Source organism: Nyctibius grandis, chromosome 11, assembly GCF_013368605.1.
Source record: "Nyctibius grandis isolate bNycGra1 chromosome 11, bNycGra1.pri, whole genome shotgun sequence".
In the NCBI taxonomy this organism is placed as follows: Eukaryota; Metazoa; Chordata; class Aves; order Nyctibiiformes; family Nyctibiidae; genus Nyctibius; species Nyctibius grandis.
The window spans coordinates 17709247-17853425 of NC_090668.1; the positions used below are offsets into that span (position 1 = coordinate 17709247).

The 144179-nt window shown below is 39.0% G+C and overlaps 4 protein-coding genes across 6 annotated transcripts; 2 read left to right on the forward strand and 2 right to left on the reverse strand.

Annotated features, from left to right (window-relative positions):
* Nucleotides 1–13436: 13436 nt before the first annotated feature.
* TMC3 (transmembrane channel like 3) lies at nucleotides 13437–37042 on the forward strand. The gene is given in 24 exon segments (XM_068410760.1): nucleotides 13437–13554; nucleotides 14936–14961; nucleotides 14963–15036; nucleotides 16319–16462; nucleotides 17815–17890; nucleotides 20816–20897; nucleotides 21598–21704; nucleotides 22725–22823; nucleotides 22915–23057; nucleotides 24529–24676; nucleotides 25596–25639; nucleotides 25799–25946; nucleotides 26714–26823; nucleotides 26984–27062; nucleotides 27561–27800; nucleotides 29570–29698; nucleotides 30366–30433; nucleotides 30649–30777; nucleotides 31590–31700; nucleotides 32234–32359; nucleotides 33729–33807; nucleotides 34005–34047; nucleotides 35149–35446; nucleotides 36202–37042. Coding segments are annotated over 24 exon segments (3462 nt in total).
* A 1437-nt stretch (nucleotides 37043–38479) lies between these two features.
* STARD5 (StAR related lipid transfer domain containing 5) lies at nucleotides 38480–43365 on the forward strand. Its single transcript, XM_068410590.1, has 6 exons — nucleotides 38480–38569; nucleotides 38652–38701; nucleotides 38836–38968; nucleotides 40209–40326; nucleotides 41354–41447; nucleotides 42015–43365. The coding sequence occupies exons 1-6, from the start codon at nucleotides 38480–38482 to the stop codon at nucleotides 42163–42165; spliced, it is 636 nt and encodes a 211-aa protein (XP_068266691.1). The 3' UTR covers nucleotides 42166–43365.
* Nucleotides 43366–44603: 1238 nt separating this feature from the next.
* On the reverse strand, nucleotides 44604–82130 carry IL16 (interleukin 16). 3 transcript variants are annotated; one of them, XM_068410508.1, is made up of 21 exons: nucleotides 82081–82130; nucleotides 77126–77537; nucleotides 66903–67039; nucleotides 66087–66195; nucleotides 63719–63812; nucleotides 63126–63268; nucleotides 60768–60878; nucleotides 59287–59401; nucleotides 59000–59073; nucleotides 58692–58905; nucleotides 57480–57597; nucleotides 56151–56283; nucleotides 55242–55329; nucleotides 54033–54508; nucleotides 51676–51814; nucleotides 49420–50515; nucleotides 48723–48906; nucleotides 47011–47112; nucleotides 46107–46359; nucleotides 45078–45203; nucleotides 44604–44821 (listed from the first exon to the last, which is right to left on the reverse strand). In XM_068410508.1, exons 1-21 carry the CDS (start codon nucleotides 82128–82130, stop codon nucleotides 44628–44630), a joined length of 4368 nt encoding a protein of 1455 aa, XP_068266609.1. In that variant the 3' UTR covers nucleotides 44604–44627. The 3 variants fall into 3 exon arrangements, with proteins under 3 accessions (XP_068266609.1, XP_068266608.1, XP_068266610.1); XM_068410507.1 differs by having other exon boundaries at nucleotides 51676–51817; nucleotides 58692–58908; nucleotides 66063–66195; XM_068410509.1 differs by lacking the exon at nucleotides 82081–82130 and having other exon boundaries at nucleotides 51676–51817; nucleotides 58692–58908; nucleotides 63126–63273; ... (1 more) ...; nucleotides 66063–66195; nucleotides 77126–77452.
* Nucleotides 82131–104269: 22139 nt separating this feature from the next.
* Nucleotides 104270–109492, reverse strand: CFAP161 (cilia and flagella associated protein 161). Its single transcript, XM_068410806.1, has 7 exons — nucleotides 109430–109492; nucleotides 109179–109268; nucleotides 108806–109041; nucleotides 107420–107504; nucleotides 106449–106607; nucleotides 105404–105477; nucleotides 104270–104456 (listed from the first exon to the last, which is right to left on the reverse strand). The coding sequence occupies exons 1-7, from the start codon at nucleotides 109490–109492 to the stop codon at nucleotides 104270–104272; spliced, it is 894 nt and encodes a 297-aa protein (XP_068266907.1).
* Nucleotides 109493–144179: the final 34687 nt, after the last annotated feature.

The window sequence follows — 144179 nt, forward strand, 5'->3', positions numbered from 1 at the left end:
ATTTGGGTTGCAGCTGTTCACAGTAAGACAGAGTGAGTAGGAGTCCTTGACTTAGATTTCTGTTTAGGTGGTGTTGATCTTCCTTGTCAGGGCAAGGTTTCCAGGGCTAGGTGACTGACCAAGCTGTTCATACTCAAAGCTTATGTTTGGATTTATGCAGAGGTTCCTTGGCTGAATTGGAGCTTAAGACCCACAGCCAGTGTCGAGGTAGGGTGTGGAATGGCCAATTATCAAAAAATACAAAATGAAAAGGGATAGGTGGTATAGTGACCAGGCACCATGAACAGTAATGAAAATAGCTGAATGATAGCCAAACGCAGGAAAGATGAAAGGTTTAACAGTCAGTGTAATCAACACAAAAAGCATAATTGCAGAAGACGGAAATGTAGTGGCTTCAAATGATCTTCCAAAACCCATTTATTTCAAAAAAGCAGAAAGAAAAAATAATCTGATGCTGATGATTTGAATCACGTGCAGCATATAACCAAAAACTGAACGAGAACAACAAAATGAAAAACAGGAACGAAAAAAAAATAAAAAAAAAAGGGGGAATTTTTTTTTCATCCTTTTTAATGAGGTTTTGACAAATCTCACAAGATTTGCATTTTTGAAAAAAGCAGCTTTTGGGAGTTGAAATACTTTGAGCCCTTTGACTGAGACGCTGCACCTCCAGCTACAATGCCGCAGTCTCTGCAGCCACCTCGCGGGGAGCCTGTGCATGTTCACCGAGGCAGAGCCAGAGAGGGACACTCGTAGTAAGCAGCACGTAGCCTTGCTGGTAAAGTCTTAACTCTAAGCTTTGCTTCCTTGCCACAATGAATTTTACTGTGTCAGAGTGAGCAGAGTCCTATGCAAAGTCAGTGAATAATGACTGTAGATAGTGGTAGACAATTTCTCCTTTACATTTAAATCCTGTTCCCCCCCTGCCAGTCACCACTGACTTACTGTAAGAATAAGTACGCAGAGTTTGGGGCCCTGGCTGCAGAGCAGCTGAAGGTCCATTTCATGCTGAAGCTAAATCTACCATGTTATGGCACAGCAATCTTGTTGACTTCCCTAAGGAGCCTTGGAAGGGACAGCTGTGTTTGACAGCAGAACCCATAGGCTGAAAGGCTGAGCAGTCCATCTCCTTCTGTCAACTTAGATGCCTTTTGTTTTCCTGTTCTCTCTGATTATACCCTTACTGTTCCCATCCTGCCAACTCAAACAGCCGAATTTGACTTGGGGACAGTATTTCCCTTCTTTTCATAACTGCTTTACTGTCTTCCCCTATATGTTGTCTTGACAGTTCTTTTCTGTGCGAACCAGTGAAACAAAGGATGCTCACTTCATTAGAAATAGCAATCATTTGACTGAGGGTTTTGTGGATTCAGCTCATAGGAAGGCAGAGACCAAGCAAGCTTTCTTCAGAAACGGATTTGTCCAGACAGGATCCAAGTGGTGGAGGTACAGGCCATTCAGTTCACAAATTCTTCTCTAGGGACTCTTAATGCCTTTTGACGATGCTTATCCCCGTGTCCTACTGTCATACTGATGCCAGCAGTCAGCCTTTTGCCACAGCATGTGCTGTTATGTATTCTGGTCAAAGGTTGCCTTTCTGCTTCTAGTGCTTCGTTGGCAGTTTGGGTCAGAAAGGTAGTCAGAGGCTGTTAACCCAGCCAGCTAGAAATAAATTCATAACGCTGAATATAATTTTTCTTTGAATTCTGTGGGGGGAATTTCCTGAAGATCTCTAGTAAGCTGGCCTGCTGCCACCATCCCCTCCCATGTGAGCTGGCCTTGTTTAACCACCCACTTGCTGATAGAAGGGTTCCTGTCCTCAGGTTTGTCTCCTAGTGACCTGGTTTCCTTGATATGGTGGGCAGTCTGGAAATGGTTTCTTGGTGATGGCTCATGCCCTTGTTCTAAACATATACCTGGTTTATCATCAGTAAATTTCTGAACTGGAAGCCAAGATTATCTGTGCACTATTTTGGGAGGCCACAGCAAAAGCCTGCCACAAGAAGCTAATGTCCAAGGCTTTGTGAAGAGCTGAGTAATTGGAGGGGCTGTGGCCTCTGCTTCCTCTTAAGGTTCCGCTGGCTTTGGCCCACCATTGAAGGTAGCTTTGTCAACTGTGCTTCAGAAATGCATACACAGGAAAGGATTAAAAAATAAAGACATTTTCTTGCTGTTTGATCAGGAAATTGCAGTTTATTGTAGCACTCATGTAAATGCTCAGAGACTATTATTCCCAACAAATGATCTTGCAATGAAACAGATTAAACAGCTGAACCACCGACATTTGGGCAAAAAAGCAACATAAACTGATTAAGTAGTTGTCAACCAGATCTGAGATGTGGGATGAGATACGAGAGCTAAATCAAAGTGTAATTACAAAAGTGTAATAATTATTGACATGGCTATCGGGGTTTTGAAAGATGTTTGTTACTAAAAGAAAATCTTCCGATATCTCAACCTTTCTCCTGTAACTTCTGTTCCTAGGAATCTCTCAAGAACTTGTTCTAACCTGATAATTCATTCATCTTCATATGTCGCTCATTATTTGCTGAAATATGGATGGTTCATGAACTATCAGTGAAACTCATTGCTAATTGATCTTTCAGGTATTCTGAGATCTGAACTTTGTGGCACATTTAGAGATGACAACATGCTGTTCATCACACCAGTCTCACAGAGGAATTCCTTTCAGATTGGTTTTGATATGGTATCGGTCATAGCATCCTGAATAACTGAGCACCAGCATCAGGTCTGAGGCAACATGTTCTCCAGTTCTTCCTGTTATTGCATGGTAGTTGATGCATTTGCTACATTTCCCACTTCTGTGAAATTGTGTCTTGTGGACACTTCCTCTAATCAGGAGACTAACGCTTTAGGCACTGCTTTTATGCCTTTTCTTTCCATTACAGAATATCCTGCTAGGTGCTGCACTGGCCAGAGTGAGAATATTACCATCAGGAATGGGTGCATGAGAATTTTCACCTTCTAAAATGGAGATTTGTGATCCAGTGACTTGAACCTTTCCCTTTCAGGTATTCTTGGTTCCTAATTGGTCTATAGCAAATCGCATCAGTGTTAAATGTTCTAGGAAATTAGTGCATGTTATCTCAAAAGACAGAATCCTGTTTAGCTGCATTCATCTCAGATTCCAGTTGTTTTGTCTCTGTGTATGTCTGTGGATTTATTCTGTTGGCTTTTTTTCCTCAGAGAAGTGCAGGTTCCTAATCTCATTGATCTGGTTTCTTCATATTAGGTCATGTTACAAATTCCAAATCAGATTACAACAAAATCAGATTAGTTTCTTGTTCTTAAACAGAACAGTTTAAATGTCTGGACCTGGTACTTAAAAATTTATATTTTACAGAATTTGTCTACTTTGGGGGTGCAGGAGGAGCAGAGCACTCAGTATTGGATGTATCACTCCCTTAATTTTATTTCAAGGAGACTTTCTGTAGTACATAAACAGTGGATTAGACTAATAGCCTGAGAAAGTAGCTTTCGGAAGAATGCTCTGGTAGTTTAAATGTCACCGCTGTTCCCACTGTAAGTTTCGTTTACCTTCGTCAAAAACTCCTAGGAACATGACATATCATGTGGTCTGCACTCCAAGGTTGTTTTATGATCTAGCACTTAAAATATATTGATTTTCTTATTCATTATTATGAGAAGAAAGAAATTTGTTCTATGACAGTTAGACAATGGAGTCACATTTCTAGGAAACACATTGCTCCTCTGAATCAGAAGTCTCTCTTTTTTTATCAAAAACATCTAATGACTTATGAGAGCTTCACCTTTCAGCAGAACATGTTGTTTCTGTAAATGTATGAATTTGTTCTAGGTCAGAGGGTGTGGGACCAGACTTTGAAGAAAGCTGTATTGCACTCTCACTTTTTCAGCTGCTCCATGATGGGCAATTCTTTGAAGATGGAGTCCTCATTCTATAGGAACGGTATTTTCAAAGTCTTTACGGCTGGAACAGTTGGTGCCACTAGAGCATTCTCAAAGTGCTTAGAAAGCACTGGAAAAACTACTGAAAACTTTCAGAAGGCTTTGAATTGGAGCCTAAATATGCCTTCATTTAGGTTTCCTGTTGATAAATGTTAATAACAATAATAATCATTTCTCTAGTCATCTGCAGATATTAAGCATTTAATGTGGCATTGAATATTTATGCTCTACTAAAGTAGTGCTTAAAAAGTTCACTAAAGACTTAAGCAAAAAGGATAAAGTAAAAATCATTCTATTCTTAATGTTTCTGATATTAAAAGTAAAGGAAAAAAGGAACCCTAGATGAAAAAGTGATTCAGTCCATACATCTTTGAAAGGAAGAAGGAAGGATAATAAAAGTATCTTACATGTTACCTAGGTTCTCTTTTTTGTTCCTAATTAATTGCTCACTATTTCTTATTAACAAGTCCAAAGAATGGTCTTTGAATTTTAAATGCTGATCCTGATTTCAAATAGGGATCTAATTGTTTCTAGACTTTCACATCAGTTTCCCATGACTTTAGTATTCTTGGGCTCATCTCAGCTTCCCAGTGCCTTCTTATGCTGTGCAATTAAACTAGAGATGCAGAACTGTATCTGGAGCTGTTTTTCAGCTAGAAGTGTCTTGTCACACGTGTACTGCAAGTTAGTGGAAAAGAACAAGAAGGGAGAATATTACAGAAAAAAAAAAAAAATGAGTCAAGGTAATTGCTATTTGAATAGACCGTACATCTGAAGTCCCAAATTGTATCAATTACTAGTTCAAGAACTGTAATTGTGGTAAAGTTGCTAGTCAAATGGCCAAGGAAAACATTTCAAGTTTTCCAAATGAAATTGTGATAGTTGAGAAGAAATTCAGGTCAGAATATGTCCTAATAAACTACCACCTTTTCCCTTGTTTAGCTGAAAATATCTTCTTTTGACTGTTTTGTTCGCTTTCCCGAGAGCTAATCTAAATTTTATTAAGGCTATAAAACATATTTACCAGGGAAACCCGCTGACTCCGCTAGCAAGCGATGTGCAAGGAAGGCACCTTGCCACGCGGTGGAGCTTTCTGTTCTCTCGGCAGGAACCGATGGTCACCAGAGCTGGCTGACTGCCAGGATCCTCCAGCAAAGGGCGAGATACTAAGCCCTGTAAGTTCTCCTAGAAATACCAACCTTTATAGTGATATATAGTGATATATGTCACTATTTATAGTGATATATAGTGCTTATATGTGTAATGAGAGGTGTGGATGGCTTTTTTTTCCGCCACAGGTCTGGAAACTGCATCGAATGGTGAAATTAATTACCAATGTGTTTAATTCAGACCAGCAAATTCCACTTTACTTCCAGTGTTATGGCTGCACTCCTAGCCTATGGTTACATGCAGATGAAGGGGTCCTCAGCCTATTCATCATCCCTAGATCCATAAAATTCATCATACATATGCTAATAATGTATACTAAAATAAAAATAAAAGCAGTACACTATCCTCACCCTGTTTCCTCACTGGACTTCAGCCTACAAGAAGCTCATTGTATGCTTTGCCTTCCTCCAGGCTCATCTTATATAGTACTTGACTTGGATCACATTGAAGGGAAAGGCTAAGGATCAGCAGCAGATGCAGGCTAAGGATCAGCAGCAGATGCAGCAGATTACTTAATAAATTGCTAATCCATCCTCATTAACAAAGAAGTCCTTCCAGAGTGGATATTAAGACAAAGGGCTTTTGGCATTTGTGCAGACTTAAGGGAACATCTGTGTTTGTGATGGTAGAAGATTCATCGTGTGATAATAGAAATGAAGCCTCAAAGGAAAATCATTTTGCTGATAAAAGTAAGACTTTTTATAAGAATTAACTTTCACTAGTATTCTTTTTTTTTCTCTCTCTTCCCCCCTCCTCCCCCCCCAGTTTATTTATTTTCACCATCTTTTACCTATTGGTAGATATGGCATCCCTTTAGAAATGAGTGCTCATCTTGAAAGAACTCATTAGATTACACACCAATACTTTCAGTGGTTCTGTTCTCTCACTCACTTTTGTGTGCTTTGAATTAGAATACGAATTTAAAGGTCTGTCTACATGTACAAATTGCACAAGCTGAATTAAATAACTTCCTAACTTGGAGATGGTTCAGTTTAATTCTTTAGGCATTTAAACCAGTTACTCAATTAAACAAAGCAGTATTAGTTACAGCTAAGATGATTCATGAGTATACAAAGGGATTGCACTCATTTAATTAAACCTGAAAAAAATTTATTTAATTCCATTGACAATAATTTCTGTGTTTAGGTTTCACCTTGGAAACATTTTAAAATAGTGGCTTAATCTGCTTTGCATGAGCTGAGCCTTGGGGGCTGTCCATGTGCATCTTCGTAGCTCATATCAAATTTAAGATGAGTTAATTTAGCTAAGCCCATGCTGTTTGTTACAGGACTTTCTCCAAGCATTCCACCTACGAAGCATATAAAAATACCATGAGACCAGTGAACACAATAGACAAACTTATGAAAAGCAGCATGTGTTTAACGTGTGCTGGCAGGAAGGAGAGAATCATTACCACAGTATCTGAGGAAGTCTCTACACTGCTTATATAATTTGAGGTTTTTCTTCTAACTTTTGGGGCTCAGACACTCCACTTCCATAACCTCGTTGATAACATTTAATGCAGCATCAAAGTAAGGCTTACATGCATCACGAGGTCCTTGGAAAAAAGACTATTTGAAATATAGAGATACTGCAATTCTGTTAGTATTTCCTTAGTGTTCGTAAACTGTATTTTGCATTTTTGCATTGTTTTTATAATCCTTCTGCACTGAGGATAGCACACACAAAAGCTCCCCAAATCCAAACAAGCAAAAAATCCAAGATCCTTACTCTGCAAAAATGGGTGAAGAAAGGATCTCCCTTGAAAATGGGAGTGGTCTGTGCCGTCTTCTGAAAACTAGGCTATGAGCATTTAACGCAAAGGCTATGGGTCTGACTTACCATCCACTGAAGTCAGGGGCAAAAATGTTATTTTATTCATCATTGTAGCGTTCCTTCTGTTCAACTGAATCACATCAATTTAGAATACTCAAAAGCTCTGTAGCTGCATCTTCTCCTTTTGAGACTAAAAAGCTATTATGAGAAAATTTGTTAGGTTGAAAAAGTGAGGGTGCTAATGGATTATTAAATGTCTAGTTAACCTTACTAGAGATGTTTTCATTGGGATAACTCAATTTAATACAGTATAATAGAATTTTCTAGTATATGTTAAAGTCCAAATGGTGATGTGTAAAAGCAAAGAATGACAATCCCTCTGAGAAATCTGCTTGAAAGCTGTTTATTTGAAATTGCTGTAACCTTATAACTCCTTATTCCTGTGATGAGAAAATGATATAATTTAGATGCGGGTGGCTTAGTGATATACGTTTCGTTTAGATTCTTCCTAATACGTGACATTCATTGAAAGCTTACTCTTGAACTGTGTTCCATGCCTTGCGCTATCTATCTGCCTTGGACCTGTTGGACACTGTAATTACATTTTCCTTCATTTCCTGTATAATTCATGTGAAAATCCTTCCATGGTAGGAAAGTACGAAGTTCAGATAATGTGAGCATGACAATGTGTAAGATTTAAGATGATTGTTCAGATTGCAGCGGGAACTGCCCATGACTCAGGCACTTTCCAAGGTCACCCAATACGTAGAGAGCTCAGGCAGCACAACACTTTTGAGACATATAAAATAAAAACATTTTGCTACTTTTAATAAACTTCAATCTTAACATCATTATTCCTAGAAATTGAGGTGTGTCTTATGGGTAGAGTGAGAAGAAATGCCAAATCTTATTGTCTTGAGTTACTGTGGCACTTAGCCACTAGCACGCTGTCTTTGTGTGAAGAATATTAAGAACAGTTTTGTGCCAGGGCATAATGTTTTGAAGTCTCCAAAGCTTTGCTATTTTGTTTTATTATGCTTTCAAAGTTTTCCCCTTGGCAGTTTCGTGATGGTACTAGATGTATTTTTTTTAACTAATGTGTTTCTTAATGCCATTTTTTTTTCCCCTTTAGAAAACTCTTGTACCTAAATCATTATACTGCCAGTTCCTCTCATCACCAGCCTGGTCGACGTTACATCTAGAGAGGTTTTCCAGGCTAAGGTTATTGTATATCTTCACTATGCACTGTTGGTTCTGAGGGTTTGTGGACTTTGTCTAGGTAGAATTTCTGAATCCTGTTTTAATACTGTAAACTCTATATATGCTTGGCTGTCTTTCATTGCATTCTTACCGTATATTTCATGTGCTAAGAAAGAGAAATGGGCCACAAGACAACTGCCAATAAGCATGTTGACCAATGAAGGTGATGTTTGATTCACTTCGCCTCCTTGGTCTAAAGAGAAAGTTTGCTCCAAATTCCCTGTGGGAAAACTACAGGGAGCAGCTTCCCCCAGAGAACAAAGTGATGGGTTTTGGTGAAGCCTTAAAATGTGGTCTTGGGAAGACTAAAGGAGTTTTGGGACTGAATAAGAAAATGAGACAAGTTTAACAGAGGAAGCAGGTACATTTCCAAGGAAGGCTGGAGGGAGACCAGCCAGAGCTTGAAGGAAACATCCTGTAAAAGGTACTGGTTGTGAATGTACTACTGCAGAGGGATCCTGTGGCCCTTAAAAACTGTCGAGCAGTTGTTACATGGTACCTTCGACATAAATGCATGGTACTGTTGTAAGGAATGAGCCCACCCGACTTCCTGCATCCTCCTGGTTCACTCCCACCTCCTCTCTTGTGCTCACAGCAAGGATTATGCTGCTGAATGGTAGCTGAATCAAAGAACTGATCTGCTGGGAAGTGGGGAGAGGCAGGAGATTGTCAGAAGTATTACGCAGAGGTGCTGAATTCCAGTAGTCGTGTAACCACAGCCTGGTACATCTGGCTTTTCTAAGTACTGCGTTGATGCGATATCCTGGAGAGCAAGTGAAACAAGCGCATCTCTTTGCAGACAATAATTTGAATAGCTGTGTTCCGGTTTTCCCTTGGACAAATGACGATTGTTGCTCGCTAATGAGTTAACTGTTGTGTATCTAAACAAGCTCCTAGGTGATGCAGTAATAGAATTAATAATATTCGTTATGCAATGAATGAAGCTGATCTGGATTTCCTCTCCCATTTTTTGTGAACATCTGGTTTGTGAAGAGATTAGACAACAAATGCAGGGGAACTAATCTTACTATTCCAATGCCAAAGGCCCTTTAAAATTGGGGTGCAGTTTTAGGCTGTAAAATTGAGTGGATGTTACAAAAAGCAAGGAAACAAGAACATAGATTTTTATGGATCTATCTAGCCACACCCCACCTCTTCCAGGCTTTTGACTTGTAAGACTTTCCTAAGTATCATCATTGTCAATTCCTTGAATGTTTCCTCTTTTCTTCTAAAATGTGAAATTTCTTTTTATTTATTTAAATGTTCTAAAATTATCATCTTCTTTTTCACTGACTCTTAGGTCTGGCTTGTAATGACTCGCAAGTCTGGAAAATAATTTGGTTACAGTGCTTTCAAAAAGGTCTCGAGTGAAATTAATATGTCTGTAGGATGCACACCATACTGCTGGATAGACAAAGCTGCACAAAATACAGATTCCCTCGTAGCAGAAGTACCTACAACCTATGACACTTGAAAAATAAGTTTCCTTATGGTGCCTAATTACTTTCTTGCCACCCAAAAGTAGAGAGATGTGAGTCACAGGGGCAATGTCATGCAAACAAGGGCAGTGCAGCAAGCCATGTGCATCAGCTGAACTGGCTGTGAAAGCTGGTGGGACCTGCTCTGCCCCACCATGGGTGCTTGGCTCGGCACGTGGCTGCTCTGGTTTGTCCTCAGCCCTTCTCTGCTCCTCTTCTGTTAGTCCTTAGCCAGGTACAGCATTAGGCTCTAAAATGCTCCTGACAATTTTCTGAATTAGATGTATTCTATTGTGGTTTGTACTGTCACAGAAATGTGTATTTTAATAGTCATGAATACTCATTAATGAATAAAAATAGTCATTTTATGATGATGTAAGATCAGTTAACTGCACAGGAGGAGCTTTTTAAATGGAATATTTTTTACATGGGATGTGAATTCACAAAGCAAATTGAACCATGATGGGAGTATTCCCCTTGATCCAACTCTGATAAATGTCAGCAAGAGTTATGAAAATGCTGAAATTGAAGAGCGACACCTATTTATGAAATAAAACTGTCCAAACAATCTCATGGGGAGACAATGATTTAATGGAGTTCAGTAAATCAATTTTATCTCTGTAAATGAAGGTGATGGCTTTGGCATTGTTATCCTGGCAATCCCATAACTGCTCTTATGTCTAGCTGCACACCTATAACAACTTTTGGGGGCTGAACAGGTGAACTGAGATTGTAATTTGAGAATGGAGCATCCTTCTTTCAAGTCAAACTGGGTTGCCTTTTGATCTTAGTTCTTTCAGCTCTAAAAGTCCTCAAACTAAAAGGAGTTTCAGTATTTTCACACAAACCTGGATGCTGTACTACAGCATCATTACCTATCACTGATTTCTATGGGGTTGAATGTTTTTAGCACTATTGCTAATTAATTCACTTAGAGATGCACAAGTCTCCTTTTTCAGCGTTTTCAAATACTCTTCCCCCCACATGTTCTACGTACTTAAGCATCTGGAGGGATAATAATCTCTTTTTAACGGAGGTGATTGGAAAACTCTGTCCTTTCTGAATTTTCACCTTGGAATTGGGATGCAGCAGTGCTGTGAACATCCCAAGCAGGAAGATTTTGAAAAGGTCCCAGAGTTCAACTGCAGTGCTGGAAAGATGGGTAAAATTTAAACTGAAACTCCCTGGAAATGGACAAGCACAGAGAATATAGCCTACTGTTTGCCTGAATTTTCAGTGAGCACAGTTCACCAACCTGGCTTTTTCCTGGATAAGTGTTTGAAAATGCAAAATGATCCTATGGATCAAATGTGAGGCTTCCTATTACACACAGAGAGCTGCCACTGTAAGTTTTGCAGTAAAAGGTTAATGTCCTGGTTTACATCCAGTTAATGGCAATTGAAATCAAATCTATAACCCCTGTGGTATTCATTCAGAGTAAAACAAACCCCAGTAGGTTTCTGGCTTCGATAGAGCATATTGAAATGGGCAGCTGGGTGTTCTGGCTGCTAAACTGCTTGCTGAGTTAAAAAGCAAAACCAAACTCCTCTTTGTGACCTGAGTTAACGTTTGAGTTCTTTAAAGAGACCGTTGCAGGGGTCATGGGCGATGGAGGATGCCACCAACTTCAGGAATAAGCTCTTGAAGGCTGCTTTCTATCTTCTCTTAAGAAGCACTCTGCATCCTTCTGTCAGATGGGCTCTGAATTCATGAGTCTCTTGCTGCTCATTGTGCTTTTAGTGTTTGGTAGTAACTTCAGATTATGCATGTGATTCTAGCACTGGCAGAATTAGAGCTATATAAATGTCAGGCTTAAATTGTCCCTTTGTTTTTTAGACTTTAGGCTTTCTTCTAAAAAATGGAAACAAAACTAATCTTCCTTGTTGACATGTGAAGATATACTAGCTAATTAAATCTACGAAAATCATTAATGTCAGCATTTTAATGTTTTTGGTAGTGCTGTACCACCATAATATTAAATGATATTGCTTTATCTGTAAAATGTAGTAATCTGGGAACTACCAATGATATTAAGTCTTAGTCTCTCCAGTGTGGTTTCTTCAAGTGAAAACTAGGGCATCTGAAAGCCCAGAGAAAAGCAGGAAGGAGAAAGGGCTGAGTCTCTCTCCTGTAGTTTTTTGAGATCTAATTTATGTTCTCTTGAGGGATTCAGGATGTTACTGTGCCAAAACCTACTTTCTGGGTGTACAGGAACTGTAGTGAGATGTCTATCTGCAACATGATTTTAACGTTTCTGCACATAACTCGAATAAGCAGGAAAATAATGGACTTCAGTAAATTGGCCTGACTAGACAGGCGCTTATTGTTGTGAGTTAAGGCAGCAGAATCTGGCCCCCAATGCCATGCCGCTGGCCAAGATGCACAGGAATACCTATGACCAAGGAAAATACATTTGAACTGACACATTATTGCTTTTAAATTATAAAATGGAAAGCATATCTTGCAGCAGGTCAAAAAAGTGGTGATGCAGGCGTGTTTGCAGTACACTCTGAGCATCAAAGCTTTAAAGGGTGTTTCTGGCATTCAGAATATTTCCTCTGTTTGTTTTTCCAGCTGGAAAGAGGTGATAAGCCTTTTAGTGGAGGTGTGTTTCTGGGCTGATACACGTTCCTCTTGGCTGTTTGCTTTCACTTGACAAATGATCTGACACACAGAGAGGATAGTGGGATGCTGCTTCTGTCCTGTGACCTAGAAGTCAAACAGGAAAGCCATTCCATGGCTGGTGGATTTAAGTATGGTACAGATAGTTTGATACATCAAAGCTCTAACAGCCTCTATTTTACTGACTTCACTATGAAAAATAATAAAATGCAGCACTGAAAAAGTAAAATTATTATGGTCCAATCCTTCTTGGGAAGCTGGAAATTGGAGCCCACACCCTTTAGTCTCTATCGTGGCTAAACAAGGTGTGTACAAGAGATGCTCAGAATGGAGTTGGGACTAGTGACTTCACGGAAAAACCTGTGTAGTAAGTAGAACATGGCTAAGTGGTGTTTCCACCAATGGTTTTTACTAGGCCTAAAAGTCATGCGTAGGTGACAAAAGGGGGAGTGATAAGGGTGGTGCAGAATACAGTTGCTTGGTTTTACTGAACTCTGAATAGGGGCATTTCCTTATCGTTTTGGTGCCCTTCTGTCTTGTGCTAATGGGACTCACAGATTTCTGGGGAAGCTTCAAACAAGACACACCTGGGGCTCTGGGCTTTACTATTGACTACATTTTGGAAATGCAGAGTTGTCTTTAAACTGATCCTTCATTGTCATCAAAAAAAGTGTGGAGTGAATTACACTAAATGGACTTACTCTTTCAAAACTATAAAACCATGTAAGTAACTCTCAGAGAATAAATAATGAGGCTTGTGACTACTTAGCCCTTTAATTATTTAACTAAATAAGTATAGTACAAGAGACAGAACGATGATCACAGAAAAGTAAAATTTCCCAGCAAGTGGCAATATTTTAGATTAATTCAGGGCAGAGTGCTATTCCTGTGCTATTCTCTACAGGAAACTTACCAGTGAGAACTTAACGTTCTTTCTTGTCAGAGGCTGCAAACAAAAGTTAACTACAACAGACCGTTGATTTATGTAACTGAAAAACTTGCCGCATTGTGCGCAGAGCTATTAAGGAGGGAAAATACCAAGTTAGGAACAAGTGAAAACTCTCTATAAACTCTTTCTTTCTCTCCTGTGTTCTGAGCATCAAATTATGGCCATAGAAAAGTGTTCTTAGTCTGTTTTGCTCTGCTTTAATAACATGATCCAGAATACCCACGACTTCTACGATGGGGAAAGGCACTGGAAATTCACTTGACAGTGTGTCAAGTTCTTCAGCTGCCCTGGTCCAAGCAAAGCTTGGAGCAGTCTGTGCTGTCTCAACAACCCAACGCCAGTATCATAGAGGTGCTGACAGAGAAATGGTGTTGGAGCTGACTATATAGGAATGGTGTCAGGGAACTCTCCACCATGAAAATATAACTGCTGGCAAGTACAGTATGTCAGTTGCCCAGCAGTTAATCTTGGATTAAATGAATGGATTGCTTTTTTGAGTAGATGTAAACTGAGTCAAAGCTATTGCTACTGTATTTTGGTTGAGACACTTGAAACTGAAAACTGGTGTTTTGCTGTCAGTTTTACCGTGCACGTGAATACTTTGAGTGAATTAGGAAGTTCATGCCCATGTTATGCTAGTTAATGATGCAATAATACATAATCATCATATGATAGGCACTGAGTGCATCATTCCTGTGAAATGCAGAAATGCCACCCTTATTTAAGGATGGAAAATGAGGCATAAAAATGCAAGAATTTGCCCCAGGACATACAGAAAGTGAGAGAGAGAATAGGTATTTAATACAAGGTCCTCAAGCTCACATCACTTTTAAGTGATTTTCTGTGTTAAATATACTTTTTGTATGTATTAAGTTAGTTTTGTAATAAAATTAGTTTAGTAGTAGATCTGAAGAAATGGGAAAGGAGCATGAGACCGTAAGTTTTCCAGTGTTTTAGCTCTAGGAATAACCATCGTTTATTATCAATAATCTAGTCCAGTGCCTTATTGTAAATGTTAAAGATGATACAGTAATTAATGGAATTGAGCATAATTAAGATATTTCAACTCTCAAGAAAAAGTGAATTGCTTGGTAATCTGTACTCGTCTGAAAAGCAGGTATTTTGATTGCCTTCAAGAGAAAAGCCATACATTTAGGATAACGAATGGAGGCCATGTGAAGAGGTTGGGGCTGGGGCCAGGAAAGCAGCAGCCATGAGTTCTGTCAGGACCATCCTCAGGGAGAGGATCTGGAAGTTCTGCGGGGAGAATGACATCGTGTTTGTCTGTTAGTCAAGGCCACCAGCAATCTGTCTCACTTTAGTCGAGCAATGATGTTCTCTCAAACACGTGAAGCAAGATGTCAACAGTACATCTAGTGCGTTCGTTGGAAACGTCACCCAGAGCGGGCCAGCGTGGTGCAGTGGGATGGCGCTTTGAAGGAATATCTCACCCGTGACAAGGGAAACTTGGCTCAGAATGCAGGACTGCAGCTGGCCCGCCTTGGGCTCTGCTCTGTGCCTCGCCTTACCAGCACCTGGTGCCGGAGCCACTGCGCGCTGCCGCTTTAAGGCTGGAAGCTCCAGGCACAGCCAGCCATCCTCTGCTCGCGGACACTCTCTGCTTAATAACATTTGCTGCTTATGAGACATCTGACCGGCGAGTCGAGGGCTTCCTTCCAGCGCGGCTGAGTTTTCACCTGCGTGCGGCAGCATCTACTGCCATGGCCAGCAGCAACGGGCTCCGCTGCAGCAAAAACCTGCCAAGTCCTGCAAGAAGTATCGCACGGTGAAGCGACACGCTGGCATCTACACGTACCAGGAGCCGCCCCACAGGTAAGGGACCCTCCTCTCCCCTGAAGTGCAATCTGCCTTATCTAGCACAGAAGTGGGATTTGTCTTTTCACTTTCATTTAGGACAGTGTAGTAATGTGAAAAGGAGCACGAAAAAAAACAACTCTTCTCTTTATATTTAGATGTGTTTTAAACCTCTTTTTTTTTATTTTCACAAAAGTCACGTTTCATACTGCAACATAAACACTGCACATAAAACAGTGTAACTCCAATGAGTTCAGGGTATAGCGGGGTAAGAAATCTCTCTATACTTCTGTGTATTATACTTCTCACTTGAATGTCACCTGTGACTGAGGGGACAGGACTGTGAACTGATGGATCAGTGGTCTGACGTAGCATGTCCTTTGAATGTTCTTACAAGGCATGGTTTAGGCTAAGGTTTATTTCTAAGTAATTAAAAGGTGTTGCTTTTTCAGCAAAATTGCAGGGAACTTTCCCAACAAGTACGTAGCAATACAATTAGAAAAATTCCTAGCTGGTGGTTGTTGCAGTGCTTCAGATTTTGTCACTTCATTCAGGGGGAAACAGTTGCCACAAGTTTTTAGACCTAAGCCTATGCAAGAACAAATATTGCTGCTTTTTCACATACCATACCCTGTTTCAAAGAGAGAACTGAGAGAGCTGTAGCTTAGCAAATGTGGTGACAGCATCAGAAAAGATGATTTAATAATCATCCACAGAAACCTGCATCAAAGCGCATGAATCTTTTTACAGGGATGAGTAATTCCTGGTGTGTGGGGTCCTGCACTCCCGTCCCCCTCAGCAGGGAAGAGGAACGAAGGGCAACTGTGTTCTAAGCATCTGTTCTCCTCCATTCTAACAAGGAAATATTTTATCATTATTAAAATCAAAATAAAAGGCTAACACTACATGGTGAATGAATGAATGTTAAGTGCTCTTGCTAGAAATGTTTAGACAGCACTTTGTTCCAGAAAAATATACAGAGTGTCTTTCTAGCATGATGTACAGGCTGTATGGCTGGAAATGCTCAGAGAGGAAAAGCTGGAATTCGTGGTGGAGAGTGGGGATGATTTATGACTGAGCAGCAAGCGGTGGGGAGGAAAAGAGGCTCATCCTGGTGAGGGGGAAATCATCTGATTTATTCACCAACTTTAAAACAAAAAGGCTGTGCAAGTTCCCTAGCTCACTGCTGTTACATTGCTCTAATAGGTTGGATTCTGTGCAAATAAACAGTTTGCTGGGGATCTGAATGGGAATAATTTGTCTTGTTTTACTTCTCATGGGGTATGCACTGGGCTGCCAGCAACTCGGACGATGATATCGGTGAAGAAAAGGCTGAGAGCCATGACCCAGAGCAGATCTTTCAGAACATCCAGTACCAGAAGGAGATTATGTCCAACATCCGCTGCCGGCCGTGGCCGATGAGGCAGAAGCTGAGGGCGCTCAGGTAACGGTGGTTGCACAAAAGCTTTTAGGCTCACTGACTGTGACAGTGCTTACAGCCTCAGAAGTTTTTCAGTGTAAGCTGGAAGGGATTGCACACAGAAATGATGAAGAGCTGCTAGGAAAGCATGCTGTGAGGATGCTCTGACAAGATCTGAGAGCTGGCTGGAGGCAGCAGCCTTGGGGTGGGAAGTCTGCAGGTGAAGTTGTCTCCTGTACATGCCTGTGGCTCCCTTTAGGTAGTCACTGTACAGAAGAGAAAGCAAGAAATCATGCTTTGGCTTTTGATTATTAAAACAGCGTGTCAGCTATTCAGTGGTCTAAGGAAAGGCTGTTGGTAATGCTCAATGATATATTTTTAAGCTGAATTGTTTCAATCTGTCCCAAAAAGGAAAAAGTCTGCTGTTTTCAAGGTAATTGCAAGTGATGATTGCAGGGTATGAGGACAGAAGCTGGTCATAATATTCAGGTAATATATTGTAAACAGCGGTAAGTACTGGACACTTGTAGGTTTAAAAGGTACTTTCCATGTAGTAATAATGTTTTACAGCTTAAGATTGCAATTATTATATTAATAATTCCAATTTTACAATGAAAGAGTGGGTGCCCAACTCTGTGGGCCACCTGTCCAAAGATGTGTCACGTCTTTCTCAGCATGATCTGTTTGGGGCTTGCTTTATTTTTCCTTTTCATCTGGTACCTTTCTCTTAAAACCCTGTATGATGCTAGGATGCCATTTTAGTCATGAGGAATCCCTACCAGAGGAAGAGCCCTTTTGTAACCTTGGAAGCAAAAGAGATTTTTCTCTCTTAGAGTCTGTGACTTGCTGCCTTCCTGCTCCTGTTGATGAGACTTTGTGGTCCCCATCCACCTTCTGCTGAGGTCAAAGACTGCGTATGACCAGATGAATATGCACCTCTCTGCATCTTACAAGAGAGCTACACCATATTTGCAGAAGAGGTGTTAGTATCCACATGAGATTAACCAGCCTGTCACGGCGATCTTTTTATTTTACTTATTTGGGTTGTGCCATTTTAAAAGAAAAATCAAAATTCTGATTTTGATTCTTTTTGAATCAAAAGAACAGAGAAAATAATTAGAGGAATAGAAAACTCTCCCTGCAGTCGAAGTTTTGAATGCTGAGTTTTCTCAGACAAAATTCTCAGTGGTTTTAAAGTGTCAGTAAAAAAGTCAATAGAAAAAGAAAAAAGCTTTGCCTGGATAAGGATTTTATGGTGAGACAGTCCACGATTGTATTTCGGAGCATTTGACAACTTTGCTAGTCGCTGCTTGGGCAGAATAAGGGGCTCCGAGCAGCGGGATTGATGTAGGATGAACTTCCACCTTCTTGTGCAGGCAGGCGAAGGAGATTGTGCTGAAGTATGAAGGGAGACTCACGAGAACAAGAGGTTACCAAGCCGCTGGTGCAGAGGTACGGCTGCTTTTTCTTAAATTACAGCTCTTCTCTATACCAACAGTCATATGCAGTTTTCGTTCACAGATGCGTGTGTTTGCTAGGCAGTCCTGATCTGCAACTCAGAAACTCTGTAGGGGGAGGAAAAAGCATTTAAAAGCTGCTTGCCTTTTATTTTCTCTATTGTGAATTTAGTAATTACATTTTTGCGTACTAATTTGATGTGTTGAGGGATGAATGTCCTTCTATTGATGCAGAACAAGCTTCCTTCTCAAATAATCTACAAATATTGATGCCTGCCAGAGGGGGCAATTGGGAAGGGGATACCAACAACACGATGTCAGTATTCTCTGAAGAGCTTTTTTACCAGACTGTGGGGCCACAGTTCAATAGTTTAGTATGAAAAATGTGTCTAGCTTTTAGTATGGAGGCCAATCCTACAGTAGCTTATGGTAAATATATTTCCTTGCATAATACTCAAAGAATTTGAATCTAATCTTAGCAAATCTATTTACGCCACTTAAAATAGACCCTGGCCCTAGTTGCTGGAAATTAATAACATGTAGGAAATTGTCCCTAATATGCAATCAACAGAAATCTTTAGTCATCTAAGCAGTTAAGAATATTTTCGTCATCATAATGAGCAGACTTTTAATGATGCAATTTATCTTAATTCAGAAAGGCAGGGTTGTAACAGTAAAATTTATTTACGTGAACCAAAGGAAAGGTCACGTATGTATCTGTTGTTCTGTTATGTCGGTCCACAGCAAAGTTTAAAAGTACTACTTTCCAAGGTAGGAAAGAGACATTTTTCCTTGTTCTGCCTTTCTGTGTGTGGCAAATGCAGCGGAAGTATGATGCTGTTAAAATAAATACTGGGTTTTGCCTTTGACTTGAATGGAACTAGGATGTAACCTAGAAAGAAAAGTGCTAAGGGTCTGCAATACGTGTCAGTGTATCTGAGATTGGGCTCATTACTTGTTCATATTCCCCTTCCTATAAAAAAACAGAGGCTTTCATCTTAGAGTTCACATGAATAAAAGTTGGTATTTAATCTAATTGCCTGTATTGTGTGTATTTGCCTGAAGATATTCAGAACAGGGATATAATTCAGCAGTTAATTAGCACCACTCATTATGTGTAGGGAAACTGTATTCTTTTTTCCTAGCACAAATTAGGGAATACAGCCTTTACATCAGGGCTACATTCAGCAAATGCAACAGAATGAGCAGCTTTTTTTTTTTTTTAACTGGAAGGGCTTCATTTTTGCGTATTTTCTCAGAAAATAGCATGGTGACCAAGGGGACAAAAATTGTAGCGCAGCAAAACAAGCACTATGTCCTCAAAATTAAGAACTCAATAGTTGAACATGTGCTAAGATCAAAATGCAGCTGTAAGTGTGTATGTTTTTAAGTAAGTTTTTAAAATTGGCAAAATACACACTGTTCATAATTGGACAATACATTCATGCTATTATTTATGAAAATTGAAGTTAAAATAACTTTTAGTGTTTTGACACTGAAAGCATTTTTCCTTTTCAGTTCAATCATTTTATATTTGTGTTGTATTGTTTTTACATTTGCAATTGATGCCAGGTACCCATACTCTGCATTCTAAGAGTATAAATTATCTGTTCGAGTACACAGTAGGCAGGAAAAGAGGTGATAGCTATCTAATTATAACAAATACTACTCCCACATGGTCCCCTCTGTATATTTTATAAATCTGCAGTACAACTGGCTTGATTCCTTTCTCAGCCCTGTGAACCATGTTTTCAAACGAAAGTAGCAATCCTAGCAATTCCCATGCAATTCACAGCATCTACAATCTCTTTGTTTAATTAAAATATTTCCCATTAATGCAATAAAATACTCATACCGCCATAAAATGTAATTAACTTTGGCCAAAGAGATTGATGATATATTCAGTCATTAAAATGTTATTTACTTCTCTTTGGTTCTAGGAGATAAGATTTCATGATACAATATTGACACAGCTGCTGACTGAAATACAGGGTTTTTAACATCTAGCTGTACTAAAAATACTTTATAATGCATGATATACAAATATTATTTTTCTGTTGATAATGTAAAGTTAGAGCTCTAACTCAACAAATCAAAAACTGCACTTAGTTTTGCACACACAGATTTTGTTTCTCCCACAGGTGCGTGCAAACCCCGCTGTGTGCGGGAAGATGCTTTCCTCTGAGCATGCAAAAAATGGAGGTTGAATAAAGACTCTACAAAATATAACCACAGGTTTTCTGCAGGCATCAGCTGTAATACACAGAGCTGAGAATATAGTAGTTGAATTTACTGCTGTTGAATACGAAAGCTTATTTTTCCTCTAAGAAAAACGGGCATTATGCTTCTCAAATTTGAAGTTAGCTGTCTGTTCGTTTGTTTGTCCTAGAAATCAAATTTATGATGTGTAGTGCAGCAGGATTCCCTCATAAATTACACAGAGGCTAGGCATCCCAGCAGTACCCAGCCTGGGTGACTTCTGCTGCCTGGAGCTGCTGCCTGGCCCCGCTCTGCAGTTCCTCCCTTCCGCAGACCCCAGCCATGGAGAAGGCAACAGCGAATGGCGCCCGCTGGCTTCCTTCTGTTGGCTCCTCACGGTCTTTATGTGTAAAAGAGGTAGATTGGTGGCTCCTGACTGTAACCTCAGAGGTGTATAAAGGGTGCTCTGTCTCATCTTTATTGGTATTTGACTGGTAAGCAGAGGCAAGGACTCCTGTGCCTCCCACGTTCTGTGTGTTTCTAAAACCCACCATGGTTTGCTTTACCCACAGACATGCTCCAAGGTCTTCGTAATTAACATTTGTGGGATTTCTTGTGATACAAGATGAGAGAGACCTGAGTAAAATACTCTGCACTCCTATTTTTATTTTTTTACATGCAGAAGTGTCATATTTTTAATTTCTCTGCTTTTTTCCCTCAGCTTTGGAGGAAGTTTATTCGACTTGCATATAATTTTGTGGTAATCTTTATTCCTTGGGAAATGAGAATAAAGAAAATCGAGAGTAAGTATAAAGATTTAATGGTGTTGAACAGTAAAGCACTTGCTATAATGCTTAGCGTTTATTTTTTAATTTACTGAATTAAATAAACAACATTTGGGAGAGAGTTAAATGCAAACTTTCAGCAGTGATGTTTTCATTTTAAACTTTGCTTTTTCTTCTTGGTGCCTTAGACACTGCACAGATCTCATTTATGGTCTTAGTGGGGGGTAACTTTTAAAAAGTCAAATTTTTCCCATTGTTGTTCCAAAAATGCAACAAGATTTGGTTACAGTTTATCACAGTCCACAGGGCAGCATCTTCAGGGCAACATCCCCACATCTGCCCAGGCTTAAGTGTGGTTGTAACCTGCGCCACCAGCCCTTGAGTCTCTGAATGGAATTAAAGCAGCCCTTAACGTTACGTCAGCAGCCACATCATTCCTCTGTGTGTCAGTGGGGAAGGCAAACGGCTGCACGATGCCACCCAGCAGAGCAGCTTCTTGTGTGAACGCTGCTGGTGATCATGAGACTTCACCAACAGAGTTTGTGTTGGAATTGTATTTTCCTCAATGACATGTTAACAATTTCTCTACTTTGCTGTATGCCCAGCATGAATAAGAAAGGTTTTTCTTTTGTTTTATTATTCAAATAATACTTCATGAATAAATGATATGAGCTTTTATAGACTGTGTAGCTCAGATAACTATTTTCTGTGGTTTAAGGTCATTTTGGGTCTGGAGTTGCCTCTTACTTCATCTTCTTGAGATGGCTCTTTGGAATCAATATTGTACTTACCATAATGACAGGAGCATTTGTAGTCTTACCAGAGGTAAGCTCATGTTGTTAATATTTACAGAAAAATGCTTACTGTTGCACTTCCCTTTCTGAATTAAACAAATGCCACACTTAAAGACATACATCAGTTTGAAAAGTACAGTTTAAAATTAATTATTTAAAATAAATTCCCCTATTAAAAGGGGTTTTTTTCTGCCACAGGACAAGCGATTTTTGCTATTAGTGTTAGAGATGGTATTTTGTCAACATGGTACTAGTGCTTTTACATAATATGTCTGTATTGATTACTGAAATGGAGAGCCAAAGCCTAAAAGCTGTAGTTGGTGTTGAGTACGCTTGAGTCCTGTCGGTGTCATTTTCAGGCAGAAAAACATAACATTCCTCTCCAGACTCTGGATTACTGTCCATTAGAAATCATTTCCTAGAAGTTCTGAACAGCCACAACTTTTTTTATTTCTTGCATGCAAGTAAGGCTATTTGTTAACTCTACTAAATTATTAATAAATATTATTTTCCCTCACCTAACCTGTGCTTTAATAACATTATCAGAAAACATGGGAATATCTGATTTTTTTTCTTCTCATTGGCTAAACTGAAAAAAAAGAAAGTACCCCCAAAACAGAAAAGTAAACTGAAATTAAAAAGGTATTCACTTTCATTTTTTACCTTTTTAAGGAAAAGTAGATTTAATCTTGAAATACCATTTTGAGATCAAACACTGTCATATTTAATTTAAAAAAGTTTAAATTAAAACAAACATATCTTTTAAAGCTATTTTGATAATGGTTCCAGTTGATCTCTCTTATTTTCTCAGTCATTTTGAAGATGTCTACAGAGCACTAAATTTCCTCACAGGTAGCCCACAGATAACAAAAAACCCCATCTGGTTTAGTGGGAGACGAATGCAGGATTTCTCATGGAATTTCTAGTTTAGGACAAGGAATGACCCAACACTTGCTATCCTGATAGTATCACCCGTGCAGGCAGCTCTCGCTGGGTTCTGCTGTGCAGCCCCAGCTCAGACAGCTTCTGACACCTCCTCTCTTTTCCCCAGCTACTGGCCGGAGCACCGTTCGGCAGCACAGTCAGCAAGACCATTCCCAAGGAGCATATTGCATCTGCTCAAGACCTGGACACCATTTGGTCACTCGGGGCAAGGCTAAAACACTCTTTATTGTTTCGCTCTCTCTGTTGTATTGTAACCATGTGTTACTGCTCTTATTTATGGGCTCTGGTCTTTGCAGGGCTACCTCCAGTATTCGGTTTTGTTTTACGGCTACTACGGTCGTGACAGGAAGATTGGGAAAGCTGGGTACCGGCTGCCTCTTGCCTACTTCCTTGTTGGAATGGCAGTGTTTGCTTACAGCTTCATCATTCTCTTAAAAAAGTAAGGCTTCCCATTTACTGCTGTTTGTAAGCTTGCGTGTTCAGGCAATCGTTAATGGTGTATTTATCCCTTTTCCTCTGTATTTATTCTGCGTAGCTCTATTAACCTGCTCAAGTCTGCTAATATCAGGTAGGCAGACTGAATTTAATTCTAGCTTGCTCTCTATTTTGCTGTCATTTATCTTTGCGCTCTCTTCAGTTTCCCAGTCTATAAAAGGAGGGCAGCACAGAAGCTGATCTGTGTGCTTTGTGTTTGTACAGTGTAAGGTCCGACGCTCATGGAAGTCCTTTCTGTTTTCCTCTTTTCTGGTATAAATATTGCTATAACATAAATTTATTTTTTATGTGTAATGCATTCAGCATTATTATTCCCATTTATTGAAACACAAATATAAAAATTCCATCCTAGATGTAATACCATTGGCATTGTTTCAGCCGATATGTGGCATTATGTTCGAATGGGAGCTTAATTCCTTTGCTGCTGAAGGGCCAGGAGCAGGAGTTACTTAGCAGAGAGTAAGATTGCTAGCACTGACTATAAATCTAGGAATGTGCAATGCTTGGAGAGGGACAAGGTCACTCTATCCTTTCCTGATTTGCTATCCCTTCCCTTCTGGATACCTATTTATCCGGCACAGTGCAGTCCGGGGACATTTTTAGCACTGCCTGTAATAACTCTTAGTTTTGAAGCCAAACCTTCCCTTTTCATTTATTTTTATTCTGCCTGCTGGTTTGTGTCAAGGGTCACTGGTATCTTTGACACTGATGTATACTTCTGCAGTTTCTGGATACGATTAGCTCTTCCCCTTCTGTCTTAGCTCACTGACTCTTTGCTTAGCTCCTTACAGTTCCCCTGTTAAGGTTGTCCTTTTGGATGCCCTTTCTTTTATAAGATACTAATCTTAATTTCTTTTCGTACACTTTGCAATATTCTGCCGTCTTGCCTGAGATGAGTAAGTGAGGTTTTCTTCTTTTTCCCCAAGGTCTGTAAAACAGCACTGAGTTTCTATTTGACAATAACATATGTTTTGAGGGTGAAAACAATATAGAAAACAAATATCTTCTGCATGATCGCTAGTTTTGCCAAACTAGCTTGTAATCACAGTAATAGTGATCTTAGTGATAGTATCTTCCAGCTGGATCCTATCTGCAGATTGTAAAACTGAAATATGTTTAAGTCCACAGCTCTAGTGAGATTTATTTGCTTTATTTGTCAGCTATAAAGAATGTAAATATCAAAATGTCCTTCCACAGGGAGTCACTTCTGCACTAGAACAAAACTGAAGTTCATGCTCTGAACCTCACTCCATTTTATTTTCTTCAGAAAGATGCCAACAATGACACTAATTGCTGCAAACTTTTGGTAGTTCTAAAGGCGTAGACATCTGAAAACTATGAACCAAACCACTGATTTCCTTCATATTCATCTTCACACATCAACAACTGTTGAATATTTGTTATTTTTTTTACAGAATGGCAAAGAACTCAAGAATGAGTTTAGCAAGTGCCTCTGATGAAAATTACACTTTTTGTTGGAGACTCTTCTGTGCTTGGGACTATTTAATAGGAAACCCCGAGGCTGCAGAGAGCAAAGCGGCTGCCATAGTTAATAGCATTAGGGTGAGCAACTGACCTTCAAATTATTTAGAGCTGATTTGTTTGTTAGTCTGTAAGCTATAGAAGTCTTTCCTCTCATTCCCTTTTCCTATTGTTTTTTGGTATTCGTTTACAGATCTGTTTGCCTAGGGGAGGGCTGGTATCGCATCTCTGTGTGGTATTGCAGTCACATCACACTTGCTGACACTGTTCTGTCCCAGAAAGGCCATTATCCTCTTCTTCAAAAGAGTTTTATTTTAATGCCACTGTATGTGTGACAAGTTAGATAATGAGAAACAAATTTGTTTGTGATGCAATTTCATTGAGCAATAGAATCAAATTCATGCTAACAATGTGAAAACATTTATTTCAACTCTCCATAACAAATGGTCCAGGGACATCTTACAGTTCTCTCAATATTAGAAAATGGCTTTAAATACAGATGGTTTCCAATTAGAATTTAAGAACAGATATGGTTTTCGTAAAAATAAATTTATTTCCCAAATTTGGTGCATTCTCATGAAGTCATTGAACAAAATTACTTCAAATTGTGGCAAGGATAAATTAATAAGACAGGATATTTACTTATTTTGATGACTGAGGATAACTTATGACAGTTCTGTGTTATATTACTGACTCATGGATTCTATAGGCACGTCCTGCAAAAAGATCTGGTAGTGTAAACCTCTGGTTGTACCCCATTGAACGTGCATGACTGAAAGTGCACAAGTATTTGATTACTGTGTATTTGTTTCTCAGAAATCTCCTTCACTATTTAAGCTCACTTATCACTCAAAAAACTATGCAGGACAGAGAGGTATTTATCTACTTGCACTTCCAGGATGTGAAGTTTATTATTAGTATACTTGGTAACTTCTGTGAAAGATATGTGCATTTCGTTTGCTGAATACTATTAAAATGATAATGCTGTGTTTCTTTCAAGGAAGCTATATTGGAAGAGCAGGAAAAGAAGAAAAGCAAAAACTTGTACGTATATAAAACCAGCGATACTTTTCAGAGCACTGCTTCAATGCAGATAGCAGTGCTAATCTGCTTGTCTTGTACTTCTAAAAACCATATTAGAAAAGACCTCTGGTGTCATAAGACAACCTACTGTATTGGCTGTGTCTTCTTGTTTTTTTCCAGGGCAGTGACAATAAGCTTAAGAATTATTGCAAACATCCTTGTGCTTCTCTCACTTGCTGGTAGTATTTACATCATATACTTTGTTGTGGATCGATCCCAAAGGTTAGAGCGCACCAAAAAGGAATTGACTCTTTGGGAAAAAAATGAGGTACACTGTCTTTCTGTCACCTCTGTGTTAGAAGTAGGATTATTGTCTCAGGGCTCTCTGTAGCATTCGTGTGCATTGAGGTGTAAATCGCAAGAGATTAGCCAGGAGAAATGAGGAACCAGAGGACAGAGTGGCGGTTCCCTGGATCTCTCTTCGCACACTTGCTGCTGTGCTCTGCAGCAAGGTGTCACCAGAGCTGAAGCAGGCAGGGGGGTGCTGCAGGGACTGCAGTTCTAGCTGGCCCCCTGTTGTGAGGATAAAGCATAAACTCTCCTGTCACTTACAAATCTACTTTTGCGCCCATGATTTTGCTGAGCGAACACTGGGCCAACAGACTAGAAAGGAATCAGCTTTGACAATAGCTATTGATTTCAGCTGGGGGATACTGAATGTTCAGTGAATATTCCCATTTAGAGGAATGAGTGGATACTGAGAGTAGGAAGTGAATAGGTATGGAGATGCTACTCATCCATTTCAGAGGAAGATGCTGGCTTCACATTTCCCACATGTTATGTTTTTATTTTAATTAATAAAGTAGTAACTTTAAAGCTAGAATGTCTGGAGTAAAGATCCCCAAGTGGTATTCCAGATCTATAATTTTGGATAACTATTGTTATCACAATGTCAATAATAACTTTCTAAAGCATCACCTCCAAGAAAAGCAATCACCAATCTATGTGCATCAGCAGTATTTCAATCAGCAGTCAAAGTACCACAGAAGATCTACATGCAAAGCTACAAAAATGCTGCGTCTTTCTGTTCTGTAGGTGAGTGTAGTTGTGTCACTGATTACAATGATTGCACCCTCTGCTTTTGAACTTGTGGCAGCTCTGGAGATGTATCATCCAAGGACCACTCTTCGCTTCCAGCTTGCCAGGTATGGGCATTATGCAGTGTAGAAAATATGTGGGAAGAAAGGGAGGAAGAGGAGAGATATGTTCTGGTTGCATGTTTTAGTCCAGCCAAACCAGAGAACGTACGAGAAGCTGATGGGATAACAATGCTGATAATCCGTATCTTATTCTTCTTGGTTTCAGGGTTCTTGTTCTATACCTGGGAAACCTCTACAGCTTAATCATTGCTCTCCTGGATAAAGTGGACAGTATGAGTGTCACTGTAAGTTTAACCTGATGTTTTCTGATGTGTAAAGCTAGTAGACTTTATAGATAGAATTCCATTTATGGTGATATAGATGAAGTCAGATGAAAATTTGTTTGAAATTTATTAAAACATATTACAGTTTGATAGGATTGTAAAGTTAAGTTTAGTTTGTAATGTTCATTTAGAACTACTTCTAGTTTTTTAGGATAACTGGATCCATTTGATTGCTATTGTATCACAATAAATAGATTTCTATGCGTTGTTTTAACTGCTTAAACAAAAAATAAGAAGTCATCACTTTACGCAAAATATTTCCAGCCACCTAAAATCAGATTTCAGTACTGTCCTTATGAGTTTCATCTCCATCTGTACATTGACAGCTACTTAACAGTCACCGAACTGCTGCTTGAAATTACATTAAGAAATGGCTCTGTGTGTGTACATTGTAGAAGGTACAGACATCTGCATGTATTTAGAGTTGAAAAGTAGCTTTCAGGACATTTATTATTTCAGGACTCTGATGTTAACAACAATGCAAGTAATTCTACCACCTTCTTAGCAAACAAAACTCTTTCTAAAGAAGGCAATTTATCTGCAACTATTTCTGATGTACAAATTAAGAGAAATGGCATTGTCACATCGGAAGAGAGTCGTGCTCAAGGCTTGACAGTCCCTGACTCGCTGGTTAACAAAACAGTTTCCTTCAACACCCACAACCCACAGGATCAGTGCTGGGAGACGTATGTTGGTCAAGTACGTAATTGTTTTATTATGTCATCAACTTATTCCTAATCCACACTTGACAAAAAAAAATAAAATCATGTTGTGCTGTGTTCAATTTTAGAGCTTTTCTTTGTATAAATTCCAGAATTTAGCTAAGGATTGTGTAGAAAGAGTAAAAACTATGCAAAGTGATTTGGCCACAGACATAAGCTTTGTCTTTTGTTCAGTATCTACAATGTGTTTAGTGTTGCACAAATGTTCTTTTGCCAGGCTTCAGTCTCTGTCTTCAGCTCTGCACAGGCAGATCTCTACAGGTGCATGATACAGATCCTATTTTAATAGGATGCATCCTATTCAACTCATACAGAGAAACATGACTATAAAAATGTACAGACGGTAACATGCACCCTGTGCAGATTCAGATTGCTGCCTGGATAGGTGGGGATGCAGACCCAAGCCAATCATGAGACTGTGCTCTTGGTCATATGTACAATATCTCTGAAGTCTCTATTCATTCTGCCTCAGTAAATGACTAGAGAATCAAGTGTTCTTCACTTCTTCAGAGAGAAAGAGGACAACAACAAAAGGTTTCAAAACACTGTCAGTTCATAAGGATGGAGCCAGCTGGGTGGCAGCGCCCTGCACGCATGTTCCCACAGTTAGGCTGCCGAAATTCTGCAGACTTAATATAACACTTTTAGTTTCCCTACATGTGAAGCAAGCATCACTTGTGGCCTTTACTTTGAGTGACTAGCAGGGGCACTGACACATACAGAGAGAAATTTTAACCACACAAAATTCAAAAGATGTTATCTGATCCCAATGTACTTTGGTCCCTGTCAGTGTTGCGCTTATGTCTAGGCCACTAGATGAAGAATGACGCTAGCGTGCTTCTGACTTGCTGAGCTCCTTGTTCCAGGGTGAGCAATATTAAAGGTTGTCTTTGATCGTGTGGAGCAAAAGCCCCTTCCCAGGTTTGATAGGCTGATTTCTGTTCTCGTATGCCCCTCTCCCTATTGCATGGGCATCAGGAAATTTTTAGAATCGGCATTCATGGGGTTTTTTCATTGTTTGTTTCCCAGAATGGGCTAGAGGTGTTCAGAACTGAATCGTTACTATTTAATTGTATGTTTTTACAGCTCAGTTAAATATAGAATGATAGAATCACAGAATGGTTTCGGTTGGAAGGGACCTTAAAGATCATCTAGTTCCAACCCCCCTGCCACAGGCAGGGACACCTTCCACTAGACCAGGTTGCTTAAAGCCTTATCCAATCTGGCCTTGAACACTGCCAGGGTAACCCCATTAATTTTTAAGCGCTAAACAGGTCTCTTTTATGGCTTGATCATCGATCCTAGTGCCATTGGTTTTGGTTTTGTATTAATAATAAGCATTTCTCATTGTGAAGCACTTAGCAAGTACACACTACAACAGTCAGTATAATAAAGGATTGGGTAGAACAGCAAAAAACCCAACCCATTTCAGTTTAGCTAGATCAATGTTCAGAACAGTCATTAAAAAGAAAGCTTGAAGCTATCATGACCAGAGTTCTATTGCTGTAAGCAATAGAAGGCACACTGGAAGCTTGATTCTATTTGTTCTCTTTTCTAGAACAAAGGCAAGTGAGGGAAAAGTCAAACAGGAAAAGCTTAGAAGGAAATAATTTATATGTTCAAATCATATTTCATCAGGATACTAAGCTTGAGTCAAAGTACAAAATACAAGTAAAAATGCGAGAGCCATATACGGTCCATTTGCTTCCAGAATGACTCAGTATGTGTGAACACTATGTATTTCAGGAGATGCTAAAGCTTTCAATTATCGACATGATTTTCACAGTCGCAAGCATCCTGCTAATTGATTTTTTCCGTGGACTGTGTGTCCGATATTTAAGTGATTGCTGGTGCTGGGATCTAGAAAGCAAGTTTGTAAGTACAGTCTTTATTTTATCAAACCAAAATGCTGAACGCCCCTTCCCTTAGTATTGAACTTCCTTAAGGCCTTTCACTAGATAAATTTCTTGGTAGCACGCATCCAAAAAGGCATAGCTAATACTGAGTTTAAATTGGAGGGCACAGGGTAAGTGCTGAGATTGGATGTTTTTCTCAAGCCTGCTCTCATGGATGTGATGCAAAAACCTCTTTGTCTTTCCTAAAATGAGATCATGGAGCAGTCCCAGTGTCAAAGATGAAACAGATGGCGTGGGGTTGCTCCCCACGTCCTCTTTTCTGTAGCTGTAACATCTATCCATAATGTAGACAGTGGTTCAAGAAGCAATAACCAAAATCATATAGCCCTTTAAGAAAATTACGGTGAGTAACACTTGGTTAGCAAGAAGCTGTTGGCATAAGAAAGGCTGAGGACTGTTCTCTGTTGTTAACTAAAGAAGTGAAGTAAACGAGAGGAATTAGTTTATTTAATCCCCCGCTGCAGAGTAGGTTTTACTGTGTTCCCACTGCCTGCCAAAAGCTGGTATTTGATCTGGATGTTTCAGGCTATGTGCTGCCTGCAAACTGACTCAGTCAAATGCTTCTAATAAACGATCTGAAAAAAAGATTAAGACACGGTATTCATCCTGCACTGTGTTTCTTGTAGCCAGAATATGGAGAATTCAAAATCGCAGAGAATGTATTGCATTTGGTCTACAACCAAGGAATGATCTGGTATGTAGTTCATAGGCTGACTACTAAGTCAATCTGATTATTTCCAATGAAACCTATTCAAGTAGGATATTGGCTATGCAGCCTTTTATACTTTATTATAAGAAGACATAGTCTGTTAACAGTGAGCAGCTGTTTACCTGTTTTTTTCATATGTTCTTTTGCTATTAAAATTGCTTCTGGCAACACTGAGCACTGCAATGATATTATTTTTCCAGGATGGGAGCTTTCTTTTCACCTTGCTTACCAGCATTCAATGTTCTCAAGCTGATTGGACTCATGTACCTGAGGAGCTGGGCTGTGTTAACATGTAATGTACCACATCAGCAGGTTTTCAGAGCATCTCGGTTAGTCAAAATAAGAACAAAAGATAAAGAATAAATCAAATGCAGACAATGGAAATGTCTTCTGTGTATAGGAACAAAACGACAGATTTTAGCTCTGAAAGCTGACAATCAAATTTGACCAATAGCAAAGGTCTGTGAAAAAAACATAGTGAGAAACAAGGGTTTGTAAAGGAGGGTAGTTAAAGATATGCAAGAACTGAAAAATATGTAAGGGAATATTCCTGGACCAATATATGTGGCCTAACATAAATGCTTTATTTCCATACTAATCTGATTGAGCACAATAACCTACATGTGTTAATTGTTGCAAGTCCTATTTCTTGATGTTTCTTTCTTTGAAAACTATGAAGTGTATCTGCTTTTGTCTGTTACATCGCACGACAGAATTCCCCATTTTTCTTCTATCATGATGAATATCTTAATTGCTTACTCAAAATGGAAATAATTTAGGGCATCTTTAAATTTTAAGAATCAGTTATTTCTAACATGTTTTGAAGATGAATAAACTTCTGCCACTGTTCTTTTTCTCCCCCAACACACTGGGCAGTAAGGTCAGTTGTCACAGAAGGGTGCTAGAAACAGTTCTCTGGCTGCAGCAGGGCTCTCTGGAAATCAGGGTAAATAGGATTTTGATCATTAAGTGTCTGTTTAAACTGGCTCTGTTCAGACTTTCTAATCACAGCAGACTGATTTTGATCTTTCAGAAATGTAGATCTTGAACTTGTTAGGTAGATACAGACTTGCACCTTTCATGTTGCCTCTGTTTTTCTCTCCGATTAGTATAATCTGAACCATGTTATGCCTTCTTACAGATCCAATAATTTCTACTTGGCCATGTTGCTGTTCATGTTGTTCTTATGCATGTTACCAACAATTTTTGCTATTGCCCGATACAAACCATCTTTAAGCTGTGGTCCTTTCAGGTAAGTAATAATGGGCTAATGAAAATTGCCAAGATTTTATTTCACCCTCTCACAATCAATTCATCAAGTTCAATAATACCCAAATTACAGTTTAAAAAGAAAAAAAACCCCGTTTATAGACAGGACAATCTTTTTCTGCTGATGATGTTTTCCAGTTTAAGATTTAATTAGGTGAGTATGTCAGTGTGCTGAGTGAGGCTCAACTTTTTGCTTTTATATACATGGTCCACCTATTTTGTGTTTACATAATGTAATGCGCCACCGAGCAATCTAGCGCACATCACTGTGCTGTGTCTCAATTCAAGCACCCTCCAAACCTGGCCAATGCTTTTGTGCTTTGGAAAAATTGTTAAAAAGCAAATAATGAACAAGTTGTTTTTATCTTTTTTTGTTTGTTTGTTTTCCTTTCACTGTACTGTTCCAAAGTAGTTTTGGGTGAAATTCCTTGTTTATTCAGTGCAACACTGCTTAACAAATTGAGGTACCTAGGATTTCTTACAACTTAATTTTGCTGCTTTTTTTTTCTCTTGTAGTGGACAAGAAAAAATATATGATATTGTTTCCGAAACAATTCAAAACGATTTTCCCACATGGTTCAACACAGTGATTACTTATATCAGCAGTCCTGTGGTTGTCCTCCCTGCACTACTACTTTTATTGTAAGTACTTTGTTTCTCACAGGCAAGTTAAATTGATTGTATTAATACTGGCCTTATCTTTGGAGAGTTAAATGTTGATACTGGGGAACAAACACTGCATTATTGTAATTCTATTAAGCATATCTGAAAAACCCCACCTTATTGAGTACATGGTATATGGATGAGATGGGAATGAGAGTATGTTAAAAAGACTGTCATCACATTTTCAAAAGGATTTTTTTTGTTCTGGGATACCACGTTAGAGCAAGTTCACCACATAGTGTCAAGGCTTGCAGTGCTGCTGGTTCCAGGAAGTTTTAAGATCCTTCTTCCCTCTCAAGAGCTCCTTGGAAATTAATTTTCCATTTCCTCATGGTCATTAGTTCAGTTTATGACTGTGAACAGGGCTCAGTCTATCATTTAAAGCAGCTACCCAGTCATCCTGATTTCTGACGAGATAAATCAATTATGAAGGTCTGGTCTGAAGTGTTAATGTAATATAACTTGCTGCAGACTTGCCAGAGGAAGTCCTTTCTTACTCTAGCTTCTAAATAATTATTCACAGTTGGGAATTAATATTTACTTTGATCTGTTTGAAATTCACTTTGCTCTATGAAGTATCATTTGTCTTGCATGTACCTTTGTATCATTTTTTTCCCCGTACCCTACAGACAAATGCAGAGTTCATCCCACCAGCAGGATTTTCAGACAAATCAAAAAGACCAAAGCTATACTTCCTATTTGTAACTTTTTCCTCTAAGGTCCCAGCCATGTAAATATGAATATATTTACAAATTTAAGTAGATCTATTGACTGCTTCAAACTGATGGCTAAGCACATATGTAAATGTTTGTGGTATGAAGTCCAGCTATAAGACTTTGCTCAATCTGAAAGCCAGTGTAATCCATCATGTCAGGCCAGATCTGATCTCGGCTGTGCCAGTGTAAATAAGGTGTTATTCCAGTCAGTCAATAAAATTACATTGGTATGAGTGTGCAAACTCAGCTGTAATTCTGGTGTCTCTGTTCTATAACCTTAGACTGGGGAAAAAAGATGAGAAAATATTTATCAACGTTTTCATTTTGAGCGTGTTCAGAATTTAAACAAAAAGAAAGCTAGAAATGCACACAGGGTTACAGGCACAATGAAAAGACCCACAAAAAACCACAGGCACAATTAGAACTGCTGTTAAATCTGTTTTCAGTGTCACTTCTTTCTGTCCTTCATGTATGTTTGCTTGAAAGAAGGCTGTGATCCATTATCACAGTATAAAGGAAACGCTACAAAGCAGCAACTGAACCTGTACATCATTTTGATGACCTATAAACTCTCAAAGAGAAAACTGTCAAGAATGTTTGATGTGACTCATAATCACCTCTTTCACTTCTAGCATGCTAATCTATTACCTACAAAGTATTGCAAGATCATTAAAATTCACCAACAATCAACTGAGAATGAAGATCCAAACAGTAAGTATAATTCAGAGCACTTTTACATCCAATTTGGTGGTTCTTCAGCAAAGTACTAGCCTAGTTAAATCTCTAAAGTAACTTTCAGTGTTTCACAATGTAAAACCAATCGTGTCGTTATCATCCTTACACAGCAGTGGATTTACTCTCTAATCCATAACAATTTACTGCTTCTCATTCTCCTGAATATATTTTAGGAAAGAACTGAAGATAAGAAAAAGGTGGTTCAGATGGCAGTAGGTAAGTTGGTGAGCTTTAGAAATGCTACTATTAATAAAGCATTTGGACACAAAAACATTTTGATTTCTCATAGGGAAGTTCAACTAAGATTTAAAAAAATGTATTTCCTGTAGAGTCCTCCTTTTAGATGGTTTTCGAGCTCAGCTTGACTTAATCTTGGCAGCCCTGAAAGCCAAGGTGTGTAGTTTATACATAAACTCCGCTGGGATCTTTGGACTGGCTATTTGTCTGCTTTTACCACCAACAGGGCAGAACCTGGGGAGGCATCTCTGATAATTCAAATCCTGTCAGACCTTATGCAAAATTCAGAGGGTACTAGGCAGAGGAGGGGGGAGGGAATGCCCCCTGTTTTTTGACCTGAGCAGGTTGCACATTTCATAGGCAACGAAAAGATTTCAGACTTGTCTGCTGTACCTAAGGGAATTTGAACCTGCACCTTCCACTTCTCAGATTTTAGCAGTGAGAAACCACAGAAACAATGCTGTTCTTCTAATACCTCCCAGAGAAGGGAACAAGCAAAAATTTGCCAAGCCAAAGAGAAGACACAATTCAGTAGCTTTATGGCTAGATCTTAATGCTACTATAACCCCCTCATAGCTCTCCAACGGAGACACAAATGGTGAAATACCTGATGTGTAGCAATATAGTGATTAGGAGTGACTATTACAGGCAATAAGGTCTATGTCCTAGTTGGATTTCCTTTGTTACAGAAACAAAATTCAGCTTTTGGCTGTACCCAGCACAGCCACTGGAGCCAGTTTGCTGAATTTGGCCGCCTTCGTATTGGTAGTGGTGTACATTGTGAACTAAAAAGGGGCTCTCGGAGTCATTGGCTTGTTGCCCATTTTGGAATCCTACAGTGCAAAGTCTGGTGTTTTTTCTATGTTGCCCAATACAATGTCTGCTGTGTACCACAGTATGCCGATCCACCCCTTTATCACCACGTGTCCCAGTGTGACACCAGTTTCTCTTTTCTGAACACGATGGGGTTATGTTAGCATTGGATCCCCTGACTGAAAGGTGAATTTGAGCCACAGCATTTACACAGTAGCTTGTGCCTGGAGACCTGGACAGTTCCTGTAATTAATTTCTGTTTTCTAGCCAGAATCCAAAATCTGGATGGGAATGACAAGAGACCAGAGAAAGAAAGTGATATTATCAGCCAGGAGTCTTCTGTTCGGTCCTCAACTCCCCGAAAGAATGGCAGTGTCTTGAACTTTGAATCTCCTGTGAGCAAAGGCACCAGAATACAAACCATTTCCCAGTCTGTGCCCCAAACTGTGCACTCAACTGATGTTGCAAGACCTGTCAATGCAAATCCCACAACTTCAACCTCTTTAACGCCAGCTCCCTCAGTATCAAGTGTACAGAAACCAAGAAACGATCGTACCACAAACAGGCAAGACTGCTTTGGTTTTGAAATGGCATTTATTCCAGCAGCTCCATGACATACCTTTGTTTGTTTACAAAGTAGCTGTGTATTCAGACTGTCTGGAGCAGTAAAACAGCTGAAGAATTATTTAAAAGCAGATTCATTCATGGGTTCTATTCAGAGTGCTGGTGACACCACCTCCTTAACTCTCCCTTAACTGAGATGGGATTATGAAACTTCTGAAATTATGTAGTTGATGGAGGTTACACATGCCTCAAGTAAAGGTAAATACTAAACTTCCCCTCCGGCCTATCACTAAAATAGTTTGTGCAGGACACTGTTTCCATGTACAAGACAAACACAGTAGGAGCGAAGGGACTCTGTGCAGAATGCCTGAGCAGGTCTAGTTGTAGGACAACCAGTTTTGGACATCAGCAGACTGATGCTTTAAGCTACCTATTTTTTTTTTTTTTTTTTTTTTTCCCCCCAAGTGATCAGATAATGAGCATTTTTAAACAGTTCTCAGAACAATAAGAAAACAGGAATGTAACTTGAGAGGTCAGTTGTCTGCTGCTTTTTCCCAGAGAAGGGCAAATATATTTCCTAATTTCTAGAGTATGTTTCTCAAACTGGTCCTAAATATTTGGAACAATGGAGATTCTGTAATCTCCACCCTTACAATCTAGTGAATCAGAGCAATGAATTTTTTAATACGTTTTGATTACGTTAATAGGTATGTGTGTATCTCAATACTTCTTTCCTTTTTCTTTTCCTTCCTAAAGGTACCCAAGCGTTGTGCATGGGAGTGCGAGTGAGCTCTGTAAAACAAAGCCCTACATGCCAGTCACTTTCAAAAAGCACACTGAAGATGTTCATTCCGAGCCTCTCTTCAGAAAAGGCATTCAGCAGGTAAATCCAGATGCTCTTGGGGCAGGGGCTTCTGTTTTTGTGGGACGTAGACCGTATGGTACCAGGTATTTTCTTGTTAATGAAAATGAGCCCCGCAAAAAATCGCTTCGTTCTACCTCCCGACTCCAAAGGCACTTCAGAAAGGATGAACCGGGAGACATCATTGAGTTGTATCCACGCCATGTCAGAAGATACGTGGTTCGAACACCACACCAGGTGTATTCCCCTCATCCCAGTGAAGATGAGGAGGATGAAGAGGAACTTGGGAGACACTTTATTAGCAGATCCCCTCGCCCTCGCTCACTGTCTGATCTTCGCCCAGCACCACGATTTTACATTGGGGAACACGCTGATCCCCACATTCTTATGAGCAAGGATCTAGCCAGAGTGCATTACAAATCCTGGGATGATGGTTTTGAGCTAGACCTGGACAGGCCTCCATATGCTTACAGGAAAGTGCACCTGAACTATCCTGAGCCACGTGTGAAACCAAAATCAAAGCAAAAGCTGGAGCAATCACTAACAGAATCTGATTCCATTTCCATTGAATCCAGCAGTGATCCACAGAACAGCAGCAATGACCAGTATATCCAGGTCATTCATAGCAAGGAAAAGTATCCGAAACCTGGGACAAAACTCACCAAAAAGAAATCAAAAACCAGTGTTGATCTAAATATGTCTGAGCCTAATGAACTGGTATGCTCAAATGTCTGAGAAAGTGCCCCAACCTTTTTGTTTTGAACAGGTATACGTGCATTTGTTGTACTCACTGTTTGAGGTCTGTCAGAATAACTATGACGTAGTCTTTGCAACAACAGTGTATGCAGCCATTCAAGGTGGGAAAAGCATAGTTAGCCTTGTGTTTTACTGTTAACTGTACCTCGCTTTAATATCACAACTGATACGTTGCAAAATTTGGAAGAGAAAACTATTCTAATTTATTACTTACTGTTATGCTGTTAACAACCAAAAACCTAACCTACTGGAAAACCAAAAGCTATGTACTTGGGGCACTTTAATTAAACGAGTTCAAAAATATGTCAGGTGAGGCTCTCTTTGACACAGTCACAGCTAAAGATGCTTCCACTGAATAAATTCAGCAAGTAATCAGCTTCCTACACATAGAGTTGCCATTTACAGTATAATTTATGACCTCTTGACATGCCTAGTTTGAATATGGTGCAGCTCAAACAAATCAGCGATAGGTTAATTACAGAGAATAGTGAGGGTTTTTAGTGTGTCCTGCATGGGCAATGGAGTTATTTGATTGTAGCAATGCGTGCCAGCCTTCCAGATGAAATCCTAGATCTTCTATTAGTTTTTTGGTGAGATTCCTCAGCCCTGCCTGATAAGCTTCACTGTGGAAAACTTTCTATCCAGAGCCTTTAAAAAACTTGCTTCATTACTCCTAATTTAGTTCTATCCTGGTTTTGCACGCCATTGCAATTTTACACCTTCTTTTGATGACGAATATGGCTTTTTTTTTTTCCCCATGTCACTTGGATTACACCTGGATAAAAGAACCATTGGCCTTTAGCCAGAACCGCACGGTCTCCTTCCAGTCGGTTCCACCATGCCGTGCTGTGTTGCCAAAGGCTGGAGGGAGGATGGACATCTCCCGTGGTGTCTCGCCAGCCTCCCCGCAGCCCCAGGCCTTGCAGGGGTGTGTGCTGCCGGCTGACACTGCACCGCAGCCGGGCTCGAAGTGTGTGAGTGGGGTGGCCCCATCTTAGGTAAGAGCAAAGCCTCCACCCTGGTTCCCCGCCGGTTTTGAAGGCCGGAGGTGGTCAGATAAACGTTTGCTGTCAGCTGCCTGTCGCCCGGCGGCTCTTTTCCCCTCAGGCTGCTGCCCGGAGGCTGCCGCGGGGGAGGCCCGCTGTTAGCAGCTGCGCGGGAGAGCCGTGCCACGGCCACCCGCGGCTCCCGGCCTGGCGTGGGTGGCCGACCCCAGCCCGGCGCGGATCTCACCGCCGTGAGGTGAGGTGAGGCGAGGAAAGCCGCTTCCGCCGGGCTGGCAGCTGGGCCGGGCCGGCGGGAGGCCGCAGCCCCTCGGGTGACGGGGCGGCGCCGCCATCGGCGCATGAGGGCGGGGCGGTGCGGTGCGGCGCCCTCATAGACGGTGGCCGTGCGGCGGCTCCGCCCTGCCCGGCCATGGACTACGCGGGTCTCGCCGAGGCGGCGGCCGAGAAGATGGGGCTGTACCGGCGGGACCCCGGCGGCTGGCGGGGCTGCCGGCGCACGGTGAGCGGGCGGGGCGGGGGCGGTGGCAGGAGGGGCGCGGGGCTGGCCCGGCGCGGCGGCTCAAAGCTTCCCCTGCCCGCAGAGCGAGGTTTCGGTGTCTTGGAGGCCTTCCGCGGAGTTCGCTGGCAACGTGTGAGTAGCCCCGGAGCCCCGCTGTCGTTTCCGAGATGCCGGTGTGCGGGATCGCCCCCGCGGTGCTGCCGCGGGGTGTTTGGGGCCAGGCAGGGTAGAGCAGCGGGTTTTGGTTTTGTTTTTGTACCCCGCAGGTACAGGGGAGAGGGGATCGTGCCGGCCAGCCCCCAGGATGTCTGGGAATGCATAAAGCCGGTGGCCGACGGGCGCAGGACCAAGTGGGACCAAAACGTGAAGGACTTCGAAGTCGTCGAAGCCATCAGCGATGTAAGTTCTTTAAAGCCGTTCTGGTGCGATTAATGCAGCGCTGTGTTCGGAAGCATTGGGCTCTGCACAGACCTTGTAGTGCCCCATGAGACAGCCTGTGTTATGTGCAGGGAGGTAAAAGGGTCTCAAGAAGCTGTACGGCCTCTCTGTCTGGATCACTCTGACAGCACTGGGATTGGGCATCTTTTTTTTTTCTTTTTTATGGATTGCTTATATTCTCTTAACAATGGCTTGTCTTTCTGACAGGAACTACTAATACGTTCTAAGCAGTGAAGTGTTCATGTCATCAGCCATTAATTCAGGCCCCGTCTTTCGCCGTGGTGGTACACGATGCTCTGCACTGCATGTGTCGCACTCTGCCTTTAATGGGCTGACTGATCTTGGGACCCAGCGCTTTGCCTCAGTGCCTCTGTCATTAAAATGGAGATGCTGCACTTGGAGCATTACAAATGAAAAGGGCTATGTATGAGCAGTAGTTTCTGCTGCTGAAGTTGTACAGTCTAATTTCCAAGTTTTTTTTTTGTTTTTAAGTGTGTCAGAACCTTAAAAGGGTATTGGATTTGGGTCCCCAAATCTGAAGTGGATGTAGGTGCTTGGAGGCAGCCAGGGTGCAAACACAACCAGTCCTAGGAATGTCTGTGCAAGTCCTGGGAAGATTCTTTTTCTTGGGGAAACCTTACAGGCATTTAGTATTTAATTGTAAACTTAAACTTTAGAAAAGCTGCAACCTACCACTTGAAATTCATAGACTTTATCAGACTTGCCAACAGTTACCAGTGTGGTAGAAACCTCTGTTTTGGGGAGCCTGTCTCCACAGAACCTCCACAGAAGGGGCTGGTCATGTTAAGGTTTCTGCAGTGTAACAAATCTGGGTATCAAGTTGTATTGCATGTGATGTGGTACTTCCTGGAAAGGACGAGCGTTTTAATTGTCCTATGAGCATAGATGTGCTAGATTTGCTTTTCAGCATCCCTTGGGGTATCTGTCCTTAAATAACCTGGAAGCAATGCATTTTTGCTCTGTTTTTCTCCATTAAACTGTCCTTCAGTAACACACCTTTGTGTGCCTTTTAACTGTGCTGATTTGCATTTTGCATTTGCATTTCGTTCATCAAAGGGTGTAATGGAACTCCGTGATACAGTGTATAAAGTGTAACTGAAAGAGTACCAGAAAGTACAGCGATTTTTCTGCTGTACTTTTGAAAGCATCAACTGTCATTACTCTGTTTTGTGATTTCCAGACTGTCTCTGTATGCAGAACCACAACCCCTTCAGCTTTCATGAGGATTATTTCACCAAGAGAATTTGTGGATGTGGTACTAATGAGGCAATGTGAAGATGGGACAATGCTATCTGCTGGTAAGATGCTTGTGTTGCCAACGTGTTCACATTATGTTCAGAGATAACCAGCAGCTACTGGAAATAAATTCAAAATAAGAAGTAACTAAGATGGTGTTTAGTAGTTGTTGATCTGATCTTGATCAGAAGATAAAGTACTAGTGGTCTCTCTGCATGGTTGAACTCGGACAGAGTCTATAAGTCATGTTAATGTTCAGATAATGATGGGTAGTGTTGGCCTGTGGTTTCTTCCCTCGCTATGCTTTTGAGATTGAATAAGTATTTAATTTACTATTAAGTTCTGGGGGGTTTTTTGTGTGTGCTTTTGTTGTTGTTTTTTAAGAATTTACAGAACTTTCTAAAAGGAGTCCTGTTTAGGCTAAATCCTGTTTTAACATTTTCTGCAATGCTGCTAGATTTTGTTGAAGCCATTGAATAAATGTATCACTCCTGTATGTGGAAATAATTGTTCTTATGAAACCAAATAGTGCTGATTATTAAGGGTCTGCCACTGCACGGAAGGATGTTTCCTTGTTTTTTTACTTTTATCCTGTTGTTTACCTGTTACAGGTCAGTGCTTTTATTGCCCCTCTGTTCAGCCGTCCCATTTTCCCATCTGTTCAGGAATGCCTTGCCAGGAATTTATGTACTTGCTAGAGTGCAGCTTCTCAGCAGTCAGGTGGCATATACCTCTGTGGCATGGATTTGTTGGAAGTAACTTGAATGACCTCTCAAGAAAAGCAATACTCTCACACAACATGGGTTCAGTGAAACCCCCTCAAAGTGTCTTGATGCTTAGTTCAGAGCTCAGTAACAATTGCTTCTAAATTTAACGCTTTGATTTCTCATTTCCATGGCCAGAATGGTTTCTTTTAATGGTCTTTTCTGACCACTTGTATAGCCCAGGCCCACACTGAAAAGGCTGTACTGCCACTCTTAAATATATTCTCATATAGTGAGTTTGCTTCTCAGCTGGTGCTTTGAGTACCACGGACTCTTTCCCATCTTCTGTGAAAATGAAACTTTTCTTGAATGTTTTTTCTTATAGCCACCAATGTGGAACACCCACTGTGTCCTCCTCAACCAAAATTCGTGAGAGGTTTTAATTTTCCCTGTGGCTGTTTCTGTATACCTCTTCCAGGGTAAGAAGTGATCTATTTGAATGTTATGTATTCTCAAGCCCTTCTTATCTATTGCGTGGTGTGTTTATGTGTATATGGCCACTTGTGGTCTGTAGCCTCTTGGCAATAACATGTTTCTGTCTTCTTTTGACTGGTAATCATTATGACTGAATGCCCTTTCTGTTCTCTGTTTTGTGCAATGAATTAGTCTCTCTTCACTTCCTAGAGGGAAGTCTCTAATGTTACAGGAACCATCATCACTGTAGGATTCTCGCTGACCTCTAAAGCAGAGATTCAGCAGAACATACAAGTATGGTCTTAATTTTTGATAAATGAGTATCTGGGTGTTTATTATATTGCCATAATTAATATACAGAATGATGTACCTAATTAAGGCCTAGTTTAACTGTAATTTGACTTGTGGGGATAGCCACATTCGTTGAAATTTGGAATTCGTGTCTGTTTGTTTTTTTTAAAAAAAAAGCCCTTGGAAATATCTATCATCAGGTAATGCATATAAGAGTCACTGTAAAGTTCTTAATGCTTTTAAACCACTGGCTATAAAAATCACTTGTATTGTCTTTGCAGGGAGCCAGATAGGACTCAGCTCCTCAGTTTCTTTCAGACTGATCTTGGTGGCTATCTTCCCCAGACGGTGGTGGATTCCTTCTTTCCAGCGAGCATAGCTGGATTTTACAGCAATCTGACCAAAGCTGTTAAAGCATTAAAAGCGTGCTGACATCACCAGCTGAGGGTAGGAAAAAGCCTGGCAGCTTGAGGGTAGAAATAGGAAGTTGGCCTTACAGGACTTTACTACCAGCAAGGATACTTAGGTAAAGGTGAAAGGGGAACAATGGATGGAGTAAAGTAAATTTTTAAAACAGCATTTTCTACCTGTCTCTATTCAAAGCAATAAATTCTTTTCTAGTACAATAGCCTTCATTTTCATAATTAGAAAAATACCACACCAGAGGCTGGAAGAATCCTGAAGGCAGCACTGCTGCCTGTCTGCGGACAGAAGATGCGCATACTAGATCTGTTCTTGGCTGCACTTTGTCAGTGTCTGTGAGGAGGACTATTGCTAAAATCCACTTAGCACTACAGCTCTAGGCAGGTGCAGGTCAGCCCTGTTTTGTCTCTGAAGCTCCCCGTAGACTCCTGTGGAAAAACGTTCCTTCCCCAAAAGAAGAGGTAGCTCTTTTGCTGCCAGCACTCATAGAGCTGCTGAGGTGCTTCAGTGCATCCAAGCTAGCAAACGGTAAAAGCCAGAACAAATTGGACTGTGTGAAGGATCCCACTTGTTTGTTCCAGCAGACTTAAGTACTAATGGTAAATATGCCTTAAGTGCTTTTTTTTCTAAATCAAAGTCTACCAATGCAAATCAATTCGTAGGTCTGTGGGTTGGCAAATAGACACACTTCCTTTCTCCTCCCTGTACCAAAACCAGTGATTTCCATAATGTCGTGAAACAAACTGCACTGACATAGTGGCAATAACTAAAGAGGATTAAGCACTTTACTTGCATTTTTTAAAATGCACTTGAAACGACCATTTTTAACTGCACTTGAATGTTTTTTGGTCTCTTGTGGTGAGAGGTTTTAACGGGTAAATAATCTTTTCTGTAGCTTAGTCTTGACTTGACAGGCCATAAGGGCATTGCTTTTTCTCTAAGACTGGTTTGCCTGACAGCGCTATCTTGGGAAATCAGCTCCTGATCTTCTGTGCAGTGATGTGTCCAGCTTTAGAAAATATTTATGGTGCTGGTTACTGCAGGAATGTCAGACATTACTATGGATTACATATAATTACAAAAGGAAAACTAATCACTGAATTAGGAATTTAAATGCAGGTTGTGATTTTAAATGCTGTAACTCAATTATTTAACATGGTTAATTTGCTCTGCTTTCTGTCCCTGTATTTGTTTTATATTTAGCGTAGGGCATGGACTTGCACACAAAGTTTCCCACTGTAAATCTCACCCTATGGAATAGATTTCTCAAGGAAACAGTTTTTAATAGTCTCCTTTGTGTACGAAGATGTAAAAACTTGTATGAGTGATGAAATAAATATTTTTCTGCTACATCTTGCTGTTTTTCCTGGGTCATCCTTTAAAATGGTTCCTCCTGCACCTGCTTTGCTATCAAGGAAACATAAAAGCCACTTGGACCTCTAGCATCTCTCTGAATTTAAGGCAACAAGGCAGGGAAAAGTCTTCACTCCTGTTTATGCTCCCCACTAACTGGAGATAAAGGTGTTTTGGTGAGATCACTCACCCTCCCAACTTCTTTGCCCTTAGCTGGTACTTATTTCCGATTTAGATTGCTGCTTCCTCTACTTACAAAGAGTAACAAGTTCACAAGTGCTTAGAGAGCACTGCCAAAATGCTGATAGCAGCATTTAAAGCATAGATTTATCTCCAAGTTATATAGTGGTTCCAGAATAAACGTTTGGATTCAGAACTTTTAATTCCCAAATACTCTCACAGGTGCTTTCCCTTACAAAATTAACACAAAGCCATTTCAGAAAATGTGTGGTTAGAAGGTAAGGGTTGGTTCTAAATGGTCTTGTTACTCTCCTGCTGTTTGCCTGCTGGAGGTGAGATGGCTCTGTTATCTGCTAGTAGAAAGTTACCCTAGACAGGTTTTGACTGTTCTGGCTGTTCCATGGTTTGAATAGAAAAGCTGGAGTTTTCCAGGGCATACTGTTATTTTGATACACAAAGTTGCGTCCCCCTTTCTCTGCCCTTTACACATTGATAAGGCTTTTCCTTTGCTGCAGTGTTTAGTCGTAGGCTTGTAGACACATTTCTTCCTCCTGAGAAATGTAGACACATTTCTAAGACTTGTAGAGTAAGACTGAAAACTTCACACAGAATGCGTCCCTGATATTTGTTAAGTTAATGGCTTAAAATAGGAGAGCACTATAGCTGTCACATAATTTATTACAACCAGTATATTCTTAATAAAGTCGTTATTTTATAATTCTACACTTTGTAACATCTGTTTCTGAGTATTGAAATAAGAATCACGCACATTTTGTGCACATCTTATTTTATCCCGGACAGCTTGCTCTGTAACTGGCAGTAAGATCATGTGCGCTTTTCCTATGCGCTTTCTGAGTATCTTGCTGTGCTAGCCAAATGGCTGCAAGTAATAAAATCCTTTTTTGTTTGTAATATGGGCAGTAGTCTAATTCCTTCTCTTACAAAGTTTCAGGTGACTTGGTGGTAACAGAGCTTGGATTCTTCCTCTTGATGGTAGCTGCGATGGGCCCATCAGGTAATGCCTTGATTATATTCCATGCTTCAAAACGAGTGAGTCCTTGCATGGCAGTTGTGTGCACTTGTAATAGCTCATCACCGGGCTGAACAGGGCTGCTTTGTTCTAATGCAGTCCCTGGAAAAAGAAAATTAATTTCCTTTAATTCTTTGTGTGGAGGAGTCTTTAACGGATCTCTTACTTATCAAGGATCACCAGCATGTTTAGTATAAACCACCTGGTCTCAGCAGGCAACAAATTACTGGCACTGCACAGAACAATGCTGCATTTACAGAAAATACAATTTTTGTGGGAATAAATCAGTAGTCAGTTATGAACTGCACAAGTTTGCATCAGCTAAGAATCTGCTGTGTACACATTTAAGTGTGTTTACCTTTAAATATCCTGTTGATGATGATGGGTTTATCTCCATGAATAGAGCCCTTCCCTCCTTCCAGACTGAATCCTAAACCAGCAGGTGTTTTTTCTAGAGTTACAGTGCAGATTGTATCTTCAGTTGCTGGAAACAAATGGAAAGTTAGCAGATGGACACCACATAGTCTGAAAAGCTAAAACATCTGTTACAAAAAATTAACTTCTGTTTTGTTTGCAAAGGCACCACAAACTGCCAAATGAAAGAGAAAACTACAACTTTTAATTCCTCATTTTGTCATTGTGTAAGGCCCTCTGGAAGCTAGGGAGAGAAAGCTGTGTTTGAATTCATGGCAGAATGGAAATATAAAAATAAAAGCTGGTGACATTTGCTAGAATTAGAAAAATCTGTTCAATGCACAAAATTTAAGGTAAACATGTTTGACTTGATGTTAGTTATGAAATTGTTATCAACTACAAAGCTGCTAATGCTTATTTGTGGTATGTAACTAAAGCTACAGGTCTCCAGATTATGCTTTAGAAAAAAAACCACAAAAGTATCTTAAGAACGTGAAACATTCTGCAAAAATCTGACCTTGCTATGTTTCAGCTGTAGCCACCTGCTGTATCAAACAATAGCACATTGTTTGTTCAAACCATAATTGCCTTTCACAGGGAAAAAGTCTTGTAAACTAGAATCTACTAATCTATTAATGTTAGAATAATCACTGTTCATCAAGTTGTCATTATACCTTCAATTAGATGTGTTAATACAATAATAGTCTTTGTACGTCTACAGAAATTCATACAGAGGAACACACTTGTTTCTTTTCAGAGGGTTCCTTTTTTTTAGAAGTCCATTAATTCTTTCCCTTTCCAACAAAGTTATTCCAAATGTTTGTTTCAGGAATGTTTTATTAACTATGCTGTATTTAATCACGGTTCTCAGATTTACACAGCCAACGCTGAGATGCTTTATGTATACCCGGATTTCAGGTGATGAGTAAACGGCAGAGGGGGGCTGCATGGCAATGCCACTGAACTTACTCACCAGACTCTTGTGAGACATCACTTGCTACTGAAGATGTACTAGAGTTGATTGAAACATTGAGATTTTTTTCTCCATCTTTAGCTTTTCTAGTGACAACAACAGCTTGTCTGGGTTGTCGAGCCTGTCGCATGATTGCTGAGGCATCGTTGTGAGTCGCACCTTTAAGAGACTTTCCATTAATGGATAGTATTTCATCTCCCTTCTGAATAGTTCCTTCCTGAGATGCTAGTCCATTGGGAAACACTTTGTGAACCTATTGAAGAGCCCAGTCACCACACAGGCACACAAAGAAAGAGGGGGAAAAAAAGGACAAATCATTAAATCACTCAGTTAATACTTTTTACCGTGTGCATTTTCCATTCTTTGCCAGGAACAAGTTGCTTGTAGCATGTTTCAGGACTGAGGACTGAATAAATTTGTACAGAGAAGTTCTCCTGGGCACAGCGCTCCTCAAGCAGCTAGGCAATCTGTTTAGCCCCAGTATTAGATGGCTAAAGCCTTGCTGCCCATGGTACATACCTTGCCTATGCTACTTCCTGACCCTCTCGCTGCTCTGCTAGAGGGAGGAAGAAGGTGTGAAGCTAGTCTCTAGCTTTCAGACCCCTTACATGTCTATGTGCTCACCTCATTCCTCCTGACCACCCTGTATGGTCTCCTGTAAGCATGTGAATAAGGTGTTGGTTACTTCCTGCTGAGGGCTGTGTGACTGCCAGTCGCCTGGAGAGGGCAGCTCTGTGCAGAAGGATCCTGTTTTCACCCATTAAGACCATGATTCTTCTAACCCTATCAGTACAGCTGTCTGATTATGCCAAAAGCCAACCTCTGTAGTAGAAAACCAGTAAGTTATATATTTTTAGATAGAGTAGTTGGTTTTGGAGTATTTTTTAAGAAAGATGCTACTTACTGTTATCGCTTTGTTTTCTAGATCAATGCCCCCTGCCAGGCTGAATCCAAGCCCGGTATCTTCCTCTTTATGCAAAATTGTAACGTGTATATCATCAAATTCCTAGGCAGAGAAAGAAATAATGTCAAGAACTTCCCAACAGATAGGTCAAGATGATTGGAAAATCAGCATGTTTTCTTTCTGTCCATTGTGCATTTTATAATGAGACTTAGTGGCATAAGCATAATACTGAGACATGTTTAATATTTGGTTTTGATCAAGTTTACCTATCAATTACCTATTTTATAAAATACTATTATGTGACTAAAATTGTTCTGATTTGGTAAACAGGTTATCAGTTGGATCTGGACCATAAATTGAATTATATTAAAGAGTATATATGTACTGTAGAAACAGAAAATACTGCTGAATCATGTTAGAAGACCTTTTAATTGAAAAAGTGGAAAAAGAATTTGGCATACAACTCGTGATTATAAGTGTCACAGCATAAAAAATTGCTTCTCAGTCTTATTTTTATTTTTTAAAAATGTTCTAGTTAACAGGTAGAATAAGCTGTCTCTGACTGTTATTCCAAAGATGAGTTTGTATGGAGTAACAACGTAGTTTCCTAAGGAAACATGGCTTTCTTGACCACAATTTCACAATTGTGTTCAGTATGTTAGCAGTTTTAGTTACATCTTTTGATACTGTGTCTTGTTTCCTTCCACAATTGAATCCACTGGCCAGCTACAATCAGGCAGAACGTACCTGCTGCTCAGAGATTGTCCTGAAAATTCCATGAAAACAGATGACTTGATATGAGAGGCTAATGTCCCATTGAGGGCAACATTGCAACATCGCTTTTACTGCTAAGCAGACCAAAAATATCAATGTGGGATGTTGACAGGAAACACGAATTGATACAAAACTTGGCATTCATAAATTTTGCTTGTCAAACTGCTTTTTGATTGCAACATACTAGCAAAGTTTGATATAATCAGTAAGAATTTGTCTCTGACACGAGAATATCTCTACCTAGTATTGTGATAGGCAGACATGAATTCTCTACCCATGCTCCATGCAATACAGACACAAACCAGGACTAACCTGGCAGATACGTCACCGCGGTTAGCTAAGAGGCAAAAGCTGTATTAGCTTAGGCTTATTGATGCGTTGATGCAGTTCTGCTGCTCTTGCACAGCTTGGAGTGTTTTAACACAGCAAGCACGTAGCTGCCAGCAGAAGCTGAACTGTTTTCAATGCAGAGCTCTGGGTGTTTTCTGCTTTTTCTTTGAGTGTGAGCAGTCTTTAAACGTCTTTCCAGTTCTGAAATGCACACATTTAACCTTGATTCTGACTTATTCTGAGCTTTATTGCAATTTTAGATTAATCCAGTAAGATTAAAGGTTGCTCAGTATCCCAAAAATAAGGCATTGCGTATCTCAGACTGGCAACCCAAATAGAAAGAAAGGCCTCCAAAATATCAGTGCCTACTTCTGCATACACTGACCTTACCTGCTGAATAACTGTTATCCCATTAGTTAAATGGGTATTGCTCTTAGTTATTTTTGAAGACTTCTTCAAGGTTTTTGATCAAAAGAGCTAAACATTACTACTGGTACATACTGAGATGACTGTTTTATTTGTTATAATATCAAGTTGCAAAGATTAACCAGGCACATCCACTCCACAGCTTTCTGAAAATCATACACAAAAAGAAAAAACAGGTTTACCTTTAAGGTTGCTTCATCTAGCGATTTTACTTCCTCTATAAGCTTTGCTAACTCTTCAGGGGAAAGCAGAGAGATGACAGACTGCCCTGACACACCGGATGCTTGAGGTGAGCCATGTTCCTGTTTGTCTTCCTCTTTCTCGTTGTCTGCTAGGCTCACTGTATACTCTCTCAACTCGGAGAGGCTGTCCCATTGTGACAGGAATAAAAAAGAAACGTTGGGTTATGAAAGAACATACCCAAAAAAGCATAGCACAGACAATTTTGGAGCAGTCATCTTTTGATCTTATCAGCATTTAATTGGGGTGGTAGCTCCTATAGTAAGTATTATAAATACATACAAATGTATATTAATCATGTTAGCTTAACAGAATTCGGTTCCATCACATAAAAGAATAGGAGTAATCTCTTGGCCCCAGGCAAAACCAGACTTAAATCTCCTTTATCATGGAGATTCTAGAAATATTCCTCCTTAAGTAGGAGGAAGTGTGAAATGTACATGCGCTTATGTAGTACAAATTAAAAACAAGTGTAAAGGTCATGTGAGTCATTCAACCTTTGTGAGCCAAAAAGTTCTTAACTTAGTCTGTGCTTTACTGTTGTGTACTACTACCTTAGAACGTTAATCTGTCAGTGAATCAGCACAGATGCTCACCAATGCTGATCTGCAAATCCGATTTTTAAATATGGTATCTTACTTTAGAGAAAACCCAGTGTCCAGGTGATGATTCTCACTTGCAGGTGAGAGAGAAGTCCCGTCCTCCTCCACAGAGGACTGAGACAATCTGTCCAGACTTTCCCATGCACTGTTTCCAGAAGAGACTGAAGACTGAGGAAGGCAAAGCAAAGATTTCATTAAAGCAGATGACACCTGGTTACTGATGGAATAGATTTTGCTACACTTTTCATCATATGGCTTCATCATCTCACAAGACTGTGTAGCAGTAAGTGGGAAGCTTCGTGATCTTATGCTGTGTGCTTTTGCTACCGATACAAGATGGGAAGTTGCAATGGCTTCTGTAGTTAAGAGACCCGAAGAATTTTCAATGTTGGCATTGTTGCTTTTCTCTGAGCTGGCTGCAAGGACCTCCCTGGGAGAGGAAGATCTATCTAGGCTCTTTGTACCCATGACCACAGGTGTCTTTGACTGTTGTTGGCTAGTTTCACAATGTTGGAGAAAGGCTTGGTTTAAATGGGCTGGAGCCACTTCTGACCCTGTTGCACTGGGAGAGTGTTCTTTCTGGACTGACGGTTTCAGGCTAAACCTTCGGTGTATTTTTTCAGGTGACTGCGGAGCATTCAAGGATTCAAATGAGCTTATTCTTTGTTTTATTGATGATCCCCTAGGAGAGACATGGGATAAGCTGGATTGCTGTTCTTTGCTGGAAATACTCTCAAAGTCAGGAGTACTTTGGTCTGCCTGTGTTTTTAGATCTGAATTTGCTTTCCTCAATCCTTTCAGGCTTTGGCGAAACCAGGCTGGCTTAGGTGCAACAGGAGGACCCTTTTTCACACTGTCATTTTCATCTGAATTTAGGCCTTTTGAACCAACTATTTCAGATTCCAGTTTCTTCAGAACTGCCTCTGAGTTGCATCGATTTTGATTCTCTTTCTTTGTGTCGATGCCAGGTTGCAAATTTAAGTGGACGTTGTCTTCACTCATGGTAGGATTAAATAAGCTTTTTATGCAGTCGGAAATTTTAACCCAAGGGTCTTCTGTTGTTGTATCAAGACTATAATCTACCCGTGCTTGTCTTTTGAGTATAGGCCTTTGTATTGATGAAAGTGGATTCCCTGTATTTGAGAAACATTGATTATATACAAGCCTCCTTCTAACTCTCCTTCTCCATCCCTTATTGCTATTAATTCATTAAAATTGATCTTTATTCCAGCATCCAATAGGTACTTTTTTAAGTTTCTAAAAAGTTTAAACTTTTTTAAAATTCAGAACTCTTGATCTATAAGTTCTGATTCTTGACAATGAAATTAAATGAAAAACAAGGCTCTTCCGTACTTACATACAAGATCCCTTTTCTAAAGGGCCTGCAACTTCTAAAGGTAACCTGAAATTCTGGGGTGCTGAAGTCATGATATAAGTTATAACAGTTAAAATAGAAGGCTAAAATTGCAATGTCGTTTGCAGCCTGAAAAAGCTGGTGTGACAGTACATTCTTTTAAAAAAGTCATTTTTCTTTCATACCTTTATAAGTATATCCTGCTCTAAAAAGACTCTCCCATGAAGAACTTCGATTAATATTTATGCTTCCTTAAATTTGTGCAGGCACTTCCAGTTGTATTTTTGTAGTAAGTAAAAACTTAATTCTAATATAAGAATCAGTCACAGACTGATTATGCATTTTAATGTTAGACATGGTAGAGCTGAATGGCAGCAAACTTTTGTTTGTGCAGTTGCACGCTGTTATCTGCTTCAGTGTAAATAAAAATATTTTTTTAAGGCACCATTATTTCTTTAATAATCTGAGACAGAAGTTACAGGATTACATCATGGTTGAGATTGTCTTGTTCCCTTAACATTAAGTTTCCTTAATTCTGACTAGCACAAGATACTAACTTCTTATCAGTGGTTTGTACCATTGCAACACTTGAGCTTTGAAACTATGCATAAAAATCTCCTTTAGAAATGCTAAAACTAACCTTTAATATAAAATTTTCAATGCAAATAAGCAGTTTCATCTGAAGAAATACAGCAATAGTGTACCTGTCCATCAATACATTTACAATAAAACATCTATTATGCTGCTTTTTATATGGTTTCCCCTTTTCTTCAAAGATTAATCAATAATTTGAAATTTCATCTGTTCACCCCAAAATTTACAGATATGAATTGAAGTCTACATTTAAAGAGAAAGGTGAAGTCAGCTTGATACTCATTTTGGAATCCAAACTTAAATGCTAGGTTCAGCTGCAAAAAAAATTCATGGAATTAAACATACCTAAGTCTGCTTTTCTTTCTTGATCTCTGCCTGCTGGAACAGCAGTTATGTGTTCAGTATCATATGCTGCAGGAGAAGTGGTAAAGACGCTGTGGGTTACATCAGTTTGATGTCCCTCTAGTATTGGTTCTCCAACTTCCTGCTGAACAAACAGGAAATAGAAATGTGTCAGAATGTAATTATACAAACCACACTATAGATGAATCTGAAACCTCCCCCCCCATATTTTCATTTGTTTTTAGTCTGAAAAGAAATATTGAATAGGAATCAAGCTCTCACTTCTGCTTGGGACATAATCCTCATAGGACTTAATTTATTCTATATTTTAAGAGTGCTGTCATGGTATTTTATGGTTAGACTTGTAAACACACTGTGAAAAAATGCAATTAACATCTCAAAAATTTGGTAATAAGCTTTATAATAAACTAAAAGACTGCCTACTATAATTTTCTATTTTTGTAAAATCAGCCATTCAGTAGACTTTTGCAAACCAGCCAAGCAAATTTCCTCTAACTTCATATTAAACTCTCCTTTCTGTTGGAGCCTTTTGCCCTCAAGCACAAGCTAGACAAGCTAAGTCGTTACTGCAGTTTCAGAGCTCTCCCTTTCTTGTTTTTGGCTGAAAACAAAGAGTGAGAGGATTAGTTTGAGGTTGCAGTAAATGCCACTCTCAACATCATTAACACATTCTCTGAAATTACTTGATTCCTTTGTAACCAATGATGCCAAGTTACCATCTGCTCTGCTGTGACACTGGAAGTGCTCTCTGCTATGTAGGTAAGCTCCAGGATTACTGATAGGAACCAAAACCAAACAGGACAGAGAGTGAAGGTCTAGAAACAAATGAGATTGTCCTGAAAAAAATCAGTAATTAAAAAATTTCTTGGCTTTTCTGTAATGGGGTGGCGTTTGTTATGCAACTTTCTTATTCTAGGAAAACTTTTCTCCATCCCCTGCTTACTACGGTCCTTCTTGAAAGATGCACTTGTGTTCAATTGCTGTTAGACGTGGACATCAGACGTTCAGTAAGTGAAGTAGTCATTTGGAAGCGCTATGAACATACAGTTTGATCTTACTCTTTACTGATGGCAGTTATACCTACCTTTTTATTGATGCAGTTTAAAGCACAGTTAAAAATATCAATTAAGCATTCTTGGTTATGAAAAAGCAACCTTACAGTCTGCAAAATCTTACTAGAGGAAGTTATCTTCATTAACAGAGCTTGACTTTTCGTAGACTATTGATCTTAAGATTTATTTTTTTCCTCATCATTTAGAATAACTGAGTACTGAAGAATAATTTTCATGCAGTGGTAAGTCCAATAAGTACTTATTTCCCTGACTTTTACTTCTGAAAGATGATTGCCTAGTAGCTATTGATGAATGTTTCTACTGCTCTCTTTTTTAGGGGATGGTAAAAGACTGACCTTACATGAGGTGCTGAATTGAAACTTTCTTGGATATTAACATTATACATGGACTTCAGTCTGAGCTCTATCATTTTATTTTGATCTCTGCAGCTTGGGAACTGTGGGGGTTTTTGTGTTTGCATTGCATTGAGATCTGCTCGTTTCTGCTGGCATATTACTAAACCCAGGAGAAACAAACCACAACTTTGTTTCAACATGCAGCTCTCACAATCCCTCACGCTCATGCAAATACAAAACGCTGTCTTTCTGTTCCATCTTAGATAAGAGAGGGAACTGAAATTTAGTAACGTACAAATATACTCTCAATTTTCAAATACTGTAGCTCATCAAATATGTATGTGCCTCAAAATTTAAATGAGTTTAGTACCTCCTGGTCTCAAGAAATGTATATGAGCCCAAGGCTACCTGCTGTACATAATGTTAGTGCTTTCTGGCAATAGAAATCCACTGCTGAAATTGTTTCACGACTTCTCTAGCTCATAAACGATTTGACTCTGTAGATGTGGAGGTTAGGGTCAGCCATAGCAAACTGACATCGGAGGCTGTGCAAATTCCTCCAGTCCAGAGCACATCGCTGTTCCAGTCACACTGTAACCAGAGTGCTCAATACCACCAGTGGTGCATGTTCACGAGGAATGACAGTGAGGGACTCATTCATTCTCGCTGCTGCTTTCACTGGAATTTTCTTCTTCAGACACTTCTCTGCCTTCTGACCTTAGTTTGAACGTCACTGGCTTCGCTAAGATATGTACGTTATTTTCGAAACAGAAGAGCCTCATCCCCTTCCCCAAGTCCTCATATATGTATGCACACTTTCTTTTTCTTCCTTGCCTTCCTTCCTGCCATCATACAGAGTCACTTTGCCTTCCTCCTTCCCCTGCCTCACAAATATGCAAACACAAGAAAAATTTTGCAAATTTTGCTTTACCTGAACACTTGCAGAAGGTGATACAGCCACTTCCAATGCAAGTTTTTCTTTTCTGTCTGTGTTACACTGGTCATTACATGTACAGTCCTGCTTAAAATACTTCCTTGGTGGAGGTTTGGGCTTTGATGATTTCGGTTTTCTAACGAGGATCTCTGATGATTTCTTAGTGTTTTGTAAGGGTCGACCTCCCTCATGACAAGTAGGAGGGGAATTTCTCTCTGAACTATTACCAGACAATGAGTACAGCAGGCCAGGTTGTCTGGTAATTGGTACATCAATGCTATGAACTCTTGCTTTCAAGTCAGTCAGTTGGTATGCAGCACCGTTACTACATGAGGACCTAGGGTTGTAGCTGCTGTCACTGCTGGAGCGGGTCATTAACTTCTGTGTCCTGCGGTTGCAATGAGCAGCATTCCTTTCAATATGTTTTTCACATGGGTGTCTTCCATGCCAGCTTGTTTCTAGTTTTTTAACACCTGTATCAGGAACATGTTCAAAATGTCTATTCAGACACATGCAAAGACCCACTTCTAAGATTCAGCCGATTAAATTTGCAGCTAAATACCATCATCAAGTGATGCAAAAGTATAATTTATGCATTAAAAGCTTGTAGATCAAAGAGCCAACAGTTACATCCTTGGACAACAAAATAATGTTACTTTTTCCCTATATATATATCTCAGCAATATAGTTTACTGACAACGATTCTGTTACCTGTGGTCCTTTAGAAGAAATGAGGACACTAAAAGAAGTATTATTGCAATATGTTACTGTGGGAGGATGTCATGGCTGAACTGGGCAAATAGCTCTAATCATGACTGTATATGCCTTTCCTCACAAGGGGATTAGCAAGATGTTTGTCCCCAGGACATCACCTGCGTTGTGCAGTTCCTTGCTATCAAAAGTCCTGTCACCTACTGACAGTCGTTTAAAAAGCTTTAAGCAGAGGTTATGAATTGGAAAGGATGAGCAAGAGGAAGCTTGTACAAAATTTTTTGCTGGCAATCAGACAGATGTGGTCTTTTCTCACCACTCTGGTAACATATCTTAGGAGGCATGTTAAGAGCACTGTCCCATGAAGTTTCCTTCTCTTCCTTTCTGCTCTGGGTTACTCCACTGTTACCAAGGTTTCTAATACAGCATGTACTCATCCTATATATCTTTCAAGTCAAAATTACCACGTCTCAATGAATGCACTTATTCCCTCACCTTCAGTACTCCATTGGTGTCTCTCCTTTCCAAATCTGTTGTTTTCCACAGCTTGTGCAACAGCTTCTTTTAGCTGTTGCTCAGACACCTAGGAAATATCATGCTATTATACTCTCATGAGATTGCTGTGGGGTGAGTAACATTGAAACATTATTCCTTTCACAAAGATTTCCAAGTCCTGCAAGCCCTCTAATGGAAATGAATACACCTAGTTACATCAGTTAATTTTAAAGCTAGGTAAGTGCACATCATTATATTTTTATACATTCCAGTATAGCTGAAGTATATCTATGTATGTGCTGTTTATATTGGTTGTTTAGGTAAAACGGGATCTTTCAAAGATAAATGTTATTTTGCATATTTTACTAGAAGTAGAGTTCTGGATTTACCAGTATTAGATAATTTATGCAACAATTTAAACTTGATAATCATTTATACAGTATTTGGTGCTAGCAAGCATTTTATATTAATAAAATATTTTATTTTAATATTTAATTATAAATATTTTCTGGGCAAGACCTAAATTTTAATTACTGAAATACGAGTATATAAACATTCTTTCTTTTTGGGGGCTATGTTCCCTCTTTCAAATTATTTTCTTCTTATTGGGAATTCTTTCTTGAATAAGAAATATATTTGGTTTATTCCTTAAATGTTATTTCTGTAGATTCCTTATTCACAGCACAAACTCATACGAGACTCTCTTCAGTGATCTTCAAACCTTACATGATTATATTTAACATAGTGCATATCTCAGGTTTGTTTGTGTGCAATGATGCTTATAAAGAGATCAGCATCTTTGTTATCAACATTTTTCCACCTGTTTTAGATTAACACCTGTTCCCTCACTTAGTCTTAGTTCTCAGGATGTGCTTTATTGAAAGTCAGAAAGAATAGAGAGAGTGCTACCTGTGGTTCAGGGTGTCTGCTAATAATAATCTGCACTGCACCAGGACTGCAATGGCTTAGTGCAGCATAAACTTCATTAAGAGTCGTATTTTGTACTGAAGCTTCGTTAATTTCAATAATTTCATCTCCACACCTACAGAGATATTTAAAAAAGAGAGAGGATGTAAACAAAACAGATTTTCTTTTCCTATTAACCTTGTCTCACCCATGTGAAAGTATACAAAAAGCAAATTCATGTGATTGACCTCTAATTTGATCACAGATTAAACCATTATGTCTCTCTGTTGCTGTTACGGAAAATGGAATGGGAACGAATTGGACGTCAAGGATTTTTTTGATCTAGCTGCCTTGTTGTGTACAACCTTTGAGCTTTCTTCATGTTCAGCTGTGCACACTTTGTGATCTTTCTGCTGTATGCAACTCAGCTGCTTCTTCCACCTACGTCTTCCTTCCTTCCTTTCAAGTTAACACTTCACTTTTCACTTCTTTATGTCCTGCTAGTGTTATTTAATGTCAGAAAGGATGTGTTTCTGCTACATATGAATAATTTGTTAATAGAAAAATTCTAGTGACAAACTATTGTAATCCTGCTGACTGCTAGACTGAATCTTTCTAGATGAAATCTAAATTTGACCCACATGGAAACTGAGACTGCCCTTCTCTGCTCTCCTGCAAATACCTCCACACATTAAGAGGCTGACTGAAGGCACTGATTTGTATCATACAAACTTTCACATAGTGTGAGACCACAGTTCTTTCGGCTAAAGTCTTAGGCATATAGAAAGAAGGGTTACAGAGCACCTAAAGTTAAATCAAAAAGCCTTCACTGAAAATGCTGTGTTCTGTTCAGTTCTAAATATGCTCAACACTACTATTTGGTCACAAATCTTACAAAGTTAATTTCTACACTCCCACTAAAGCTAATTTCAGCAAATTTCTATTTCTATTGGGCAAGACAGAATAGAATTTGAGCAGCTTGTGTCAGGGAAAAGCAGTGCTCAAACAAGCCAGAATATGCCATATGTTTGGGTTTTTCCAGATACTTTCTCATTTGGAAATCTCCTCCAGGAAGAATGCTATGTGCTTGTCTAAGACCCCCAAAGCTAGCCCCAGCCTGGGCAAGAGACAATAATTTCACTGGGTTGCTATGTATCTGGAAATCCCACATATCATATGTGTATCCTCATACCCTCAGAATAGCACATATGCTTTAAACCCAAAACTCCCAGAAAGCACTGTGACTTCCTGTCCAAACAGGTCAAAAATATAACCATAAAGCAGAGCAATGAAAAACTTGTGGCATAAGACAGACACACTTTCTCATCCTACCTGAGTCTCCCATCCATATGTGCCACTGAGCCTGGTGAGAGGGTGTGAATAAAAATCCCTGAAATACACTGGAAGTAAGGGATGCTACATAACCCGATTCCAAGGCCAACACCTGGCTCTGAAAGAATTAATATTAATTAAAAAAGACATAAGAAGCAGAAAAGAAAAAAAACATTGCAGAGACCTTTTTAAAAACTGTCTTCAATTTAATTATTTTTTTCTATACGACCCAGAACCAAAGTCTTGTGTTCATGAATGTTTCACATTCATTATTAGCTGCTGCTCCTATTGCTTTTTTCTTTTTTTTTTTTTTTTTTCTCCTCTCATAATTAAAGTGAGTGCATACCAATATTGCTTGTGGCCTTCCGAGATCTGGTTTGCAATTCATTTCCGGTATGTCACAGACAATGCAATGCAGGTTTATTTTGCAAAATATCTGTCATTACAGAAGAATTCAAATGGCCTTACAAGGAGACAGCACAGGGGAAAAAAAAAGAACAAAGATTAAGGAGGAAAAAAAAAAAAAAAAAAACAAGGAAAAAATAAGGATGTGTGGCTATTGTTTCCTATTATAATCTCAATCCTCTTTCTGTTTTATATAATACAGCTTAAGGTTTTTGTGAATTTACCCTCTTTGCTCTGGACAATCACTCTGATGTCACATCCCCTACTGTGTGTTTGGTAAGTCATACTGTTACCTCATAGAGACTTTGTTTTGTTGCTTTGATATTCCCGTATTTCAAAGTTTATTTCATTCTGCTAGTGGTTGTTCATAAATAGAAGATGATGACAGTTGGAGAGGAGGTGAAAGAACTACAAGAAGATACAATATTTTATTTGTTTGTAAGCTTTTCAAGAATGAAATTAACTGCTTGCATAATAATGAGTAAGAGTTGCATAATCTGCTTAATAATTGGTAGTTGTTGCCAAGAGGTTTACTTTTTCACATGAAGGATATGAATGTGACTCTAATGCCTGAGTGAAAAAAAAAAAAATGAATGATTGGCTTTTGAGGACAGATGGTGTTCAAAATCCTGCTGTTGATAGATAATTGTTAGCACTGACAGGCACCAAGATCTTATTTAGTGTATTAAAGAAACTTAGTCCAGGAGAAGAATCAGGTTAGTGACGAAAGACATTCAGAGAGCAAGTGAACAGTGTTTTGCCAATCAGTTCCTTGTTTGCTAGTGCTCAGTTAATTTTAGCACTTACCTTTGTTTAGGGTAACTTCCATTATGATCCTGTCATTGGGCTTTGTAGCATTTAATGAGAACACTGCACTTTCTGAACTGAAAGAGCTGTTCTCTTTGGTTATGCATGTACTAGAGCTCAGTGACTGACACAAGTGGGGTGACAGACAGCTGGAAGCAGAATGAGGCGTGCTGAAGCTTGTCCTGACTGTAAGTGTCAGAAGACCCTTTTTGGCCTGCTAGAAAGAAAAGATAATGAATGAATGGGTTGAGTTCACATGCACATTGTGTGTCAAGACAAAAATTGTGCTGGAAGGGAGAGTACATAACCTTGAATTTTTGTAAAGCATCATAATGTGTTAATCCATGCATGGATTCTCCATTCAGTTCCAGGATTTCATCACCTGTTTTTAAAGAGAAAAATTTTATTGTTACTATTACTGTATTGTGCAATAAGTTATATGATACATACATGTACACAAAAGGAGTCTTGCAAATCCAATAATGGATGCAGGTGTAAAAGCCATTTATGGCTTATTTCAGCTTCACTCTAATCTGCCTTTAGGTATTCTTTGGGAATCTGGAGTGGGAAAAGGGAGAGAAGAGGGATTTCCCACCTTCTTGTAGCCTTCCATCAGCAGCAGCAGCTCCACCAGGAAAGATGGTTTTGACATAGATGCCTATTGGTCCGTAAATGCTGTCTTTCCCTCCAACAATACTGAAACCCAAACCCTAATTTATCGAAGAAAAACAGTATGTGAGAGCACGTGTTCGTTTCTCAGCTCATTTGCAGTTTCTTCTGTGTAGTACTAATCAATGGAGTAGTATAATACATGAAAAAACAGTCAACCGCACGCCAGTAGTAAAAGCAAATGAAAATTTCAGCGCAGTACCCTCATGATTTGCATTTTCTTTGTTGCTGTCAATTAATTCACTATTATAAACACACAGGAAGACATCTAAATTCTTTTTTTTTTTTCCCCTGAACCAATAAGCAACCTTGAGAGATTAATTTATCTGTTCTCCTTAATTTTCTCTTCTGTAAATGAGATTGATAAAAAAACACTATATAAGATCTTGATATTACTACTAATTTCAGACACACAGATAAAGATCTTGGGGAGATCTCTCTTTCTTACCTTCTACCAGAATTAATTCGTGTTGTAAGTTTAAGCAACACCAATACACCTTCGTAGGTAGATACTTCTCATCAACTTATTCCTTGCCCTTCATCCCCTTATATAAAAGTCAAGCATTACCTGCTACCCTTAGAAGGATGTTACAAGACTAATTCACACCTCTAAAGCCATTTAACGTCCCTAAAATGAAAAGTGAAAGTACTGTGCTGGCGACATCCTCATAGGCTCCCAAAATACAGACAACGAATTATTATTTTGTAAATGTTGATGATGATCATACTTCATGGAATGATTTCTGAGCGTCATCTTACAGCTTAAATAATTATAAATAAAGTATTAAATATTTTAACTGAAAACGTTGTTAATGAACAAATTCAGAACCTTATGCAACAAGTTTAAAAGCGATGTGTTTAAGTTCATAGCTTCTGTATTCTCTTTTTAAGTATCTTCAGTGACATTACTTTTGTAGATACGACTAACTTCTGTCTTTTTCCAGACTTTATTGTGGTTTTTGCAAATGTTCATTGTTTTTTGTTGAGGTCCTGTGTGTTCCTGGTAGCTCTTGTTTTCCTTCTCAACAGAACTGTCTTTATGACTCCGCTCTGACTTGAAGGAAGCTCTAAGGTTGCTGCTAGTGCAGCCTACAGATGACACAGTCTATGGTTTCAAGCCTACCTCCAGCTGCCAAAAAAGGGTAGTAGTGAGTGTCAGTGTTGGTGTTGCTAGCTTGATGTGGATGTGTTATTAGAACCTGAAGACTGCTTCAGCAAAGAGATACTTCAGAAGGTCATTAAGAAGCAAGTGTTGATAACTAATCACTCCTGGCAAAGCCTGGATGTGAATTGGCAACCCAGAGGTAATAACCTTAATACCTGAAGTCATGTCCCTGCACTTTGCAGCTTACATTTGTAAAATGAAGTAAAACTCTATTTATGGTAAATCAACAGAGCCAGTCTCACCTTTCCTTGTCCTTTCATCAGTACAATGTTTGAGATTACTGAAGCCTGTGGGCCACAGGATGTGTGCACTAACTGTGCTGTACTTAGTGATCTGGATGGCCTTGAAATTGCCTGTAAACATAAAAAAAAAAAATAATGGAGAACCAGAAATTCTTAGACATACATTAGGACAACTTGTTTATTTCAGATTGGTTTAAAAAAAAAAATCAATTCCCTCAATCAGTTTGCACAGAACTGATGACTACACTGAGTAGTCTGGGCTTTTTATGCTAAAACAGACTTTTTCTGTGATACATTCAAGAGTCTATGGCCTGAAGATACGTTGCTCTGGTTTTGTCTTTCTTTAAATGTTCAAGACTCAGACTCTGAAGTCCTGCTCACTGAAATTGTCCTGCAGTGACTAAACTAGAGGGAATCTAGAATGTTGGCCCTTGAAGTGGTGTGATGGTATAGAAAGATACATTTGTGCTCTCACTTGATTCTCCATGCCAAAATCCCATTTGTGGCCATTAGGGGTTCTAAACAAGTGTTACCATATATTTGCCTCCAAGAGTTGAATTAAGAAACAAGAAATTCTAACTCCTTCCCTCATTTTGCCACTAAATAACTTTATACTGGGACATATAGAACCTGTTTTCAGCATTTCCTCAAAAATATGAATTAGTGCTCACAAAAGTTCTTCAGACTGTGAACTGCCCTGTGCTACACATAGGCTTCTTTCTACAGCTGAAAGAGGTGAGGCACATCCTTTCTGTTTGATAACCAAGGTGAGCAATTTCTTAGTGCCTGTCCTCTCTCCATTCCACAGATAGTGGATTTCTTAAATCCAGCCCCTGAGATTTGACCCATTTTAATGAAACTTTAATGAAATATTTAATGAAAACCTCCTATTTGAACATGGAATTGGGTATTACAAACTAATTTAAACAGTGACAGAAGTCATTACCTAAAGCTAACTATGCATGAAGTTCAGCAGGGCCAGAGTTAATTGCACTCATTACAAGTTCAAGAGAGTTCAACACTTTTTTATGCAGTAAAGTGAAACTAACAGGTGTTGAAGTGTGTGGAACATCAGCCAAATTTCAGTTTTTGCATATGCCAGAAAATAAGTCTCGATTTTGACATGAAAGCAAGCTTATTTATTCAACATGGGATTGGGAACATGAATAAGAGGGAAATGTTTGTGCAATACTAAAAACATACTGTCTGAAAAGTATACCACTGCCAGATCAGGGCGATTGCTTATTCTGTTGTGGTTCTTCTGAATCTGAAATCAGAAGTTTTCAAATTTCTACTGCGTCTGTGTGAGGGGGGTGTATTTTGTATTTCTGTATGTGGTGGGTAATGATACCCAAAACCAGGATGCCACCAAAGAGCCTCTGCCAATGGGCAGCATCTGCCCATGCAGGACCTTCAAGCAGGAAGAAGCCCAGCAAATCCCTGAGGGTTGGTCTGTCTGCACAGGTGGTGTTTGGTTGGGGTTTGTGCTCCAGTTTGTTACCTCCTCACCCCTGTTAAAGCCCTTGGTCAGGCTGTGGTGTCCCCAAGATGAGGGACTGGCCAGGAAAAGGCAGGGGAGCAGCAGTGAGTCCCCCAGCCAGGCCTTGGGCGGGGCAGAAGGTGGTACCTGAGTGTGAAGTGGGGAGATGGAGGTGAAACTCCTCAGGCTTGAGCCTGGGGACCTTTGGCCATAAATACCCACACCCTCTCTACCCTGCCCAGCCTCTGCTCTCCCGGGTTGTGGTGAATCGCTTGGCTTTCGTCTGGAGAGCAAGAGACTGTCAGTCTCTAGCCTACATTAACGGGGTTGTTTAAATACATCTGATTGACTGTGGGGCTGAGAGGGGGATGCCTCAGGCAGCCAGAGCAGCGACTACCAGCCACAAGGCAAGTCCATACCTGCTTGTGGCCGTGGCTGGGCAAACGGAGGTGACTCCGAAGGCTCGTGGCAGCGGCACCCAAAGCTCAGGCCAGGATTTAATCAGCCACATGCACAGACCATCTCCACGGCAAGCAGCAGGGAGGTGCCTGGGATGGGCCTCTTGAGCGGTAAGCTCTGAGGCAGCTCCGAGTGGCTACCAAGGTGGTGCGAACCACACAGGGGGATTTACACACACTGTAAAACCTGCTGGGGCAATGGGAGGGAGATGCTGCTGAAGAAATGTTTTTTTTCTGGCACAGAGCCTTTCCCGCTCTCCTACTCCTCGCAGAGGAGGGATGGGGTTAAGTGGAGGAAGATGTCCACCATCTTCCCTGACAGGGCCTGCAAGGACGGTAGGTTTTGGCAGGAAAGTGACTGCCGAGGTCACTGAGAGATTCTTTTTGTCTGGTTTTCAGGTGATTTCCTGTAGGACTTACTGCGGTTCTCCCTCCAGAGCAGTCCAGCTGTTGGGAAAGAGATTTGCGGCCGGTGTGGAGAGCGTGGGGCTGCCGGTCTCTGAAGGGCACAGCTTTCCGGGGTGCCGTGCAGTCCATGTCCCCTATCCAGTACGGGTTTACACCTGTCAGATGTGGGGAGAGAGGCTGGGTTATTTCTCAAGCGTTGGATGTTTCTGCACATTCATTTTATCAGGTAAATGTTACTTAGAAATGTTTTTCCTCTTGTAAATCTGTGAAGGGAGTGATCTTTTCAATCTTCACTACGGCGATAGCTATTAATGTTAGATATAGTAAAAAGCAAACATTCCCTACCAAAAGAATATTGGCCTATTTACAATACATCTTAAAAAACATAAAATAGAATGCCTATGCACAAAACCCCTGACTGCGGGATACTGTGAATATAAAAGCTGATGCTTTTATGCATCAGCAATTCTTAGCTGAGGATCCCAGACTAAATTTGGACAACAGCTGCAGTTTCTTTCAACACTGCAGTACCATCACACAATGAAGCGCTGTGCTGTGCACTCCCTGAATATTACAAGAGAAAAGATTACTTCTTTGCAACTTACTGGTTGAGTTGCTGCGAGTCCGTTGACATGCAGCTTTACTGTGCAGAAAGCTATTTTGTATTTCCAAAGGCCTTTCCTTACAGGTTGGTGTTTCCTAAAAAACAAAACAAAACAAAACAAAAAAAACTATTGCTATGCAAGGAATTCTCGAAAGTGATCTAAACTTAAAAATAAAATTTCTCCAAATTTGGCTTGCACAAATTTCAGCCTGAATCAAAATACATGGAGCAAAATTAATTATTTAAAATAAATAGGATGATAAAGGAGAATACGGCTCAAAACTTTGCTATAAACAACATGATTATAAATTGCCAAAGTAATAAGATTCTGTTCTTTAGTCAAAATGGACAGAATATGAATTGGACACCCCCAATTGTTTCAGACAGACTAATATTTTGATGTATGGGTAAACCGTAGCCATGCTTGTCTAATTTCTGGAGGTAACTGATGCTTTTGGATACTCAGTCTCCATCACCTTAGAAGGGCATTATTTTCAAAAGGAAAATTCTTAGGTGAGCTTTGCAATGGTGGGTAGGTGTCTAACTTCTGATTTCAGAGGGTTGTCTTCTAGTCAAAATACGATCTGGGTGTTTAAAAACCTTTGAGAATTAGGCTTTAGTGTTTTCCAAAAATTCAGCCCCTTCTGCTTGGAAATTCTTAGTTGCTTTTGAAAATACAGCCGCTAATTCTAGCATTTAAAAAGATGTAGATAAAACATTCGGGTTTCTAAATGCAGGTTTTTAGAACAGTTTGAAAATAAATAAATTATCACATCTGAATGACAGTCGATGTTAGGAATAATTTCTGGATGTGTATGGTTCCTGAAAGTCCTGCTTCTGTTGTGACATGGGGAATGCATTGATCCTGAGGGAATCACAGTTAAAGGAAGAACATTACTAAACACAGACAGCATAGAGAAACAGATTGAAATATAGTAAACCTCCAAATATTAGAAGAGTTTTGCTCAGCGATATTCTGCAGGGGCTAAGAAGGCCACAAGAACAGCATCAGAGCAGGATCTGTATGTTCTAATCTGTCTGGAGCGAACCAAGCCAAACACTTTCTTCCAGAAGCCTGACTTCAGTAGTACCGTTTGGAGATACCTCAAGAACTAATGAATGATAATTTTCCTCTTCGACAGCAGGTGGAGGCATTGCCAAGTAGCAAAATCCTACTAGGGCTTTCCAGTCCCATTCCTCTAGGGAACTCTTCAGAATAAGAAAAGCAGAGAAGATCCTTAAAGAGGCATTTTGAAAATAATTTTGCAAAGTTTCTCTTACCAAGCTAGCTAGCTTGAAAAGCCTTTGCTATTAACCCTTAATTAATTTGGTGCAGGCTTGTCTTTAAACGCACAGTTCACCTGGCTGACTCTTGGGTGGTACTATGCTACAAATAATACACTTAGGCATTTAAAGGAGAGAAAATAAACAATAATCTTGGTAGAATCCAGCAGACATCTGAGTGAGACAGTTCATTGCCATCCTAGAAAGAGAGGCACACTCAGACCTCACAGCAGCTCCAGTCAGGGGTGTTTCCTCAATCTAGGGTTTATGTCAGAGCTTTCTGTGTGCCCCATTTGCAGACAAGTAGGAAGTGCCTTTTTTTCGTTAATGTCAAGATCTGAAGCCTGCAACAAATCTCTGGCTGAGCTCTATTGTCTTCAAAGTGGTAAATATGTGATAGGGGACTAACTCTGTCCAGTCATCATCCTCGAGTTTCCTCCAGAATTTGCAAGTGAAAAGCCTTTGGTGCCATCTAGTTTGGGGTGGGGATGAGAGGACAAGAAGCCTGAAATGAAATGTGTCTAATCCAATGAAATGGACTCTATGAAAGAAAAATCAAAAGGGTTTTCCACTGAAAGATTTGGTGACAATCTGCGGTTGCTGACCTGTTAATGCTGCCTCCTGTTCCCCTGTCTCTGTAGCAAACTCCAGTAACATTCACCATGAGAATTTTCTAGCCATAGATCCTAGATCCACAAAACTACTTCAGTACAGGGCCTGCTCTCTGGCTTCTGGATTCATGGATCTTCCCTTAAATCCACCTCTGCCTTTGCTCAACTTCCAAATGGAAAATTAACATTGGCAAGCTATGTGTTTCTAAAAGGAGGGGTTGTACAGCCCTTGTTAGAATTTCCCAGGGCCTTGGCCTCCCCGTAGCCTGTTTATCTGGGAAAAAAACTGTGCTGAAAGCCACCAGAGTCTGACCACAAGAGGTCTGGGGTTTTGTCAAGAAGAGCAAACCCATGTTCTTTAAATGTCTGATGCACAAATTCCCCTTCTCTCTCAAGTAAGTGTCAAGTCACCCCATAATTGTAGGAGGGGACCACGACTTTCCTGCTTACTTTGCTAGCCATCATGATGTTCACCAGCCGTGTAGTTGGGTGAATGAGAGATTCGGCCTCCTTGCTGGGCAGATCTTTAAGTGATTGTCCATTTAGTGTTAACAGTTCATCCCTTGGGCTCAGCCAACCATCCCTTAAAAAAAAAAAGAAAAAAGGAACATGCTTGCATATCATTTTACAAAGAACAATATAGAAATTGTGCTATGTGTCTCACTAACTGAGGAGTCAGCTGCAATCCTCCCTTTGCCTTGAACAGAGCTGCCATAAGATGTCTTGATGTGTGATGCACCCAATCCCCTGCTAGGATTTTTGCTGTTACTGCTCTCTTCTGCTCAGTCCTGGTGATCAATGGCTGCATTTCCACATATAGGTTACATCCAGGCTAAGATGACAGCATAGGATAGCCTAAGCCAGGCAAAATATTCCTCTTCTCTCATGATCTTGCATTTGCAAGTTGATCAGAGACTTTACTCCTTTTCAGGAACTTTGGCTCACATTGCTTTCCAGTGGCCTTGCTAGGCTGGTGACATCCTACATTGCCATTTAAGGGGGCAACTAGGAAAACACTGCTTGAAAACTTGATGTTATGTACAGTCTTTTATTCTTCCAGGGTTTATTTCTCAGTGTAATTGAGAAGCATTAGATCTCTGAATGTTCACAGTTTTATTTTTCTAGAATCTTGACCTGTGTCTTCAACTGGAAGTGTAAGAAATGATTCCTAAACACCACTGCCTTTCTCTGAAACTGAGCTTTGACGCATAGCTTGTCACAGAAAGCTGGTTATGCAAAATCCATGCAAATGGCTCCCTAATAAGTTTGCTGACTTCACATGTACTGTACCTGTTTGCTGTGCCTCCAGCAGGCACCTGGCTGCCTGTGAACCCTTTCCAGAGAGATGCACAGTTCGGACCCTTAGAGAGCTTGATTCCTGAGCTGCTGTTCCCTGTGGTTGTGCACAGCCTGCAGATGCAGCTGTCCTGATTCAGAAGATGAAAGGTTGCATGAAAGAAAATGTACCAAGGATGATAGAAGTTACTTACAGTTATCTTGAGTCTTTTTAAGAAATGCAGAAAATGTTCTTGTTCTTAGAACCAGATTGCCTCCAAGTAGAACAGGAACAGGCCTTAAACACTGTGCAGTTGTGAAAGAATAATTGTATTACAGAGTCAATGTTTAAAAGAAGTTGCTTTCCTCAGTGGCTTCTGGCTACAAGAGGAAAGTATTAGAATGGAGTGCCCCTTTGTAAAGAGGGGAAGAGAACATAATAGACTTTTCATAGTAACTGGACAAATTTTGCCTATCCTATTATAAGAAAAGACTGGGAGGAAAATAAACATATACCAGAACAGGAAATACTCTGGAAAACAGAAGAGGTCTGAATGGAAAATAACTGTATACAAAACACTAGAAGCTCCACCCCTGCTGCTGACTTGTTAAGTGGGGGCAGGGGAGCAGAGAACTGCAACAGTGGAAGATTCTTCATCCACTCCGGAGTGGCTGAGGTTGCTGTAGTGTGTGTGTTGCATCTGGAGGACTAATTGCAAGCACATTTTAAACACAGTTATGAATCATTAACATATAGCCATACAGAAAGAGAGTGTCTTAAGTCCTATGAGTAAGTAAAGCAAAGAATGGATTGACTAAGCACATGAAGGACAACACATTTGTCTAGCAAATATACTTCCATAGCGCAAATGCATGAACACTTAAAAATTCTAAAGAGACAAGGAAAGCTGGAAAAAGTTAGCACACAATTTCTTTTTCATTTGCTTAATAAATCTCCTAATTCAAGTATTCACTTGTTCTGCTCTCAGCTGAACCCACCTCCTCTGCCCTCACCAGCCTCTCCATACTCCACATAGTGAAGAGGGCTCTCAGTGTATCCTGGATCCAGGCTCGTTCCCAAGAGGTTTGTGTGACTGAGGTATAGATTTCTGAAGGGGAGGCAAATTTCATATGTTAGGACAGGCCACAAAATATAGCAGTGGTCAACTGTCTTTATTGCTCCTGGGTCCTCTGGTCAGAGTGGCATGAACTATTTCCAGTAATCTGTAGTCCTCTGACAGCACAAGGAAAGCTGTGTGTCCATCTTCTTCACCATCAGTAGGGATTCATTTCTGCCCTAAGCAGAGTTCATCCAGCCCCAAGGGTTAGAATCATTATGCCCTTTCACCACAAATCAATAGGGATCACATCGTACCTGACTTATAGCAAACACAACCTTCAAATTTACAGCAGTGTCAATAAAGTTCTGGGCCCCGCACTTCAAGAAAGATGTTGAGGTGTTGGAGCGAGTCCAGAGGAGGGCGACCAAGCTGGTGAAGGCTCTGGAGGGTCTGACCTACAAGGAATGGCTGAGGGAGCTGGGGTTGTTTAGCCTGGAGAAGAGGAGGCTCAGAGGTGACCTTACTGCAGTCTACAACTACCTGAAGGGAGGTTGTAGTGAAGTGGGAGTTGGCCTCTTCTCCCGGGCAACTAGCGTTAGGACAAGAGGACACAGCCTCAGGCTTCGCCAGGGGAGGTTCAGGTTGGACATTAGGAAGAATTTCTTTTCAGAAAGGGTTATTAGACATTGGAATGGGCTGCCCAGGGAGGTGGTGGAGTCACCATCTCTGGATGTGTTCAAGAAAAGACTGGACATGGCACTTAGTGCCATGGTCTAGTTGACAGGGTGGTGCAAGGGCAACGGTTGGACTCGATGATCCCTGAGGTCTCTTCCAACCTGGTTGATTCTGTGATTCTGTGAAAGGTCATTATCTTCCAGGCTGACTGTTGAAGCCTGGCTCCCATTCTGAGACCTGCCAGAGTAAATCTAAGGCTATGAATGAATTAAGTATCTAACTTTGAGCCCTAGGCTCACTGCAGGCTGAATTCAGTAGGTAACGTGTAAGGGCTATGCTTGTACTGACTGACTTGTTAACTCTGTGGGTTTGCTTGCATTCCAGATTGTCTGCTGTTAATGAGGAGCATTTGAATTTTACGAAGTCTGTTTTGTTTGTGAAGAGCGCTTCTAGTGAGTAACAGGTAAGTGTATAAGCATGGACAGAATTCTATTTTAAACGAGTTTGAACTCTAGTATTAGTTTTGGAGTGTCTATGTTTACTATTCACCTCAGGTAAATATCTTGGGAAATACATACCTGAAATCAGGACTATATTATGTTCTTTTTTATCTTATGGCAGTGCTTTGAAGTCTTAGTCATGGTAACAAAATAAAGATTAGAATTCTGATGGCTTAAAATTTCAGATCTTGAGTAGCAAAAAATGTGAGCTACCTTTTCTGTTTATTTGTATTGGTACTTTGTTTTAGGTATCCGTAAGAAATTACAGGCCAGGTTTGGCATACATGAAGCTCACAGGGTTTTCAATAGGGTAGTGTGCTTGTTCTAAAACATGAGAAGTGTAAGATAGATATTAAAGGTAGGAAATTATTCTGCTGCTTGGCTAAGTATTTTGAGACCTCAGCTGATCGTGGATTGGGGCTGTTGTGAAAGAATAATTGTGTTATATAGTCAGTGTTTAAAAAAAAGTTGGTTTTATTTTTTTCTCTAGTCAGAATTCAAGTTTGTACTTGCCAACTTCTCTTTTTAGGAGTCTTAACAGAGATGAGTTGGGGACAGTCTGAAAAGGCCCACCATTAAGTTAAAATCAAGAACAAAATGAAGCGTGGAGAACAGCTATGCAAAGTTTTGTGTGTGTGCCTGACCAGGATATATAGATATTTCAAGGGAGCAGTACACAAGAGTAAGGACTCCTAAGAAGAGAAGCTGGAAGTCATGCTTATGCCCTTCCTATAACTTGTTCACAGTTATACAGTTGCTGCCTTCATGGTGTTTATAAAAATCTTGATAATTAATTGTCCAAAAGTCATTTAGCTCTCATCAGTTTCACAGGACATTACAGAGTGCAATGGGTTTGGCTCAGGTTTTTCACTGCAGCACCATGTAAGTCCTTTGGGGAAGACATTGTACTTTGTACAATGGGACACATGCCAGGCTGGAAATTCTAGTTTGTATTGGGACATATATGTGAAATGACACCAAATAAAAACTGATATGAATATTCTTTCCAAGAGCAATAAGTTGCATGTACTTAGTCAGAAGGAAAGTAGAGGTTAAAGCCACTGTACACTGCAGAAAAATCTTGGGAATGATTTTTGTTTAAATCTGTAGTCATCTTACCAAGTTGGGCTACATTTCAAATAAACTGTGTCAATTGTTTCTGCAATTCCTTTATGTGAATTACTTTTTTTTAAAAAAAAAGTTTTTATTGGGCTGTTAGGGACATGTGGCAAATATCTGTATGTTGTCAGCATCTGCACTTTCTTGGGTCCTGGATATAGATCACTATATTCACATCCAAGTTATTGCAACACGACAGAAAATTAATAAAAGCTGTTCTTTAGAAAAATAAACATTTGACCAATTCATGTGCCAGCAGTCAATTTTCTTTGGGTTTTGTTCTTTAATATCTTTTATTTCCTGTCTCACTTATTATTTTATGCATAGAAATACTGCTGACAGTATTTATTTTGCATCCTTCTCCTCTTTAAAGTGTCCTGCTTGTTTTGAAAGGTGATTTATAGCTCTGAAAGTAGTGAATGTTGAAAATTTGCTAAAATAAGGTTGACAGATCTGGTGTGTGGGCAGGTGGATTCTAGGTCAACCTTACCTACTCATTGTTAGAACATATGTGTAAGTGCATATTTGCTACCAGTGAATAAAATGTCTCTGCTTATAAGGGGCTTTGCCACCAATCACTTCAAGACTCGAGAAATTTGTATCTGTGTTATAATATCCACTCATCGCTGTGAAAACAAAATGAAGAAAGTCTGTGGAGTGAATTAGAAGCAAAATTTGTCTTTAAACTGAATCTGCTTGGATGAAAGATGAAAATCAAAGGTGGAGTTCAAGAGCCTTCTTAAATGCTTTTTTGTCATAGGTGAGAGTAGATTAATTTTTCATGTTTAGTTCTAGAAAAGTAATTTGCACAACCGGGCCAACTCTCTCCCCTTGCTCCCTTTTTTTTGTCATGCAAAATGCAAAGCTTCTGAGGATGTTTTTCAATTTGCCTTTTACAAGATTTCATTTTGCTTCGTGCTCTCATTAGACATTTCTAGCCCAGAGTCCTGTCTCAAAACATCTAATTCCAGATGTTGTTTAGAAATAAGGGTAACCATGGCATCTGTGGAAAACTGAAAAACTTTTGTGCACTCTTAACATAAGACACACTAGTTAGATTGTCTGAAATGAAGCGTTATACAAGGCTAGTTCAAATAAGGTCTTTGACTCAGTTAACAAAGCGTATGACAATAAGCTGATTGACTGTTGTTTTAAAAAAGGAAAAAAAAAAATATCTAACAACAGTACAATAATGAATTTAAACATTTAGCTTTTCTGGGCTCCTGACTGCGAAATGGCTGGGATTTCCAAGTGGAATGTTAAGAGAATAGTGTCTTTGGGGATTTTATTCAAGAAGTACTTTTTTCTGCGTCAGTTCTAGCAAAGAAAGGGCCAGAATGTCTCTGGCATAAACTGACGTGACTCCACTGATTCTGACATACCCTAGCTGATGCCTTGGTCTTCTCAAAATATTTATAGTAGATGTAACTCATTTTCCCCAGCAGCCTATTCCCTTTGCAATTAATAAAATGGCAGAAGGTAGAAAGCCTTTGGATGATGCAAGAAGCAGGGCATGGGATTCGGGTTCTGCCCTAGATAGACGATTCAGCACATCAAATGTTACAGACAGACCTTTCCACCCATCATCTGGCCTTTGGTATGTTTTTCTGGGAGCCTTTGCCCTGGCCCACATTTTGCAGCACACATTGTTTTAATACAGCGGCCTCTTTCCCAACTTGCTCTGGGGATAACACGGCCCCAATGTCACAAAAGCAAGAAGGCTGGGAAGACAGAAAGAGAGAACAAGTAGGAAAAGGGAGGAGAATACATAAATGTCTAAATAAATGCAGCCTCATCTCCTGGCTTTGTTTTTCCATCCTGCCCATAGGCTCATGTTTGAGACATTACAGCCTGTTGCTGTAACACTTGTCCTGGTACTAAAGGGCCAGCTAACTGGTTTTTGCCTAAAGTCAAGTTAATAAAAATATATTCTGATGATGACTAAGGGAGAAAAATGACCTTTTCCTTTTTTCTTCCTCCAAGCAGAGGGTCAGGGGCCAAAGGAAGCAAGGATAGAGAAGTTTCTAGAAATGAGCGGAGCCATGCAGTCAGATCAGCTTGGATCCAATGTTTGCATAAAGAGTCAGCCCTTCCCTCTTATAGTTTATTCTAGATGCTATTTCAACCCTGCTACCAGCCCCTCTAGCTGGTAGCTCTCAGTGCTTTCCAGAGTGTTGGTGGTGCAGGGAAGAGGTAATGGAATGCTTCTTGAAGCAGCTCTGAAACCCAGCAGACTTCTGTTCTCTGAAGAATAGGAGCTGATGGTATCTAGTCCTGTCCCTTCTCCCTACAACTGGCATAGTTTCAGACCTTGTAATGACATGAGCAGGCAAGGCCATCTTCCACAGTGTGCTGTGTCAGTGCACAAGGTGCACAGTGCACTGCTTATAATTTTTTTTGTTTTCTCTTCCTTTCAGGCCACCTGAAAATTGCTGATTTTGTGAGAAGCAAACTATAAAAGAGATCTGCTTGTTTATACACTGATAAGCTGGCTTTCTAGCTCTGTCCGTACCAGACTAAGCACACCTCCTCTTGGAAGCTAAGTGGTCCAGGAGCCGCCTGAACAGATGACGCCCAGGTAATCCTGGGTGCTCTATACACAGTGAGCAATAATCAATATGAGTGAATATTGGAAGACGGAAACCAAATGAATTAAAAGACTATTCATCTGCTCTCATCGTTGCTGACAGCACGTTAGAGAAGGGGAAAAAAAAAAGTCTTTGCTATTTAGAATATATAATGAAAGGAGATACTTCAAAGACAATGTAGAGATTAATGGATCAGACTGAGATATTCTTTCCCGGGTACTATCTCACAAAACATAAATTGTTATGTGCTATAAGATTTTGATACAGCTTTTCTTTCCCTGGGTGTGCATGGTGATGTATTATTTGTTTCTACTGCTTTCTGGTACAATCAGCCAGGCAGAAGGAGAGAGAAGTCTGGGAAGTTTTGGAAGTGATAGTCCTTAGTGGGAACATCTCTATTGCCTTTCTGCTGAGCAACACACAAAACGTGCTGAGGACATAGAGGAAAAAAAAAGAAGAGTGGGGTATTTGATAGGAAGTGGAGAGTAGTTAGGTGATGCACTTTGCTGCAGATATGATTCCTTCACTGCTCCTGACTGTTGCTTTCTCCTCCCCTCACTTCACTTGCTTTAAAATATTCCATGGTCAACTGTTTCCTCTTTTCCTGTCTTTGTAATTCCACACTCTCTCTTCCCTCTCCATTTCCCTTTATCCCAGATTATCTCCTGTTTTCTTCCATTCTCTGTATGTCATGGCAGCAGCTTTTCTGTGACAAAAGATGACTGGAAATAGGAGTCCAGCAGGGAAGCGAGATATCTGTGGTAGTTGGGTAGGCTGAGGTCAAAGAAGGACATAAACACTAACGACTGTTACACAGGGCCCTATATGACGTATAGTGGCCATGTCTTGGCAGGATGTGAATGACCATCGGGTCATCTAAATGTCTGAAGTAACTGCATTGTTCACATGGACGCAGCACTGACTGAGGTTTTTGTCCCGAATGTAATGAACCACTGAATAGTTTTTGACGGGCTTCTATTTCAGTCTTGTCTCAACCTTATTTTCCTTCCACCTGTTATAACTTCTGAACAGATGAAAGGTCAATCCCTGCATCTTTACATGGTGAGTGTGCCACCATGACACATACTGTTGGAAAGAAGTTGTCTAGAAGATGCAGTTATGAACTGAAACCCCTATCATCTGGTACTGCCTACATATCACCACAGTAAAAGTGGTAGGCAGCATCACAGTTAAATAATGTCCATCCTCTGCCCTTTTAGTGCACTAGTGGTGTAATGCAGACTATGGATGCTTTGGTTAAAAACAAAAATATCTGCACAGGTACAAGACAGGTTTTTTGCATCTGGGCCATCCTTTGCAATACTCCTCACAAGAGCCAAATTTACCCAAGATACAAGGTTGTGGTCCCTTCACACACACATGCTAGCACTGCTCTTTGAGTCAGATGACAGAGGAGCAGTGATATCAATTTGCAGTCCCACCCCAATCAGTGCACTACTATTGGCACCAAAACCTGTGCATATTTTGTTGAGAAGAATGATGAACAAAACTTAGTATCATCAGAATTTCAGCCTTCTGAAATTCTCTGGTGTATAATAAGATCTGAGTTCCAGCTCAAAGTCTTTTTTACAGGTAGCGCAATAAGAAAAAAAGTGTTTCTGTGGGGATTCTCTGGAGTCTAACATAGGTTGTGCTCACGCTGCAGTGCTTCCCTCAATGGCTACAGCAACATTTTTTATTGAAGACGGAAGCGAAAGGAATTGATGTCATGATGTATAGATGCCCTCTCTTCAAAAACCTCCTCTTGCCTCTCATTTCATTGTTGTAAGTAGCACCTAGTTTCTCAGATTGTTAGTAATGGGACATAGCACTATTTGGGATCCTAAAGATTTTTGGAATCGGGAAAGCGTGCCTCTAATACATATGCAGAAGTCCTGAAACACTGTTTGATTTGCTCATGGTTTGTGCAATAGCGAATCCCATGCAATTGGCAGAGTATGGCTCAGAGAGATACTTAAGGTTTTGAACACAAGAGAGGAACTAGTATTTGGAATACTGATGTTCCAGGTTCCCCCCTAGCTCTGGAGAAGAAATGCACATTGAGCATTAAATCATGCAGGACTTTTAAACATTATTCTCTCCTTCCATTGTGACAGCAAAAATTAAGTTGTTCAGTTCTGTGGGAGTTATTAGCACCTTCAGAGTCGGGCTGCAGGCACAGGAAAGCAGAAGAATAGTGGAATATACTCAGCAACACCACTGAAAGAATGGAATCAATTTTCCTGAACAAAGACAAGGATCCTTTAGCTCTGAGTCACACATCATGAATTTCTGAAGTGTCACGTGGAGACGGAGAGAGTGAGTGTTATGCTGGGACTTGCAAAATGCTTATTTACTCCTTTCTTAAAGAGAGAGGTTTTAAGCTTAAATTCTCTAAGACATGTGGTACAGGAAGATTGTTCTGACAGGCTTGTGACATATGGGAGATAGAGATCACTGCTTTCATAATACAGGGCAAAGCCTCAGCAATAGTAGTACAGGGTAAGGTCAGTGTAGCTGTTACCAAAGTTCATTCTATTTAGCATGCTGAGATAAGACTTTTTAGAATTACTCACTGATCCATGACTCCGAAAGGTATGGAAGATTAGCAAGTAGCATCTGAAGAGGTTTATATTGCTATGAGAGCTCTGGAGAGGCAATTTAATGTACCCGCTGTGTCCAGTGGCACTAAACAATCCAAACGCTGCTGTAAGTGACTGGGTTGCTGACTAATTTATGCCACCATCCATTCAGGCTCCTGACCTGTCCTGTTCAGTGACACTAACACTCCAACCTAGGAGTGGATTTGTACCCTTAGCAGTTATATTTTATCTGTGCAACGGCATTAGTTACGAGACTTACTCTGTTCCCCAGATCCCTAGTTGAGCTGCTTGTCAGCTATAAAAACAAATGGTCTAAACTTACAGTCTGCCATAAGATACTGAGTAGTTTTATATGGGTATGGATCACAACAGTTGTTGGAGCCTTGCATATTTTGGAGGTGTGCAAGCAAGTAGACTGTGGCAGCTGACACACACCTAAGAAAGTGCTTCGGCTTTGTTAAAAGAGAAGAGGGGGGAGTCCACAGAGGCCATCTCTTTCTTCACTCACAGAAGGAAATCAGCAGAGTGCATATGGACTGTTTCCAAAAGGGAGGAGGTGATATGGTTTTGCAGGTGACTGAGTGTATTTTTGGGACTTGGGTCAGTGTCAGCTATTCACGTTTTCTGTCAGAATGTAATAGAAAGTTGGCTTTGTTTTTGTCCTCATCCTGGGACTTTGCCAGAGGCTGAAACACCTCACATCCAGAACTCTGTCATGTTGCAGTCTTTGCAATATTAGGCTGCATGCTGTGATCATTAACAAGAAACTCAACGAGTAATGGGAGATTCTGATTGTCAGTACTACTGTGCCACTGTGTGTTTAGACATAGAGGTCTAGTTTTAGCCAATTTCTATTGAAGGTATGTAAAATAAAATAGAATATATAAGAAAGAAATATTTTATGTGAAAGAATCAGTTCTTTCATATAAGCCAGTATTTGCACAGGTAAAAGGCATTTAATAAGGGAGGTGCCAGGAGGACACAAACTGTATTAAAAGATGTCATACTTCCAGTGAGGTCCCTTTTACACATCGCACCAACAGGTAGAAAGTGGAAAAATTAGGGTATGTCACTCAAAAAGGAACTTTCTAAAGACACCTAAAATATATCTCTCAGACTGAAAAAATGTTCAGATCATTAGCGTTAACACAGTTACTTCTTGATTAAAGAATAATGTTGCAATATGAGGCTGTTAAGACTTTTTACATCTCTAGGAAAAAGTGACATCTGTAGTGGTTTTAAAGCCCATCACTACCTCTTTCCTGAATCAGAGAGAAAGAACATCTACGTGCTGAATCTCCTCTGTCTTTCATAGTATTAATATAATTCATACTTGCATAGCTTGTTATATCTCATGGTATCACACTTTACAAGTGCACTTTACTATAGTGACAGTTTCATATTTTGAGCTGACTACTGTATTGCAGGTAGAAGGCACCAGCTGTGCTAGACTGAATACACTGAGAGTGGCCTAGCAGTGACTGATTTCAACAGAACATCAGTCAGCAGAGTGCAACGGCACCGCAGGGAAGCTAATACATTTTCGTGCTGTTTATACAGAGCAGGAACACGGCAGGCTTATAGGCTATGATAAAGCCAAGCAGAATCCTGTATTCCTGAGAAATATTAATTAATCCATTTAGGAACTACTGCAGTGGGAAACATTACAATATATTGCACCAAGTTGCCTACCTTGGCGAGTAACTTTCTTCTCATGTTGTTGCAGTTCTCATTTTCTGCAGCTTTGGACTGGCCCATGCTGGTGATCACACGCAGAGGATCAGGTGGGCTGTCTTCTGTCTCTGATGTGCATGGCAGTTGTGTTCTAGGACAGCAGTCAAAATCCTCTTGACCCCAGCTGGTAGAGATCTCAAAGGGATCAGGGCATTTCTCATCAGGACTTGACCCATCATCACTGTATTTGGCATTGCAAAGTATAAGTGATCTTGAAATGGAGCGAAACTTTCTTGACTTCCTGTTCCCAGCATTGCTCTTTCGATCCATCTTCAGAGAGCTCGTGGTGCTGCTCTTTTTCCTATCATTCTCCCATTTATGCGGCATGATACTTTCAATAACTTTCTCCGCTTCTCTGGTGCTAAATATCCTCCAGGAAAGGAAATATAAAAAGTAAGTTGTAACATACCCTACTTTCTCCCACTTAATAACCTACGCTACTGAAAAGCCCTAATGAATAAATCGAATCAACAGAGCCTTTCAGTCTGCTAACAGCCACGTGATATCTCATGACTTGCTAATTCTGTTTCTGTGCAGTGCTCTACTAAATTCTCCTTCACCTTTTCATTCTCTTCCCATGCTCCCCAAGCACAATGGATTGCTTCTAATAAATGTTTTTGATGCTTCTATTGTTCTGCATCCTTTGGGTTTCTGCTGAATTTGCATGTTGAAATCCCAAATTGAAAAGGAAGATAACTTTAAAAGCATTATTCTATCTTCCTAACATTATTTGGAAAGAGGAAGCTCCTTCTGAAGTTTGATTCGTGAAACCACTATAATTCAAAGAAGATTAATCAAATTGTCGAGGTTAAATTCTCTGCCTGGCACATCTGATTTGTAAGTGGTTTAGCAAAAGTAGATCTTAGCAATGAGAGAGTAAGGAATGTCAGGCTGCTATAAAACTCCTACCTTTGCAGACCAGAACTCACTTAAGACCGTGCATTTAACAGTAACAGAGAGATCCAGTGAAGCACTTAAGATGTGAATATCTGATTAGGGATTGAACTCTATAAAGGAATACAGCTCCAATACATCAATCAAAAAGTGTCCCATTACAGAAATGGTTTGTTTCGGCGTATGATTCAGCATACAAAATTAAGAGTAAATGGAAGAAATGCTATACAATCAAAATGTGGCAAAAGTTGGAGCTTTTGTAAAATGAGTAAGGTAATGAGCATGTTACGATAACAAAGGGGGGTTTTGTTAAACTGTTTCCTTTTTCTCTCAGAAAATTTTTTCTAGAAATATTTTGGTAGGTATCTGTCAGTGCTGAAAATTCAACAAGAGGAAGTCTAATTACTTTCATTTTCTCACTTAATTTTCATTATCAAATTTATTACACAAACTTTTCTATTCTCTTCACAGTACCTAATTGATATTGTATGCTGCCATTCTAGAGAAAATACCTATTGAAACAAAAGGATTTGCCTAAATCAAGGAATGCAGTAGGTGTTATAAGCAAAATTGAACATCAATGTAATTTGAAAAGCCCTTCTCAAGTATACTGTTGAGAGAAAAAGTTTGTACATTGTGCTCTAAACTAGGTTGTTGCGTTTGTTTTGGGTTGTTTTTTTTTTCCTCTGCTTATAGGTATGTATGTACTTTGTACCTGAAATGCCACTGGTGATATAGAAATAGAAGCTGGCAGATTTTCTAAAGGCTCCTTCCAGCCACAACAATAAGCCCACGCCTGCCAGTTCTGACCAAGCCAGACACATATGATAAATCCAAGCCAGACTTACAATAAATCTGCAGGATTTTTTTTTTTTTTTTCCCCTCATACAAAAAAAAATAGGAAAAAAAACACAGATGATAAACCCTATGCCATTGAGTACCTGTCTAAAGGAGCTATATGGCATTGCTGGAGAAATACACAATTCAGCATGAATCAGAGTTTGTTTGGATTTGTAAAAGAAAAAAAAAATTTGCACATAGATTTTTCAGGAGCAGCGAAGAGGTCCCTTCATCTCCCAGGGAGAAGGATATTTATTTGTGCAGTCCTTTCTGGCATTTTTGATAGGTAATGCTCCTACAGCCTTCCATTATAACTTATTTTCTATTGTACCAGTCCTAATATTGCTCTGCTCCCTGATGTCTCTTTTCCAAAATAAAATCCCTAACACTTCAGAAACTCGTGCCCTGAGTATTGGAGCTTGTCAGATTTCCTAGCAGGATGCTATTCCAGGGCAAAGTTTAAGTTTGAAAGTATCCAGAGAATATCAAGTTCCATAATGCTGGTGTGTTTTCTGCCTCTCTCCTGTGTGTCTTTGGGATCCTCTCTGCTCCTGTGGGAGAGTCTGACCCTACTGGTTAGCAACATCGGAACTGAAGTCACTGGGCTCCCAGCCTCCCCCACACTGGCATGAGGGAAGCTTTCAGGGTCAAACTGAACTACCATATTCCCTATTCCCTTCAGTACACAGAATGTTCTACTTTTTTCTTTTTTTCAGAGTAGCCTTTCTTCTTATGAATAACAAGATTTGCAACTATGGTGGAATGCAGCCACGGTGTGGATGGGAGGACTGCCCAACAGCACAGCCACACTCCTTTCCTGTGATGCAGAGCACATGCTGAATAAAAGGACATCTAAGTCTATGTGTTAAGGACACAGAGGCCAGAGGGGATGGGAAAGGTATGACGTAGATGGAGCTCAGCTTTAGCACATAGACTTTGTGATTCATATGGGGTCTTTTTTCTCTAGGATTAATCTCCCTTCCTGCACTATTGAGAGAAGCAACTTTTCAGAACCTATATTCAGTAATTTATTTTGAGGTACAGAGATGAAAAGTGCTATGAATTACATTAGAACAATAATTTTGAGAACTGAAATAAGTAGTTGTTGGTGGTGTAATTCAGCATCACAAGTTTGCAATTTTTTGTATGATTTTGTTGATTAGTTAAAAGCTGACTGACACTTATCCCTGCTAATATGTAAAGACTTTCAAGGTTTGGAGATTTTGTTTGTTTTAAAAAAGACACTTTGTAGTGTTTTGTTACGCCTAAAGCTTTAGTCTACCACAATATGTACGTACCTAATTGCAGTTTTTGAGTTGGGAAATCCTTGTTAGTGTCCCCGGTGTATTAGGAAATTAATCTTATCATGCTTGATGTTGCTTTCCCTGTATGTCTGAAGGTAGGTAAAAATGTAATTTGGCCCATTAGACCAGAATGTGGAGTTGAAAAAGCAATAGGATGGCTAGGATGAGGGGGACTTCTGCAAGAACCTCCCCTCAGCACCTGGGTAGGAAGCAAGAGAGCTAACTTGTTGAAGGTGTGTAGAATCCACATCACTTGAAAGTCTGCAACAGGGGTTGTTGCTCCTGCTGTGATTCTGGCAATCGCTATTAGACACTGGCAATAAGAATGTCAGAAATGAGCCCGAGTTGCACACTCAGACCTAAACAATCCTGCCTATGGGGGAAAATTAGAAGAAATAGCACTTTTCATTCAAGGATTTCAATGTTGTACAAACATTAACTGCATTCTTACTTCCCCAAAGAGAAAGAATTTGAAAAGAGCTATTAAGCATACACGTAAGCAGAGGACTTGATAGCTTAATGGTCAAAATACAGCTCTCTGGAGACTGGCATGCTAGAATGAAGAATGGAGAGATGCAGGAGCCCTTTCTCGCTCTGCCTGAAGCTGCTGAGCTTAAGAGGGAGCACTGCCATCAGTACCAAATGCTCCAAGATTTGCCTCTCTGACTATGCTAAGTATCTGGGATGCAGGGAACGCACAGAAGCACTTGTTGAAGGAAACATTCTTTTAAGTGCGTTCCGCCATCCCTGCAGATGCTCCTAAGGAATTTTACCTTATGCAGAGAGAGCATGTATTTTGCCCTGCTGCATCAGCTATTTCCTTTTCCCCCACCCCCACCAGAGCTCTGTCGGCTCAAACACCAAGTTTAACCCAGAATGACTTACCTAGTATCTCAAAGCAAGCCAGTGGCTGGGGTGAAAATAAACCCAGTAGACCTGAAGACTTCCAGTTAAATACTTGCTCTTGCTCTAAGTATTAGATCACAGCCCAACTCTTAACTAAGGCAACATCCTTTCCAGAGCTGCTGATTCAGGGTTGCATAAGTGACAGAAATATAGGAGGTACCAAAAACATAGTCTATAAGTTTTCCAATAAAGATATCCAGAAATGTTATTGTACACAGAAAACAATATCACAAGTGCCAGAGAAGCTTTATGATTCATTGCCATCTTCCATCAAATTTAATTCAAGGTATTGGTGGCATGGACAATTACTTCAAAGTCAATTCTCCAAACCATTCATCTTTTCCTCCAGTGCACTCACTGCTTGTCATTTTCTCTTGCCATTCTTATACCTCCAGCATGCCTGATGGAAGTTGTCTGTGGTTTGTAATACAAACCAAATGTTCCTTCTCTGTTTCTTTTTTTTTTTCCCCCAAGCTTTATTTTTCCAGCTTTAAGTCTAAAAAGCCCTAACTCTGTCTTCTGCAAACAAAATACATGATTTGAGCTGTGCCCATTTGGTTCAAATTTTTGATTGGATATTAAACCGACCATTTACAAGATGCAGATAATTTGCTGTAGCTCCCAGATGGAATGCTAATGTTCTGCTGTTAACCAGACAGTAGGAAAGATAGAATTTTTCTTTACTAGCAAGAACAAGATGAGTTTACATTTCCAAGTGCTAACAGCGTGATATCTTGCATCCTATTTTAATCTAGATCTTGTGATGTTTGTCAGATTCATTACTGAGCAGTACTATTAGCACTGAACTATTGCAGATGTCTAGGATTTCCAGGCAGTAGGAAGAGCTAGAGATTTCGAAGTTTTCTAATAAAGAGTAAGAAACTCTTAGAGAGTTGAATTACTGTTAAAAAAATTAAAAAATTAAAAAATCCCTAATTGTAAAATAAAAATTCAAAAGGAGGAACTTACAACAGCGAGGCAGACAAACCTGACTCCTGCAGAAGGCTGTTCCTCTTCATAGGCCTGGCAAAAAAAGACAGAGTGAATAATTGAAAACACACTCTCATGGTGTCACGTGACTCGGTTTCAGTAATTCTGCTCAGTACATTGGAACAGAGCTATTGTTTCCTAATTGAAGAAAATGTCAGCAAGGATAGATAAACAAAAGCAATGGGATGCAGTATTGGGGAAACTGTTTCCAGCAGGCTCCCAGCTACCCAGTGAAGGCAAGACCATTTAAGGAGTTTGTGTCTTTTTTTTTTTTTTTTTTTTTTTTTTTTTTACTCATCGCACTCTGGTCCTAGGATTGATGGGGTTCAGGCATGTTAAACCTACCTGGAGGGAGGCAAGGGGGGTCAGCCAGAATCCGTGCTAATCAAGTGCAGCATTTCCTGCTGGAGGCTGAGATGGCAAGCATGTTTCTCGTAATTTTTAGCAGACATATTAGATATTAAGCTAGTAAGAATTTCACAGGCCACTTCTGCTCTGGGAGCAAAACATAATAGGAGCCGCTTTTGAATGCCAAGCCCTTGATTTGTGCCCTGTGAAGTGGCATGCTCCCTGTAACCTACTCTTCCCCTTTATGGACTAGACTGTGACATTGTGATCCAGCCTGATCAAGGACTCAGAAAATTGTTGCTTTTTCCATAGAGTGTCTGGGAAATGAGAACTATGCCATGGAATCCAAATTGCTTCAATTACAGCTGTCATTTGCTCGAAGTAAATGGTTCACAATCTATTCTACTGTTGTGGCAACTCCCCCCATGAAACACTGCTTGAGTTGCATCTGCTGTCACTTGTGGGAGCAGGCAGCCACCTTTCTGCCACGTCCCTAGGCACGCTTAGCTGTTTTTCATCAATCACACAGATCAATGTGTCAGTCCCCACCTGTCAATCCTCAGTTCTGCTCACACTGACAGATAACAGTCTTGCTGCAGAAACCTACTTTCTCTTGATGAATTTGTGTGATAAGATAGATAGAGAGATTGTCAATTTAAAAAAAATGTTCCATTACAAAAAGAATTGTCTCTGAAACAGTTAATGTTAGTTTATTGAAATAGTGAGGCCTCTTTGGAATGTTTTCACAAACTATAAATCCTATACTTTTCAGGAAAATGTAAACAGAAAACTGAATTTTACACCTGGCCCTGTCTGGTCATGGAAATGGTCAACAAGAGAGTGCTTAGACACCTGCTGCCCTCTGTGTTCTGTGGCTTGAAGGTCCTGGTTTTATTGGTCTGTCACTAAACTTGCAAAAGAGAGAGAGAAATTATAACATAAGTTTAAAATATTGCACTGATATGGTCTCATGTTTAGTGGTCCTGTGACTTCTAGATAAAACATGGACTGTGAAGACAAGCATCTGCTCATGAGAATGATGTACGTACTGGGAGAAAAAGTGAAGAGGAAATTTCTGCTCTGTACAGTGTCTACAGGAGCCCTGAAACACTCTGTCCCTAATAATACAATTGTGGCTAATTTATATTTTAAGTGTTTACAAAAAGAAAAGGATTTTACATTATTTTCCCAACAATTAAGTTTTCAGGATATTAGTTCCCTGAAGGATATCTGTTGTAAAGGAAATGGTTTTAATCTGGATCACTGGACGACAAGAAACATGGAACATTACCCAAGTGTTTTAAATTCTAATCATGTAGAAGAACCATGATTTAACACTGCGTAGTGAATAACAGTTATCAAGCAGCTTTCCTGGAAAGGAGAAGAAATAGGGAGCTGATTTTGTGGTTTGGGAAGCAGTTCCTCACTGTATTTGAACAGACAGGACAGTGGCCTTGTGCATAAAATGGGGTTTTATAGTGCTAGTACTGTAAAAATGAAATATCAGTGAGGAAGCAAAGCCACATACTGTTTACCACTTAACTGTCTTACACTGTAACACACACATGTTTTTGTTTAGAAATAGAGAACTCATTCACACAAAATCTCAACAGCCCCTGAGTTTTGATCCAAACTGATTGAGCTGGAAGCTCAAAAGCATTGGAAAGCTTTTTTTATTTCTTCCCATTGTCACATGCTATTGCATTTCCTGACTATGGGCTGAATACTGTAGTCCCTAAGCCACTGGGAGTTTTGTTCATTCAGAATCTGGACTTCTGCCAGGGCCAGCAGCAGAAACATAAATATCACAAGGAGGGGCTGTTTTTTCACGTTGTTTCATTCTAACCTTTTGCAGTTTTTTTCCATTTTCTCTGTACAGTAATTGTTCAGTGCCCAGTGGTGAACAGAAAAGCACGTTTCTAGAAGCCATAAGGAAAAGGAGAGAGAGAGAACCTCCACTGCGCCTGCCATGTTGCACTAATGGTATGCTTTGATATTGGATACTGTGGTCAATCTTCATTACTTAGCTCAAACGTATTGTACCAGGAAAAGGGCAATGAACACTGATCAGAGGCTAGAATTTTGTATTAAAAGATTGAAATTATGTGGACTCTCCTTTGCAGAAAGGAGCTGCATTGATAGAGGTTTATGAGATAATAGGTACTATAAGGAAAATCAGCTGGGTTTCTTTGCTGCCTTCTCATGTGAAGGACAGGAAAAGAAGAATGCAGTAAAATGAAGAGAGTTCAAAGAAATAAAAGGAAATACTTGAAACCTAAAGCATAATTATTGTGTGGAACAAGAAGACAGCAGATATCAAGAGCACTTTGAAGTTAGCTGTTTTGCTTTTGATTTCAGTGGGACAGAGTTTTCACCCCAAGAGGTGAGCTGATGCAAATAATATCTGCAATTAAAGGGAATAGCATACAGAAGGGGCAGCAACTCTTGCTTCAGAATAAAAGTCAAACAGTACCACTCACAGGTAGAGTGATGCTCCTGCCCTGGGATAGGGTTCTAGTTACCGTAAAACAGAGGAACGTTTCTGACGTCTGGAATTAGTGTCTGTTGGAGGTGGGAATAGGAAATAGAGGAGCCCTTGTATTTATTTTTTTATGACAGTTCTTCTCTTTTGCCTAACTAAAGTCAGAATGTGTCTGGAACCACAGCAGATACAGGAGCTGATGCCTCTTTTCCCCAAATTATTTTCCTTATCCAAAGGTCTGGATTCTAGAGGACAAATATGCAGTCTATTCAGTACTAAATATTTTGCCTGTTGCTACTGGTGATAACCTTTTCCAGAAAAGAGAACATAAATTTGAACAGAACATTAGTACTGGGCAAAGCAAATTTAAGTAATGATGGAACTTAGCCTCAGTCCTGATCTCCACCCAACTCCAAATACTGCTTGTGTTAATAGGAAAGAAAGCCAATAGTTTGGAGCGTTCTAGTTTTTGTCCTGTCCTTACATTGCTCAGCAAACTGGTGGTCTTTTTGTTAATTTTCACATTTTGCCATATTCCAGACAGCAGTTACGTTGCACAGGACAATCCATCCCCTCATTGCTTCTAAGCCAGGACTGGCTTAGTCATCTCTGTCTTGGGTTTTGCAACTTCCACTCTGCCCTTCCAACTGTCAAAACATAGCAACATGGCACGTTGAGTCACTTTATAAGCACAGTTAATCCAGTATCCTTCTCCAGCAATGGCTAATAGCAATTGCTTCAAAGGGATTACCTTGTAAAAAAAAGAATCGAGAGAGTGCTTGCTTTCAGGAAGTGTTTCTTCTGAGTACCTTGTTGGTAAGAGTAGGCTGGCACTCTGAGGTTTTGTATGTATTCCAAAATTGTTGAAGCTTTTTACATCATGATTGGATAGTCTCGTTTTAGCAGAAGCTATAGATGCTCCATAATGGATAAGTATTGCATTATGTCAAATTAGGTAAATCTCTTTCTAATTCCTTTCGTCACTTAGTACCTGACCTTTGCCAGGAAGCACAAAGAATTTTTTTTTTTTCTTCTACAGATGAAATTAATCCTGTGTAAAGTAACTGTAATTTATCTATTTCTGGCTCTAGTTCAGCTTTTGATTTCAAGACTATCCAAAGGCAATGAGTTTCATGTGTTACATAAAAATGTACTTCCTTGTAATTGTTTTAAATTCACTGCCCCTGCGATTTGTTCAGTTCTTGTACTAGCAAAAATATCCTGATCTTCAAGTCTTCATAGAATCCTTTTCTCATTGATCTCTGTACTGTGATGTCATCTTCCGTCTTCTACATTTATCTTTTCTTCTTCTGCTCCTCCTTTCTCTCAGCTTCATGCTGCTTTCATATGTTTGTATCTTCTCCTTTTTCTTCAGATCTGTTTCTAAAAATCCACTTCCTTTTGTGAACTTTATTACCTGACTCTTTCATAATGGTATCCAGCTCTGCAGCCTTCTGGACTGCTTTGCAGTGAATTGCCTTCCTGTGAGTTAATAAAAGTTCCTAGACCTTGTCTTCCCAAATACGTTTGTGTTGCATGACATGCACTCACACTCTGCATGATTACTAACCTTATTCCTGGTGTCCTTACTTGTTTCAGTGTCTTAGAGATAAGCTGTAAAATATTGCTTATATAGTTCCATGGAAGACGGTCTAATACTAAGTGTACAACCATTGAAAAGTATTTTTACCTCATCTTGAGAACATATCCTGGAACTCTATGAAGAATATGTTACTGTATACATACAATGCTTTGTTTACAGAAAAAGTAGCCCATGTGATCTACATAAGTATTGTATTAAAAGCGTGTGATTGAAAAACTACAGCACTATCAGTGTAAAGAGCATTGACTGTAGCCATGGTATGGTATATGAGGCATAGTAAGCATGGAAACCTTTAACAAAGTGCTGCGGGTTGTGTTTGCTATTTTAATATTTTTATACTGGGTATACAGACTATGTGTAAGTGATTTTGTTGGGCTTAGAGAAACACTACAGAATATTCGTGTCAGCTATGATGTTTCTAAATATCTGGTACTGAAGAAAAGGTCCATCCATTTTTTTTAAAGCCATTGACCAATACACAGTTTATAACTTACTGCAGCACCAGGGTAGTAAAAACGTTATGTGAGCTCCCCTGTATGGTGTCATTCTAATTTAAAACAAATATTTTAAAAAGTTATGACTTTACCTCTTCTTTCCACATTTCTAGTCACATAATGTTCCTTTTTCATCTGACTTTGCATTCCTTTTGATTTATATTCCCCTGAACTGTAGGCTGACATAAGGGGCCCTTTAGGTTGAATGAAAGGAGAATTATCAATTGCCAAAGCTATGATTTATCAGGAAAAAAAGTAAAGGGTAAAAGAAAAATGAACTTACTCTACATACAAAAATCATATGAAAATTTTATCTGTATTTTTCATGAGTTCAGTATAAAAAGTGTATTTAGACCTGTCTGGTTTTACATTTTATTGTGAGTCCATGTTGGATTCTGTCATATTTGTAGCTACTGCCTTCTCCTTTACTCCTTGAACAACCAGATATGAATGAATGGAAGTACTGAAAAGGTGAATATATTTAGTTCATCTGAGTACCAGTGGCAGAATTTGCTCTGTATTTTACACTCTAGCACAGGCACCACTTTCTACAGCAGCCTGATCTCAGTCTCACTGAAGTCAGGGGCTTGTTTATCCTTTAGCATTTCACAGATAGCATGCATGGGTCTGTCTTGGTTGCTGGGTTTGTTGGTTTGGGTTTTTTGTTTGGGCAGGTTTTTTTGTTTGCTTTTGGTTTGTGTGTGTGTTTGGTTTTTTTTTTAATTAGCATTGTCAGTGGTTGATGAGGAATTATACAATCTCTTCTCTTGGATATCTATGCCTGAATAAGATTACTTTACCACATTTATAAGTACAGTTGCCGTTTCAACTACAAGGCTTTAGGAGTAGCTCCTTCTGAGTATTTGTTATTCCTGGTGCCTGGCAGAGGCAAAGCTACTAATACAGGCTGCTGCTTAACTCTGCACTAAACAAGTCTTGAGGACCCTTCACATTTCTGCTGCTTTACTTTATCTCTAAGGCTGTGACAATCAGAATGAAACTGAGCAGATGGTTTTTATTTGTGGTGTTGAAGAGAACAGTATAAAGCTCCAATGGCAGTTCTCTCACTCTGAACTTCTGCAATACTGTAGCTTTTAACATGAACTTTAGTCATCATGCACACCACGTATGTTACTCACTAGCATATTGTTGACAGCAAGATAAGACTAGATTATTTTACAGGTTTCTCATGGGCGAAACAGTATAATCTGTCACGTAAATAGCTCTCTGGTAAGATACAGAACACAATGATTCTGGTGCTTCATGAGATCTAATGACACCCTGCTCATAGGTGTGTAGATGGTGCTGGTGTCCGCTCTAGCACCCTAAAGAGTCTAGGATCTGGTGTCTTTGGGAGATGACTTTTCTTCCATATTTTGAAATCAGCCTGCACCTTCAGAGCAGTATCTGATGTTAAATAGCCTGGAGTCAGTGACTGAGAGATCTCAGCTGAGGATTCGTGATCTTGAATTGTGTTTTTCCTACAGAATCACAGGTTTTAAGCCCAGAAGTTGTTCTGATTAGCTAGTCTAATTAACCTGTCAAAGAGAAAAATTTAACGTGTAATTTCTGTTCTGATGGCAATAACTTTGCTCCAGGTAAAGTATATCTTTATATAAACACCAAATTTGAATGTAAAGACATCATTCCACCAATCTTGAAAACTTGTTATATCCTCGGATAGATTGTTATACTGGTTAGTTACCATTTCTTTTAAACATTGCTGTGTCCTGATACTCATTTGCTTTTATTTCTGTTTTTGTCCAAAAGAGCTTGACTGTTACTGCTATGGCACAGTAAAGGCCCGTGATCACTTCCCCGGCATTTTTCGTGAGGATCAGTAAGGGGGACCTTGGGGTTAGAGGTGTCATGGAACCTTATTGCTTGACCTAATATTTGATTGCTTTGGGGTTTTTGTGATGACCTCAGTTTAAACACTGGAAAAATAACTGTTAAGTCCACAGTTTCTGTCATCCAGCACTACCAGATACTAAGTCATTAAGCTCCATAGCATTAGGGAGTGGAAGGGATACCTTAATCCATAAGAAATTGGTATAACTCAGATCACAGGTACTATATTTATTTTGCAGCTGATGGAGGGAACAAGAGCAGCTATACGATTGGATTGTGTGACAGATCATCTGCCTCCTGACCACATGGCTGTCTTGTGAATAGACTATCTGGAAAGGCTGTCTGGATATGCACAAAAAGCTGGTATGTCTGTGAATGTGTATGCTCATTTTTGATCCAGAGAATATCTAATCATCCCTCCAGAAGAATTAATACTATATCCTTTGTCTCAGGTTGGATTTCCCAAAAGAAACAGCCTCTTTGGGAATTTAAGTGCCAAGTAATTGTCCAAAATCATGTTCCAAGACAACCATACAGCCACTAACATAACCCAGGATTTCCATTCTGGTTCCTTACTCTTTCTTCAACATCTTTTAAATGGATTATAAATTTTGTCTTGTAATTCATGAAGTGAATCTTAAAAGACTTGACTCAAACATTCAAGAGGTAAGAATATCCAGACCTTTGGGGGTTGCATATAAGAACAGAGTTTTAAAGTTGTGGGTTTTTTTCCTATTTCTGTCCAAAACAAAGGACCCTACATGCATAAAATGGGTAGAGAAAAAATGTTAAGGTCTTGACAGTATCAGTTTAGGCTCAGCATTAATATTGGGCAAAGGCATAAGCTACCTATAAGTGAACCTTACCAACCACATCTAACACACACCACTCACTATAAAGCAGTAACAATCTGCTCTAGCCCATTTTTTGACAGAACACTGTATTGAGTATGAGGATCTCCTTCCAGCTCTGATAGTGACCTACTGTTTTGAGCTTAGATAAGTTGAACTTCCCTCACTTCTGAATCCTTGTTATCATCAATGAAAATGGGTTGTGGGTTTCACCGTCTTTCTTGGATGTGTGGGGTGGGGATTTCTCTGATGAAAAGTACTATAAGATAATTAAACGTTTTTTTTTTTTTAATGGGACAAAGAACCAAAATATTATAACAACTACTCTTAGAAAACAATAAGAATTTGCTGGTGTCAATGATATCCTACACTAACCCATCTCATATTATGCAGAATCTATCGCATACAAAGTTTATTCCATATGATAAAGCATGCAGGTTATTTTACAGTGTACAGTATGTGTCCTATGGTAATATAGGCAGCATAAATATGTTACAACAGCACTAGGCAAATAAAAGATACACATCACTGGTGCTCTCTAATAGCAAAGAGCTGTAAAAGTGATGAAGAGGCCATTGTCTGTTAGGTCAGTCGTTCAGGGTAAACTGAAGTAATTTGACAGCCCCACAGCTTTATGTCACCCATTCACAGCCACAGGTACAGTGGGGGAAGAGAGGGGAGTGTTTTGGTCCCACCACCACCCTGACAGCAATCCCTCTGCAGAGGAGCAGCAAGGGGTGCTCCAGAAGCCTCTGCGCTGACTGCATCTCCCAAAGGGCTGCTGGCCAAGAGGTGTGCAGTCAGCTCAGAGCATGCCAGCTGCACAACAAATGAGGTTACGCTAACAGTATGGATAATACATCATCAGTATGTGTGTGCTATACTAGCCTGCATGTTTTTTCTGTAGGCTCATACTGTATGAATCAGTTACTAATGAGGCTCATAATAAAGGGTACTATTAAGTGAACACTGCATTAATAATGCTGGCAAGGTTTCAAGTCTACAGATGTTATTTATAGTATATGACTAAACAAATACGTATCCCCTTTGAGGCTGAGACTCTGGAGCAATTTACTGATTTCCTGTATAGGCTAGTTCATACAGAGACTTGAGTAAATAGTGCATTTGGATGTCTTGCTTGGAACTATGCTCTGAAACTGTAGTAGATAATCATATTAATGTTTAATTTTATAATGGTTTGGAAATGTGTATATGTTTTCAGAGGATTAGATACTACCCCTATGCAGTTCTCACAGAGAAATGCATTTTCTTGCACAGCTTCTTTAAAGAAAAATAAAATATGTAAGAATACAGCCTGCAGTTACACAGCAGAGTTGAAATGAGTAGAAAAGTTAGAAACAATTCTGGAAAAAGATGGACTTAGAAAAGCTAAAAATAAAAATCCCATATTGTCTCCTTTTCATCTGGTTTTGAAATTCATTCATTTCTGTTATTTATGAAGATTAATTGCCAGTGAGAGAGATTTTGTAGATTTAAAATGCTTTTGAGTGATGAATCATTTGATTTGTGATTTTGTTTCTTTTCTGCCTCTTATAATATTGCAGTTTTAGAGAGGCCTTCAAAACTGAAGCAAGCTATGAAGTCACAAAAGTCTCTGGTCCACTCTGCTGGCTTTTATATGTGTCAGGAGAAATATTCTACAGCAAATTGAAAGTGTCCTAAATTAAGGTACTTCCATGTAGAGCATCTCTGTTTTAAGTCATGCTGATAATTGAACAACAATAATTTGCTTCAAATTTCTCATATAATTTAAAAACAAAACAGCAATGACAGTGAATAGACAGACAAAAACAGTTTGTGAAACACCTCTGGTTTTACCTCTTACCTGTTTACTCTTCTCTTTTAAATTCTCAAAACAGTTGAAAATGATACATACTGACATGTAAAAACAGCTGACTGTATTATGCCTAAATAATTTGCTATAAAAATATCACTTACCATTGCCAAGTATCTTCTTATTTAAGTCTGCTATTATCATGCCTTCTTGGATATAAAATACGCAGCAGAGTCAGTTCCCAGTGTGTTAAATACTTGACAAAATAATAAATGCAGCGTAACTCCTCAGTGTTTGGATATTTGACTGTAACTCCTAAGCCTTCAAAGTGACTACTCAATATAACAACTTTTCCTCTGCAGAAAATGCCTTGCTATTTGCCAGCAAATCTTTAATGCTTTAGATTGGGTATTTCCAACTACCGCCCTACTTGCTAGGCAGATGTGTATAAAAGAGATGTTATTTCACTGAATCAACCACTGAGATCGTAACCCTTTTCCTGTACCACAAACAGAAATGTAAAACCTCAGACTTTCCTTTTGGACTTTTACTGACTTGTGTCTGTTGTAAGAAAGCAAAACACAACTAGTCTAAGGGCTAATATATGGAAAATGTGTTAAAATGTTTTAGATCATCTCATTGCATCTCATTCCTGCAATTCATTGGTTAACTGGCTCATTCTGTGTTTATGTAGTTGCATGGTACAAATACAACACCTAAACTTCTTGCCCAAAGTTGAAATGATTCATTTATTACTTTTTACTCCCCCCTTGCAAAAAAAAAAAAAAAAAAAAGAAGAAAGAAAACACACAGTGCTCATTTAACCCAAGTGAGTGAAAACGCCTTTCATAAGGTCTGCAAGGGTTTTGGAAGGTTTTTCTTTGGTGAATAAAGTCTGTGTAGTGGAGGGAAGAGTTTTGTCTAAGATTGGCAGAAATCAAGCTAAAGCAAACAGACACAAACTAGGATCCTTTTGCTGTGTGAAAATAAGATAATAATAAAGGAGGTGCAAACGTTATTCATATCAGATCACTGAGAGGGATTCATTGTTTTGGGGAAGTGAGTGGAGGCAGGAGGAGGGAGAAGGTATTTTTGTGAGGGTTTGTAAGACTGTGCCAGGGCTTTGCTCTCTGAAATTACATCATTGGTCACCGTTTATTTATGTCTTTTTGTGAGGTAATTACTCACTCTAAATAGATAATATGTAGGCTTTCCATCTTCTGGGTATTATAAATATTAGTTAATTAAATGTTACAGCCACAGTGGAGAAAGCACAAGAGAAATCATGAGTGAGTGCCATACTAAGTGGAAAACAGGACTCAGTAAAGACATTCTCGCTTCTCCTTTTTCTATACTAGAGAGAACGGGGTTATGTGATAAGTCCATAGGATGTACTACCCTGATTTCTGATACTGGCTGTGGATCCAGTCACTGTCATGAACGGGGGGGATTACAATGGGCAACCCTTGTTCTCCTGCCGGCATCCCAGCCATAATAGAAGTACCTCTAGCACAACCCTGATGGGACAGTGTTGTGCCTTTGCTCATCATCCTCTCCAAATGGGTATTAGACTTAATCAAATTCTAGGCCTAACAGCTTGTTTCAGGACCACAGCTGGAATCAGCATGTCTAGACTAGCATTGATTTATTCCTGGCTCTCAGACCTATGTGCATGCTACTATTTCATATGCTTCCTGTTAGAGAGGTAATAATGCCATCTCACAGCATAACTTTAATTTTTCTTTTTTTCCTCCCCTTTTTATTGTAATTAGAATTTACTTGGCTTATGTGGGAAAATGTCCTCCCCCTGCTCTGGCTAAGACTACTACCAGTTCTGCTGAAACGGAGCAAACTTCCAGACAAACAAAATAAAGTTCACAAAGGAAACAGTTAAATTTTCTGACTGCCTTCACTGTCACAGAAAATGCTAAACGCATTTGTAAGTTATATAAAACTGCATCAGTTCATATTTTCCCCTCCTGGTTTCACAGCCCAGAACAGCAAAAGGACCGTGTGACATCTCTAGGCTGTCAAGAGTTTAGTAATAAAAATAAAAATCCTGAGCAGAAAACAACACTCCACACCCTCCCACTGCTGGGCAAATGAGTTTCCCATTTTCCTCACTCAACCTCAGACTAAACAATGTTAAATTTACAAATCTGACATCTAGTTATAGCAAGCACTCTACCCTAGGAACCACAGAGGTTGGTGTATATCATTGTCCATAATCCACAAGACAGCTTTCAACCTGGCTTTTTAAGTAAATAGGAGAGAAATCTCCTGCCTTAATTAATATCTAAGCAGCATATGCAGTGAGAAATGCATATAATGTATATAAATGCCCTAAGCTGGGGGGTGGTGGTGAGGGTGTGTTCCTCTGCTGTAAATTAACCTCTGATTTTAGTTTTTCTCATTTACCATGAATAGTAATTGATAATGTCAACAGCATCATGAGCTTCTGTCGGGGGTCTGGAGAACATGGGGAAATGGCCTGCTGTGTATTGCAGGGGAGGCAAATTAGTGGATGTCTGAGAGTGCTGATAATCCTGACAGTGGAGACTGAAGGAACTAAGCTGGTGAGATGTGCCTGCCATGAGGGGAAAATGGGCTAAAAAGCCATGTGGGGAGCAGTGGGGTAACTGGTGTGAGACTGCAGAAGCAGCAGCGGGTAGTTCAGATATGCAAGTGCAGGGCATGAGGGGAAGGAAGGGATTAAAGGAGGAAAGGTCTCAAGTTGGGGTGCTAAGCTGGATTTGAGGAAGTGGGTAAAGATTGAATAGAAGGTGTTAGGTATAGGCATCAGCTGAGCCTAAACTGGATAAGATGTGGTGCTGGATTGGGACCTGCAGACTGGGCTCAGGGGAGAGCAAAGAGGTTTGGTGAGGAACTGACCCGTTCTCTTTTTCTCTGGAGCAGCAGGGAAATGATATTCAGGCCTTGTGCTCAAAAGCAGCTCATCCACAATCTGTATGCCACTTTTCATCCATTCATCTCAGTAGATATGACAGAGGTCAGTGGCCCCTGCTATCCTTGTTTACAAACTGATGAACTAAGGAGCAGAGTTGTTGTTTAGATAAAAAAAAAAAAAAAACACAACAATTTGAAGGATGTCACGATTCTGACACCCTTTAAAAATCTTTCACTTTACAGAAGTTTATCTGTGCTGCTAAGTCCCTTTTAATTCCTTTTTCCAGGTGATTCTTATTTCTTTTCAGATAATGAAAACAAAATAAGCTAATCTTAAAATGAAGAATATTTTATTGATGTATTTGATGGTATTGTTATTATTTCCAGTGTTATTCTCCAATCCATCTTTAATATAGCCTGACATCTTGTTTGCTTTTTTGACCACTACTGTGCACTGAGTAAAAGTTTCCATTAAGCTGTCCACAGTAACGCCTAGATCTTTTTCTTGAGTGATTTTGCAAACCATCAGTGTATATAAATAGTTTAAATTGTTCCTTTCAATACACATTACCTCACACTTACCTATGCTAAATTTCAGCTGCCGTCTTCTCCAGTCCCTTCCTTTAAGGTTGTTTTTGTTTTTTTGTTTTAAAGTTGTGGCTTTTCTAAACAATCACGTATAATTTCCCAGTTACGCTGTCTCTGCTATTGCATGCTTGCTTTCCAGTTGAGTAGTAAATATATGAAATTAACACCAGTTTTGGTGTAGGTCTTGGGATCTTCCCTTGTTAATGTCCTTCTCAACTGAAAATAACCATTAACTTGTATTTTTATTCGGTCTTCACTACTTTCTGAGTCATAATATTTTTCTTAGTCCTCAACTATTCTTTGCCCTTAAACACCTTATGCCATTTTAAAATATGCAGCTAGGTTATACCTCTAAAATTACACTTTATCCATTATTCTAATGTCTTCATTAAAGAATTTAATGGTAATTGGCTGTTAAAACTCTGTATGGACAAATACAGCCAGAGTACCTATAGGCAAAACTAGCATTTACCTAGAGAAGCAGAATGGTGGGAGAGGAAAAAAAAAGATCTCAGTGCGCAAGAGCCCCTTCCAGTCTCCCAAGAGCAGGGTGGAATAATCCACTAACAGCTGAATTCAGTGAAGCAGCTCCCAGGTGTTCTCAGCCTGACTCTGAGCCCAGGCACGTTCTTTTGTGCATCCAATCTCACTTCTCCATCTTCCCCTCCCTGCTTCCTAAACTCTGGGGGAACAGCTTGTGCTGGTCTCAGACTGCTCAAGAAAAGAGAAATGAAAATAGCAGGGGGGGTTGGAGGATGCAACTCTTTTCTCTAGCTAGCCCCAGGCCACCCACCCTCACTGTGGCCTTGGATGCAGCCTCGAAAGTGGATGCATGTGCCAAAAAGTGTCAAGGAGGAACAACATCCTTACTACTGAATAAAGCATTAAACGAGCCACTCTATGTCCAATTCTGGCATCCACTCTTCTTAGCACAGATGTTAACAAGGTGGGAAGAGTTCAGAAAGCAATTATAAGAAGTCTGAGGAGAGTGTTTTGCAGTAAGAGACTAAATAATTTATTTTATTTTCTTCCAGCAGACTGTTGCAATGTGATTTCTTGGCTGTCTGTGTACATACCTTCATGAGACAGAATTCAGAGGACTGGGATGTGAAGGCAGATGCATTTGAATCAGAAATATGGTTAAATTAAAGTTCATCATTAAGGTAATTAGAACTTTCTGGAATGTTTATTCTGGTCTATGCAATTTACCACAGTAACGATGTACTGTTTTGGGCATAGTGGCTAATCTCATTTCAACAGTTAATACTCTCATAACCAATTTGGGGAGCTATGTTTCTGTTTAGTTCTTTTTTCAAAAGCCTGCCCAGCCATTCATATTTTGCATTAATGTTCTGGATCAGAATAATGTAATGTAGTAATTGGCAAAATCAGGTAAAAAATATTTGCCTCACTAGTGGATTGTTTTCTTTACGTAAGTGAAGCTATTAATTGTAACGTATTAGGTGTTGGCCTGATTGCACTCAACATGCAAACATCACATACGTTAATGAATTTTGAGATGTAAACCCAATACAATTTTATTCCATAACCAGTGGCTTTATGATACCAGTATCTTTTTGCAATAACAGGAATTATATGAGGTGGAAACTGGCTTTAACTGTAGCAAAGATTTTTTTTTTTTTTAATGTCTAAAACTCACTTTCAAGCAAACTTTTTTAACTTTATTAATACTTTTCTCCCTTGTTGATCACAAAACTTCACAGACTCTTATTGAAGAATATCACTATGGCTATATTTGATGACTGAATTGTAAAGATGATAATTGCGTTTTTCTGTGGGGAAAATAACCTATGTTCTCCTGCAGAAGCTTAATATCATATTGGATTCTCCCCAGGGACAAATAGTTCTGCAAGTTTAAATATATTTTGAACAGCTTTAGTTTGTGTTCTTTTTCTCTGTGATTTAGTTTTCATGGATGTGTTTTCTGAACTCTTTAAGAATTCCTTTTATTGCCTATCAGTTCAGTTTCAACTTCCTTGTCCCACCCCCAGGAAGCCTGTCTTAGCCAGCGATGCTGTTATGTTGCAGGCACAAGAACTCTAGGTGATGAATACTCTCTTCATGACAGTTACGCAGGAAGATTGTGCTCACTTAATTACAGTGTTCATTTGGAAGAATTGCTGCCCTACCCCGGCATGTTAATAAGTTCTCTTTTGTAGAATAGCTTCAAATAAGTTTGAAAAGTCATTATTGTGCATTTATACCAATTCTGACAACATCTTTCTTTACAATATGAAACTTGCATTATTGCAGAAAACCTAAAATTGCTATAGGTTACATGGGCTGATCAAAAAACCTTTACCACTTGTTGGCTTATATGTAATGCTTAACTTCTAAAACCAAACAGCTAATGGTTGTATCATGTAACAGGCCAAATACGTGGTATAAATTGACTTTGCCTCAATTCTTTCTGTGATGAATGAATGTTCTGTTCTCAGAAATAATTGCTTAGATGAAAAGGTTGCACACATCTACCATAGAGTGCAAATGGTTACTCCCCAAATCCTTGTTAAGCTAATTTCATAGGAAGCAGGAATTTGTGTTGGTGTTTCTGAATGCTGTATAAAGCCTGGTGTTCAGTAGAAACCATTCACTAGTCCCAAAGTGTGGTACTGTTTAAAATCACTTAGCACTTAAGGACAAAATTCCGTAACTGCCTAACATGGCACAATCAGATGATATACAGTTAGATATTAATTAGCATGGGACAGAAGAAAATATTGAATTACAAGTACTTCTAGAAGCATCAACATTTTCAATGAGCAGTGGGAACACTAAGCTATGTTGTATCAAAGGCCATACATTGTAATTATTGAGATAGCTATACAGGGACATATGAATATGTCCCCACACACTTAAGATTAAACTGAAAGAACTAATTAGTTCAGGTAGTTTCAAAAGAAACCAATTAATATTTTTAGATGAGCAAAGATTGTTCTCCTGTATATGATAAACTATGTGTTATTTCTGTGTCAGCATTAAAGTACCTAGTGTGTGTATATGTATATAGTGACAATTAATTTTTATTTCTATATATGTGTATATATATATAGATATATGTATATTTATATGGTAAAATATGCCTCTCTTCATGGACAATTAAATTCACTGGTTATTTGTAAGACTATAATACATCTTGGGTGTCCTGGCTAAGCTAATGCTGCCAAAATTGTCAGCAAAAAGACCGGAAAAGCTGATGAACCTTAAAATTTTCCCCAAACAACTGCTCAGTTGTTTCTTCAGGATATAGAAGAGGCAGACAGCCCAAGCAAGAGGAGCGGTAGGAAACCAGGGAGGAAGGATAGAAATTGCTGTCTGATGTGGATTTCACTAACTGCTGTGTTTAATCTTTTAGAAACCCTATAACAATAATCCATGCTAATTAGCATTTTAGGAGTTTTAAGAGGTTTTGCCCATAAAGATAACTCATACTTTAATTCAGTAGTTTGCTTATTCACTAGTTTCTTGCTCTCATTTTGCTTGGGGTTTTAATGTTTTTGTAAATTCTCCAGGTAACATTTTCAGAGAGAGTTAAATGCCAGTTTTTGAAAGTGATTTTCTTAGTCAGACTAAGATCTCCAAAGGTATGTACAATCTAATTCCTAACAGTTTTAATGTGAACAATTTGCAGAAACAGCTCTTCAGTTTCTCAGGACCAGTGTCACTTTTGCAAATGGGACTTATGCTAACAGTTGGTTAGGTATTTTTAACTAGTGTGCCATATAATTAAATAACTAAATATATATATAAAAGTAAATACTGCCACGTATAATTATTATTCCCCTCTTTGGGTTTGTCAGACCCACAGAGACAGCTCTGTGGTTTGTGGGCTCTTCTCCTAGCAACTCCTATTAATGTCAGAATTACTTGGGCAGCTGTATCTTCATACCCCACACTAAGAGTTTACTATTTGATGCTGTTTTATGTGTAGATTTCATATGCCTGTATCTCTGGTTATTTGCACCAGGTCTACTTCAATTTCTTGTCATCTTACAACCACTTTTATTAACAGCTTTATGCTATTACTCACTGAACTTCTCTGCTGTAGTTGTTCGTATCTAGAAAAAAAAAGATGAAGATATGGTCCCTGCCCCAAGGAGCCTATAATTAAAACAAGACAAGCACTATAGAAACATATATACTAGCTGGCCTGTAACTGGATGGTCTGTTTAGTTTTGTTTTGACGTACTGTACGAAGCAGCATTTAACAGATGTTGGGAAATTAGCTCTCTGAGCTCCTCATATAAACATACAGAAGAGATGCATGTGTATGAATTAATTTCATCATCGAATGTGGGTATTAATGTCATCAGGCATTTTTTAATGTTTGTGCCTATTCTACCACACTTTGAGTCCTCCTTGCCAAAAAAATACAGAAACTTCTTGAGAGAAAGCTAAGTGACTCTGTTGTAGCAATGCTTTCTAGTGCAGTACTGATGATTCTGTTCTCTTGCATAAAAGACACTGCTTTGTACAAGCCCACCAGTGACAAAAATTAAGAAAAGTGTTAATTGTTTCATTACATACTCTCCATACACAGTGTTGACAAAAAAAAAAAAACACAAAAAAAACCACAAACCAACCAAAATGGGCGGGACTCTCTTGGTCTTTATGGCCAGTTGTCCCTCTCATTGTAAGTAATGCTGACCTATCACACAAATCATGTAGTTGACATTATTATGGCTGCTCATATCCCTGCTGAAATAGTACACATCCAGCAAGGTGACAGGTCGTTCCAGTCCTCCTCTTACCCAGGGCAGTGCAGTATCAAGGATTAGATTCCCTTTTACGGCTTCCAGGATGAAGTCAAACCAGCATGAAGAGGGTAGCTAGCAAACTGTGGCTTGCCCATCTCTATACTGTATACAGGCTGAGAAATAAGGCAAGTCAGGCAGAGAATGGAGGCAAGACCTGGGACAAAGCCTAAACCAGAACAGAATTAGGAGAGAGGTGTAGCTGACAAAACGACGTAGAGATTTCCCAATTTCTACTTGTATTTCATGTATTTTGCATTTCACATGTGTATTTTTATTTTGTGGCCCCTTTAGTTTTCATGCATTAAAAAGTCTTAAGTGTTTCTAAAGCAACAACTATGGTTTTAAAAGAACATTACCCCCCCTCCCCCCCCCACACACACATTGCAACAGCCATACAATATTAATTTAGGGTGAGTGGGCACAGATGTTATCAAAATCACCCTCTTACCTGCCAACTTCACCAAATTTTCCAGTGCTTGGATATTTTCTTCCACTGCTGTGTGGAATTTTTTATTGTAATGTTCTCAGTGTGCTTTTTTCTTTTTTTTTCCAGATGTTTTATCCAGTTACTAAACCTGTATATGGCCTCCTCCTCTGATCAGCTGTCTGAGCTAAAGCAATACTTCATGACAATCACTGGAAGGAAAAGCAGCCTCTGAAGATACTGATGTGATTAGGATAAGGGGCCAGGAACTTGTGCTGAGTGCTAGAAGAGCACTTTATAACCACAGCAAATCAGTAAGTTTGGGCTAGATGACATGGCAGAGGAGAAGTGATGTGATGTGAAATATGAGTTGGGGAAGCATGCAGAAGAGAGGGAAAGTGAAAAGGCAGATTTAAGACTGGATTTTCATTTTCCAGTGTTACCCATGTGTGAGTTTACTAGAAGGATGATGCTTTTCTTTGCTGGCTCTTTGAATTCACTGTACCTCTTCCTTACTTCAATATTGTGCTGCTAACACACATCTGCATAGCAAAACACATGCAGATGTGAGTTCTCTCTCTGCCTCAGGCATATGAAAAGCTATATTAGCACAGCACTAAATCTGAACTAATGCACCCTGTCCCTCAGCAAGGACTAATAGCTCAGGATCAGCTTCATGCTAACAGCTTTTGAGCTGCCTGGAATGGAGGCAAAGTGAGTTTTATCTTCCCACAATGTACCTTGTAGTGGTATCCATATTGGGTCTAATTTGGAAGAAGCATTAAAAGCTTTCTTAATGCATGATTTTGCTTTCCATTGGTATATGTCAAAGTGCTTTGCAAACGAGGCAAGCATCACTCCATATTGCATGATATGCAATACTAGGATGAGCAAAATACAGTGCCTGCCCTTAGCTACACAGTGGTCATGTCTGGAGCATGGTTCAGGTCTCCATTACTCTATCCACTAGACTATATTGTGTCTCTTACTGGCAGCTGCAGGATTGTTCAGATTCTGTGCTAATATTCAATCCCATAATTCTTTATATTAAATGCCCTGCTTATCAATTAATGTTGACAATGGCCAAATTAAAAACACTGTGGTGCATTCTACACAGCCTAAGTTTTTCTAGTTTAATACCTACAAAATCAAAGCAGAATTATGTTGATCTGTTGTGAAACGTGCAGAATTTTAATCTCTGTAAGTTGGAGTAAGTAATAACAGTGCCCCTATAAAAACATGCATCGGTTGTCACACATCAGGTTTCATATCTTTACATAGAAAGTGAAAGGAAAAGCTCCTAAATATAATTTCCTCTAAGTATGTTTTGGTTACAAATTAATTAATATTCCAATTAGTTTTAAGAAGTTGATTATATGCAATACACAATGCTCTACGTTCTATCTACCTTTGTTGCTTAACTTTATTTTCCAAAAACATGATAAAACATTAATGACATCTCCTAGTCCAGAAGTCAAGCCTGATTTAACTTGGTTAGCTTTTGTGGCATTGTATCAGGGACTCATTTGGATTTAAGTATTTCAGATTGGTTTACATATGTAGCAACAATTGTGCTGTTTAGAAAAATGTGGTGCCATCATGTGGACAATATTAAGAAGTGTAAAAAACATTTTTAAATTAAAAACTAGGTAATAGGTAAATATCTGTATTTGATATCATGAATCAGCTGAATTATAAAATGTAATATATGATATAAGAAGCTATGCACAAATCTGTGGTTTTAAAACTGTATTACACAAGAAAAAAAGCTGATAATGAAACTGGGAATTGTTGATTCAATCCTGTTTATTTTCCAACAGCTTGGGAAGTCCTTTCGCATGAGCACAGACTGATCAAAACACACACAAGAGCGTCCATGCCACTTTTAGTTAGCACCTAATTCCAACATTACCTACTTCTGTACTTATTTCTGTATCTGTTTATCTCTTTGTTTTTTCTCTAAGACTTTACAGACCTTGTTTTTGTACAGGCTGCGTTGCTTCTCTCCCACACAAATGCACACACACTCACAAACGCTCCTATCCGTAACGTTAGCCGGCCAAGGCACTCTGCCCACACAGTTCTCATTCCTCCAGGAGTTCACATGAAACTTTGTTTCAGAAATGGTTTTGGTTTAAGGCCTCTTCTTGTTTCTTACATTTAACCAAGAGGAAAGAGACTTTGCCAGATTTGAAATAGCTATCCCTAATACCAATAAATGTCCACAATGGTCCAGTTAGAAACACTGCAGTGCACTCACGCAGCCTAAATTTTTCTAGTTTAATATCTACAAAATCAAAGCAGAATTATGTCAATCTATTGTGAAAATGTGCAGAATTTTAATCTCTCTAAGTTGGAGTAATAACAGTGCCTCTATAAAAACATACATTATTTGCCACACCTCAGGTTTCATATCTTTACATAGAAAGTGATAGAGAAAGTGAAAAAAAAGTTCCTAAAGATAATTTCCTCTATAATACCTCATCTATAACAGACCTTTGAAGGTTTGCACACGAGGAGTGTGATTCAAAAACTGTCCCCTGTGATACACTCCCCCAAAGCAAATCTGCATGTCATAGAACTGTAATCTGTCTCCTGCTCCGAGATGTATGCTAAGTGCTAGTTAGCCTACTCTGCAGTCTGCTGATTTAATTTATATTGAATAAAAGCAAGAACTTTTAAAGCCTTGCCAGTAGGTTTGAAACAGATAGTCTATCTGGGACAGAGCTTGAAGACATAACATATTTGGATCGGTCCCTTCTTCTGTGAAAGTTTAAGGGCTTTGTTTTGGTAAAACTTAAAAAGTTTTTGGATCTTTGGAATCCATTTTGAGAATGGAGATTTATGTAGTAATTTACTCAGGAATTCACTCACTTTGTGCAGAAAGAGCCTGCTCTTGCAGTAGAGTAAGAAATAGAATATGTATACATGTAGCTTTACTAAATGGTTATAATGGAATGTCATACATTAAGAATGTATGCACCACTCTGTGGTGCTGTTTCAGCTTCCTTATAAAGACAGGTGACTCTATGAAGTAATGACATCTGTTTTCCATGTCTTTGCATCTCATGCTTGGTTGATTTTGTTATATAAGAAAATGTGAGTTCCAGCTGAATTTTTTACCATTCTTGGGCCATTTTTTTCATGTGGATTCTCTGGTGACTAATTAGGTATGAACATAAACTACAGTCTTTTTCTTTCTGGATAAATTTACAGTGTCTCTCTTTCTTTTTCTACTTTGGCATTTATTTTCATGAAACTTGTGGGGGCTTAATTTTCTTTGACAATTTTACTTTGCTGTCAAACTTTGTAGAAATAACTACAAATTGAAAAATTCTGAGGGTGGGAGGTAAATGGAACATGGATAAGGCTGTCAGAAGTCTCTAGTCTGTATCACTGTGCTCAAGTTCTTGTTTATTTGGCATTTAAATGTTTAGAATACATGGACAATGGTAAAAAAGACAATTTATACCTTTTTTAATTAATTCCCATAAATCTGAAGCCAATCTCAAGATAGAGAGACCTCACTTGTGATTTTTTTCAATAATTGGCAACATTGTGCTACACAGAGTGTGGAACAAGCTCAAAAACCAACTTTCTTTCAGACGAACTTTAAATGTCAAAGTATCCCATGATAGCTTGCATGAGTTAGTTTTTCAGTGTTTTGGAAACTGAACACTCATCCTTTTAAAAAGTGTGACACTGGTTTGATTTTGGAAGAATTGGTTAAATACACTCTGAAAGCCAGTAAGGTAGTGGAAATATATTAGATTTCCTGGATTCTGACATCTTTTGCCATTGGTGAATGAGAAAATGGGAAAATGAACCCTTCCCATTTCATGAATTTTTGGTGTTGTGCATGGTTCATCGAATTTTATTACTTTTTGCCCACTGTATAACCTTGATGAGTTAATGAGATTACGCAATATTACTAATGGTAGACTTTCATTTCCATTTTTAAAATAAACATCTCTAAAATCTGAACAGAAAAACCAAGAATCAGAATCTCATCAACCTCTGTCAGCTGAAGTCTGGGATTTTTATATTCTATGTCTCTTCAGGAAACTCATTCTTTCTGATCCCACCTGGCTGAGGGTTTAGCCTATCAATCATTGTACCGTCTTCATCACGGGGATTTCCTGTAACTATTAACCAGTAATTCTTATCTTCTTCAGCTTTATGGGAGTCCAGATAAGTGTGACAATTTACTTCATATTCTTTTCCAAAATAAGACCTGCAAAGTCAAAGAAAAGGAGATGGGCAGAGGGAATTAATATATACACAAATTCAGCAAATCTGCACTGTCTGTAAATCGTTCAAGGTTTTCTCATGTTTTTCTTGGTTCATTCAGAAAGATCACCATGCACTTTCAAATATCAGACCCTTACAAGAAACACAATAGCCCACTTTGTTTCCTAGGAATAATTTAGGAATTTGAAATCAAAGGGAAATGACACCTTTCCAGCTTCAGAGCCAAAGCAGCCCCATCAGTATAAGGCACTGATACACCGACTCAGTATGTACAAGCTGGTTAGGTTCTCATCACCATTTCTCTCTGACTGAGGAAGACTCTGGCTACTTAACTGTTTCAGCCTCAAACTTTCAGACCTTGTTTCATCCTCAAAAACCTGATACAAATCCTCAGTCAGATCTTGCTCAGAATTTAATGGGAAACAATTGGTATACTCTTTAACAATGCTTAATCAATATTAATTTAATGCATGCATATTAACTTGAATTGTTGGATTAACTTCAATTTGTTGAGAGATTGATTAATATGGACATAAGCAATATACAGTTTTATGCACTGTGTTTTTATTTAGTTCTCTTACTCCTTACACCTCTTAGTATATCATTTTTTTCTTCAAAAAAACCCCAGACAACTGTAATTGCTCAAGATATTCAAAGGGAGAACCACCCAAGAAAACTAGAGAAGGCTAGAAGTATATGATATGAATTTTAAAAAAAAAAGAAAACCAAATAAGGCTGAGCTGATTGTCTGCAGCATCACAGTGGCACACATTACAGACCAGAAATACAATAAGGGAAAGGAGAATGTGCATTCTCCGTTCTTTTCCATTTCCTCTGTCTGTTCCTAAAGCAACTATCTTTCTTCTTCCAGTAATTCTTGATGTTGGCACATCATTACGCACATCCCTGCCAGTTACAAATTATTCTTACCTTGTCCAAAAGTTCCTTGGAACAGCTAAGCTACGATTAGTATGGCAATGAGTAATAATCATTTTAGAGTTTGCCTGGAAAAAAAAAAAAACAAAAAACAAGGGAAGACACTTGACAGACAGTTTTAAACCAATTTTAACTATTCTTATTCAAACTAAATGCTTTTATTTTCTGCTTAGTGTAATTTCACATTGCTCTGTATCACTCTCAGACTGCTGTACATTGATAGTAAGGTATTTATACCCTATCAGTTCTCAACACAACTGTCTTAACAGCTCAGACCAGCCAAATGCTTAGCCCTCAGCTCAGACAAATTCTCCTGTCCAATAAATTCCATTCCACTCCCTTGTGCTGGGCACTTCAAAAAAAAAGTGTCAAGCAAGTAGTAGAGAGTCATTCCAGTGGTCTGTGCCATCAGGTAATTCCACTTACAGTTGATATTTGCCATATGAGAGATCCAGATGGTTTGGGGACACAGCCTAGAAATGGACTTTTGTATTTTACCAATTTGCAATTTTTTATGTATAACAATTAATTTTTAGTCACCTCCATTTATAAATATTGTGAATAAAGAATGTTGTCTTTGACAATTACATAATTTTGACTGTGTTTATTAGTAAGCTGATTCATGTAAATAAGTTATTCAGATGCCTTGGGTTTTTTTAAAATACTTTTTAAATTTAATGTACAGGAGTTCTTAATTAATCACAGCTCCTAATATTGGGAATGGAATTTAGTGCTTCGAAGTCCTGAAAAGCAGATTCCAAGTACTGCAGCTTCACAACATGATAACATCAAACTTTAAAAAATTCTGATGAGAAAAACTGAGCAAGTCAACCTCAAAATGAACAGCAGAACCTAATAGCTGTACATGCAGATTCCCTGGTTAGAGAGATTGTTCCTTCCCTCTCCCCCTCCTAAAATTACAGGCCAGAATTTACATAAGGAAAATATGTGACTAAAACGGACACAACTTTTTTCTAAGTACTCCATCTACTGTTTCAATTAAATCTTCATAATGTTTTCTACAGTTTTAATTTCTTACAGGAACTGGAAATCCTTCAGATTCAAGACGCAGCTGTGGATCCAAGAAGGTAGCTTGCCACCAAGTCAAATAGGAAAGCTCCTCTGTCAGAAATACTTGCTGAAGGCGAGATTTTTTAGCAAATCTTAGAAATGATTTATGGTCACTTGCTAGATATAACTGTAAATAAAAATATATATTAAGGACAGTATAAATATAAAAAAAATAAGACATATAATTTTTGAAAATATTTTTCAACACAAAAATTTTTTTCTTGGCTCCTGAAAAATTAGTCTGCCAAGCTAAAGCCACACATACGAAACTCATAATCTAGATTCTATGTTGTTGATAAACTTATGAAGTAGCTATTCTATATGCAGACTTGGTGAATACTAATTTAAAATGGAATTTACATTCCAAAGATTCTCTCTCACTAAAGTAGTTGTTGAGAGGGAAATCTTTTTCGAAGTTGTGGTGATTTATTTTGAGTGCATATGTAACATGTAATGTCTTATTTACTTTTAATTTGCAGAGGGAAATAATGTTAAAATTTAACAGAAATCTGGTCCCTCAGAATGACAGAATATTATGTTACTTCATATACCTACTGTAGATTCAGCTTCACAAGAAATTAAAACTTCTAATTTTGGATTTATTTAAAGAAAAAGTAAAAAAAAAAATCTCCCTCTAATGATGAATTCTTTCATGATCACAAGCTAATTTTAATTTCCTTTTTTTCTTTTCTTTTTTAAAATCTCCTTTATCCAGGCATTCTGGCTGACAGCCCCCTTGGCCTACACACCTGATCCTCAGGCAAGTTGCATAAACTTTCTAAACTAAATAGGTATTGGTAGTCTTGATCTACCTATGATTCTGAGTCTGTTCTGTAAAGCTAAGATGTTGAACCACTCTACACCTTTATATACATACAATAATTAAATGCACACTATCAGTATATGATACCATTGCCATTTGCAGCTTTATTGCCTTACCATTTGGTCAGAAAACCCTCCTGTTGTCCCAAGACCAAAGTTTTGCCCAAATCTAACCGGTTCACCTGCTGCACCTCCATCAACACTGTTAAAATTGTAAAAAGGAAGAAAGTGACATTCAAATAATCAGCTTTACTATTCTTTCTTTCATTTGTTTTCGTCTATAGTTAGGTCTTGTGGCAACACTTAGTACTAAGTTTACCTTTAAAAGCAGGTAAAATATCTTAACTGAAAAGAGATTTCATACTTACTGGTTAAAATATTTAACAGAACAGAAACAGACTGTTTTGATTACTTTTTATGACGTATTCATTAACATGCAGGGTGGAAAGATAACATTCAATGAAAAATCAATGGGAATTCAGCACTGAGGCCCCCTTTAAAACACACTTAATACAATCATCTGAAAAATCATAGACTAAAAGCAGAACAGTGTGTGTTTGTGTGTAACTTAATATATGTTGCTAATACTATACGTAACTGATATTCAATAATTTGGTTCATTACATCAACATACATGCTGGTATATCCCCATTTCCAGAATGATTTCTGTATTTTACACTAAAGAATCACTAAATTAAGTGCTAGGCTTTCTAAGTATATTCAGCATAAAAAACTTATGTAGCTGATGAACTTAGTCAGTTAATGAGGGACTTGATAGCATTCAGTGCCAACGACTCTAAGATCAGACAGCAACTAAGCAAAAATATTTTAGTTGCAGTTCTAGAAGGCCTAAATTATGCTCTTGGCATCAAAATTCTTTCTTAGGTCTAACCCAAAGTGTTTTGCCTAATCAGGATTATATGGGTTAGTTTGTACTCTTATGCTCTATTATTATTGTTAAATACAAGCACTCAGGCAGAGCCTTCCACTATTGAGCAGGACTCTGTTCTTCTGTTTCTTGTCCCACAAACAGCTGGAATTAAATACGTCTTTGAGAGAGAGAATATGCTGTTTGGTTAGTTTTTTTAGGACAACAAAAACACTGTCCACTTCATGTGCAGCAAAAGCATTGACACAAATTTCTGCTTTAGAGACCTTATATGCAGAATGAATAATGCTAAGTGCTTTTTAGGCATGTTTTGTATTCTACAGCTGAAATATGACCGCATTAAAAACAACTGCAGAGTTTACCAAATGATACAGTGAACTCCATTCTGTTTTCAGACTAGTTCTAAGCTGATTTAAACTTCCTTGGAATTATTCACAGTAATATGTGGAGCAGAATCAAGCTTAATGCATAACCCAAGTTAAACACTCTTTCTTAAAGAAATTAATCTTACTCAAATCCATTTGTATATTAGCAAAATTCATTGCATATTTCTCAAAACAAGATACTGAAAGCTAACAACATAATTGAAAACAACTCAGAGTAAAGTACCAAACCTTAAAATACAAAAAGTATTTCGACCCACAGGGTCCACGCTCTCGACTGCGCTAACTCCACAGGGGCGTGGCAATGATTCGGCTGAATAAATGGATATTTCATCCATATTAATTGCCAAAGTCAGACTGCTGCACACTCCAGGGTAATTCTCCGCTGAGGATTTGTTGTCTGAGTTCAAAAGCATCACAGTGTCTCCAAAATGAATAAATCCATCGTAAGATACCGACAGCTGTACCTAAATTAAAATATACATTTTTTTTTACAGAATTATCTGAATCTAATATCAGAAGTATGCATAAAGAACACTAATAACAGCTATGCCATTCTACCTGGAGTCATAGAGGATTGACAATAACCTTCTTTAAAAATTACCTTCTTTAAAAGTTTATCTTGAAGTTTGTTTATTTTCTGTATTAAAAGTTCTCCTCGTTCTCTTTTATGCATAAAATCCCTCAAGCGGTCCTGCTTTCAAAAGAGAGAGAGGGGGTAGACATGTTATCCAGCACTCGCAATCTCAGCTTTAAACAGAATTTAAAGAATTAGGGGGAAACACCGGGAGGTGAAGAGGCAGGCTAGGCTCCCCGGGAGCCAGAGAGGAGAGAAGGGCCCGGCTCCACCACTACCTCCTCCAAAGACGCCTCCTCCTGCCAGTTGCCGATGAGCACCCCGGCTCTGTAGGCGGCCATGGCCGGCGCCTGGGCCGCACGGCGTTCGCCGTCGCCTTGGCGATCGCTCCGGCTAGCGATTGGGCGCTGGCGAGGCAGAGCCCGCCAATGAGCGAGAGGGGGCGGGCTCTTTCCGCCCGAAAACTGAGGGAGGGAGCGCGAGGGGCGAGGGCGTCCTCGGGGGATCCTGAGGGGGAAAAAACTGCAATAAATGTTAAAACCAGCTCAGAAAAGGCGACTGCCCCTCCTTGGGCATGCCCAGTGTGGGTGGGTTTCGAGCAAACGGCACACTGGCGCCCAGGAGCAAGCCCCTCGTCTTTGAGCCCTCTTAGGCGTACCCACCAGACCAACATCTAGCAGGGAAAGGCCTTGGCAAGTGAAAAAAAAAAAAAAATCCATTTGGTTTCCCTTGTGTTTTTGCCCAGTCTCATGGGAGCTCTGAAAGCAGGAGGCCTGTTTTCCCCTGGGGTGGTTTGGCTGAGCCCTGTCTTCCTGGAGAGATAGGCCCATGCTGCTGGGCCCAAGGCTGCTCTTCATCTCCTCACGCCTGTCTGAGGGGTTTCTGATCACCTGGCTTAACGCTTATGCCTTTTCAGGCCTCACTGTACACGAAAGTACTTCTGTTCCTGGTTCAGTCATGTGATGGTATAGTTGCACAAATGGAAGATGCTGAATTCAAGAATTTTAGCCAAGCTGTAGTCTTAGCGTGGGCCTTTATTTACAATCAAGTAGCCTTTTACACTCTGTATTGGTCAAGGAGGTGCATCAGCTTAATGCAACAAACGAGCTCATGACACTAACACTACAGTATTGGTGAATATTGTCAAAGTTAGGCGAATGTTTTGATTGCAAATGTTTTGGTTTGTTTCTATTTTAGCTTTGAAATGTACTAGGGTGACATAGACTAAGTGAATATGCTATGTGTTTACCTCACAGATAGCTTAAGCCAATTATTTTGAATGAGGGTGTAGATCCTTGCACAGGACGTTTAATCCCTTTACAACTGTTATGGTTTTCTTGCAAGCTTACTCTTGTAAGGTTTTAATGCTGGACAACTTAAAAAGCTTAAAAGAAAATGTTTTTTGTATGGGCAGCTGGGCTACATGTTATCATCAGCCAGTTTAGAAAACAATTCACACAAAACCTGGCTCTCTTGTGAGTTGTTTTTTAAACCAAAGGTTATGACACAAAAAGTTATTCAGCACATCCCAAACATTTTAAGGACGAAATAAAATTAATTTTTGTTCAAATAGCACCACTTTGTGGTCAGTTCTGGTAAGTGACGCTTTCCTACCCCTAGCCATGTTACAAGCAATGCTGAAATTGTTTTAATTGAAATAGGGAGGAAAATTTGTTCATCTTGACCGAATATAAAATACGTTTGGAAGTGTCAGATGTGATTTGAAATCTGAAGTGCTTTCAGAAAAAGAGATTTAATTAATTTCCGATGTTGCTAGTAATTTCTACTTAGCACTTAAAATTACATTCATGCTATTCACAGAGGTAAGGTTTTGATTAGGGTGACTGGTTATTCATACTGGTATGAAAATGATAAGGTGAATTTATTACACTTTTGTTCAAAGCTGCATAATATGTTTGAACTAAAATGTTTTACTTTTGCTTATCTCAATGTGCAATTTTTAATGATTTTTTTTTTCAGAATTAAGCCACTTTGAACTCAATATTCAGTAATAAATCATTGTTATAAAACTATGTATTATACTCAGCTGTATTATTAAGAACATATACATTCTGTCTCGCTGTGCATGTAGCTAATATAGAAAGTCCACAGAAAACTTCATAGTTTTGCAGCCTTATGCGCCATTTGTACTTAGTTACTTACAGATTCTGATGCAAATATTACATATAAAGACATATTTGTACTCAAAATGTAATTGTGTACAGAAATATCTCCATGCGTCTCTTAGTTAGGATTATGCTGTGACTGTCCTTGTCACCCAGAAGACTTTCATTTCTGATTGCATAGTATTCCATTAAAACAAACAAAAAAAGCTCTCTATTAATGTGTTTGTAAATTGAACACATTGTGTTTGTAAATTGAACAACCTGCAGGAAAGGCTGCGGTTCTATTCTCAACTCATCTCGGTTTCCTTTTAAGCAGATAAAACCTACGTTTACTCCTAACAGTTGTTTGCGTTATTAAATAGCGTGAAGAAAAGCTGTACTTGTGAAAGAATTGGTGCATGTTTTGTGTCTTAACTTATGCCATCATACAAATTGACCAGACTTAAAGGTATATTTGGTTTACTGGAAACACTAATATTTCCCTTTTTCTCTTTAAGTCTTTGTTAAATAAAATTATAGTTAGTGTATTTTCAGAGACTCTTCCCCTACTGTTCTAGAGTACAGCTCTTTTTCCCTTTCTATTTTCTCTTTTTCTTTTTTTAATGAAAGAGAACTAGATGGTTGAGAAGATCCAAAATAGCATATAGAGCTGTCTAAGCCAGTAGTTTACATAAAAGGCTGGGCTGGTTAAGCTTTTAATTGCCTTAAGATTGTCAGTAATGTGTGAGATAGAGCATGTTTTAAATACTTTAGTATATAAATGCATTGGTATGTATCAGTAGAACAAATTATCATTTTTTAGAAAGGGCAAAGTCTGAATGGATATGGACATAAATTAAGTCCAAAAACGAGGTAGGCCATCTCTATTCAGAGGAAGTGGCAGAGCATTAAGTTTTTCTGTGAGCTTTTCCACTCATTTACCTTCTTATTTCATGGTGGAAAACATGATTTTTACTTGTATCTGCTGTTTGGTAATTTATGAAATTCTATTCATACTGAAAAAAATACTAGAAGAATGTTTAATCATATGCAGGTCAGATGAGAATGTTTTTAATACCTGCCTTTACTGCCTTGGGAGAGTATGTATGTTTTTTTCCTGTTTTCCTTTGTTTTTCCTGTTGAAAATTATGAATATGCCAAATTTGATTAACAATACAGACTAAATAATTCTGCAAAGGAGTAAAACATGTTCTTTGGGATGATTTGTCTTCTTTCATTTTATTATTTCACCCTAGCATTGTTCTGACACATGCTATGAATCAGAGCATAGCTATCACTTTCCTTTGCTGTTATTAGGTCTCTGGCTATTAAAATGATTAGTCTGCTTGTTAATAACATAACTTCAGTTTCTTATTCTAACCTTTTCCCCAAACACTCATCTGTTCACAGCACAAAAAGAATCAACTAGTTTATGCGATAAGATTTAAGGATTGTTGTTTTGCCAGACACTTGTAGTGATGTCTCCCATTTTGGCTGTGAATTTCAGTGTGGAGTTTTCCTGTAATGCTTGTTGCTGAGGAGTAATCAACCTGTTCATGGTATAGTAATTTCTGAAATGTAGTAATCCATTAAACAAGTCTCTCAGCCTACCTTTTACAAGACGGGGAGCACGATGCTTGCGTGTTTTATTGACAGTGAGTTTGCTAATGTAGGTACACAAGTGGAAAGTTTCCCAATATTAGATCTGGTTGAAGACATCCAAAATTGCTATGATTGCTCATTTGGTGTTTTATAACCAAAAGGTTCTGCTAGAGAGAGGGGGAAGGGGGAGGGAATCATTTGCAATGCATCTAAGACCGCCAAAGACTTGCCACTTAAAGTTTGGATTGAGTTATTCACATCTCCATGGTATTTTCATTCTTCTGGTCTCTAATTTAGACTTGTATGGAGCATGTCCTTTTGAGAAATTGTTGTATAATGGAATACTTTCTCTTCAAATGGAGCTGTTTCATCATGACTGGTCATGCTAGCTATTTGAAGATTTTCTCCTCTGCCTTGGCTGAGTCTTATTTGGGAGGTGAAAAACCACTAGAGCTCTGAATCTCTCAGAAAAATGTTGTCATTTCAGGACCAGTAACTTAGGAAAAGAATATAGAAATATTAAAGTATGTCTCTAAGGAATAACACTGTATTTTGCAGAGAGATCAGTATTAACTCTGAAGAAGCTACAATAGTTTAATCGGCAAGAAATAGCTCAGCTGAGAACTATTGTGTTTACTAGTGCAAGCAGAAACAGCATTAACAAAGCTGTATTGCTTCTTACGTTTCTCTCTTCACAGGACTGTGCACTATGCATGTCTACACTCAGGTAATTTTAAAATTCTTATTTTTCAAGCTATGGAGTATTTGTCAAAGGTATCATGACCAGAACAATGAGACTAGCCGTGTCATTGGCTGGGTGAAAGGTTTATATTTAATTTGCAGTATTTAATGTTGTTGATATGATCTCAGCTGACTTTTCTTAAGTACTACTTGCCAGGGACCTACTTGAAGAGACTTCTGTTAAGTGATGTTCCACCCTACTTCCAATATATTGAGTGCATTGCATTTACTGAACTACAAAGTTCTGTCATCACCCACAGGCACTGACACAAAATCATTGTGGGTGAGGCGTGGTCCTATTTATAACGGGTGGAAATCAGGTCATTGTCTCTCTTGTTTACTGATGTGTTTAAACTTTGGTTTCCATGAATACTCATGCTTGGGATATTGTTAACAATTTTTTCATATAAAAAGCGATAGCATGATTGTCTGTAGGGAAGAAAAAAAAAAGCCCTAAACTCTATGACTTTAGCGGACTTTGACTATGAAGACTGTTCAAGCATGCAGTCCTGCCAATGTGAACCTACTGCTCCTGAAACTGAAAAGCAACATTTTTGCATGACCTCTTGTCAACCCAGATCATTCTGTTTCTTCCCACTTTAGGGCTAACTATAGATAGTGCTTAGGGTTGCCTTTGCTTCCCTGTTTAGCCTTGCCTGCAGCATGATCCTTATCTTCTGTTGGGAATTGCCTATGTGCATCCGTCACGGCCCTGTTATGTCACTTCCCTCCTTTTGGATTTTACTTCCCTGTGATGATAGTGTTAAGATAGAAAACAGTCTGTTCCCTTAGTTTTCTGTAGTGGAAATATCTGCTTCAGTCTCTTGAAGCAAAGTAACGACGTTTACAAATAACACTAGAGATGCCTGTCAGTCCATCTTCAAACCTTTGCTAAATTTGCTTATTAGAAGCTGTATCCCACTGGGTCCACATCAGAAGTTTATTTGTGGTAGTCAAGGTTTAGAGATAAAGAAATGTTAGAGAACAGAATACTTCAGTTTAAATGAATCTGTATGTTACATAAAATGAACTGTTAAGAAACAGGAACAGAAACTGACTGACTTATTTATACCACAAAACACGAATCAGTTAAATATTTCTGGCATAACAAAAAGGAACATGATGAGAATCTTTTGTCCTAAGGGGAAAAGAGCATGTGTATTGTAATTGTTTTTAACATTTTCTGCCACTATTCCACTATTTATGGTTTTGATTTGGATGACCTTACTCTAGCAGTGTATTTATGTCAGACATCACGGCCTACAGAAAATATTTTATACGTCTGAAGACCCTGGCAACTGTTCTGATTTGAGACTCTGAACATTTTGGTATTTCTTTGTCACTGTTGGTTAGTAAATTAGCACTTCTTAGTAGCTTTTCTTCGAGCTGTGGGTGAGAAATGTTATTTCAATATAATGCTGAGGACTCAAGGAACAGACAGAGCACAAATAATGTAATAAATAACACAGTTACTAAAACGGTCATTGCAATGTACGGTGTATTTGCTAGTCCAAAATGAAAAGCTAGACCATTCATTCTTTGAACACCTATTCTGGGGAGAAATAACTTTCTTGCTGAAATAACTTTCAAATATTGTAAGTGTCCTCCTGTTTGTTCTTTTCAGTGGAATGGAATGATACAGACTTGGCCATTTTTCTCCAAGTTTTACCTGAATCTCCCCGAAAAAAAAAAAAAAGGGGATTAGTGTAAAAGCAAAGGTTGGGGCTCTTTAGAAAGGAGGCAGAATATCTGTCCGCAGGAATAATATTTTGTGCTCTGAGATGAGAGTGCTGCTCTGTTGGTGCATGTATTGCTCACATAGAAACCTGGGCAGCTTCCACAAGAGGGTGTCTGCACTCCCTTCTTAGTAAAGGCAGCCCCTGAAAGCACCGCTGAATTTCACTGCTGTCTCATTAGATACAGGGAACCCTTGGCTAGGGTTCACTTCAGAATAAAAGGTGTTTAAAACGTATTATTTATGTTCATTGAGAAAATGAAAGCGCAGCTTTCCCACCTCCTTCAACAATGTCTCTGATAGCAGAAAGCTATTTTCAATAATATATGTGCAAAACTAACTAGAAGGTAAGGATACATGATGAAGATCACCAGGCCATATGCATTGGCATTATTTAAACTTTTGGGAATCTGTCTAGGAGGGAGGAAGCAGATATGCAAAAGAATGCACAGAGTCATCCTAATCCATACAATTTGTTGGTATCTTACATGGTCCCTAAGAAAATTTGTTTAATCTTGGTAGGAATTACTGAGGGGTAAGTAATATCAAATAAATGCAGAAGTTTCAAGGCTATTTAGCTTTTTAACTAGTGCTTTCACATGGAAAGTGAAACCCTGATTAGCTTTGAGCAACATTAAGCAGTAGTAGCTATAGGAAAAAAGAAATGAAAAACAAAATTAGTGATATAAAAACTAATAGGCTATATTCAATATGAGAAAAAGCTGATACATTTTTCTTCTTGTTGCAAGATACACCACTGAAATAAATGAACTTGTATTTGCATAAGATGATAATCAAAGAGAGAATATATTTGCATTTAGTTCCATTTTACATAGTCTTTTGACATTAAAAACTGTTCTGTCTTTTACAGAAGTCATGTGGGGATGGAGCTCCTTATGGAGAACAATGACTAAATCCAGAGCACTTCTTAATCTGTGTTGATCCTGGCAGCAGTCTTTGGCAAAACTTAAAGCAGCAATGGTGTCTTACAGAAGACTGGCATGATTTCCCATGATGTAAACAGGGTATGTAAATGATTCAGTAGAGTCACTTTGAGATAAAAAAATTCTGAATAGAGATGGTCATGCAAGAATGCAAATTCCAAGGCTTAAGAGTACAAATATGCAATTAGGGTGATGATGCAGGCTTTTATGTCAAAATATTAGTGAATGTGCAAAATACGAAACATCAAAGAACTAGTTAAGTTAACAAAGAAGTTCCCTGTGGTAATCTAGGCCACTTGCATATGATGTGCCTTTGGGAAACTGAGAATAAATTCAGAGAGGAGAAAGATGAATTAACCTTGGGAGACCAGCTGGATCTGAACACTGGTAGTAAGGAGAGAGAAAATTTTGCCTCTTAGTGGCTGGATGGAGGAATAAGTGGCATTCTTATGATTCTTTCAGACTCAGGGCATGAAGAACAAAATCAAATATGACCATGTGGTTCTGGTTGATAAGGAATGCAATACTGTTATGACAAAGAAGGAAGCTTTAGAATAAACATTCCCCCCCACCCCCATTCTCTTTTCTTCCATTGTCCTGCTCCTCTCAAATTCAATTTTATTTATTTTTGCTACCGCTCAAGTTGTTTTCTTCATTCATTTTGTTTCTTTTTCCTAATGCTCTATTTCAGAGAATCTATCAAGGCTGCTTAGTCGCTTGAGAGTTCATAGGCACTTCAAATGAGACTCTACTGTTACAGGTATTTTTGCTGATATGAATTCCCGCAGGTACTTACTGAGTATCATACACATGTGTGTTATTTTATCCATTATTTTTTCTAATCACTGCTCTCTTTTCCTCTCCTCTTGTGCTTATTTGTTAAACCCTGTGTAAAACATAGACCACAATAAAATTGAAGGGCAGAGCCTTAATCTGTTCTGAAAGGTATATTGAAAATCCTGTGGTTTCTTACACGTATTTTATAAGTATATCCCATTTGGGAGTGTATTTATAACGTTATTTCTGTAGCAAGTGTCTTCTGCTGGCTGCATCTTACATATTATGAAGCATGAAAGTGACTAAAAGCAACAATGAGTTGCAGAAATTAGGTGTGGCCTTTCACAGGTTGCAGGTACATCCCATGGTTGGGTGAAGTTTGGGTAGTGTTTTTATAACAAGATTACATGCTTTCTTACTTTCAGTAAAAGTCTTTCTAATATACAGTCTGCACTGACTTATAACAATGATTTTTATATCTGTTTTTCTTCCCGAAAAATGTTTGTGAAGTCTTGCCAAGAAGAAAAAAAGCAGCAAGCAAACAAACTGAATAAACATGTATCTGAAAGAAGAAATGGTTGCAACACAGAATGTATCTGGTTCTTCTTTCTGTGTATACCTAGGAAATGCAAAACCAAGACCTGCAAAAGAAATTGGTAGGATTAGCCCTGGCCCTTGTAAACTTCTAGCAGAAGCTGATCAAAGTAATGAGCTTCAGTTTGTAAAATCATGAGGGATGATTCTGTTCCCATCAGCAGGAAAATATTCTGGAAGCCTGGCAGCATTTGTAACTTAATTTTTTTTGCATGTTGTATTTTGCGTTGTTAGGAATCCTGCATGATTCTAGTTAAACTTGGAAAGCTGGGGAACAGCTTTGTTGCTTTAATAACTTCTGCTGCTCCTGTAAAATGTTTGTATTTGCATGCCAACTTAGCATGCTTAACTTACTACTAAGGTTCACTGTTCTCATTTTTTCACATAACCTGGCGTGGACTAGTCACTCATTTAATTTATTCCTTTGTTAGCCTATGTCCAGCTGGTGAACTGGAAATCCTAGCAAAGGCTATCCAATGTGCCAAAAATTAAACTAGATTTTTCTTCAAGAAGTAGTAAAGAAAATATTTAACTACTCTATGTTATCCTTTTAACTTTAATGACAGATAAATCTAATAATAATCTGCTTATAGTGCATAGCTGTGTTTACTTCAAAGCATGCTCAAGATTAGCTAGAGGAACTTCAACAGCTCAGGAAGGCAGCTATTTGTCTCTGTTCTTTACAAGTAGAGAAATTGAAATAGGGTGTCTGAGCTTTACAGGTACAGAAACTGAGGTAGGATGAGCAGCTACCTGATGTAAGTTGATCATGAACTTTGAATTTCTATGTTCAAGAATACAGAGTCCCAATAGGTCTTGAAGGCTCTCCAGCTAATAGAGATTCTCTGCCTTCTCCATGTGTTAAGTGATAAAAGCAGTCGATAAGAACTCTCCAGCAATGCCTCACATCACTCTGTTATCCTTAGGTGCAGCTATAAACAAATTTTAAATTGTTTGTGGAAATATAAATATGTAAATAATATTTTAATCATTCCCTCAGTTTTTCCTTTCTCACTGATAAATACTTCACTTTAGTTCTGTGCTCAGTGTTCTTTTCCCTTTGCATCTCTACCCAACCTTTTCCCCTATGTATTTCATAACATGTCCTCCTTTATTGTGTCTTCCTCTAACAATAACATACCAGTGAGATGTGTAATCTTTCGGAGTGGGGAAATAGTTTTTATAACCCAAAAATTACAGATTGGAAAATAGGGAGGAAATGTTATGCATATTTAAAACTCCAGGAGTTTGGGGACCACAGACCAAGCTACCAAACTCCAGTGAGTGTTCTCTTAGCGTTCAGCCATTTTGAAGTTTTCAAACTGAGGTTGGGCAGCATAGAGGACCAACTCTGGATTGTCATCTTTACATTACTAGGTCAGCTCTTATAGCTGGAAAAACTTCCAACAGGAGCTTCAGCCTTCCTCACATCTGAGACAAAAATAGGGTATTGGGTACACTGGATAATACATATCATCCCTGGGAGGCATGTGAAAACACGGACTTTGCAGGATTTTTTGGCAATTATTACAATGATTGTTGAGACAGGCTGATAAATTTTGCATTTTTTGGTCAGGTGTAATAAATTAACTTCTTCTATGTTACCATTTTCATTGTTAGGATTACTTGCAGGCTTGAAAAGAAAGTGCATGTCTGAGAAAAGAGATTTTAAGGGCAGTTTTCTTCCAGTATAGTTAGTAATCGCTTAATGATTTAAGATAGGCATTTCAGTACAGGATAGCTAAGTGGTACCTGGAGCTGTCTGGATTTTTTTGTGTTACAGCTGTAGTAACATTGCTTGTATGCTTATACCAGTCATTAGTGCAAAAAGGAAAAAAGGCAATTCAAAGCACTGGAATTAAAAGCCATCATCCTTATAGCAATTTTTGTTGTCCAGACTGTTATGTATAGTATTTTCATGCTTGTTGCTAAAAGAACCTTGCTGGTAGCAGATGGAATCTTGTAGTGGTCTTATCATTCTTTTCAGCAACATGTTATTCTCATGTATTTCTGTGTTGTGCTAATACCCAGGCTTTGACATGGTAGTATCCTGAATAATATATTTGTATATTTTCTGAAAAAAGTACCGAGGTGCATTTTTTACCTCAGCTGTCTAGACAGCAGAAAGGTCTAGAGACAAAGCAGGCACTGGAGGAGGTGACAGAGATGTTGTATGGACATGAAGGGTAAGGACAGGAAGTTTGGAAGGGGAAGTTGAAACCTGTAAATGAGATTCAAAGAGGAGATGAAATATGATGAGTGTCAGGCAAAGCAAATGATAATTCCAGCAACCTTGTGGATGCACTGGAGAGCAAGGCAAGGATTTCAGGAAGGAAGAGGAGGCAGTGAGACAGAATTATTTTTCTCAATGTGTTCAAGAACAAATAATGCCTTGGTGCTTTTTTATAACAGTAGATATTCTAAAGCACTCTGGTCCTTGGAAATTGATTTGTGCTGCAGGTTATGCTGATTATTTCTAGAGATTTGCTGAAGGTAGGAGTAGGAATATATCTTTTAGCGGCAATCAGTCCTGCAAATAAGTGTTATAGCACCACTATGTAATTAATGCCAAATGTGTCATCAGGCCTTAGTCATTGAAAGGAATTTAGGATGGATGCCTGTTTTCTCAGTGAATAAAATACCATTTCACCCTAATTAGACTCATTTTTACTGAGGACAGTCGTTAAATTGTATTAACAATACCTCCCCTTCAATATTGTGACAAAGAGAACAGAACATATAATAAATTTCACACAAAAAAGGAGAAGCATCCATTTGCGGTGATTTTAATTCTTTATAGTATGATTGAGTGAAAAACAAGTTCTGTTGAGTTACCAGCAATACAGATATTCAATGTGCCATTGTCTGCAGTGGATAACTGGTAGTTTTGTTCAGCAATCATTATGGCGAATGTTTCCCATCATTGTTAATACCAGAGCAGTTCCTAGTAGGAGGTCCACTGTAGATAAAGCTTCTCTGCCTGTGAATAATTTTACTCTGTCTTTTAGACCCTCGGTAAGCTAGTGAAGCATGTGCAGTGCACAGCCTCCTTTCAGTTTGCACCAGCTTTGGCTTCACTGAGGTTGGCAAGGTGGGTAATGAAACAGGTCTGAGGTATGTTGAAGTTTTTGTTTCATATCTCAAATCAGTCTGATGTGGTAACACCATCTTTAGAATAAAAAAGTCAGTCTATTAATCCTGCATTCCTCCAACTTTTTCTCCCTCAAAAGTGACAACTCATTCATTGCATTCAATGATTTTAGGAATTGGGGCTATGGGTAATCAACATGTTATGTTTTCTTTGTTGTGTGTATTGCTTTAAATGTGACATTTTATTTTTTTGAAAACACCTAGAGTCTTAGGATGTATTGAAGCAGTCAGTGAGCTCACGAGCAGTGAAAGAATACTAGCCAAATAATAAGTGAGCATAAATATCTTTAAAGCTTTTACCCTTGCAAATTTATGGAATAAACATTTGTTTCAAGCCTCCAAAAAGCAGAACTGAGCTAATTCATGCGATTTCTATGTGTACATTTCAGTTCATTCATTTATCTTTATACCTGCTGGCACTGAATATTGCTATTACGTTAAGTCAATTTTTATGTAGAGTTTGGTTTCTTGTACTCAGGAGTACAGCATCTTCGCACCCAACCATAGATTCAGGAAAGGACGTGCCAAACCTGCCCTAAAATCCTGGACTTGTGTTTTGTAATTTTATAGCTGGAAAGATTAACACCACAAAGACACAATGGAACTGTGTCATCCTGGAGATTCCCATACATATCACTCATTCCCCTACTCATCATTCCATTTTCCCTCACATTTTATGGTGTAAAGGTGATTCATTTAAACAGACAGAAGAGAACAAACTTCCACTGAGCAGAAATCAATCTGTCTGCACAGAAGCTATTTTTAAAGCTGTTTAGAATAGCACATACTTTTTCCTGAAATGTGTTCAAAGATCATCATTCATATGACAGAATGGTGTGTGTGCTCATGTAATTTCTGTTGGATATTTCAGATTTCAGAGACAACAGGAGCTGCTTGAGAGCTAAGAATTGCTAAAATGATCAACACGCTATCATTTGAACTCTTGAAAATGCCCATAAAAATGACATGTCAGTAGTGGATTAACATTAAAAACTCTGGTATATAACAGGAAATCATGCTTAAATCTGGGAAAAACAATAGGCAGTAACAGCTTTTCTATCTGGGAAGGATTTCCTTATTTTATACTTGCTTGTAAACATGGCATGAATTCTGCTGAAACATGTGGGGGAGTTTTAGTGATTTACATGTTTGAGAACATTCCCTGTTGACAAAAATAGCAGAAATTTTATTTTTAAAACTTAAATAAAATGCTGCCTAATCTGATTGCAGGGGCTACAGAAACTTCTATTTCTACCCACTGCATTCAGATCTATTAAACTGTAATATTCCCTGATCAGATGTCTAACAAGGCTTCTGGTTTTCAAAGCCAAATGAACTATACAGAGATGGCATACCCACCAGGTCTCAGGGGGCTGGCATTCTTTCTTACTTATAAAGAAAATTAATGATTATTTTAAATCTTATTCCCAAAATTAATCTGGGTGTGTAATCTGTTTGTGTCAGAACAGCAACAGTGGCATGAGCGGAAGTTCTAATTGTTAAATCTTAATTCCTTCTGTCTCTGGGTGTTAACTGAAATACTTAGGATATGCCATCTACTTTCATTAAAACTGTTCATCTGAAATCTGCTTACAGTTCTTTTCTAGTATAGCCTTGAATTCGCCATTCACGACTACTTCCTGGCAGTGCTATATTGTTATTAACATTCTGCCTTTTCTGTTTGGCTACTGCAGAAATAACTGAACTGGCCAAACCCCTCTGAGTGACAGATGACAGCAATATGAAAAAAAATTAATGTCTGAAATGAATGCCCTGGAATGGGGAAGTCTACATATTGCCCAGAATCACGCCTGAGCCACACGTGAGTCAGCCAAAGGTCTGAAAATTCTGGTGTGATTGAGTTTTGCTTCGGGGATCTTTTTTAAAAATTCAGTTTTCACATACCTACGTTATAAATTTATGTTAACAAGAATTACTGTGGAGAAACAAAGGCTTCCAGGACTATCTGTGTTTTTCTGTTTGCCATCTTTGTAAAAAAGATCTTTTTAAATTTTCAGAATTCATATTTTGTTTACCCAGTGCCATGAGTACTTCTAGCCTTTTAAACCTGCTTTGTGGTTACAATTTAGTTTCCACAAAAAACTGGTTTATTTATTAATGATTGAAGAAATTTAATAATGCAGGATCTCTGAGTTTTGCCAGCTTGGAGCCTACTACCTCATATAGTAATATGTTATATGATGTGAAAAATAATGCTTGCAACAAGTACTGAAACTAAATTAGTAATTTGAATTTCAAGGCCAATAGTACTTTTTGTGCCTAGACACCTATTGGAGCTTGGCATTGCTGGTCTTTGCAGGCCAGAATATGGGTTTAAAAAGACAGCAAGGTAAGAAACCTAACCGTTACTTAATGACATACGTATGGTGAATGAAGACATGGTGCTACTGGGAAATTAATCAATTCTTTTAGTCCTCTCATAATTAGGTTTGCAGCCTTCAGGGAAGAACTATGGTTAAGAAGACAGAGAACAAGTGCTTCTAGAAGGAGGTAAAAAAAGCCAACCTTGAAACTCTTTCAAAAATATGACCAAGGAAAAATAGCCATTAATTTATGAGCTTAATTAATATCTAAATATAAGTGCCAACCTAGCCTCTCTCTGCAGTCTAAATACTCGCTTTACTGTATTTTGTCTGCTGATAAGAACTGGAGGCCATTGAGGCAGCTGCTAGACAGGCATTTTCATGCCAGTATTTCCTAGTGAGTGCTAGTTTGCCTAATGGAACCTGAAAGCTCCCAAAAATGCTACGCCCACTTCCATGTTATTCTTTCTAATGGAAGCGAAAAAACATCTCAGAAAATAATCACATCAGAACGTCCAATGTATATGCTAAATCTGGACACAGAATGATGAGAAGACACAATGGATCTGTTACAGAGGTTCCTCTTCACGCAGAGGGTTTCAAAGGATTTGTGCAAACTAAGGAAAGCTGGATCAGCTCAGGATGCAGCGCAGAGCAGTGTGATTTGCGTTGTTCCAGCAGACCAGGGTCAGCAGCCTTGCAAGATTGCCAGACAGTATTTTCTTTTCCCAAATTAGAAGTTGAGTGTGCCAATAGCAGGTTTCCTGGTTAATTCTGAGCTGCAAATTGACGGAGAGCCAGGTGCCCTGGCCTCATCCAGAGTCAAGATAGAGCTAATCGGTGACTCCATAGCATCTCATGGCTGTCAAATTCAGCAGGAGCTGCAAATCCCTGGTTGCCATACAAGGGGTATGTCAGCCAGTCATTGGTGAGAGTACCCCAGAAGTCAACCCTTCTATTACAGCATCTGTGTTTAGGAAGAAAGCTTTACTTTTCAAAAATCTAGCTGATTTAAAAAAAGGAAAAAAAAAAAACATCACTGTGGGTGTGTGCAATATCAAGAAGGGAAAAAATGTATGCCATAGTTAAAAGTACTTTCTCACTTTGAGATCTCCTTCAGTTATGAAAAAAGAAGCAAATTAATTCTAATACTCCTCTACTATTGGACTGAAACATCAGCAAAGTTTCTTTTTCAGTTCTTGATAGTCCTTCAGTACTCATGTGACAGATATCCTCATCCCAATCACTATCAGAGACTCGTTTGGTTTGTACGTGCATAAAATGATGGCTCACCACGTTTGGGGGTACGGAATGAATGTTACGTGTTGCATTGCTGTAGTCTGCTGCTAATATTAGAACAGAATGAACAGCTCACTTCCTGGAGGCATCAGCAAGCTTTATTTGCAAATTTTTTCATTGGTATCAGACATGTGGAATAAATTATCATAAATTGCTTGTGATTAAATGTAAAGTACTAGGAGGATTTGCAATAGTTAATCCCTTTATTTCTGGGGTCTGTGAAGAGTAAATTAAGCTGAAGACTGAGGCATAACTGGTTTTCATTAAAACTAATGCTCTTATATTATAGTACTGTTTTGTTTAATTATGGAACATAATTTTAGAAATTATAAGGTTTAGGAATAAGGCAGTTAGCAATGTGTACTGGCCTATAACTGCTGTTATTCTGTATAAACAACAAGTAGTAAAAGTGATATTAGAAACATTAAGACTTGCTCCAACATTTCATAATATACTAAATCTTACTTTGTACCAATATATTACATGGCTATGGCCAAAAGTAGAATTTCCCCCTAAATTCTGCTGAAAGGTAATCTTCTATTTCAACATATTTTGATTTCAATAAAGTTTTGGAAGACAGTTTTACTTTCCATTTAACTAAAATAGATGAATTTCTGACATCTTAAAGGATTTCCTGAGGTAAATGTGAGCCCACGTTAAAAAAAACCAAACACCTCAAACAACATTAAGTGAGATTTTGTTAGCGTGCAAAATAAATTACTATATTTTCTGGGAAGTTGCGCTCCTTAATACTTTTAAAAGGCGCATTTGTTTGGAAATCAGTCCTTCTGCAATGTTATATACTACACATTAACATGACCTTTTCTGAAAATGGCTCACTGGAATTACTATGGGTTGTATGCCTAGCGTGTGGCATAGGGTGAGACAAGCATGAAAGAGACCAACAGAACCAGTATAGTGTGGAGATTACGTGCTATAGTGTTCTTGGGCGTGCACTGATTCACCCAGATGTCAGAAGAACATCTATTTCCTGTTTTTTAATTATGATTTCAGTTATTATTCACTTCCCAAGGTCATGAAATAGCAAGTTTCTCTATGGCCATCTCTGTGTCTTTCAGTTATTGCCTGTTTTGGGGAGAGACAGCTGAATGGAGTGGGAGAACCCGAGAACAGCTGTTCGGCAATGTATTACTCTAAACTGTCCCTGTTTTACTAAATAAATAAATTTGTTTTGTTCTTGCTATTGAGAAGTGAAACCTTGAAGTAATCCTTTCACAATTTATTTAAAGAAAACTTGCTTCATTGTTACCACTTACAATGCTGAAATGTGAATTAAAGATGAACAAAAAGAGAAAGCAAGCAGAGAAAAGTAGATGCGCTTTGTTTATTATTTAGTTCCTTCTTTCTTTCTGCTGCTTCTCCTTTTAGGTATCTACCAAAGGAGCAGTCCTCTGTGATGTCTGGAACGTAAATGCAGCCATGTGTTGAGATCTGGACAAGAGGTGCTATCAAGATGATGTTCTCCTCTTTCAGTGGCAAAGAAGGGAGTTCTGAATTGCTGGTAAGTTCTCTGGGTCCACACAGCAGTCCAATCCTGTTGGCTAAGCACGTTCTTTCCCCATAGTCCCTGTACATCTACATGGCTACAAGAGTTTAGAGGTAAACCCCTAAGCTTGCGGTTCCGTGAGGCAAGGTGAGCTGATCTAGTAGCTTACCACTGATGAAAGGGTAATCTTGTTCTTTTGCTCCCAGCTAACCACACCCAGTGCTTACTCTTCATTTGGTCTAGCCCTAGACAGATTCCTCTGTGAGCCACTTCAACCTGTTCACCCAGCATGAAAAGGACAGGATTTTCTTGAGTTAATAAGCTGAATTGTTTCATGCAAATATTTGATTAGTGCCATGGTTGGTGCAAGGGGCAAGGGTGGGACCACAGCAGAGAAGGGAGGAAGGGCATGAGAGAGAATGGAAACAAAATCTTTCCCCTTTTTCTGGCGTTGCTCAGCTTCTTGTGAAACTGCACCATGAGATACAGCTCTTAGTTGTTTTTGTATTGAGGAGGAAAATAGAAGGGTTAATTCAGATAACTGGAAAATAGTCTGTCGTTAAAGTGAAAGCAAAAGGTAGTGGAAGAGCATGGGTTTTGGGTTGGTATATGTGCTTCTTGTTTGCCCTGTTTATAGTAAACATTATATTTAAATAGGTGCCAAGCTAATTAGGCAAGGTCTTTTCTTCAACTCAATGGCATTTCTGTGTGTGTCACGTGATACCTTTGAAACCCTGACTTCTGTATCGAAGGATCAGAAGGTTGGCATAGAAAAAGGGGAGAATGTGTGCCCACATCCTTCTTGAGAAGAGAGAGCACTGGGATTGCAACGAATCTCTGAATTAGGGTCCGATTGGTCTGATTTCCCTGGGCACGTCTTCTTTTTCCATCTGGAAATTTGTTTACTGGAGAAATTTGAGTTGTTTCTACATTTGCCCAGGATTTATGGATGTTCAGGAGATTAGGCAGAGACACTGTGCAGCTTGGAGATTCCAGATACGTTCATGTTACATGTTCAGAACAAACACGGAGTGCATTTGCAGTAAGTCAGATGGTTTTTGGGCAGCATCACAGAGGCCTGCTGTGGAGCTAATACGAGTATTCTCGATAATTCCAACATGACCCAGAAGCACTGGCCTTAAGTATTTTATAATAAGCATGTCATTTTCACTGTCCGTGAAATCTTGCAAAACATGACAGCCAAGCCCTGCTGTAGAGAATTGTGGGAATGTGGCATGCAGGAATAGGGAAGAGTGGAAACAAAACTTCTTGTACCAGTATGTGCAGTGAGTCTGGCCAAAACACAAAACATGCCACTTTTTGTAAACAGAACTTGCCAGGCGTACATTGAAGGCTGTGAACATAAATTCAACAGAGAGCAACTTTTCCTGGAACATAGGATTTTTTAATCTGCTTTTCCACAAATTTTGCCCAATTGGCTGTCCCTTCTTTTCAGCAGGTGCACCACATTCTCAAGCATTGGTATGCAGTTCAGTGTGTCTAAACCCCGGGGAACAATATTGCTTAAAGTTTTTGCTGTACAGTTTCTGTCCCATGGCACTTCGCACACCCTTCCCCCCAGGACCCACCCTGTCTTACTGTTGAAGGTGGTGCATAATTAGTAGCAGTCTCCTTCAGTCAGATGGGTGTGCTAATAAGCTAAAGACAACAGGCAAAGGAAATACTATTCAGAGGCCTTGAGGTCCCTAGGGCTATGACTCAGATTTGGGACAGGGTGCAAGGAATTGCTTTATTTGGTATCTGTTGCCTTCTGAAGTGCAGTGTCATTGTTAAAAGTGAAAGACTGATGTAGTCAATCCTTTGCTCCTTGTTTTTAGGGGTGAGGTATGCGGATCATACTCCGTCATACAGGGAGTCATACAAGGTTTTCCATGTTCTAGATGTAACTTGGCAAAGGCTGAGGAATCCAGAGTTAAGACTGCTGTTGCAGACATAATTAACTCCAGTGCCATTATGTGGAATACAGCTACACAATTCCATATGGACCATCCAGTGCCTACCCAGTTCTGTGTAATGGGTTCAGAATACTAGTTCAAGTGTTCTGATTTAGCACGGGACTATATAAATACCTCACAACATATGAAAAATTTCTAAGAATGTGGTGTTTACAAGATAGGAAAGTAAAAGTGGGTGCCCTAACTGCAACTGTAGGAGAAACTACCAGTGTAATGTGGCATGAGAAGAATAATCATAGTAAAATGATAATAATAATCCTCTGGCCTGGCACTGATTTGCAGATTGTGGCTGATGTTTCTGAATTCTTGGCAGATAACTTTGTGCATCCTAAAACCATTCCTTCATTCAGATACCACATGCTTTAAGTTTTAGGTTATCTAAAAACTTCTTTATTTGATTCAGTCTTGGGTTAATTTCACAATAAAGGAGAAAAGAGCTCATTATCAAACAAAGCAATGTTTTATACTCTGTAGTTTTCCATCTAGTGGCTCTTACGAGAGGTAAATCACTTACATGAATGCAGCAATATCCATTGCAGAGCTTGTAAACCACAGCAAGTTTTTGCAATAAATAAATTTTAGCTTTCTTCTGACTGCAGTCAGGACTGAGGTTTGCTAGTATCAGCACACTACATGTGTTGCTGTACTGTTATTAATTGTGAGCAGGAGCTACTGAACAAACTCGAGGCAGGGAGTGTGCATTCAGTTTCTTACACTGCTCGCAGGCACTAATGATCAAAATGGAATACTGGGAATGCTGCTTTTAAACCGAGTCTGACAGGAAGGATTAACTGGGGCAAGCACTGAATTGCACTTGACCTTGAATGTTTCTGAAATATACAAGTAAGAGAAGGTAAATACTGAATGCGGGGGACATCCTGATCCTTTTATCTGAGCCCACTGTATAGCAGGAAGGGGGGGAAGTTACTTTTACTTTTTGTGAATGCCTAAGGATCTGAGCATGCTCTGTCGAGCAGGATACAGAGCAGACTGCAGCTCTGTTCTGTGTCTGTTAAGGAAATGAGCCCCACCTCAGCTAAAATGGGCAAAACATCCTTGGTAAACAGAGCATTGGGCAGAGCTTACACAATTAGCAATTACTCCAAGAAACCCAGGCTGGCCACTGCCCAACTTTAACTGAACTTTTATCCTTCCACAACATTTTGTTTATAAACTATTTTTATTTTTAAACAATAATACTCACTAGCAACACCCATCCTGGAGGACATCAACTGCTCTGACAGTCATTGCAACTCCTGCTTAAACTGGGAACAGCAAATGCCATCTCTTCTAACAGAAATGATGAAAAGTCAGTGACTAGTACTTAACGTCCTATGCATCTTCATTAATGAAAGAGAAACAAATTGCTCTTACAATGCTGTATTGTTAAACTCGGTCATGCACAAAGGGTTCCTTACAGTCGTCGTGACAATGCGACCTTCATGATGGAAAGTGAATATGTTGGAAAGCTGTCGATCAGGGAACAGGCTGAAGCCCCTAAAATCGTCTCTGTCCTCAGACTGGATTCAAACTGTGTGCCAGAGACAAAGTATTTTGCTGATTCCAGTTTATATGAGCAAGATTATGCCTTAGTTTCCTTTCAACAATCAACCTCATTTTGTAATTTGACAAAAAAAATGAACCTTTAGTCCTCTGCTACTTCCAGTAATGCCTTAGAGCAGCTCCTGGGGGTGGCCAGCAAGTGTTAGCAAAATAACTGCTTGCTCTGTGACAGTTCTGGAGCTCAGAGTAGCGGGGTACATGCCCAGAGTTACTTGAAACAATATTAACCACTGATGGTTCCCCAAATCAAGTACCTCCTATCTTTCCTACCAGCATGTGCAGCTCTTCGCAATCCATAGGCTTCCCAGCAGTATTAACTGGCTGGTTACACTGTAAGTCAACTGTAATATTACAACTGTAATATTGCAGCCATGCCCTACTCTTTTTGAAAACAGAATTGAAAGCACCACATACCAATAGGAAGCGATGTAGAGAAGACATGAGGATAGAATTTACTTTTGTTTCATAATCCAATTACTTTGGATACACTGAATCAATGGGGCTATTCCAGCTCTGAGAATAAGGCCTGCTCATGTGAATACGTGCTTGGAATCCCAAGCTCTGCCAATTCATGCTGGCATGACTAAAGAGATTCCTGCTTCCAGCTCTCTGCCTATTCTCCTGCTAGATGCTATCAGGCCAGTGGGAGGGGTGGCTAGCTAGACAGTGTTCCTGTCCTGAGAAACCACAGTCTGGTGTAGCAGAGAAACTGCCATAAAGTTCAGTTTTTACTTGCCTGTGAGCGGCAGTTGCTGAGGGCTCTGATTCAGAGTCCTTGATGGATTTTGACTTCAGCAGCTGAAAAGGTTATTATCCCGCTATCACTCGTAACTCCAACAAAAATTGTAATCAGAGCCTCCAATCTAATCACAGAGGGTTAAACTCTGTTCTGCAAAGCTGTGAGCAGTATGGATCTGTGAAAATCATTGCTTACATCCAAGGTTGGTAAAGTCAACCAGCTAACATGTACTTATACGCATATACACACATGCTTTTAAATACACTGCTGCCAGATAACCATGATCTCCCAGTGAGTGTTTGATTCCTATATGGTTCTAAAATCAAGTTGGTTTTGTCAGCAGTTTGTCAGATCACATACTGACAGTTTTTCACACCAATAGCAGTAGTGGCGGAGCAGCATTGTGGGAAAAGTGATTTATTGCACACATGTTATAAAGGAAGTTGCTCTGAAGAATATTTATATTTATGATTTAAATGAGATCATCTGAGGTTTTTTCTTGAGAATGGAATAATAAGAAAATTTTGAATGGATGCAGTTCTGTGTTGGTGTGAGGAGTGATCCCGATTTTTTGTGGGAAAGTATCAAAAAATAAACTATTGGTCTGATTTAGAAAAATAACTTAAGAGCTATTTTGGGAGTATAGTCTCCAAATTCCTACCCTTTGGGTGTAAAGCAGGCAAATGTCTGGATTTGCTGAATAAAAAATGATGCCAGTAGATAACTGTTTGGAATTATTTTGACTGCAGCCAGCAAATATATCTCATCACTATGGCTGCAAAAACAAACACCCACCAAAGAACTGTATCTGACACAGAGAAAATAATTAAGGGAAATGGAACAATTTGCAGCCTGTATTAAATTCTTCACATTCCCTCACACAAATCAGTAAAGAAGGGTGAACTCTGACCTCGATGTGGATATTCAGTTTGAGTTCTTGCCAGTCTGACAGTAGCAAATGGGGCAAACATTACTTAGAAAGAAACCTGAGATGTATTTTCCTACTCAGAACCATTCCATCCCACATTTTTGATGATGGATGAGAGGAGGTTAGAATCACATCTTTGGATTTGAATTCAAGAGTATAGTTCTGCTTTTGAGTCCAAATTGAAAATAATTTGGTTTTTACCTCTGGTTTGGATGTAGTTAAAGATAACGGAACTTCCCAAAAGTGCCTTACCCTTAAGAGTTCTGCCAGTTCAACTTCAATGGGGTCAAACCATAGTTAAGCAAGTAATGCAGTTCTATACCACTAGCATAAATAATTTCCTATAAAATGTATTCATATTTTTTAACCCCAGATATTCTTAATTAAAAATAACAAACAATAAAAGGAAGAAAAGAAAGGATTATATATCCAGGATTAGATATCCATAAAAGGATTATAGAAGGCAGCACAGATTTTAGTACCAGGGACACAGCTCACATTGGAACGGCTGTTGTCCTTCCCTGTTGATGTGTGGGGCAGCTGCTGAACCATCAGCATTTAGAACCAGACTGAACATGAAATTGATGCTACTTTTTCTGAGCATGGTTGGTTGTAAATAGCCATTCAGCATTACCTCTTCCAGGACCTGAAATGACCCTTCTTAGCAGGACAATCTTGGAGAGGGGAGAAGCCAGAGCAAGAAATAGTGCAGCTGTCCCAAAATAAGGCACCAGCTTTCATAAAATCCAAGCTCTAAGATGAAGATGACACCCCATCCCCCTAAAAAAACCCAACAAACAAACCAAAAACACACAAAAAAACAGCTCTGTGGGTAAGAATCTCAGTCCCCCAATCTCTTATCTACAGTTTTCTGCTCAAGACTGAGCTCAGTGAATCGTCATTCACTTTGGCATGCATGATTCTATGAAGACAAGCTATATCAGCAATTGTAACGTCCTTCCTCCTCCTCTCCCTCTGGAAAGATCCACTTTCTCTTAATAGTTCTGAAAGATGGTGAACATCCATGGGACATGCATCCCATTCTCTGCTAAGATGATGCAATGATGAAATAATACATATAAAACTTCAAAATACTGTATAAATTCTTCCTTCAGAAAAATGTGAGTATTCCTTCCCCAAACCCCATCATTTATTTGGACAAACTGAATCAGGAAGGCTGAAAGACATTTGAATCTATATCAGTAGAAGAGTTGACTGCAATAAATTCCTGATAATATGCTTATTATTCCAGACTATCCCATCCAAAGAAAAACACTATTACTTAACAGAGCTTACACTGAAACCAAATGATATGTGCATACTTACAAAGGTACTGTAGAATTAAGTAATACAATGATGCACTTCAAAATCTTTTTGGCATCAGCTTATTTAAAATTAAAAGTAGAGTTCCATATTTAAATTGCAGTTCATGGATAGCCACAAACTTCACAGCAAACATTTCCTAGCTGGGAAAGGAGTGAGGATGTTATTCTACCTTACCTCTTCTAATGTATTTTGCACCAGAAAATATGTTGAAATATACTGAAATTAACAGTTTTCAAATCGTTTCTGTACTTTGCTGATATATTTTAGAAAAGTAAATCATATAAATGCATTTCCGCCCCAGTCAGCAGTATGAGTGACATCATATAAAGGGAATGTACATAACGGCAAAAGTGTCCTGCTGGTATTAGCTTCCCTGGTTAGGCATATCCTGTGCAGTACTAGTTAAGCTTTACCAGTTTGAAAATAGACAGTCTATTTGAACAAAGAGTGAACAAAGAGTTCACTGTGGAGAGGAGCTTCCCTGCACTCAGCAAAGAGAGAGCAAAGCTGTTAGGAACATTTCAAAGGTGGATGCACAGTCATTCTTCTTCAGACACAAATTGGTCAGTGCTCTTTTGGTACAAATTTAACCCCTCGTCCTCCTCCAAAATAGTAACACAGTAAAGAGCAGAATGAGAGATAAAAGAGATGAAAGTTATTACAAATAGTCTTTCTAAATGAGCCCACTTGATCCAGACAAATGTTGACATACTTCCCAAAACAGATGGAGAAACTGACCTAGGAACTAAGGAGAAAGTGAGTCCTTAGGCAACGAGGGGGAAATAAATGCTATTGTGTGTTTAGAACACATGGTGGGCCATGTTCAGGCCTGATAATGAAGACTTCTTACAAGGTTTGTTTCCATGGGACTTTGCTGGGGGTTCTCTGCAGCTGCTGTTACACTAATATGAGCAATAGAAACACCTATTTCTTGTAATTAGTTGGAAAAAGTTCATTTTGTGAGGATGGACTTGAAAACCTCTGTGCTGAGAAGAGAGCGTGGGGTGGCATTTCTTCCCTGGATATAAATTCAGCTTCTGATATTGTTAGTAACAGCTGCATGTGTAACTGTGGAGCTGCTATAGACGAAATAAAAGGCAACTCCAATATGTTTTCCTTTTCCTTCTTGAAGTCCAGCAGCTATACAATCCCCTCTGAAACAGACGTATGCTACAATAGTAGCTAACCTACTTCTATTTTCATTTAATGAGGTACTATTTGACTTAATGCTGGACACAGCCAAAAGAGCTTTCTATTAAATCCTTTATAGAATCCCTTCTTGAATCCTTTGAAAAATTAACTTTTTGAAAACATAATCTTAGCCTAAATTTCTAATTTTTCTGGCAAAAGTTTGAGCAACACAGTGTTTGTGTGTCTATGGGTGATAAAGACGACAGCAGTTTAATGGTAATTCATTTAGTGTGTGTGTTACAGTAGCCAATTGAAATTGAGCCGATGTCCAGCTGCTGCTGATAATAAAGGTAGTAGTATCATTGTAGTTAATCAATGGGTGCTTTGAAAATTGAGGTCCTAAGGAAGATTAGAGAACAGGGGAAAAAAAAAAACCACTTGTATTTGAACTGTATATTTACCGAAAGATCTCAGCCCACTAGTAGGAGGTATATTGAGCAGATGGGTTGGCAGAGACACATAGACAGCTGGTTTTGTCTGGCATGCAGGTATTTAACTTGGCTGCTTGCAGATTAGCTACTAGATGCCAGGTTTTTTGAGGGGATCACCTTGTTTAAGAAAAAGTGGCTCTTGTCCATTCCTATAGCAAGTTCAGTGAATGAGCCAGAGCAGCTATTTTCACTTCCTTCCTACTCACCTCTTTGACACAGTCCAAAAACCCCATTCAGCTTCTGCCAGAGTTGGATTTAAATGGGAGAGAAAAGAGTCTTTGCAGTTATGGCAGTGTGGTTTTGCCTTTTCTTGTGGTAGAAACAGAAGATGGAGCAAAACCAGACATTGCTGGTGTTCAATATTCAAACTATTGTTAATGTTTTGTCATTCTTCAGAGAGTTTTTTTTGGTTTGTTTTTGATAGACTGACAAACATTAGCTGAGCTCTGTGTGCCTTTATCTGAAAGAATGTTTCTTCAGTAGTTCCAAGATGAGCTAGTGCTTGATTGTGAGTATATTGGGATTCAGTGCTGTGAAATTTTTGGGGTTTGTCCAAATGTTAGACTGCAGAAATAGATGTATAACATCAGCAAAGCCAGTTTGCTGTTTTCCAAGTTGTAGTGAGCCATAAAGTAAATGTACTTTATGCACTGGTGATAGATGTCATCTGAGAATCTTCAACAATCTGGTGTCAGGTACACATGAGTAATAAAATGCTGTCTACTAGAACACTGAGTGTCAAATGCAGAACTGGTATAAGTAGGTTAAATAAATTTGTCCTGAGCATAATATTGTCATTGGTGTACTTTTCTTCAGATCTGTAAGAGGCTGGGCAACCTCACTTAAATTCAGACATAGATTTCTGACCATTGTAAAATGACTGTAGTCAAATGTTAATCTGACTTTGTTATCTTTAATCAAGAAATATGAATATATGTAGAATGTAATATTTTGTTCTTGCTCCACAACAAAGGCTGGTTTTCATTACTTTAAGCTATAAACACTCAAAATGCTATTATGTTCTTTCTAATACTGTGCTTTATGAATGCAAGTTGTGCAGTCAACATCCTGAACAGTGCATTGAAAATGTAATTCCTACCATCAGGATGCACTTGGTCTGAAGAGCTTGTTGCAAGCATCTGTATTTTGTGTTAAAGAAACCTGTGTGAAGACTCTGAGCTTGTCAATTTAATTTTTTAGCAATAATTGTTGTTGGCACGAGATTGTAGCAGCAGCTATATTCAGTTAGCAGGTAGCTCCTAATACATATGTGTGTGTGAATGATTAAATAAGCAAACACATAAGTGAACATTCTGTATATGCATAGAAAGTTAATTCTGCAGTAAAGTGGTCAGAAATTACAATTTAAAATAAAGCTACTGGACCACAGTGACAGTGATTCTTAAATACTCTATTTCTATGTGTATGCTTGGTTTTTTAAAGGAATTCTTTTTTTTTTTTTCTAGAAAGGAGGAGGTGTCAGATAACTGTAGAAAGAGGAATGTGTTTATATTTGGGATGAGCAATCCTGTTATACTATTTCCAAGTCTGCTTTAATGCAGCATGTTTTCATGATGTTTCAGAGAGAAGGCAAAAAAAGGAAAAAAAAAATCAATGAAAACCCAGACAGAGCCAAGTAAGAGTGAAATAAAAAATGAATCAAGAGAAGCCTGTGTATAAAGAAGCAAAGTGGGAAAATGAAAATTTTAATGCAAATAAGTATCTGTGCCAGTCTACTTTTTAGAGACTGATCTGTTTCAATGGAAGCTCAGTTAGTTGAAAACCAGGGTTATTAAAACTAAGAAAAGGGAGTCATTCTTTGAAAGTAATATTAATTTAACTGATGGAAGAAACAGGTCCATGAACTGTAGCAAGTTTTATGAACACTAAATATAGTTTCAGAAGTTTGAACTGCTCTTTTAACTCTTAAATATCTTGGTTTCTACTGTACGTTTGTAAATCATGACAGTTCTCCAGTTACGAAATATGTAACTTAGAGGATTTCTCCTAAAACTGCAATGCTGATTTTTTTTAAGTGTTCTGCATATTTATATTCCTTCCCACGTGATATGATTTGCTAAAACCTTACCACTTAATGATGTGTCTCAAGAAATGTTGTGGCATCTCTTGAGCTATCATGAAACAGTTCAGTAGCGTTAGCGTATTTAGCTAAGACATATCTGAGGTATTTCAGCATCTGCCTTTAGAACAGGCACATAGCTGTAAACAAAATGCAGTGTTTGGGTTGCATTTTAGACATCTACAGTGCTTTATCTGAATTAATCAACCTGCTTATATGACATGCTTAGTTACAACCATATTACTGTGTTTAATAAGTGTGGTAGGTGTGAAGCTATTAGGCAGTAGTCTGTGAATCCAGACCAGTCGTTGGAATACCATATGGAACCTGGATGGAGTGGTAAAGGTATTATACAAATGTATTGCGTATTTTTGTGTGGATGTATTGATTTTTGTTTAGTGAGTGGCTATTAGAAATGAAATTTGGAAAATAATACTGTAGGTCTGGACAAATGATCTCCCAAATGAGCAGTGTTGTTGTTAGGACAGTGGCCTGCCTCCAGCCCGGATCTGTGCGGGTGCCAGAAGTCAGCAAACCAGAGGCTCAAAAGAATCAAAGGCTAATTGTCATTTGAAAGGCAAATTGTAAAACGATTGGCACTTCCTTTTCATAGATGGCACTGGAGACTTATCCCAGTGAAGTCCCTCAGAAGACAGGCATGCTGGAAAATGTACAGCTCTGGGAGAGGATAAGGAGAACCAGCTTCTCACCACAGTCCAGCACCTTGGAGGAGTTTTCAAGAGTTTATCACAGCCGGAGCTTGTACACTCAGCCTGAGGTAAATCATGAAAGTTTGGTCCTCAATAGTCATTTTGCTGAGTGCCTCTAAATCAGTTTTTGCAGTCATGACAGTTAACAAGTTGACAGTCAGTCATCCTAACTTAAAACAGGGAGTGCAAGCTTCGCTGTTCTCAATCCTATGAGGCTGTTCTGGAAGAGATGGTGTCTGCTCCACCCTTCCTCCCTGGAGTACTGTAGCTCCCCATAGACCCCTAACTGGTGACTGAATGCCACAAGTTACATGTGTGAATGTGTCATTACTGCTGTTTTACTGTAAAGACTGATTTATTATGCAAGTCTGTGGTTGCACTGTAATCAAAAATCCATACGGCTTGGGGGAGACAGGATAGGGTAACTAACATTAGTATAGGGTGGGTTTGAACCCTTAGGTGTTGAGTTGTCACCAAAAATATTTGGCTTCCCTTTAATATACTACACAGTAGATTGCCTTCTTATTCTGAGCAAAAAAATGATATTAAATTAAAAGACCTTGTTGTATATTAAAAAACTCAAAAGACTTAAAAGAGGGGAACAAAAGGGCAGTCATATAGAACGTGATGTCTGAAACAAGAGCCAAGATAGAAAATTATTATCTGTTTACTGGCCAAAGAAAACAAGTCTCTGTTAGATCTAACCTGCCTATACTCCTCTCCTAAGGCTCATATACCAACACATGGGAGCTCTATGGTGGAAATGTACATTTAATTCTGTTTTGTTTTACTTGGCAATTGTATTCCTCCAACCTTATTGATTACAGCATTCAATATTTTAATGTTGCATCTCAATAAAATATATCTTTAATCATCTTTGTTACCCTTCTCAGAATATTTGCTAGTTCTAACATATCTTTCTTAAAATGAGGGGATCAGAACTGCACATAGTATTTAGGGTGTGGATGCGTCATGTATTTATATGGTGGCAAAAAGATATTTCTTGTTTTATTCTCTATTCATTCCTGATTCCGCTTTCTTAGGATTTTCTATGCGAATTTATTCTAACAGATATGTTGAGTGTTTTGCAAAGGAAAAAGTGAGAAAACTGGTGAGTATTTTGCGCCTACTTTCAAAAGCTTGGAGCATAATAAGACTTAGATACCCTTATTATCCACGTATTCTTCAGAAACCACGTAGCTTTTTTTTCTGGAGTATATAATTTACTTGGAATCGTGGGTCCAATTTTCAAAGAGGCATCGTACTTGAATAATGTGTATTTCCAGTGTCTGTTCATTGATACATATCTTTTAACAAAATGCTCTTCACTTTCAGCTGAATTGGGTTTCTCCCTTAAAGAAATGCCATGTACATTTTAAACCTCTAGCATTAAACAGAAATGTAATGTAGCCTGTAGACATTATGCTTGGGAAATCTGTGTACTTAATATCGGCTAACGTGTGGCTTATGCAGCTTTTGTAACTCCCTCATTTAATGGAAAAAAAAATAAGCTAAAATTTTCTTTTAACATGTTCATTACATTCCAAAGGATGTTTGGGAATAGGAAAACAATATATTATTCTAATCAATTCTATAGGTTTTCTTCCATAATCTCTTTGCTGCTACTGGGCCTTCTTGGTGAAATCATGTCTATTACAACTTCCTGTGTCTTTTTATGTTCTGTTTTCTTGTTTGTATTTCTCTCAGCCAAACCTGATTTTTATCTCGTTGTTTGCTTAAATTAGATTGTCTTCACTGCAGTCATTTCTTCAGAGCATAAACATTCAAACTAGGTTTACCTAGTTAGCTTCTTTAAGAGTAATAGTTTAGAGAAGGAATTTGTCAGGCTAATTTACTGAATTTCCACAGCAAATCACAGCTTCGACTAGACCTTGACCAACACTTTCAGGCAAGCCAATTTAAGACTGGTTTGGGGTATGTCTACATCATGCTATGAGTATATACTTGGATACATTTTCTGTAGCTCTTTGAAAGTCTGGCCTCTGTTTTATAGAGTTCACATTTTTTTCAGTTGTGAAAACAGAAGAAAATGATCTAGTATTTACCTTGCTCCTTCACATGCCAAACATCTCAAATTGAAATAATTTCTGTATTGTAGTGACTCATTCAGTCAGAGAAACATGTAAAGTACTTACATGAATGTTTTAACCATCATAATACTTTTGTGAACTAGTTAAGTGTTATTAACCCCATTTTACAGCTGAAAAACAGAGATAAAAGAGACTAGAAACCACACTTTCAAAAAATTGCCTTTAAAAACTATAAGTGCAAAAATTCAGAAGCCACTTTTTGAATTTGGATATTAGTCATTTTGCCAGCGTCACCTAGGAAAATTTAGCAATTTTGGCAACGCATCTTCTGAATCTTGCTTCTCAATTTTATTTGCACCTTAAACATTGTTTCAAAATGAAAATAAATGTATACTTTACTTCACTAACAGTCAGATCTACCAAGAATAAACAATACAGTACTGATTTCATCATGCTAGTAAGTGCTATGCTCCAGCCGTTTATTTAATAGTGATGTTATTTATAGAAAGCTCCTTCATGTGATGTTGTTGCCAGTAACACAGATGTCCCTTGAATGCACTCTATTTTATATAAAGGTGAAAGGCTAAGGAAAATATAAAAGAACCCACCTTTAACATTCTAATTCAACAATAACAAGCAGGGTGTGGCCACTCTGAAACCGTGGCTTGACGGATGCTTGGGAGAAGGGAAGGGTGGGAAAGCTCTCTGCTTACCAGTTCCACAGTCTTGTTAGTAAAAACACATCTGACACCAGTGATTGTGGCCTGAAAGATACAGTGAGAACGGGTGGTGCTTTCAGTTATTGCAATGAATAAAGTGTCTTGCTGGTACTTGGAAGGTAGCCATGGAATAAGCAGTTTTACGGGTGTTAATGTACTTAATGTTTGAGAAGTTGTGAATGAAAACTCAAGAATTGTTGCCTGCCTGTTTAAAAAAAAAAAAAAAAAGGAGAATAAAAAAGGTTACCTTCTTTAGACTGCTTTTTCTCCCCTCAAGGAGACTGTGAGGCTCTTCACATAAAGCTTATCTTGAAAGCTGCTTCTTCATGCTCAATTTGCTATACTTAATTTGGACATTGTGATATTTTCAGTGTTCAAAATGAGACTTACAGGCTGCTATTTACAGAAAATGTTGTCTCTCCCATTTGACGGTGGTTTGATAGTAAATGAAATTCACAGGAATGTGGGTAGGTCAGAGACAGAAAAATGCACATTTTACACATGGATAATCCTCCCTGAACATTAAGTTTTTGTTGTGGTTTTTTTGTTGTTGTTGTTTTGGGGGTTTTTTGTTTGTTTGGATTTTTTTTTGTTTTGTTGGGGTTAGTTAATTAGAAAGTAACAACCTGAAGTTTCCGTGAACTAAAACTTTAAGGCTTAAATAATATGTATTTACCTGAAATCAACTTAGTAGAAGCTAGAGGCGTCCTAGCCCTGGAAAAAAAAATCACATATACTTCCACCCAGAATAGACTTCCAGTAACCCACAATCACCCAGAACTCGCTCTCCAACATATGAGGTCACCTGGAACAGGCACTTGATTTTTTGAATTCTCCTTTTATTGGGTTTTATTCATTTAGTTCTGATTCAAGAAGAGTTAGAACCTAAGAAAAAAATATTAGTGCTGTATAAAATTACAGCCAATGTGCTTTGCTATTCTAGAAGACACTACCAAATAACTTCCACTCTGTCTCATCTAGCTATGAAGAATTTTATTCTGAGAAAAGGGAGTATTTTTCAGAGTGTGTAGCATGGTTGAGTGTCTGCCATAAAACAGACTGTTCACTCCTCCAAAAATGATACAAGCAGGTTGTAGTGAGCCTAGTATGTAGACAGATTTTGTTTGGGCTCATTCAGCACATGGAAAAAATATTTCATCTCATTTCTTCACAAGCTGACACTACGAAGCCATTTCATTTATTTTTCCTGACGTGTTGTGCTGTTTGATACTGCATGTAGTCTCTCCTGACTTTGGAACAAGCTGGTAGGATTCAGCAAAACTCTTTTATTTTCACAGTTACAAGGAAAAATAAGAAAGTTAACTACCAAATAATGATTGGACTCCTCATACAGCAACATCAAGCACACTGGAAGTAAACAACTTTGTTAAGGCTTGTTAGCCAGATAATATGCAGCTATTTCTGTTGCTTTCTATACCTTGCACAGGTACTACAAAAAGACAAGGCCTCCTACAATAAACTCTCACCTGGTCTTAGACTGAGCAGCACCTGAGAAAAGAAGTAGAGACACATCTGAATAAAAAAGTAAATCAGTGATACGAAAGTTCAGGAAATGCAATGATGACAGAGGATCCTGATAAAATGAGAGCTGAAAACCTACAAGCAGTAGCAAGTCCATCATAAATGTGGGACAACCGGGGTACCCCCTTCCAATGGAGTCTGCTTTGGAGGTATTAGCAAATAATTTATTTTAAAACTATAGCTCTTATTTTTGTCAAGGACTAACTGCAAAGTGATCACAGTTCCCCTGAATTTGCAGGTAGAAAATCAAAGGTCTTTTCAAAAAGATATTATCAGAACTAGGACTGCTGCTTGCCTGTGACTGACTCAGGTGAGTGGCATGGAATTACAGATCTTCTCTTATGTCTTTTATCATCTTTTGTGAATCAAGATGTCTGCAGATGCTTAGATATCTGGGCCTCAAAATTTATTTCTACAAACAAGAGTGCCAGTAAAATGTGACCGCTTAAATGGTCCTAGAAACTTAGTGCAAAGGGAAGAGGAGATGGGTAATCTCTGATAACTAAAATCTAAACTATTATTAATCAACCATGAGTGAGCTGTGAGTCACAGCACATCACGGGTGCAACCATGGGCCTCAGGAGATCTGAGCTTAGTTTCCTGCTCTACCAGAGGTTTCACTCTCTGAAGCTGGGCTCGTAATTTAATCACTTTTGGCCATCTCCAACGTGGGGTTGATAATCTCAGACCTTTTGCCTCTGTTGTCTCTCCAGATTAAAGGCTCCTAAAAGGTGGCAGTCTGTCACTATGATGCCTAAACTCTGTACAGCCTGATTAGACGTGGGGCCCCTTGCACACTGTCATCTGGCAAAGACCATAACACAGTTCATAAATAATTACATTTTACAATAGCCCTTTTCTTCAGTTCCCAAGGAGGGGACGTAACATATTGTGTTAAAGGAACAACTCTCATCTGGTAATATTAAAAATGTTCTAAACTGCTCTCTAGTCACCCCAGAAGTCAGATGAAGTTGTAAAATCCCTTTCAGCAAGTTGGTGCAATTTGAACATGAGTTCAGGTCTAAGCTTGGAAACGCTTCCTCTGAAGAGGGTTCCTTTGAACAGCTACGGCGTGAAATGGACTTCTCAAAATGATCGTGGGTCATTCAGGGGTTCCAGTTTTGGTCCAGTATTTGTCAATGCCTTTTGGCTTGCTGGAGCCTTTCTAGCTTGAATTCATAATTTAAGAGGGGAGGAAAAATTCGGCTATTGCAAGTACATTCATGCAAGGTGATTTATTGCATGTGCACTGCAAAATGACAGCAATGACCCTCTGAACTGTCCAAGCACAGGGAGTTGTTTCTGTCAAATACTTATGGTATGACTGGACACATGCTCAAACTAAGATCTTTGTTTAGTAAATAATGAATATTCCCTAGTCCTTTATATCCTGTCGTCATTTCCTTCATACAGCTTGCAGCTGTATTTTCAAGCCAATGTACAAAGGTTGTTGGTTAGGCAGTTTCATAAGGGTGTTTAACCATGTAACAGAGATCTTTTCTGATGTTTTTTCCTCTCAACAAAGTTCTTGGACTTCTGTAGCTTGCATTGAAACTAGCCTACACCGACATCTTCTGTGCGTAAGTCGTAATCAGTAGATTCATTCATTATCCATTTAAGAAGTATGAATATACTGTAATACACATATAAAGTTATAAATATATACATCTGTGTATAAATATATATAAAAAGTAGGGAACTTGGCTGCCATGTAGTCACTTTGTGGTTTTGGAAAACCACAGGCTCTAGGGTGGAGATAGCCATTGTATTACATTAGCTATTTTCTCACAGTTTAAGAAGCAGCAGCTCAAAACACTGTGGTCCAGACAGCAAAGTACCCAACAGTAAAGCAGTTCCTCCATGTAGGCCCAGGTGTCTCACCAGGCCTCTGAAAAGAGGTGGGTGGAAGGAGATGTTGGCTAGTTCATGAGTGGTCACAGGGCCCTGTGTGTTGGGCAGAAATGGGAAAAGGGGGGAAACTGTGTAGTGGTGAAGCCTTGTGATAAGGGATGTACACTGAGCTGTGTGAAATGAGTGAGGGTAGGAGGGTTGTTTACCCTGGGTCTTCACAGGACTGGCTCCATGATAATGCCTATGTATGTGTTGGTTTTCCATGGAAAGAGGAAAACCAGCAATATTGCAGAGTGTTTTTGTCAGTTTTGAGTTGTGGGCAGAGCACACAGGTTTTGGATTGAATTTTTCTTTTTTCCCTTCTCAATTAATACTGAAATGGATTTTCTTTTCTTTGTGGATCTTTTTCTGTTATATTGTCCTCCTCCTGTATGTTTCTGCTCTGAGTTGAATGTGCAAGTAATTAACAACAAGCCAGAGTTAATTAATTGAATGGTAAACATCTGTGTTAGGGCTGCTGCCCCCCTCAATTCTCACTCTTTTTAAGCTCTGCCAGAGAGCTTTGGCTGTGTAGGGCTAGATGGCAGAGTTTGGATGTTAACATCCCTAAGTTAGGAAATGTATTGGAAACTGTAAGCACCCCTCAAGTATGCCACTGAACAACTCCTACAAGGCAGCATGATTCAGCTCAGTGGCCTAGAGGTGGAAGGTAAGCCATTATTTTCACTTCTTCTGCCTTGCAGAATTTATATGTGCTTCAAAGTCACAGGGCGAAGCCTGCAAATTTTGGAAATATTCAAACTCAGCACTTCCTGGGAGTTGTTCTATAAATGATGCCAGAAAGGCCACAGAAGAAAAAAAAAAAAACACAAACAAACCACAAACCACCAACAAAACCCAAAAAAACTTAGATGAGGTAGAATTCATGCTGAATTCTCTGGAAGGACTCCCAGCCTAAGTGTAGCAATCCTGAACAGGTAATGTTCAGCAGGCAGCATCCTATTTTCTACTCTTACCAACTCAAACTGTTGTGATGCAGCGTGCAAGGTATCAAACCCATGATTAGCTCACTCAGCTTCAAATGAACCTCGTTAGATTTTGTAAATGTAAAACCTCTTTTGAAAAATGACTTCAAAACTGAAC

What these genes read in the sequence shown, in the direction of transcription:
- CFAP161 (XM_068410806.1), bottom strand. Translation starts at nt 109,492, where the DNA reads ATGGCCGCCTACAGAGCCGGGGTGCTCATCGGCAACTGGCAGGAGGAG. An exon ending in AAGATAAACTTTTAAAGAAG is followed by an intron (nt 109,042 to 109,178) that starts GTAATTTTTAAA and finishes ATTTTAATTTAG; the next exon opens with GTACAGCTGTCGGTATCTTA. An exon ending in AATACTTTTTGTATTTTAAG is followed by an intron (nt 107,505 to 108,805) that starts GTTTGGTACTTT and finishes CAATTTTAACAG; the next exon opens with TGTTGATGGAGGTGCAGCAG.
- IL16 (XM_068410507.1), bottom strand. Translation starts at nt 82,130, where the DNA reads ATGAAGAGGAACAGCCTTCTGCAGGAGTCAGGTTTGTCTGCCTCGCTG. An exon ending in GAAGAAAGTTACTCGCCAAG is followed by an intron (nt 67,040 to 77,125) that starts GTAGGCAACTTG and finishes CTTCTGAATCAG; the next exon opens with GACAGCTGCATCTGCAGGCT. An exon ending in TAGAAAACAAAGCGATAACA is followed by an intron (nt 46,360 to 47,010) that starts GTAAGTAGCATC and finishes GCTCTTCAATAG; the next exon opens with GTTCACAAAGTGTTTCCCAA.
- STARD5 (XM_068410590.1), top strand. Translation starts at nt 38,480, where the DNA reads ATGGACTACGCGGGTCTCGCCGAGGCGGCGGCCGAGAAGATGGGGCTG. An exon ending in TCGTCGAAGCCATCAGCGAT is followed by an intron (nt 38,969 to 40,208) that starts GTAAGTTCTTTA and finishes TGTGATTTCCAG; the next exon opens with ACTGTCTCTGTATGCAGAAC. An exon ending in TTCTGTATACCTCTTCCAGG is followed by an intron (nt 41,448 to 42,014) that starts GTAAGAAGTGAT and finishes TTGTCTTTGCAG; the next exon opens with GGAGCCAGATAGGACTCAGC.